General features: G+C 32.2%; 1 protein-coding gene and 1 long non-coding RNA gene across 7 annotated transcripts; both read left to right on the top strand.

Annotated features, from left to right (window-relative positions):
- Positions 1-23,724: 23,724 nt before the first annotated feature.
- Positions 23,725-48,381, top strand: LOC148607918 (uncharacterized). 4 transcript variants are annotated; one of them, XR_015915362.1, is made up of 4 exons: positions 23,725-23,748; positions 45,881-45,992; positions 46,292-46,408; positions 48,202-48,381. It is a non-coding gene; the product is annotated as an uncharacterized LOC148607918 (long non-coding RNA). The 4 variants fall into 4 exon arrangements; XR_015915361.1 differs by lacking the exon at positions 23,725-23,748 and adding an exon at positions 24,288-24,333; XR_015915360.1 differs by lacking the exon at positions 23,725-23,748 and adding an exon at positions 43,080-43,421.
- Positions 48,382-55,608: 7,227 nt separating this feature from the next.
- On the top strand, positions 55,609-79,905 carry LOC148607919 (uncharacterized). Of its 3 annotated transcripts, none has more exons than XR_015914938.1 (12): positions 55,609-55,732; positions 64,486-64,568; positions 64,824-64,960; positions 65,272-65,383; positions 65,715-65,848; positions 66,312-66,376; positions 67,652-67,936; positions 71,667-71,960; positions 73,991-74,281; positions 74,536-74,756; positions 76,297-76,369; positions 78,348-78,448. XR_015914938.1 is itself a non-coding variant. In XM_088543878.1 (12 exons), the coding sequence occupies exons 2-12, from the start codon at positions 64,539-64,541 to the stop codon at positions 78,886-78,888; spliced, it is 1,857 nt and encodes a 618-aa protein (XP_088400004.1). In that variant the 5' UTR covers positions 55,613-55,732; positions 64,486-64,538; the 3' UTR covers positions 78,889-79,905. The 3 variants fall into 3 exon arrangements, 2 of the variants coding, with proteins under 2 accessions (XP_088400004.1, XP_088400006.1); XM_088543878.1 differs by lacking the exon at positions 76,297-76,369 and adding an exon at positions 78,702-79,905 and having other exon boundaries at positions 55,613-55,732; XM_088543880.1 differs by lacking the exons at positions 67,652-67,936; positions 76,297-76,369 and adding an exon at positions 78,702-79,905 and having other exon boundaries at positions 55,613-55,732.
- The last annotated feature ends 23,341 nt before the right edge of the window (positions 79,906-103,246 follow it).

Here is a 103,246-nt window from a genome sequence, read left to right on the forward strand (position 1 = left end):
CCCGAGACTGAAGAAGAATCTAAATTTAAAAAAACCTGTCCTTTAAACAAGTGCGCTCACTAAAATTACTAAAGGAACAATTGCTTATAAATTATTGTAATAAAGCCAGCCCTGTGAACATAATTATGTTAACTTTTTTTTTGAAATGTGAAAAACTCGATTGAAGTTTCGGATAAATTACATGCATTTGATAAACCCGTAGAGAGTATATTCAATTATGATTTCTTCACACTTTACACCGCACTTCTACATCACCTCATTAAACAGAAATTGTCTTATCTTATCAAATGGCGTTTCGATAAAACAGTCAAACATATATTTTGCTGCGATAAAGAAAGGTCATTTTTCCTCAGACGAACGAAACAAATATAAAAATTATACTTGCTGGACATGTGAGGACGTGACTAACTCGGTCAATATTCTTCTTGACAACATTTATATCCGTTAAAATTTTCGGCAGATTGTAGGTATTCCGATGAGCACAAATTGCGCTCCATTGATAGCAGATTTGTTCCTATACTGTTATGAATCTCAATGTATGACCAAACTTAATAAAAATCCTTCCAAATCCGATTTGAAAGACAAATGTCATAATACTAATAGCTACCTAGATCTTATTTTTGCGGTGAATAATCCTGATTTTTTATTCAAATACACTACTGAAATTTACCATATGGAATTGACTTATAAGGACAATTTTTATTGCCCTTTTCTAGATTTGGATGTTTCATTTCCACAACGTAAATTCAGAACCAAAAATTACCACAGGATGAATGATTTTCCGTTTTCAATTATCAATGTTCCCTTCCTTAGCAAGGACATTTGTTTGGGTCCTTCATACGGGGTATATATTTCTCAACTTGATCGATATGCCCGTGTACTAATAAATGTGCTAGACTTTAATGGAAAATTTTAACTAAAGATTTTCGTTACCATAAATTAGATAATAACTTTACGAAATTCTTCCATAAATATAAAGATCTGAGGCTGAAGTTTGCTGTACTTGTAGTAACTTCATAAAAGGGGATTTCACAACCAAGTTTTTATGGTAATATAATGTAATAAATAAAACTCGAAAGTTTAAACAAAATCCTTTTAATGGTTATAGTAAGATCTTTGAATTATGCTTTTATTGATTCTACAACAGTAGCTCTTGTTAATAAATTTAATATTAATTAACTCTGTTACATTTCGCCCAACTTTGCGCCATTACTTTTATCTTGGCATTTGCACGAATGCATTGTTTTACTGAGACATTATATTAAATGTTAAAAATCATGCTGGTTAACACACACACACATACAACTGTATGACGAATTTAATTTGTGCTTTATTCCATGTTTTCCACTATGCAGAGGGCGTTAAATAGTTCTTTTACAAGTTTAACGAATCCCACTTAACATTGTATCTTGGCATTTGCACGAATACCTTGTTTTACTTAGACATTTTATGATATATTTTCAATGAATCATTATTGAAATTTTCGTTTTGGGTAAACAAGGTTGCTTTTTGCGTTTTGAACTAGCTGACATAATAAAGCAAATATTGAGGTAGATACAGCTTGTTGTCTTTTGTCCTATTTGTTAAAGTATTTGAATTATTTTGTTTGTGTTCTTATCGAAGTATTTTTTAATTTTTTTTTAATTTGAAAGATGTTACTGCAATTCATGAACATCGTAAACAGACTTTATCCTCTAATCCATCTAGTTATCATCAATTTATCTTTGATTTGAATTTACATATATCAATAAATCCTTGCCTGAATCATTGTAGTGAATCCATTATATGTTTATAAGGTATAGTGTGTAAGGCAAAGAGGCAACATCCCCACTGGATGAAAAATGTTGTTTATCTCCTTTCAGATTTTGAATTTTTTTTTCACAAATGAAGATTTGTTTAGACCTCAAGCAAGATAATGATACCAGTGTTTCCCATTCCGGTTAAAGAGTAATCAAGGGAACCAAGGTTATAGCGGTAATCAAAAGAATGTAATCCAGGGATAAAGACCAGACATGGAAAACAGACATACACAACAAAGAAGATAAAGTAACTAAAATCATACATACAAAATAACAAAAGTAAATGAGCAACTCGGACTCCACTAAAAACTGGGAGCATGGACCAGGTGCACCGGTAGGGTAAGCGTCCTCTGCTTTTTTTTCTAAAAAATGTGTGGAATCAAATTTGAAAGCACATACAGTGGGTGGCGGGGTTATACAACTATACAATCTGTTGTATTCGCATTTAACTTGAGATCGGTACAGAATACTAACACTTCAACAGACAAATAAAAATACAACAAGCTGTATCTAAAACAGCATTTTTCAGGACAAGTTTTGACAGAAACTGTTTTTCTATCAAATACAATCATTAACAGAAAAAAAAGACGTAACTGAAAAAAATTAAAGCCTCAAATACATGAGTGCTAACAATAGTGTATGTACTTAAAAAAATTATGACAATTAAATTATATCCCAATATCAAGATAAGGCAGATTTTTTTTTCAAATTTTATGCATCACTTTAGCTGTTCCTATAAACTACGAATATCATGACAATAGATACAAATATTAAACACTGGTAAAACTGTAGACGAGCACTTCATACATGCTGGAGAATCAAGTATATTATCTCTAGTGACTCTGTTTTATAGCTAAGCTACCAATGTCAAAGGTATTACCATCATTTCAGTTTTAGGCAAAATATTTAAATGTGCTCTGCTTGAGAAGACGCACAACTTAAAATCAGATTACATTTTGGTTAACAAATATGATAGCAACTGTCTTAAGAGCTTTAATTGTCTGAATAATTCCATCATGCTAAAAATTAGAATGCAGATTTCTACGGTAAAGTCCATCACCACAGTTTGTTGCTAGACAATAATCATTAGCAAATTCACTTGATCTGGCAAATTATTCAGAATCTGTATTCAAACATGACACTAATTCTTTTAAATGTAATAACCATTCTAGAATTACATTTACCATTTATCAAGGTGTGAGAGAAGGGGGTTTATTCTCAGCCCATCTATATAAGGCATACATCTGGAAATGAGGTCTAGGACTAATTATCGGTATGAAGTACTGTGAATATAACAATGTGTTAATGTCAACAAATGAATCTGAAATACAGTCTGTGATTGATATTGACCACAAATAGTCATGCTATCATATCTTTAATAACCACACACACAAGAGCACATGCGCATAAATAGGAAGAACACGAAAAAAATCGACCAAAGCATTGAGCAATACAGTTAGAAAATCGCTTACCCCCTAACCCAAATTTGCTAAAATAGCATGGAAGGCACCAAGCGAAGAATTACGTATAAGATCTATCAGGTATATTTACTATTTACTACGATTGAAAGACAACTTATTGTCAACATTACAATCCCGATAGTTTCTTCTCTAGAGTGCAAGACATACCATACTAGTGCAAAATATACCATACTAGTGGAAGACATGCCATACTAGTGGAAGACATACCATACTAGTGGAAGACATACCATACTTGTGGAAGACATACCATACTTGTGGAAGACATGCCATACTAGTGGAAGACATACCATACTAGTGGAAGACATACCATACTTGTGGAAGACATGCCATACTAGTGGAAGACATACCATACTAGTGGAAGACATACCATACTTGTGGAAGACATGCCATACTAGTGGAAGACATACCATACTAGTGGAAGACATACCATACTAGTGGAAGACATACCATACTAGTGGAAGACATACCATACTAGTGGAAGACATACCATACTAGTGGAAGACATACCATACTAGTGGAAGACATGCCATACTAGTGGAAGACATACCATACTAGTGGAAGACATACCATACTAGTGGAAGACATACCATACTTGTGGAAGACATACCATACTAGTGCAAGACATACCATACTAGTGTAAGACATACCATACTAGAAATCTTTAATGAACCAAAAGTAAACATAAACAGTATAATGAAAACACATAAATCAATACAAGTATAACAGAAAAATAGACTGATACCTTGCATGAACAACTGAGGAACAAACACATCATAAAACACTGGAACCAAGAGCTGCTGAAATTTAGTTTCATTCATATAATTTAGAATACCATATCAACTATAACAAAAGAAGTCAACAATTGCATATTAAAGCGAGCTAGCTACACTTATTCACACCCCAAGATTCATAAAGTTTCTCAGGAATTCTACAGTGCTAAACTGTGACTTTTGCTGATGAAAAATGGAGAGTCTAGAATACTTCCTTCTTAAAAGCCCAGCTGTCAATGGATAACTAAAAGTGTCGTTCCCTCCTCTGGTAGACGCAAAGCGCCTGATGTTCAAAACTGGAGAGGTAGATTCGTTCCAAATAAACAAAGCTAATGCATGTACATAATATAATTGACAATACGGTACTTACCATAGAAGTATAAACCCACGGCTGATGATGTAAAATTCTTCCAAGACGTCAGAAGAACATTGCAATTTGAGTTGCATATTCCCAGAACATTAAGATACAATAGATTTCTAAAACAATCAGCCAGCAGGGCTCAAGCTAAAATATATTTCAGTAAATGTTTTGTATAAAGATTTGAATTCAAAAGAATCACTTGAAGTTATCACTTTGGTATAGTAAAAACCAAGTTATGTAGGACCAAAATGGGCATTTGCTAATAATGTACGGTTTGCGTTGTTCTTTTAATGCCATATTGATTGTAAGGGGAAAATGAATTTATTGATTATAGATGTTTTATCCCGGGGAAAAATCACGACTGATGATGTTAAGTGGAAGCATATGCATAGCATAATTATAACAATATACTTATAGAATATGTATTTTACTTTTTACGACAATGTGCCATGACTTTAACCCATATTTTAATTCTAGGTATGTAAATTGTGTAAATATGTATAACACTACTTAAAGCGTTTTACCAAGTAAACGGTTTGCATCATTTTGTTTAATTTACAGATGAAGAAGAAAAACGTCGATAATATGAAGAATGATTCTAAATAAAATAGATAAAAAAAAAGCAAGTAGATAACTTTCATCGGGTGATTTTTAGCAGCAGAAACATATAAAGAAAAGAAAAATCATAGTATAGCGTTATGTGAAATGCAAATAGTTACGGTCAAGTGTGAATACTGAGATATGATTAAGATCCACATTTCTTGAAAACATAATTAAATCAGAATTTAACCGTTATTCACACTAAACAAATCGTGTTTCTAATGATATAATCTTTGAGTATTCATGCTTTGACCTATGTAATTTTATTACAATATCAAGCATCTGAGGTAGTGTATTTTTTTTATGAGAGAAATACAGCAGGTAGGGATTTCTGTTATTGTATACTCTTAGATCATGTTTTGATTTAAATCATACCCTACTAAATTTATTTGGTAACTGGGCATTACAACCATGTTGATTTTTACTTTTTTGAACACTAACCATTTCCAATACAAGATCTTGTAACAAGTTAATTAAAACAAAACCAACATTGTTTTCACCAATTAAGGACAACACAAAAAAAATGTTTTTTGAAATACACACCTTGAAATTTGCGATGTGATTTGTAGATGTACATGTATTTTCATTTCATCAATTGATATTTCACAAATTAAATTTCAGTATAGAATATACTATCGCAAAACCAACAAACCCGAATATAAAATAAAAATAAATAACATTTTGAGTTTTTGATTCAAGTTTACTTCTCATTGAGATAATAAATCCTAGCTAATGATTCACCTGTAAACTTTGCTTATTGTCATTTCATTTGATTAGATGGCCGTGAACCCTTTTCAACCTTTCGTTAAAGTTTTTTTTTATATGTGTCATACATTCTTCTCAATTAAAGCTTCTTTGTCTAAATACTGTATATCAAAAACGTTAGATTATGTTTGTTTTTTATGAAGTAAACACAGACTGATAGTAACAAATACCTTCAAATCACATGTCAATTGAAAACTGTCATTTGCAGATCTACATGTTTTCTTTCATTAGCCTATTACTACTGACATGCCAGAATATTTTTCCAAAGTTCATAAGAAGACACAGGTGACACAGGTAACAAATTGTTTTTATCAGTTCCCTTTTTGAATACTTTTATCTTTTTCACCTTCAAAGCATGCATGTTTCACAGGCCTTCACCAACCTACCCCTAACAAAGTAAACTCTCTAAAGTTATATAATGTTTGTAAGAATTTCGATAACATTTTCACTCATAAAAGGAAATTTAACCCTGGGTCTCCAAGCAGGAAAGTTAAAAGGAAAAAAATTAAAATCAAAATAGAAGTACTCGCACGCGACTAAATAGTCATGTCTTAAGTTAAAATTCGGTAATTTTGTAGGGATCTGAATAAAAACCATAGTAACACTGGAACTATTTTTATTTATAGACATGTATTTTTGCACTTTGTGTTTTTATGTAAAAGTTATTTAAAAAAATGTTGTATATCAAACCGTAAAACAAAAATAGTTTCGCGTTTTGAAATATATTTCAAGCATTGCCGATTGAATGGTTGCCTTTTGGGCTGTTTGCAAATAGAATGACCTCTTAATATGAGCAGTTAGTAAAACAATATGTTTTAAGAAGTAAGAAATCATCCAAACAATGAAATTCTTTTGGGAATCGTTTAGCAAAGTTTAATAATATTTCCCTGGATAAAACAACATGTATAAGTAAACAAAAAGATAGAGTGGCCATAAACATAAAGGCAAGATGCAAGTTTATTATTTATGCCATACGTTCTGTATTTTTTCATCTTCGTACTGTATTATTTCATCGTAGGTATTTATCATCGTGTTTTGCATAAAACGATAAAAATGATGTCAGGATAAAAATTTGCTCACATATAGCCATCCCCTCAATACTTTGCATGTCTGATTGTGCTCCTCATTCACCCTAATATATTACATGGAGAATAATGGCCCATTACCTTGTAGAAGCAAACACAGTCTATGAATCATGAAAACAACCATTTTGATCAATTATTCCTAGAAAATTAAAAACAATCTTACATGTTGGCATGGGAACATTAAATACAGTATTGCGGATCAGATGCATATTTTTTATTTGAATCTAGCATTATTGTTTATGACATGCATTTTCAATTGTAGACAAATAGACTATAAAATCGCAAAATCCGTTATAATTTTGGGCCGTATTATTAATTCAATTGTATTCTATTCTTTATTGTTGCTTTTATTGTTCTGCTGTGTGTATATATACATACGTGTTGTTGGCGTTTTTTTTTTTGTTTATTTTTTTTTTTTTTTTTTTGTTTTTGTTTTTGTTTTTGTTTTTTTGTATTTTTGTTTTTTTTTTTGTTTTGTGAGTCAAAGCACCTTTTTATCGCTTGTTAACATAGTACTACAGAATTAAGGAAGTGATGGTAATGTTTTCATAATAGTCATAATTTAAAGTTTTTTGTCTTTTTTGTTTAATCCATTTTACGTCCTTTCTCTTGTCGATATTTTGCGGAAATTATATCTAATGATATTTTGAATCTTTCCCTGTATTGGCATTTGACCCTTTAGCCTTGTTTTTTTTATTGTTTTGAGAGTTAGGGCAACCTAGCTAAAGGGGCAGGATGTTGGGCCCGTAATACATATTTACTTGTGAGATGCCTGTACCAAGTCAGGGATTTAATGGTTGGCCTTGTTTGTCGAGTGCTACACATTCTTGAATGTCTTTGTTCCGTAGCTAGACTGATGGCTGTGGTCCATTGTTCGGATTTTTTGTCATTATTTATGTTGATTATTCTTAAATCAACGTACTGAATATAGCATTTAGAGTGGTTTTGGAGAATATGTCTGAGAGACAACGCAGTAACAAAAATGAGTCATGACCAAATGCGACTCACCATGCGGTCTACAATGAACGGCAAGGACAGTCTGTACCACAGGGCAGGTTATCTCTACTTTTCTTTACAGAAACAAACAGAAATTACATACATTTTACAAAACAAGATTGCTACACGTAGCCAAATGGCCCCATCTGCAGTTAAAAAAAATCAAAGTCTCATAACTCCCACACATTAGAAGCATGGTTGGTATTATTTTTTTTCTAATTATCGATTAGAATGTCAGAATAGTCGACTTTTTTAACATTGAAAGTCTTTAATTAAATGCCAGCTTAATGTTAACATAATCGACCTTATTCAAACTTAATTAAAGCACTTTCTTTAAAAATAATGATAACAAAGTTTGAGAGCTTTAAAAATATCTTAAGCAGAATACAAAAAAAAACAGTGTTTGCGATTTTATATTTAAATAAAACAGAATAAAATATTCATATATTACAACATAAATTGTTTAAGAACAATTGCCATTATGTTGTAACTAGTTTTCACAAAATCGCTTATCCTCATACACCATTTTAGGCATTAGATGAAACTGTTATAGTGTCTTTGTTACATAATCCCTTTGCACACATTTTAATATTGATTTAGATAAAATTTAATTTGAATCATTTATAAATATAAGGACATACGAAGCTGACCATGCCTTTCTGATATATGCTTACCTAGTTTTTCAACAGAACATTTGATACCTAAGGACAAACTTGTATGTCCCTTTTGGTCGATCATTTCCTGTTCGTATGAAGCTAGTATTTACATTTACATTTACAAAAGATACTACAGAAAGAAAAAATAAAAAAAAATATAATAATAATAATAATAATAATAAAACATGCGACTAGCTCAGTCCATTATAATCAATTTAAAATACTAGTCCCTACAAGAAATGAAACAAATGGTACTTTACAATGGCTTTTACTTAAAAGCGTCTTTCTCACTTTGTTTCCTATAACACTACCAAAACTGAAAATACTACGAAATGGTATCGTTAAAGGAGTTAATGTGTTTTATGTCAATATGATGGCTATTGCATCTGGTAAACAATTCATAATCTAAAAAAGTGGACAATAAACCCAAAGTTGGGACATCTTTCTACAAAGGTAACAAAAAAATGTAGAATTGGAATAGCTGACATCATAATTTCCATATGCGAAGATAATAACAAAATTGGTGACTCTATTAACGCAAACAGGTTCACAAAATGATAGTTTATAGCCCAGATGTCGTAAGACATCGTATAATCAGGACGGTACATTACGTTTTAATCGGATGAGCGACTGCGCAATGAAGGAATAATTTACCACCCGAGGAATATCTGATCATCATTACAACAAAATTTCGGGGAAGCTGCAAAATGTGTCATTCTCGCATATGAAATCTGCAAATTGAATTTCCTGATAATTGTTTTGATCCGTCCGCGTGTGTCACAGAGACAGAATGTTTTATTCCTGTACACAAAGAAGAAAGATTAAAAATAATTATTTCATCTATATGGTGTCTTTTCCCACAAAATAATGAAATAATTTAATTTTGTGTAAAAAGATTATTGACTAGTTAATGCAATGAATAATGTGCTTAATCTTTATTTTAAGGATGACTTATATTTGATGTAACCACGTGGACTTGAATCTTAAGAGACATACCTAGACCAACTTAACCAACATACATAGATGATACAGGATGTTAAAATTGAAATATTGAATATGACATTAAAGGATTATTTGTACTCCTTAAGATTCTGGAACTTTAGATGAGACATTGGTATCTAGTCCTGTTGATATCATCAGTACTGACGTTTTCTGGTCAATTTGATCGATACGAAGTTTTTTAGAGGAGTCCGAGTTGCTCATTTGCTTTTGTTATTTTGTATGTATGATTTTTAGTTACTTTGTTTTCTCTGTTGTGTGTGTCGGTTTTCCATGTGTAGTCTTTGTCCCTGGATTACATTATTTTGATTACCGCTATAACCTTGGTTTCCTTGATTACTCTTTCTATCTGACAGAAGAGATAAGATATCTTCAGCAAGATGTCACGTCTTGCCAGATAGACGAACATTCGAACTCGATGCTACATGTAATCAGGTTTTACGCACTAGCAATGTGTGGTGAAGCAGAATATGGTTACGGTTACGAGGCACATTTTTTGTTTACGTTGTGTACTAGGATTGTCATTCTTTCCTGTTTTACATGTGGGTTTGATGTCTCCGAATTATCCTCCTGTTTGAATGCTGCTTCAATATTCCTTGCAGACAAGCGCCTAATTGCTATGTCATTTGGAACTACAATACATAAATTAAGACTTGAACAGGGTCTTTATCAACTATTTTTCATTTAAAGTATTTCGAATGCATTCATCGTATGTATGCAATATATTTCAAACTTTAGAATGTTGTGATAGTGCTTATTAATCGCGTTTTTAACTCCTACATATAGGTTCAACTTCTTTTACTCCAAGAAGCACAAATCTAACTAAGTAGCAGTCTAAAAATCAGACAAGGGGTGATTCATGCATGTCAAAAACCCACCGAATTCCTTTTAATTCCTTGTTTAGAAACAGTATATGATCACATAACCAGTTTTCGTTTTTCATTTGGTTGTTGCTCTATTGAGATAAACACTGTATAGATTGTACATGATATTGACACTTTGTAAGAGTTATTGTCCCTGATTTGGCTTGATTTGTTTGATTTTAGTGGGAGATGTATTCATGTTTTTCTCAATAGTGTGTAGATCTGAATAAAGAAATGATTACATATATAGCAAAAGTAGACTGCAAAAACATGTTTTTTTTATTATTTTGTTTTTTTTTTATGAGGGGGGTCTTCACCATTATTCACTGTCTGAACTTTTTATGGACAGGTACTTATATAATTTCTTTTCATGTGAAGTTTTTTTTATGTTTCTTTTTACCCTAACTGATAATACGCTTTCGAAGTGAGCGTAAATGGCTGTTTTATCAACTGGGTTCTGCATACTTATGGGCAGAAAATGCATCAATATCCGTATATATATATATAAATATATAATTGTTTACCAAAATTGCGTAATCAAAACCGGATAATTCGACCCAAAGACTTTCCGGTCCATGATAACCCACAATTCAAGACCAAAAGTGGACATTTCGGCCCATACATATTTTATACCATGACAATAGGAGAATGTACACGGACAATAAAAAACGAATATAATTACATATTTTACCAATTACAAAAATCATGACAGGACTTGGGTATTTTTATTGATATGTTTCTTCGGGAGCGTTTAAGGTTCTACCTTTCCCATATTATCACAAATCAATCTTGCTTGATTGATATTTACAATAATAAAGTAGTATAAACATAAGAAGAGGTTCCTAAACGTCGAATTTATTTAAGTTAAACATTAATGTCGGTTATTCTTGCACTACAATTATCAACCGAAAATAGAATCGAATTTCAAGAGCAAGTTTCAAAATTGAAATACTGATTTTACAATCGGCATTTTGCCTTTCAAGCTTATAATTGGGAAAATTCGACATTATTTAATGATAATTCATTGCGTTTAAGGCATTGCCTGGATAAGTGTTATCTCTCCATCGATCTCTAGGTATATGACTGCCGACTTCATAGTGTATGTGGTATCATTCCTTTATCTCATTTTTTTTTTTTTTTTTTTTTTGGGGGGGGGGGGTAGATGCAATGTATCAATATTATGAAACAAGGGTTATTTAAAAAGGCAATACACCATCTAGATGATGGCTAAACGGTATCTGTTTAATTGGATCAGCTATAAAAACACGATAACCACACTGGAAAAAATGTTGCCGATAAAACATTTCATAATTTGGATAATATCTTCTTGGGTATATTTAAACGATAATTTAATATCGGTTTTTGCCAAATAAAGAAAAAGGAACTCTACCAGTCCTTCGTACATGTCTTTGTATTAAGGTGTTCAATCTTTTAATAAAAAGGACGCTTTTTTAGTCGGCTTTTAATTGAATATAGAGTATAAAAGTTAAAGGATTGAAACATCATAGTTCTTGATGCGTTTATATTCCGATATTAATCTAGTTTTGAGAGAGTAATCACGGGAACCAAGGTTATAGCGGTAATTAAAAAAATGTAATCCAGGGACAAAGACCAGACATGGAAAACAGAAATTCACAACAAAGAACATAAAGTAACTAAAATCATACATACAAAGTAACAAAAGTAAATGAGCAACTCGGACTCCACTAAAAACTGGGAGCATGGACCAGGTGCACCTGTAGGGTAAGCGTCCTCTGCTTTTCTAGAAACATCCGCCGAGTTGCTCATAAAAAGTCAAATCCGGGGTAGACAAACGAGGAAAGGAAAACCATGACCCGTTGCATACATCAGTTTTCATGGTGCTGATGGATACACCGTAACGATCCACGAGTTCATGATGACGTCCATAAAACTTATGTAGTGCTGACTTCAATCTTGTATTAGCATAACCCTGTTCCAGAAGCCTATTTGTTAGACTTCTATCGCGAAACAAAAAGTCTGCCTAGTATCAATGTAAAGAGTATTTTATAATTATTCAAGGATTGGTCGTGACAGGTTTCCCTATGAATTGTATTGCCTTTATGCGAAATGACGCATGGTTCTAATCTAATTAATGTTAAAATAACAACCAAAAAGCATTTTATGAAGCTACAGAGGTAACAAACGCTTAAAACAGTCATAGCACTACATTCTTTTTTTTTTTCGAAAACCTCGTATTATTAGTGATTGCATTTTATGAGTTATTTTTAAAACTTTGTTTCAGATTACGTTTAGGAATAAAAACAATGGATGATATATGAAACACTGGTCTATGGACATGTTGGCTATTCGATTGTGTGCAATTTTGGTAAGACAATAAACAAGGAATGGAAGAACTAAATAAGCAAGGGAATACAAAAAAATAATAACAAAACAATATATAAAAAGAAAAGAAAATCATATCTATAAACCCCAAATAAACTAGCATTGGCAAACAATGAAGAAAAACATTTTAGCCAGCTGCTATGATTTATTTCATAAATTGTCTTGAGCAGAAATGCTAATGAAGAAGTTGATAAGATGTACAAAATACAAAGTAAAAATTTAAATTTGTAACTGAAATCCTTTTATTTGAATTTTGTACTCATTCTTTTTTTTTTTCAAAGGTTTGTGTTTGTGTCGCCTGGTCGGATGGTGATTCCATGGATTATTTTGAGATGAAAATTGTGAATGTTACTCCCCAGTTAACAGACTGTTCTCAATTTTACATAGCACTTCGTTATCCTAGACTGCTTAGAGAAGGGTAAATAAGTTTCTGTTCAAAATGTTGCATCAAATGAAATCTTTGGAACAAATATAATCTTATATGATAACAAAATTGTAGAGTAAAATAGTGAGAAGATTGGTGTGTAATTTAAAAATTCAACTTAACATGAAACATACAATCTGGTGACGGGAAATACATGCACAATGTTTTATGGAAATATCTTATTGATCACAGGTACACTATTCTCTCATCTCATATCTGAGGAACTAAGCAATTATTTTCTACAGCGAAATTTAAAATAAAAAGGCCTTTGTTGGGAATTTAAAGAACACACGTTGGGTTTCCATTTCAGTTGTAGAGCTTAACATTGTCTTGGTTCTTTTGATTTGAACATTAGGCTTCCAATAAATGTAACAGCCGCCATGAGTAAAATTATCCGTTTATACCCATACATTAGATCAACTGTAAGTACTAATAATAACTTAAAAAGGATAAAAGGTGTTCAAACAATTATTTTTGAAAAATCTTGACACAAAATAAACTTGCATGAGTCTACACATGTTTACCTCTTGTTCTTGATTAAATAGAATATGTTACCTGCGATCATTTAAGGATTTTGAACATTTTCATCGAAATTCTTTCACTTTAAAATATCAAATAATGAATCAGAATTTTAATTAACATAATATGGTTGTGCCTTTATTGATATATGTTTTTTTTTATTTTTACAATTACATTGTCAGTTACCAGCTATGCTAGAGTTTAACGTACTTAACATTACTACAAAGAAACAACAAAGTTATCCTACATGTGAAAATAAAGAAAATAGACATTTATAAGGAGAGACTGTAAGAACGTCGTTTTTAAATAGAAAAGAAAAAAAAACTATAGTAAGCAATGATGGTACAGTAATATCGTATCATATCCAACTTTCATGATTCGGCCCTTCCACATGTTTGAAACACTGCTGAAGTGCAATCAACAATTAGTTGTGGTCAGCAAAACACTTGATTGAAAACGAATAAAAATTATCCAAAACTCACAAATAAGCAGTCTCATTGATATCGGTACAACATGAATTATACAATCATACATTGGCGGAACTACCGAATAGTTCGATAATGATTCGTCGTACACTTTAGTATAGTAATTTCCTAAACTAAGAAGACATTTCCAATCTGTAAACTATCGCATAGTCTCTTCCATATGTTATCAAAATGTCCGTTCAATTTTGAATTTCAGCTTCGAAATAGAACTAACATCAGTATTTTTGTTTTCTTATTGCTCAAGCGTAAATTGTATATGTTGTAAATAATACATAATTGATTGGCCTCGTGTATAAGTGTTAATATAATAGTACAACAAAACAACACAAATATCAAAATGACAATGAAATGGTAAAAAAGGAGAGGAAATTTAATGTTGATTGCCGATCGCTTCTATGGTGTATATGATGGGGCAGGTGGAACCAGAAACCAGATACGACACTAGTAAAGATCCTCACTTATTATTTCAGACTGACTTCCTGTGTCTGAAATTGAGCTATCAGTGCTCCTAAGGTCAAACGCTCAATTCGTATTAATAACCGTTATGACGAATGCGTATCTTGTATGCTTTGGATCCTGGTAAAATTATTGCACAGTTTAGCCCTCGCTTATACGGTATACTATATCAAATCAAGTATAAAGACCCATCCAAACCCAATCTTGAAATGATTTATCGAATTGATTCGTTTAGATTCTTTCTTTTATCGATTATCTTCGTTTTGTTTTGGTTCGTTTTCGTTTTGCAATATTTATGACCCGAGAATTATTGGTAATATTGATTACATAATTTTCGTAAACATCTGTCTGGACGCCATACTGTAGACTATAAGGCCAAACCTATCTTGGAAAAAAGCTGATTCGATTTGTATTTAATTATCGAAACTTTAGCAAATCTATTCCGAGACTCGTTTGGCTCTCAATCGCACATATTCAAGTATATACAAATGAAGCTGCTATTTTGCTGTTTTTCAGCTCCTGAAAATGCAGGTACAAACTTGATATTGATGCTTTTTCTTGCCATACGTATACAGAACCAAGTTGATAATACAACCATAAACGCTCCCTTCCGATGCGTATGAAATAAAATATGTACTAATTGTGCAGGTTTTTTTTAAAAAACAAAACAGGTTACGTCTTTTTCCACATATCTTATAACAAAAAGGACATTTGCTCGTATAACCATATAAACACTATCATTATCACCTAACTACAAATATTAATACAACTTCAACGCATTAAAAGGATAATTAGAATATATCAGTATTCGAAGACATGGCTAAAACATAAAAAAGTGAAATACAAATGAACCATATGCCCAATATAGAACATAGGATAAACAAATTGCACGTAATAAATGAGTATATGAAGATCAGACGGCAAACAAGATTAAAACTAAACAAAACAAAACAAACAAACAAAAAAACAAAACAAAACAAACAAACAAACAAAATAAAAAACAAATAATTATTAATGAATATCCTTGCAATATGACTACCATAAAGAATCGGTAATGTATTCAATATTGCCTTGAAAACAGCTTTAACTCCTGGCATTATCCTGGTTTGGAGTTTCTAAACTGTTTCATGTACTTTTTTCACTTCCAGTAACTTGGTAACTTTTACAAACAAAACGCTTCAAATATAAAAGAAAAGGCAAAAACGAAACGAAATAAGCAGAAGTGCAGCAACAACTTACTCACTAAGCTATTACAAATTGAAAATAAAATCATATATCAAGAAATAACGAACAGCAAATACAGGGAAACCCGAATGTAGTGCAGGCATGTTACTTTATGTGAGGTAGGTTGCAGGTGATTGTCAAACAATAAAGTAAAATATACAAATTACAAGTGTGGATAAGTGTTACTTGCGCGTGGCTTTCTATTTAGGGAACGGTAGCATATACCATAATCTAAAAAAACGTTTCAGTGTAACATTACGTGGCTACTCCTTCTTCTTTATAAAGAAAAGTTAATGACAATAATACCGATCTAATAACTCTAGGCATTTATACAAAGAAATAAACAAACTTAAAGCCTGTGTAAAAGAGTATTAAAGGGGATTCGAGCGGATTCAAATGATTATAATCCAAGGATAAAGACAAGACAGGGTAAGCAGACGCACACAACATACATGTATTAGGGTAAAAAACGGAAAGTTTGAAACCACCGTAATGGTCCTGACTATAGTTCAATACAAACAGACCCAAGCAACTTGCCACTGGTCAATAGAGATAAAGGACCTAAGATTCTTGCAGAAATTAAACGAATGCATTCCAGGGACAAGACTAGAAACAGAAAAAGACACACACAATGAAGAACATGAAATAACCAAAATAAAACAAGAAACAAAATTAAAACTCGCATTCCATTAAATATTGGGAGCATAAGCCAGGTGCTCCGGTAGGGTATGTACTCTCTACAAACACCAACGGAAGTGCTCAGAAAAAGTCAATACAGGGGTAAACGAAAGAGAAAAGATAAAAAAAAATGGTTCTCATTGTTGCAGATGGATACACTGTAACGATCCATGATTTTATGATAACGACTATAAAACCTCTGTAGTGATGACAAAAATATGATAGCCCATAACCCTGTTACAGATGCCTAATTGTAAGAAGTCTAGTGCTCTCGACCTCTATGTGTAAGTCATGAAATGAGGCTTCCTTTGCAGTGTCTATAGTATCCATTATCTCAAGTTCCTTGGTTTAGATGTGATATATAGTTTCACCGAATCTAAGATTCTGTAACAATAATACATCTTATATACATTGATAACGGAAATCACATTATCTGACTTAACAGTGTCTTTTGGATCAGATTAGCTCTGAAAAGAGGGAATGAAAATGTGCTTTTAGCGAGTAGAGGAGCACAATTAGCTCCCATTAAAATGCCGATAATGTATTGAAAAACGCAATCACCACACTGGAAAAATATATTGTCGAAAAAAATCAGCAATTTGAAAATATCTACTTCGGTTTATTTGGAAGATGATTTAATTTCTTTTTAATAGTATGATGAATTTCTACAACGTTCTACGTATCTGTATTTAGGTGTACCGCCTTTTCTGGAGTAACAATGGTGTTTTAATTATTTCGAATGTTTTTTAACTGAGTATGGGGAGTTGAAGTATACGAGGTTTTGATGTTATTGTTTTCCGACAATTATTTTGAATTGAAGGTTTCTATAAGATGTTTGGAATTTTCAGGATCCATATTGAAATAACACCACTACGGGAGTGACAAGTGCTTGATAAGAAAGGAGACCCTCTTTTGCAGCTGGGAATATAGAAGTCAAAATGTGAAAAGAGGTTTGGTATTCATTTAGCAGATCCAGCGACGAAGCTTTGTTTATATAGATTCTGCTGGAGTTTGGGAATGAATCCAGTACATAGACGGTAAGTCTCAATCATCGTCTTTAGCATAGAGACCAAACGAGGATATCTCTTCTTCAAATTTCGGATTAATAGAATTTCTGAAATTAAGGGATCTAGCTTCTTTAACCATGCGGATTTTTAGAAGAATTTGAAGAAACTCCGATTCACAAAAAGAAAGAAACAATCGGTAAGGATATAGATACAACAAGTGATCACTATTCGCATCACGTGTGAATTTACATAAAAACTGCTAAAAGCGGTATCCTATCATTTGTTAGGCGCATTGTTCCGATCCCTAACGCGACGTATCGATGTTAGAAAAGAAGGTTGATGGTCAGAAGAAATGTGGACGAGGATCATTAATGAATTTATCATATCATATTATCTAATATTGTAAATAAACAATACACTAACAGATAAAGAAGTAGGATTTAACAAAAGAATTAAACTTTGGTAAGAATCAGGCAATTGGTGAAACACAATTTTCCACAATTTGGTCTTTTTTTTTACTCAAACATTTAGAAATACATTTAGAAAACAACAGAAAAGTGTATTTAATTTTTTTCTGAAGTATCTGCGACGTAGATATTATAACTGCATGTATAGTGGAAAGTGCTGAAAATTTTTCCTGCTATTTTTCCACACTGTATTTCAACTAGATTCGACCTATCAATATCTAAAAAAGCAATATTTTCAAATACTTTGATGGTTATTTCTGGGGGTAATGAGGTATGAATACTTGGTTTATGCAATAAAATCTCTGCGTTTTTTTTTCTTAACGTGCCAGACCTTATACACATTTTGCCTATTTTCCTAGTCAGAGAAGTACTTAAATGTTCAGTAACATTTCCTTTCACCCTTACACACCACAATTACGACGAATGTCATTTCAAACATATAGTTTCTGGACCAAACTGAAAGGAATTTCGTTTCTATACAATACAATCAATAACATTTTTAAGATATCAAAAACACATTATTGACAAAAAATAAATTATAAAGCCTAAATCACAGACATGTCTAAACAGTTACCAAGCAGATATTTTTGCAAACTGTTATAAATCAGTAGCTGTCCTAATGTAACATTATTAAGATAAATATTTAAGAAAAAAAAATGAGAATGCAGATTTTCTATAACTAACAACAAAGAACATACAATAGTTGAAGGTAATGATACTAGGTTAGTGGATTCAGGTATATACAAGCTATACAAAATTATAAAAAAAAACTGCAAATTAGCATTCCCTAACAACATAACACTTCATGCATGCCGGAGAATCCATAAAGTCATACCTGGTGACTCTGTGTTATGACTCTGGTTAAGATTACTATTTCTCTAACGAGGACATTAATCTTATTCAAGGTCAGAGATAAAAAAAAGACATATGACATACATAGTAAACTTGCAATCAGAATATAATACCTCAATCCACCACACAGAAACGACATAGGAAACGTACCCTAGAAGTCTGTTAAACAAAACAAAACAACGCCCACAATGGCGTCATCTGATAAGAAAAAAATTGTAAAGTTCAAACTTGTTCAAATTCCATCCAGCGGTTTCAGAATTGTACGAATTATAATTGGGAACGGAACGACTGACGGACCACATAATCACTTTGTACTATTATCAGTTTCTTATAAATTCTTGCTGAATTGTTGTGCGTTTTTATAACCGTACTTATATATAGTGGGATTAAAATATAATATGTTTCCATTCTAGATCAGTCAAATAAATTAGGAAGTTTGTTTCTACGTGTATATCCGATTTCAATTAACATGCAATAACTGCATGTCGTCATATTTACTTTAGCAGGTTTATCTTAGCTGCTAGTGGAATGCACTGTCATACAAACTACCACCCTCCATATCTAATCTTAAGGTGCAATAACGCACATCTACTTAAACAGCAGGTTGTTCTTCTCCATCGGAAACGCCGAAAGGTACAATAGGATTACAATTGATCTCTCTCTCTTTCTCTCTCATTTAAACACACACACACACACACACATACACGCGTGCGTGCACATAGTCGGCATCTTAAGTAAAATCACCTTCTTGATTTTTCAGGGATGCTAGTATATTTTGCGACTGTGCACTAATGGCCACGAAAATAGCTTTCATCAGAATTGGAAATGTGATAATATGTCTGTATCACATGACATTATCGAGTACGCAGATACGGGATAACAATCATACTAAAATAAAATCTGGGGTTTAACAAAAATACTGAACTGATATCATTTTGTCATTTGTTTCGGTAATTATAAAGCAAAGAAGTTTTTTTATAGTTGGGATGGTGCACACATGTCAAAAAAATTAATTAAGTCGAATAATTAATGAAAAGTTTAATATCATATGAAACAATTTAAAATGACCGCGAACAATTCGTGTTTCTATCGGAATATTTTTAAGCATTTATAATCTGATGAATAGTACTTAAACGCATGGCAATTTACCCCTGTATGATCAGCCATTGTCCTTGATCCGTTGCCTCTTGTTTACTGATAACGTATACTTCCTTTTCAGTGCAGTGAATACAATTGGCTCAGGAAATAAATACCCAAATAACTTGTCATACCAATTATTGATAAACTTGTAAAGAAATAGATGATTGATGATAAAGCATTTTCCCGAAAAAAAAACATTCGTTTCTTTTTATTTTGGCATTATTGAAATTTTCGTTTGGGTAAACAAGATGCGCTTATCAGTTGCTTTTTGTGTTTTGAACTAGCTTACATAATAAATCGAATATTCTTTTGAGGTAGATACAGCTTGTTGTCTTTTGTCCTATTTGTAAAAGTATTTGAATTATTTCTTTTGTGTTCTATCGAAGTATGTTTTTATTTTTGTTTAATTTGAAAGAAATAGTTCTCTAATTCATGAACATAGTAAAAAAGACTTTATCCCCTGATCCATCTTGATAATCTACATGTATTAATAGATTCGATTCATCAACACCTGAATCATTGTAGTGAATTCGTTATGTGTTTATAAGGAAAAAAAGCACGGTGAATAAGTCAAAGAGACCAGAACCCCACTGGATGAAAAATGATGTATGTCTCCTTCCAGATTTTTAAATTTTCTTTTTCACAAATGAAGATATCAGTGATTTCCGTCCAGTTTAACAAAATGTGAGGAATAAAATTTGCAAGCACATAAAGTATGTGGCGGGGTTATACAACTATCAATTCTGATGAGTTCGGATTTAACTCTTTGGATCTAACTGAAAAAAAATTAAAGCCTCGAGTACATGAGTGTTAACATTAGTGTATGTACTTAAAATGATGACAATTGAATTATATACCAATATCAAGATAAAGGAGATCTTTTAATCAAACTTTTATGAGTTACTAGCAATCCCTATAAACTACGAACATCATGGTGAAAAATACTTAAGAGAATGTAAATATAGATTATCTCTATTCAACAAAATCATACAACATACAACAAGTGAAAACAACTAAACTAGATTTGTGGACTAATATAGACACAATAGATACACAAATTAAACGCAGGTAAAACTGCAAACTAGCATTCCAGACCATTTCGTACATGATGGACAAATAATTATATTATAGTGACTCTGTGTTATACCTAAGCTACAAATTACAAAAGTATCACCACTAATTTTTAGGCAAAATACTTAGATGTGCTCTGCTTGAGAAGACGCACAACTTTAAATAAGAGCAATCAGATAACATTTTGGGCAAAAAAAGTGATAGCAACCCTCGTAACAGCTTTAATTGTCTCTGAAGGATTCCATCATGCTAAAAATTAGAATGCAGATTTCTACTGTAAAGTCCATCACCGCAGTTTGTTGCTAAACAATAATCATTAGGACATTCCACCAGATGTCTAGCAAATTATTCAGAATCTGTATTCAAACATGACATCAAATGTTTAAACTAATAACCATACCAGTATTACATTTACCATTTATGAAGGTGTGAGAGAAGGAGGTTTATTCTCAGCCCATCTATATAAGGCATACATTTAGAAGAAAGGTCTAGGAATAATTATCGGTTTGAAGTACTATTATATGATGCTGTATCAATGTCAACAAATGAGTCTGAAATACAGTTTGCGATTGATATTTGCCTCAAATACTCATGCTATCATATGTTTAATAACCACACATCAACGATCATATGCACATAAATAGGTAGAGCAAGACAAAATCCATCAATGCATTCAGAAATACAGCTAGAAAATCACTATACACCCTAATCCAAATTTTCTAAAATAGAGTGAAAGGCACACCGAAGAACAACCTGTGAGGTCTATCAGGTATATTTACTCTCAAACGTCTTTATAGGATATAGGTACTTCCACTGAACGACAGAACACCTGTCTAATGCATTGCCAATTTTCAGAAGTTTCCAAGTGCTACCGGGCCGTATGGAACCTTAATTGTTTATCCTCTTACCTACTGAGCTCGGATTAGTGTTCGGTAATTTTATTGTTACCCTTATTTCGGTACGCTGCTAATTGATGCTAAATTGCTAAAGAGAGAACTTAATATTGTATATCCAATTCTGGTCAGTGGCAACGTCGATATAAATACTTTGATTGAAAGACATCTGATTGCCAACATTACAATTCCGATAGTTTCTTGTCTAGAGTGCAGGACATGCAAGAATTCTTTAATCAACCAAAAGTAAAGATGTTGTTGGAAGACTAAACATTAGCAGCAAAACTGAAACAAAAAATTAATACAAGTAAGACAGAAAAATAGACTAATGCCCTGCATGAAGATCCGAGGAACAAACACACTATAAAACACTACAATCAAGAGCTGCTGACAATTACTTTCGTCCATCTAGTTTGAAATACTATACAGAAAGAAGTCAAAAGGGGATATTAAAGCTAGGATGGTACTCTTATTCACTCCACGACGATTCACAAAGATTCACAGCAAAGATTCACAGCTAGGAACTAAACTGTGACCTTTGCAGATTGAAATGGAGAGTCTAGAATACTTCCTTCTCAAAACCCAAGTTGTCAACGGAAAACTAAAAGTTTCGTTTCCTTTTCTGGTAGACGCAAAGCACCAGATGTTCAAAGCTGGAGAGGTAGATTCGTTGCAAATAAACAAAATCTGCATGGTACATACCATAATTGACAATACGATACTAATTTCGGGGATTTGATATATCGCATCTACCCAAAAGAACTTGAGATAAAGGAAACCACAGACACTGTATGGTCAGCCTCATATCTTGACCTACACTTAGAAATCGATAGTAAAGGAAAACTAGTGACCATATTTTACGACAAACGTGATGATTTTTCATGCAGAATTGTCAACTTTCCTTCGTCTGTGGCAACATCCTTTCAGCACCTGCGTATTGAGTGTTCATATCACAACTCATACGTTATGCCAGAGCTTGCCGAAACTACGCAGACCATTTGTATCGCGCTAGAACTCTAATAAATAGGCCTATGGAACAGGGTTATGTTGCTTCAAGATTGAAATCATCACTACAGAAGTTTTATGTTCGTCATCATGAACTCGTGGATCGTTATGGTGTTTCCATCTGCACCCTGAAAACTTATTTATTCAACGGTTCATAGTTTGCCTTTCCTCGTTTTTTCTACCCCGGACTTTACTTTTTATGAGCAACTCGGCAGGTGTTTCTAGAAAAGCAGAGGACGCTTATCCTACCGGTGCACCTGATCCATGATCCCAGTATTTAGTCGAGTCCGAGTTGCTCATTTGCTGTTGTTACTTGTATGCATGATTTTATTTACTTTATGTTCTTTGTTGTGTATGTCTGTGTTCCATGCCTGGTCTTTGTCCTTTAATTGCATTCCTTTGATTGGAACTAAACTGTGACCCTAATATAGACAACTCGGCGGGTGGTTATAGAAAAGCAGAGGAGGCTTACCCTACCGGTGCACCTGGTCCATGATCCCAGTATTTAGTGGAGTGCGAGTTGCTCATTTGCTGTTGTTACTTTGTATGTATGATTTTATTTACTTTATGTTCTTTGTTGTGTATGTCTGGTCTTTGTCCCTGGATTACATTATTTTGATTACCGCTATAACCTTTATTTCCTTGATTACTGTTTGATTACCGCTATAAACTTGGTTCCCTTGATTACTCTTGTCACAGAAGTATAAAACCAAGCTTGATGATGTAAAACTCTTCAAAGACGCCGGAAGAATCTTGCGAATTGAGCTGCATATTCTCCAAACATTAAGGTACGATAGATTTGTTAAACAATCAGTCAGCAGGGTTCAAGCTAAAATATATTTCAGTAAACATTTTGTATAAAGATTTGAATTTAAAAGGATCATTCGAAGATATCACTTTGGTATAGTAAAAACCAAGTTATGTAGGACCAAAATGATCATTTACTAATAATGTACTGTTTGAGTTGTTTTTTAAATGCCATATTGACTCTAAGGGGAAGATGAATTTCTTGATTATAGATGTTTTATCCCGGGGAAAAGGGGAAAATATACTGTATTTGGCATAGAGGTAAACATCACGACACGATGTTACATGTAAGTGGAAGCATATACATGGCATAATTGTAAAAAGATACATGTACAATATGTATTTTACTTTTTACGACAATGTGCCACGACTTTAACTCATTTTTTAATTCTAGGTATGTAAATTGTGTCAATATGTAGAACACTTCTTTAAGCGTTTTCCGTTTTACCTAGTAAACGGTTACATTTGATTTTCATAATATCTGAGTATTCATGCATTGACCTATGTAATTTTATCTCAATACAATGTACCTGAGATAGTGTATTTTTAGGAGAGAAGTACAGGAGGTAGGGATTTCTGTTTTTGTATACTCTTAGATTAAATCATTCCCTTTTAAATTTATTTCGAAAAAGAGTATTGCAAGCGTGTTTTAGATTTACTTTTTGAATACCAACCTTTTCCAATACAAGATCTTGCGACAAGTTAATTAAAACAAAACAAATAATGTTTTCACCAATTAAGGACAAAATAAAAAAAAATTAAATACACACCTTAAATTTTCTATGTGATTAGTAGATGTACATGTATTTTCATTTCATCATTTTTGGTATTTCACAAATTAAATTTCAGTATAGAATATAATATCACAAAACCAACAAAAAATCTGAATTAAAATAAAAAAAATATCCATTTTGAGTTTTGGATGCAAGTTTAATTCTTCATGAAATAAAACATGTTAGTCGATGATTCACCTGTAAAATGTGTTTATTGTCTGATATCGCGTTTGATTAGATGACCTTTAACCGTTTTCCACCTTTCGTGGTGCTTTGAAGTTCTTTTTTATACGTGTCATACTTCCTACTCAATGAAAGCTTGTTTGTTTGAATACTATACATCAAATACGTTAGATTATGTTCGTTCTTTATAAAGTAAAGATAAACTGGTATCAACAAATACCGTCGAATCACATGTCAATTGAAAACTGTCATCTGCAGATCTACATGTTTTTTCCATTAGCCTATTAATATTGACATGCCAGAATAATACTTTTCCAAAACCTTATGCAGTCGCAGGTGACATTTTCGAAAGCATAAATTTTATGAATTAATATGTTTGTATCAGTTTCTTTTTTGATAACTTGAATATTTATGATCTTCACAGAATAAATTTGATAACGTTTTCACTAATAAAAGGAAATTTTACCCTAGATTATCCGTAACAATTTTATCATTCTTCAAGCAGGAAAGTTAAAAATAAAAATAATATCAAAATTGAAAACGAACTCGCACGCAACGGGAATTTCACGTCAATAATTGAATTAGTCATGTCTTAAGTTGCAATTAGGTAACATTTTCAGGGACCTGAATAAAATCTACAGTAACAATTGAACTATTTTTTTTATTTTTAAACATTATCTTTGCATTATGTGTTTTTATGGAAAAATAATTTCCAAAAATAATCTACATTAAACCAATAGAAAAAGTACAGCTTAGCATTTTGAAATATTTTTTAAGCATTTCCGATTGTACGGTCGCTTTTTTAGCTGTTACAATTAGAAAGACCTTTTAATATGAACTTTTAGTATCGAAAACAAAATGTTTTAAGACGTAAGATATCATCCAAATGAAAAATAAAAAAGAAGGGGAAATCACTTAGCAAAGGTTAGTCATTGTTCCCCTGGATTAAACAACATTTGTTAGTTAAAAGTAATAAGAACCCCAAAACGAGTTTTATCATAATTTAATAGTATCTGTGTAAACCGTTCTAAAAATATGTTTCTCTAATTTATTAACGTCATTTATAAGTCCTAATTAACTGATACATATTCCCAGCATGCATTATCATTATGACGTATCTGTGCCACTAATCCTTTCCTGATTTGTTCAACGTGTCATAGATTTCCTGTCCTCTTTCGATTACCCCAGACTTGACTTTTTATGAGCAACTCGACGGGTGTTTCTAGGAAACCAGAGGATGCAAAACTCCTTGTAACCATATATTTAGAGCAAGTATCCCCTCTAATTAAACAATTAAGTACAATATAGAAAAATGAACTTCAATTTTTTCTTGTATTATGTCAAGACTATATAACAATATAACCAGAATGTTGAAAAGGGTCCCTTATTCCCTTAAGAAAAAGATGAAGTGGCCATAAACATGAAGACAAGAGGCAGGTTTATCATTTATTTCACACGATTTTGATAGCGTTATTGGTATTGTTTGTACTTCATACTGTGCTAATTTATCATTTATCATTGTGTCTTGCATAAAACGATAACAAGCTGGACGTTCAGGATAGAACTTGCTTACATATACTGTAGTGATTTTAACACATTAACCGTTTCATCCCTTATACTTCAATCGACATCGAAAGACATTAGTACATATTGAATATGATAATGATGTTAAATGCATTTCAAAAGGAATATAAAAAAAGTAGTATGATATTATTATTGTTACTTGTGTTAAAATTTCTGTTTGTGTGGTCTTTGTATTTTATAATTGTTCAGTGCTGGTTGTGTTTTATAAGCTTTACAAAACTACTATTGACAAACTATTTTCGTTTAAAACATGTCTGATGGTGCTTTTGATTCAATCTTAAATATTACTTATAGGACCCATAATCCTGTGTGAACCAACAAAACATATTAACCATGAAAACAACCAAAAAATTATTCCTAGAAAATTAAAATCAATCTTATATGTTGGCATGGAAACACAGTATTGGGGGTCAGATGTGTATAATTATTTGAATTAAACATTGTTTTATTCTGACATGCACTTTTACACGTTGACAAATAGACTTTAAAGTCACAAAATCTTAGTGTTTTTTTTTAAAGAATCCTTAGTACAGATAAATCCTAGCGTTGAGCATGCTTGAAGTAATAGACTCATCCGAAACATTTTAGTGTGGTCCTGCCACATCAATCAGACGAACACTAAATCTCAGTTTTCTATGTTCATTTTGAACTCGTTACGACCTTTCCAATCGGTGATCTATTTCTCATTCAACTGTCACACACGCTTTTATACTTTGCCTAATTTTGTTTGTTTGTTTGTTTGTTTGGTTTTTTTTTGGTTTTTTTTGTTTGTTTGTTTTTTGTTTTTTTGTTTTTGTTTTTTTTTTTTGCAAACCACGTTCTCGACAGTTCTAAATACGTTAGGTGCTCTTAAATAAGTTTAAAATACATACCACTACGTTTTTATCTATAGAAGATCAAAGTTTAGAGAGTCAATGCACCTTTGTATCTCTTGTAAAATTATACTACAGAATTAACAAAGTGATGCTAATGATATCGAACATTTCAATTAGAAATAACAGTCATATTTTTTTTTCTTTCACAATTTCAATTTAACCATCTTTCATCATGAACTCGTGGATCGTTATGGTGTATCCATCCGCACCATGAAAACTGATTTATTCAACGAGTCATAGTTTTCCTTTCCTCGTTTGTCTACCCCGGACTTGACTTTTATGAGCAACTCGGCGGGTGTTTCTAGAAAAGCAGAGGACGCTTACCCTACCGGTGCACCTGGTCCATGCTCCAAGTTTTTAGTGGAGTCTGAGTTGCTCATTTACTTTTGTTACTTTGTATTTATGATTTTAGTTACTTTATGTTCTTTGTTGTGTATGTCTGTTTTCCATGTCTGGTCTTTGTCCCTGGATTACATTCTATTGATTACCGCTATAACCTTGGTTCCCTTGATTACTCTTTGTCAATCTTGCGGATATTGTATCCCATGCTCCTTGTTTTTGTTATTATTATATAAACATAGTCTTAGCATGTCCACATTGAGAATCCACAGAGTAAGAAAGTAAATGAATTAAGAAAATATTCGATTTTAACAAATAGGGAAATTGCAATTATGGATGCATATAATACAATCTGTATTTTGTAAGAATCCAATTCTATTCTTTACCCATTTTACATGTACTTGTACTAACGAACGCTGGGGCGGACATTTTCATCAGTATTTTTAAGCCTAATTGTGTTACACTAATTGTAAAACTTGACTTGCATGGGAGATGTCTTTGTAACATCTGCCTTCACGAAAAATATACAAAAATATTTTTCTTTTTGAATTTTGCAACCTCAAGAATGTTTGATCAAGCAAATCGCGACGCTTTCGCCCCGCATATTTTTACAATTATAAAACTTAATCAGCACACTAGAAGGGAATTTGTATCATGTTCTTGGGTAAATGTCAAATTGCATATTTTCAACTATACAAAAGATTAAATTTTTAGGCTTGGCAGAAAGATTAAAATATTGAGACTGATTAGTCATATTATTATGTAATGTTTTAGTTATTGGTCAAATTTATTTTAGCTTAAACAAACAACATTTTACCGTGGATAGTTTCCATAATCTGCTTAAAGGTCCTGAATAAATCAATAGATACTTTAATAGAATAGTCGAAGGCACTGTGATATTTAAGTCATGTAGACCTACTGTCGAACTACGGTAACATATTAGGGACATACAATAATAAGTTATATAAGTCTGAATAGGGTACATTGTGTTCTTACTTGTGCTAACTCTGTCTTAACTTTTCTAAATATGTCTAAAACATACTTGGATTATCTTGACCGAGTCTCACCTTGTACAAACAAGTCTCAACTAGTCTCGATCATGTCTCGATGTCTTTACACAGTCTTAACCTGTCTCGACCAGTCTCAAACAGTCTTACCAGTCTCGAATAGTCTCGACGTAGCTTCAACCAGTCTCGACTAAGTCTTAAACTGTCTCAACTATTTAATTCAAAGCCCTCAACAACCTTATTAGTCTCGACATGAGTCTTTCGTCCATTATAGCATCAGAATGTCTGAATAAAGATACTTGTTTAAATATCTAAATATTAGATATACCTTTACTTTAACATTTCACGACATATTATCATTTTGTCAATTTTGCACCTTTAATTTATATTTTTGATGTAGTTCCTTTTTACCTTTTCAAAATGGCTATTGTTCACTTATTCGTTATTGTAATTAACGTTTTATTCGAGCCACTTCAAACATATAATGTTCTTAATTTTCCTACCCGGGATATATAGTTGTTGGCCTTGAAATATTGTGTTTTACTTGGGCCTGTAAGTTATGAATTAATGAAAATGAAAATGTACTTCGTTTTCAAAAGTTACTTAAAATTACACAAATATTCCCACTTTTTAACAAATTGCATGCATGTATGTAGATAACTATAAAATTTTACAACGGACTTAAAAACTACCATATGAGTGATAGTACCCCAAACATGAGGGGTTCCCTAACCTGAGGTCTTGTAACCTCTGACAGTCGATATAGGGGAGATTTCTCTGATTTCAACTCTTTTATGTGAGAGATTTTGCGTGACAAATTTTTTCCTCCCAAAACATTTTTTAAAAAAATCTTGTAAAATATTTATTGTTCTTGTTATGCAACATTTTCACTAAACCACTGTGGTAGATCAAAACTGATTGTTTTCCTGATTTAAAAACTCTGCAACTTGTTTCATAATTAAATAATCATGTTACACCATATGAAGTCATACGTGTATACCTATCTGTTAATTGCAAGCCCACACCTGTGATTTCGAACCGCGAACAGATAAAAGAAGCTACCCATGCAATCTTTAATTGAGGGAAAATCGTCCCTTGAATTAACTACAAATGAAGTCCGATACATAATGTATTTGTAATTAAGTCATAAGTATGTATATATCGTCGTGGATTTAAACCTTCATTTTTTAAAGAATTAATTTTTAATATAGAAATACTAGTTTCAAGCTTCTAGTCTAGTATTACATGTAAACATATTTTTAATTAATGATCTCAAATTTGGTTGCACCGTTGAGGTTAGTTTATCACTGAAATACATGAAGTTCTATTTTTATTTCAATGAGGCATCTCTAAAAATTGCATTGTTGTTTTCTCGCTAATTCTGCTTTATTTTTCACTTGATATAAACACAAATTCTTTATACACATGTATACATAGTCCATGTAACTTATCGGAAACAGATAGTATTTCGATTATAAATGGTATTACTCAGTGGGTGATCTCTCTGCTGCATATTTCAAACCCCAGCGCGCAAATTAATTGTGCGTGTGAATTATACATGTACGATACAAGTGATGTAAAGGAAATGAGCCTCCTTACCAAACATCACACAATGAAAATAATTAATCGTTAAGGTAATTTATATGTTTATAGTTGAGCTGTCTAATCTTTAAATAGAAATATTCACGTGAATTTTATACATGTAAAAGTGGAGTAAGGGAAGAGCCTTAAATCTCCATTCATCTCGCAATGTTATCATTTTTTAATTCTTAGTTACAAGTGTAACTACATATGTAAAAGGTTTAAATTCGATTTGTATTTCTCATCGTCGGTTCACTTGGTCAATACTAGATTTTATAACATTACTTCGATACAAAATGAACTATATATACATGTACAAGTATACCGCTAGTATATTACATATTAAATAATTCCACTCAGTATCTGTGTAATGTCACTAAAGACGCAATATACACGCGTGTCACTTATCAACTGTCAGCTAACTACCATGTGTCTAAATATATGTTTTTATGTTACATTCTGAAAACTTAATTAATTAGGGAATAATAAAGCCCCTGGTTATGGTTTTTTATAATATTGAGATTAATCCAAGAAAGGATCGCACTAAATTTAGCGATAAAACATGCATGTATATTATATAGATTACTATATAGAAAAACAGTAATACAAACGTACACATTGACAATTCATCATACAGGTACTTGTACATGTACATACACGAAGTTCCTTTTAATTTGATACAGGTCAATAACTATACAAATGTTAGAAAAGACATCTTTCAATTCTATACCCCCGCGTTTCTGGCTCATGTCTGACACCAATAGACAAATGTTCGTTTAAAATAAAATCGATCTAAGTACTACATCGAAACTACTGTCTCTACAAAGAATAGCTTATAAACCATAGAAACAACCTGCTTACATCTCAGATGATTATGATGATTGTGTGTTGTTGTTAACAAATTCAAGCATTCGATTTTATAATGCATAGCCAAACTAAAATGAGTCAATGATTGCATGTTTTTATAACATGTATATCGTTGAACATGAAGCTGATACAGATTTGCTGCATGCCATTTGTCTGCTTTTTACTAGATATTATGACAAACATGTACATGTAACCACAGAGGCTTATTAGCGTCAACTAAACTGTTTATTTTTAAATTTTTTTGCGTTATCGTGCGAAATTATGCATCTACAACCATAACGCGAAACATCCGCTACAGATTTGAATACATATCTCGTAATACTTGTACAAGTTACATCTTAACAAAAAAAAAGACAGCCAGACACATCGTTTTCGGTACAGCAAGACTGTGAACATCTTTTTTTGGCTATACGACTAGTTTAAAGCAGAGTCTGTTCGATTGGTAAAGTTGTTCTCGTTCTTTTTGCCAAAAGAAATTAAAGCATATCATTAAATGGTCAGGAATTTGGATACAGTTATACATAAATTTGCAAAGTGAGGATATGTAAAGATGTACGGTGTCAGTACTTCCGTCAGTCCATACTATCTTCCTCCCTTATGCTATATAGAGGATGCATCTCGCATCTCTCATATCTGCAATTATTTGTAAAATGCTTAAAATATATTTTGGTTTCTCTTCCGACTATACATAGATGTACTTAAGATATAGAAAACTAATTGCAAATTAATTTAAAAAGATAATACTATTATTGACAGGCACGATTTAACACATTTTCTTCTCTATATACATCCTTTTATAAACTATAATTTTTATTTCATAAAAAATCTGCACAAATAACATGAAAAAAAAAAAACAAATAAAAGAAGAGAAAAGAAATATTCTATTATTTTTTGTAATTTATATATCACACGAACATTATATATCAACATATATCTGTATAATAATGATACAACCTTATCACTTTATACGGTACAATGTTTATTGCTTATGTGATTCAAGTGGTTCATGTACATGTAGGTATTATGATTTCGAGGATCGTAATAAATGCCACCAGCCGGGTCGGTTGTACGGTATATTGTATAATGTCTGAACAGCGTAAATACTCGTATACAATTTTCTCTGGTATAATGATGAACGTCACATACAGGTATCTAGTGTTTTCATCTGGTCCTGTGTGTACCCAGGACTCCTGAGCAGTGTTAAGATGCACCGAAAAGCGATTCAGATTGTTTTTAAAATTAACTTCGGGCTGAACAGGAGTATTTAAAAAAGACAGGCTTCAGAGGTTACCACGAACGGGTTTCAAGCTGTAATCTGCACAATTTTGGGCCAAAATGTTGCATTTGTCAGTTGTTACCGATTCAATTTCTCAGCACAATATTGCTGTTTAAATCTAAGAGTATGTAGAATCAATTATCTACTGAAAATGTTTGTATGCATGCATTGATTTAAATTATCCGAAGTAAATTGTATTAATATATTTTGTTTATTTCACAGGCAGCGGTGAAACATCAAATTTTTCAATTAAACTATTTTTATTTGACTTTCTTTTCAAATTCTTCCATCCAAACTTTGATATTTTCCATATCATAGTATTACCATGAATGTTCTTTCCTATAACCTGAATAATTAAGTCACAGTGTCCATACAAATTATGCAAAAGACAATTCATACATAAGAGAGATACAGTGGTTTTATCTTTGAATTCTTAAATTAGGATTGTTTTCAGGCCTAAATTGTTAAATATATGTTTTCGAGACAGTTTGAGATTCATTTGAGACACGTCGAGACTTCTTTAAGACTATTCAAGACTGGTAAGACTGTTCAAGACTATTCAAGACAGGTTGAGACTAGTGAAAACTTGGTCGAGACTGGTCAAGACAAGATAAGACAAGTAGAGACTTGGTCAAGACAAGTTGAGACACAGTCAAGACTTCTTGATACTTGATTAGACATGGTGAGACGCTGTCGAGACAATCCAAGTATTTTTCAAACATATTTAGAGAAGTTAAGACAGAGTTAAAGCAAAATGTACCCTATTCAGAATTATATAACTTAGTAGTGATAGTTGACGTTATTATTTTCATACTTATCGTTTAGAATTTTGGATTTGTCGACATTTTTAACATTTGAATTCCTTATTTCGATGACTTCTTAATGTTATCATAATCGACCGTTAGGTTAGAAATTTGGATACTGATATTTAAAGATTCGAAGGTTGGAGTTATGAAATGTTTTATATTTTCAAATTTATTTATTGTGTTCTTGGCCATAACTTTGGCTTCATAATAGAGTAAGGGTTCGTGATGCCAAATATATCTTTGAAGCTAAGCAAGTTTTGATCTGATATACGTGGGATGCATTTATTCGACAAAATATATTCAAATAGAATTTAAAAAAAAACGAATGTATCACAACTCCATCAAATTCCGTCATACCTTGCAGAAACGAAACGTATATACCTGGTAAAGCTGAAAAAGCTTACTTTACGGCAGTTGTGATCCTTTACGTGTTTGTCGCGTTTTAATTCAACGTTAATTCAAGCACTTCTTTTAGAAAAAATATAAAATAATTTTTGAAGAGTTAGGTAATAGCTTAAGAATAATAACAAAATTACTTGTGCCTTTATGTTGTAACTGTACCTGTTGTTACCTGTTGTAACAAAATCGTGCATCCTCATACACCACTTAATGGCATTAGATGAAACTTTTATAGAATCTTTGTTACATACTACCACTCTACAGTTTTAAATTTTGATTTTGATCAAATTTTATTTTTAAATTTAGACTTTTGCCATTTATGAATATAAGGATAAGTAACAAACCATGTCCTCCTAAAATATGCTTACCCAGTGTTTCAACAGAACATTTTTGATTCCAAAAATAAAACTTGTATGCCACTTTTGGTCGATCTGTGAAGCTAGTATTTCGATTAACAAAGGATACTACAGAAAGGAAACACGCGACAAGCTCAGTCTGTCATAGTTTGTTCTCGTTTTTTAAAACTAGTCCATAAAAAAATGGTACAAAGTTTAATTTGACAATGGTTTTTATTTTAAAGCGTTTTTTTCATAACACGACAAAAAAGAATTTTTATTGTTTCTTCCAAAAATTATGGAACGGATACGACGACAATTCGAAATGTTTCTGTTTCATCCGGTCATCGACTTCGTCATGAAATGATAAAGGATTTAATGTGTTTTATGGCAATAGTTTGGCTACTTCATCAGGTAAACAATTTATAAACTTAAAAGGTGGACAACAACCTGGAATGGATACAACGGAAACCAACAAAATGGACAGTTGGAATGTTTTGAAGAAGGATGACGCGCGCTGACATCATGAATAAGTTTCATATGCCAAAATAAACAATATCAAAATTGGTGATTTTTTTCCTATAAAGAATGTAGGAAGCTAAAGATTTTTTTTGTGCTTAATCCGTATTTTAAGGATGACTTATATTTGATGTAACCATGTGGACTTGAATATTAAGAGACACACCTAGACCAACATTAACAAATTATTTTTAAAGTGTCTTACAAACGTATCGATTCTGACATCGAAGGTTTATATATCCCCAACGATACTTACAAATTAGGTGTAAGACATTGGAATAAAGTCTTGTTGTTATTATCAGTACAGTTTTCTGGCCGTTACGTTATTTTGATTGACCGATATCACGTTTCTAACTCACAGATGTGAACATATATCTTCAGTTAGTTTCACGTCTTGCCAGAGAGACAAACCTTCGAATATCCTTACTCTTCAAACAAACTCTCAGTGTAATGTGTAATTGAATTTCATTTTATTGTCTACATTGTGTACATGGATCGTCACTGTTTCCTTGTTTTTACGTTTTTGTCATGCACAAGGGGTTTGATATCTCTGAATTATCCTTCTGTTATGATATTCCCTGCCAATGATTGTCTGACTTCTATAAGGACTACAATACATAGAGTAAGACATGAACTTGTAGGACGTTTAAACTTGGGTTGAGGTTCTATACTGTGACTAAAATCAAAATCAACTATAATGTCGATTTTATTTTTAATGAACATAAAGTAGCAACCGTAAATAAATTCAGATTTCGGTAGCAAGTTGCAAAATACTTAATCGACATTTTATTATATAAGCTGACAATTGAATAAAAAATACAAAATACACTAGATGCCCCTCATTTTAACTAAGAGCAATCATGTAAACTAATTCAAGTGAAAATAATTGAGAATATATTCCAAGGATAAATACTAGATATGAAAAATAAACACACGCAGCAAAGAACATGAATCACCCAAAATAACACATACGAAAATACAGAAGTAAATTATCAATCCTAAATCTGCTAAAAACCTGTAACATTCACCAGGTGCACCGAATGCGAAAGCGTCCTCTGATTCTGTAAATACTTCCGCTGAGTTGCTCATAACATATCACGCCTGGAGTTAACGAAAGAAGAATGTAAAAATATGACACGATGAACATATCGGTTCTCATATGGCAGAATAGATACACCATTACGACTCATGAATTTCTAATGATGATTACATAACTTCTGGCAAATAAGCATGTTTCAGAAGCCTAATGTTAAGTAATGTGAAGGTCTGGTATAACATTTGAGTTGTAAAATGGGTCGTTGACACAGATGAAAGAAAAATTGACATTATGGAATGACAAGGCATTCGCAACTGTATATAAAAGAAAATGTCTACCACACTGGCCAAAAATGTTGTCGATGAAAGAGGTCAGCATTTTGACAACAACTTCTTTCGTACATTGAAAAGATAATTTGGAATCGGTTTTTACAAAATATGTGGATTCTTTACCAAGTTCTATTGAGGTTAGGTTGTCCATCTTTTTATGGTACATGTAACGACAATATATATTTCTTTGAGTTTGGGTTTGAACTGAGTATTGAATGTATTGGGAATAGTTATTCAAGAGTTGAACATCATATATCTTGATGCGTTTATATTCCGATATGAATCTACCATTAAGGGTTATCAGAAATTCTTCAGAAAATCAGATATGAAGAACTTTTTCCAGAAACCACAGGGTATTAAACCGTTGTGCATGATTATATGAATTCATCCTTAAGTGATAAAACCCTGTGTCTTTAACCTGCATATACTTACCTGCTTTGTTTTATGTCCTTAATTGTCAATGAACAAATGCGCTTGAAACAACACAAATCTTAATCACTGGTCATATTTTACATTTTAAATAATAATAATTTAACTACGTTAATAGTATTTTTGAATCAACATGAAATTAATACCCACAAATGGCATTTAAAAGAGGATGCCGAGTAATCAAGTAATCGCAATATGTTAATGGAAAGACATGCACAGTAAAAGCGAAATAAAGTTTGTATAATGATAACTGCTGTTTGGTGGTTATTTCTGAAATTGTGTCCGTGTTCAATCTGTGTTTTAGGTGCATTCGAAACTGCTTATCCAAATGATATTTATGGCATTTGTTGAACATGTAAACATTTATATGTCATTTAACATACTATATACTAACTGTGATTGAAACTTGGCGACCAAAAACAAACAATAATATGATTTTAAAAAGCCTTGAAAATTTCGTTAAAGTTGATAAAATGTTTATCACGGTTGTAGACCTGAATATGTTTTAATTTGTACATGTTATTAAACTTACCATTGTAAATTTCACTGTGCAAATTTTGAACATCGACGACTTAAAAGTAGATGTTTTAAGAATTCTGATTTATTGGCAAAATGGAACTATATCTGGTATTTAAGGATACGTTTTGAAAGACTATTTAGATAAACAACCGATATATTAAGTCAATTTCACTTAAAAAAAAATTAATACATCATTTAAATTATATTCATGTTGTAAAAACGTAACAGGGCTGTTAGTTTACCAAAACAACAACATTTTTTTTAGCTATTGGCCTATATCAAAAACCTCTCTTGTGCAAAAACCTATTATTCAATTTTTGTACAAAAATGGCACTATATGGACCATTCATGTACAAAACCATAAATATATATTAAGAAACGTTCACGGCGTTACAGCATTAGACAAATTTCTTTGTCAGTCAAATTAATGGTTAAAATAATGTAAGGTATTAAACATAAAGGTTGAATCTTCATGATATTATCAAATTATGATGTCTTATATCAAAGAAAGCACATTGTCGAGCACAGAATGATGCATACTGTCACACAAAATTTTTTGCATTACACATTTATATGAAGGACATAGTTATATGCTGGATAGAGTCATATGCTGAACGCATCTACATAATGAAAGCAGAAAGCTTGCAATCTCATAAGGAATTATAAAATAATATATTTTGCAAACTCCAAAAGGTTAATGAGTTATAACATGGCAGGTCATTGGTTAGCCTTATTGTCTCATTAATGACTTTATATAGTTCATATTTCAATTAAAAATTAAGTGAAAATAAAACTATATACAAAATGTACATACAATAAGCATAATGTAAATCATAACCACACATAGTAAACTCAAAATTAAAATTGACGTTCTGTACATTCACTATACTTTTATTGAAATGACTCAAAGTCCAAATATAAATTCCAAAATTGGAATTTGTTTCCTTAAACAATGAATATTACATTATAACTGCCGGTCAATTTATCGTCATATGAAACAAAAGGAAATTATATGGAGCACTTCGCTTTCAAATTAACAACGTGGCGTCATAATGAAAAAGTTGTGTATATTTCTTTTTCTTCCACACGAAGGATCCAAATCAAATTATACATACATATGGTCGAAATACCAATAAACTAATACACATAAAATTATGGCATAAGCAAAACTACAAATGTTTATTGGAAACATTAGTAAATTTTATTATGTTTTTGATATCAGCATTATAAATGAGTAAAGTACTTGTTGACAAATATTATACACACTATTTTCACTCAGAACATCAGTGAACTACATATCAATGTAACATTCCAGTCGTTTTCAAATGTTTGTCTTTATTGTAGTTTAAATACAAACATATATTTTACAAAGTAAAAACATTTGTACGGTCTTTTCGTTAATTGGAAGATGTATTAAAGTAATCAATCTTTCTTAAACATGATCTGGTGTTTTGATACAGGTAGGCTTGACTCTAGCATAATCTCGGGAACTTGACTTTTTATGAGCAACTCGGCATGTGTCTCTAGAAAAGCAGAGGACGCTCGCCCTATCGTTGCACTTCGTGTTCTTTGTTGTGTATGTCTGTTCTTCATATCATTATTTTGATTACCGCTATAACCTTGTTTCCCTTGATTATTCTTGTTTTAAATGTATTGTTTACAGCTTAAAAAATATTATACATGACTGAATACTTCTTTTCATTTTTATACATATATTTGACAACAATTTTTATTAGTTTCATGCAGTTGAAAATAAACTAATTGACGTATTTAAATCGAAATACTTGTTTATCCTAAATTTGTGCATTGAAGCAAGAGGATTGTACTTTTCATGATGTTGAAGCCATAACAGGGTTTATTTATCAACCTCTACGGTCCAATATTATATTATGACTTGGATCAATCTATTATTTGTAATGTTGTCAATTATATTTACCAACTTATGGTAATAAAGAGCTTTATGCTATAGTAAAAAGCAACGTGTGTTCCCTTAAATTTATCAAAATCGTGTAAACGTACTTATTTTCGCGGTGTACATATATTTGTTTTTGTTTTGTTTTGTTTTGTTTTTGTTTTTGTTTTTTTTTGTTTTTTTTTCGCGGTTCAGAAAACATCATTCGACCATACGCGGTGTAACATCATTCGACCATGGAATAAACTGATAACCATGGACAATGATCGCATCTGCAAATGTGTTTTCGATAAGGATTTTGACATGTGTGCGAGCAACTGGTCAGCGGATGTGAAATCAATAAAGACTTATATCACCTCGAAAATAAAACTGTTTGCCCGTTATCCGAAGTAAGAGAAACGCTTCAAGAAAAATACAAAGTTGAATAGAAAAATGATCTGTTAAAATTCGCGAAGCTACGAAGCCGCAAACTCTTTAAAGATGAATATTGCTGTGGAACCTACGTTGAACTTAACCTACACAGACATGAAAGATCTGTCTAGCTCATTGCAGATGCTTCCGCGTCGAATTTAAATTGGACGATTTGTTTGTAAAACTGAACGTGACCGACTGTAAACTTTGGTGGAGAATGAATGCCATTTTTTTTATTAGTTAGTTAGATATACATTAACTATTGCTTTTCTGTCTTTTAGAATATATGTCAGTGCCTACAGGGGTAGGAAAATGAACAAATGATATTCTTTTTACAAAATGTATCTATTAAGATGCATGTTGACATAAAGCTATTTTTCATAAAATTTACATATTTTATATTTTCAGTAAATGATTATATCCGCAAATGTGTGGACGTAAGGTTGTTTTAATTTCACATATGATAAACAATGTAATTATGAATGCATTCACTAAATATGAAATTGTTTCTTGGATGTTGACGGACACCCTTTCCTTGCCAAACATAAGACCAAAAAGTTTCAAAAAGTACAAAATATAACAAAATATATGAATATTGGTAATTTTAGGCCAATAAGACCCTTTATTGCCCCTTCTCCTTTTACACAAAGGAAGGACATGATAAGCAAATATGCATAAGAAAAATATTGCAATCCGATTTGATCGAATACATTTCATTTGACTCTAACTTTAAACATTGAATCAGGGTTTAACTTTGCATACTACAGCTAGTTTGTTCTCAATATACATCTCATGAAACCGCATCATTTACACAGAAAATTTGTGTCTTACACTCTTTCAGTTAAAAATTGATTGATTATACATTATACATTTACATTTGTACATGTAATAGAAAGACCGCTGCTCAAAATGAATAAAACAATCATGAAAAAGTTGCTGTACAATACTACAGCGCATTATGACCGAAGTCCTTTTTTTGTTATCAGGACGAATCAGAAAGTGACAACAGCAGTGGGGTTGCATGTACAGTGTCAGGATGTTAAAAAAGAGTTTCTTCGAGTGGTCTTGAAAGGCACATTTTGAAAGGATCACATAAGTATGTTAAATTGTCAGGAGCGGATGTTGTAAAACCAATGTGGGTTGACAAATGCAACATGATTGGGGTTGAATACAAGACGGTAATTGAGCAGTCTTGTATCTCATGTTCCACAGACGATGCTGTTGATGAAGGATGGGCTTTAAAAAAAATCGTTGAACAATTCACTTTTCTTCAAAGTTGAAAAAAAACAGGGAAATGCCCATATAATGATGATATTTGTGAGAGGTTAAGGAAGCAAAGAGGGAATGATGGGTCAATTTTTCCCCCACAGGAGTGGCTATCTGTTAACCAATTTGAACTTGTTTGCACGATTCACATTTAGGCAACATTCAAGACAGGACATCCCAGTGCTGCAGAATTTATAACAGAAGACATTCGCACTGTAAATGACCTCGAAATAAGGAATTTGTTGTCTGAAAGAGAGTTCAAAAATACAGGAGAACATGTCTAACTTAATTGAAAGATGTATTGAAAGAGAGATTTTGTCTACAGGGTTGACCAGTATCATGTAAATAATTGAAATGTCACAATCACAAAAGCCTAATTGACTTGACTGGTGTTATAAAACGTTTATATATTTTTTGCATTAGTTAGGGTCCAACAACAATGATGCTGTGTCCTGTAGTTTTCACTTTGTCTGCCTGTCTGTCTGGTCTGTTTGTCCTTTAATGTTTTGTGCAGACACACAGTAGAAATATGGATTGTACATATGTACATTGTACATATACATTTCTTATATAGAAAAGTTTTTTTGTATCATAATGCAATGGGCTTTTTTCTCCTCTTTCATTTGTGTATTTATTTGTGAGTTAATTTTCACTTAAATCCAACTACTTGTTACAACGAGGTTATCTGTAATGGAAATTGTCACTCATGATAACTGGATACATGAGAGACCAAAACCGTCAAGTTCCGTGTACACGGACAAACCCACTGTCTGTAATGTTTGTCTCGCCTGCGACGAAAGTCGCGGAAGGTGAGACTTAGGTTTTGCTTTTCAGGTGACGGCGTCCACAAACTTAATGTTAAGTATTCCGATAAGTTCATGTAATGCTAGGTCAATGATATGTGGTGATTTGTTTGATTTTTATTTTGTGTTACGAAGAAATGATATGTTTTTAGTGTTGTTTGAAAAGCGCAACATTTCATCAATTTCATATCTGATTTAGATATACAAGAACATGAGTGGCCACTTTTTTTTTAAATTAGTTTGTACTATATTTTACCTTTGCAGTACCATGTGGTTTTATCTGCTGTCAATAATGGATGATATTTGATCATCTTTTAAAATTTGTGGTATTTTCAGCATTTTCCCCCAGAAAAGGGTATATGATTCTTTCTCTTTGATAGACTACTCCAAAAACCTTATTCTTCATTTAATTATGTGTTATACCTATATATTGTACAATCAAACTTACTGATTATAAAAGATGTATGCACATGATTTGTATCTTGTTCTCCATTTTTGTTTTCAATTTCAATAGTGTCAAAACACCTGACAGATCTTATTTTCGGATCTAAAAAACTGGTACCCTGTAAAATAAACTTTATTGCTCCTTACAGAGAAAGGTTCCAGGTGAAATATTTTGGTGGGTTCTTATATAACAAAGTTTGTAGTAATCACAAAGTACTATACTGATTTAAAGATCCATCTAATACAAAAATGTAACAAATAATGCATGGTTCTATGCTGGATTGGGTGTTAAAAAGTATTAATGTATAAGAACATGAATATTTCAAATTTCATATATGTTGTAGAAGAGCAATTATGGTTTTATTCCTAGCTATTTACCTGTCTAAAAGTCTCTATTTTGATATTTTAGTACCCATGCATACACAAAACAAAGTTTTAGAAAAGTTCACGGTGTAGTTTTTTCTTACTTCATTACTTGATTTTGTAGTATGGCATTTGACAAAATTTTCAAAAATGCTAAACTGGATAACCTTATGTAAGTATTCAAAAAGGTTAATACATTTCAAATTATGATGAATTATATTTAATAAAGAGCACTGCCGAGCACAGCATGATACAACTAATGTAAAATAATGTCCAACAAATATTCATTTTCTGCATGAAGGGACAAATTTATTTGGTATACATAGTTAAATTCTGGATAGAGTCATATGCTTTAAAAGAAAGTTACATAATGAAAAGAAAAATCTTGAAACCTAATAACGAATAAATTACAAAGTATATTTTTCTCAACTCAAATGTTCCGGAGTTATAAAACTGACAGTGTTATTGGTAAGCTAAAATGTCCCATCATGCACATAAAATGGAATATTTTAGATTTCAATTTGAATATTTTATCTAAATATATTCCACAATATACCAATTTGAAACATTCAATCAATACTTTACCACCATAGTTTACCAAGAGTAAAGTTGCTGGAGCTGGTATCTTTGCTCTAGATAACCTAACTTGGACTGATTTCCATTTTATACCAGTATCACTTTGAAAATCCAATGGAGTCATTCAAACGTTCTAGTGACTTTTACTTTAGTTTAGCGTAGTCGTATAAACGTATATTTATCTTATCTGCTAGAGGAAAACATTGCCATAAAAACGTTTACCCTACATATCTTAAATACAAATAAAACATGTACTTATGATCAAGGTTGTTCGACAAAAAAAAAAACAAAAAAGAAAAAAGAAATTATGTCTTCTTCTTCTGTGCGTTTTCAAATTGAAAAATCACTCTTTGCTCTTTAAACCTCAAGCACACCATATTAAACACAAAAGTAAATACAATTTAAAGAATAATATCGTTGTTTTATGCGTTCACATTTAGGCCATTTTCGGATTTCGAAGTATTTGAATCATGCCACTGTTTAGGCGTCGATATTTTGGTCGATATATGGCAAAATTAGGGTAAAAGTTAGCAGCCACCAAAATAGTCCTGACTAGGTACAGGCATTTCGGAAACAAATGGTTATATATATGGGTTTTTCCGCGCGCTTAACCTCCATCTTTCAATGCGGTGAGTTATTTTTTGTATATTTACACAAACGATCACATTTGGTAAAATCAGTAGAAAAGGTATGTACAATAAAAAAAATAAGAGCATTGAAGGCACTAAATCAAATTGAAATTAAGTTAATCCAAATCGAAAGTAGATAGATGGATCCCTCCACTCTAAAATACTTTGTTAACTATTTTTAATTTTACAACGAAGTTAAGATTACCCTTCTAAATTTTGAACATGCTTTTGAATGGAAAAAAATATTTATCTTTTTTACTGTCACATGTATTTATACTACATTGTACAACATTTCGCTGTCTGTTTTTTTTTTACTACGTATGACATCCGGTTACGTGTGAGCTGTTATTCGGTGACGCCAAGGATGTAAATATGTTTGATTATTTAAAATCGGTGAGTATATGCGGGTATCCATATAATTCTTATTTACAATTGACTTTTATTTAAACTTTGCATAAGGTTGTCAACACAATCAGTTGCCAAAATTCAACAATTCTCGATCATTTAAATGTACAAATGGTTTCATTCCCCATCATCGGCCATATTTACCACTCTTTTTTGGGCAACTAATTTACTTTATTTAAACATTTTTTTTTTAAAAAACTGAACTGTTAAGGTTTCAGGCGTAAAAATGTATATAATTTTACTATTAAACGATTAAAAAGTATTTTTATTATTCTCATTTTCTAACATGTTGTCCTGTCGTTAGTACAAGACACTACAAATTAGGCTAAAACTCCTGTTTAGGGGATCCCTTTAATAGTGTGTTTTAAATCTATTATAGAATAATATGGGGTATGCATTTGCTAAATCGGTGAGCGACCGGAGCTTTACTATACATGTACCGTCTGTGCGAGTCTCATAAAAATAAAGACATTACAAAGAGGGGGTGTCAACCCGGATGAAAATTTTTGCTTCGCAAGTGCAATATTTTTGTTTATGTTTAAGCAGCAAGCAAAATCAATATTTCTATTTTAAAATCTATCTTGTTAATTAATGGGGGAGCATACCCCTTTGCCCTTGCTCTCAAAATGGTCAATAACTTTATAGTACTTCGCAATAATATACATGTTTTATCCCTTAAGGTCATTATAAGCAAGATCTATCTCAGTTTTGACCTGTCAGATCAATGTGCACAGATACCGGAAATATTACAATTCTCTACGAATGGTGAGAACATTTTACAGATATCATGTAATGTAAATAAAATTCAGATGACAGCTGTAAATTCCAAACAAGAAAATGATTGCCTTCCTATCTTAGAAAAGCTGTGCTTCGATTTTGATTATATAATCGGAGTTATATTTTTTTCCGAGGCGGGTTAGGTTCTTGACAACAGCAACAGTACAGGAAGTATATTTTTATTTTCCTTATTTTTAGAAGAAATATGGGAAATCTTGTCCCATGGAAAAACAGACTGTTGTTGAGACAACTCGTACTATAATAATGATAAAGAAGATATCTATTTAAAAGAATTATACTTTACATTTCAAGAATTTTCGAAAGACAAACTGGGCCCGTCCTTAAAAATAAATGTAATAGCGCCTCAAGCCCATTTATAATATAGTAAATGTTATGAATAAATAGATAATATATAAAACTAAATTATGATTGGCTGTTAATATTACTGATCTAAATACTACCTTGAAGTATAAATGACAAACTGAGGAAATGACCTTGATTTTGAACAGAAGAAGGGATATGGACAAAGACAAGAAAAATGTTAAAATCCATTTAACAGATGCAGATATGCAAAGTTGAATGCACGGATAATTGGACAGATTAGGTTTCAAACTCCACACCAATCTAAATGAATAATTATCCAATCTTTTGTTATATTAAATTTTGTCACATTAAGATAATATTCACATGTTTTCTTTAGAAAAGGGCATGTAAAACTGAAATTTTGGTAGTGAGTAAAACTGATAGTTGGTAACTTTGGAAAAAAGCGAAACAAAATGTAAACTCAATCTTAAATTCATCAAGGTAGACTCACTTACCAAAAATCAGCTCAATATATGCGAGCGTTTAGAAACAAAGTGTGGAAAACTTTAATTTCGGTAAATCCAAGGGCCATGACTCTGACAAAAATAAGTGAAGCAGAACGAAATCCATACTTGATCTGTAACTCGTCAGGGTAGACGCACATACCCAAAAATCAGCTCAATACCTGCAAGTATTTAATAGAACAACAGCGTAGAAATCTTAAATTTCAGTAAATTTTTCAATGTTCAAGGGCCATAACTCAGAATATAATCAGCCAAGCAGAACGAAATGTTTTATTAATTAGATCTGTAACTCATCAAGGTTGACTCAGATACTAAACGCAGCTCGATATCTGTAACTGTTTAGAAAAAAATAGATGGACAGACAGATGGAGTGCAGGTGTAAAGTTCCCTTCGGCTAAAGCCGTTAAGGGACTAATAAATATTCCCACTTTTTAAACAGTAAATCATAATTTCCCATTTTTTAATTTTTTTATAATGGATAAAAAAAAACACCATATGAGGGATAGTACCCCAAATTGGATGTTAACCCTTATTTCAGGTCTTGTTCCCAACCGTCAAAATGGCTAGCAAGAAGAAAATAGATGAATTAGAAGGGGGTCCAGGGTAGGGTTCTGGTGGTGGAAAATTTGTGCTTAATGTACTGTAAAATTAGTAAATAATAACCTAGAAACCACATTTTTCAACACCATTGTTACCCTCTCATTTCAAAATCTCTGGGTCTGTAACATTTGATAAATGTTATGTTTGTTCAGCTGTCCCTGGATTTAAAGACCCTTCTGACAAGTATATGTACATATACATAGTCAGTCTTGAAAAAAAAATACGTATACTTTTATTTTTCAGGTTGTCCTATGGAAAAAGTAACAGATCCATACAAACACAAAAAAGTTAGTACCAAGATCTGTAGATGGAGAGGAGAGAGATTAAGATGTAGACCTTATTTTAGATATTACATGTAAGCATCTTAAATGTACAGAGTGTAAGTTCAATTGACATGTGCTCATGTACATGTAAATGAAAGTTGCTTTTTGTGTAAATAAAATGGAAGTGTCAGGTATCACTCACTATATAATTAATTGATGATAATCAGGTTACATTTGATAGGACGAAGTAAGTCCCTTGCCTAATTGATTTTTACCAATTTTGTATGGATTTTTTTTTCAATGTGCATTGGTTATTTTGAATTATACCTTATTTTCTCAATTATATTTTTTCAGTTCTGTGGGGTGTTAATGTTAATTATTAATTTTGTAGGAACTCCATATTCATCTACAGTGCTGCATCATTATAGAAATCACCTTAGAAAATCTGGTTGTGTCTACGTAATAGCACCTCCATTTCTAACTCATTGTTATAGAACTTTAAAGATTTGTAAGTACCAATTAATCTTGGATAGGATGGAGTTTGCTAGAAAACAGTCGAAGGTGTTAACTTTTTTGGGAGAGGGACTTCAGTGTTAAGAAAATAACAATTTAGGCTTGTCGCCTGGATGGGGCCTCTATATTTTGGATCGATTTCTGTAGTGAATGATAAGTAGCAAAAAAAAAAGCTTGAATAATATCAATTTAAATTTTTTCAAAGAAATCAGTAAAAACAGGGAGTGGAGCTACTTTTTCTTTGCGGTCATATATTGGTATGGCGCTGTTGTCTTTGTCTGTAGACACTTGGTTGTTGTGCCATATTTAGAGTATTGGTTGATATTCATAAAATTTTATAACAAGGTTACAAACTCCAAAAGGAAGGTTGGTATTGATTTTGGGATTTATAGCCCAACCGTTTTCGAATAAGGGGCCTAAAAAGGGCATAAAAAGCATTTGATATAATTCAATTTCATAACTCCAGTACAAGAATAGGAATGTCTATTATATTGTTCCTTCATATTGTATAAAATCAGACTTGGATTGATTTTTGGGGTAAAGATTTGAACTTTTCAGAAATTAGGGGCCAAAAACATGCATTTTCTTGATGTCCAAAAATGTCCTGACTATTAGGGAATGAATCTCTTTGAAATTGTATTTCAAGGTGATATACATGTACAATGTTCCACCAAAGAAAGAGTGGGATTATTTTTTGGGGTTTAGACTTTAATCTTGTAGTCTGAAATAAGCATTTTCCTGATGTCTTAATAGTAACTTGAATAAAAGTGAATGGATCTCCTATAAATTTTACTACAAGGTGCCATACCACGAAAAAAAAAGACTGGGATTGATTTTTGTGGCTGTGACTTGAGCCAAGTAAGAATAAGGGGTCACTAATGGGCTATGATGAAAGGCATGTTTTTTATTTTTTCTGGACAATAACTTAAGCGAAAAGAAATGGATCACATTAAATTGTACCACAAGATGCCATTTACCACAGGAAGTTTGGGATTGATTTTTACAGGTTTTTACGAGAACCATTTTGGAAGAATGGCAAAAAAATTACCAAATTGGTTCTTGTAAAATTTTTATCCTGTGTCAAATATCTAATCGTAATCAAATTTCGTAATTGGAATTGAATTTTTCTAAAGAGTGAAAATGTGTGCTCATGGGGTAAATGTTACCATTCTTACCAAGGTTGTTTGATTCAACCATCCCTCAGGAGCCAATTGTGTAACAGTTAGCAGTTTGTTTCAAACTTAACACCTTTATTCTGCCTCCTAAGTAGCATAATGAATAAAAAATCTTATCATATTAACCTGAAATCCCAATTTGTTATTTACCCTGAAAAATCTTTGGTCTGTAAATCAAATCAACAACATTGTCCTTATTTTAAGGGTTGCAAAAAAGAATTTTGTTTCATGTAATGTGTTTATTTTTCACATATATATACATGCACATGTACATTATTATTTCAGCAAACTTTTTGTTAACTTGCAAAGCTCTATCATGTTTTTTTAAACATTGTAGTAGTTGCTTTGATTCGTTAATTTAATTTCTATTATATAATCCAAACACATTCGAATGTGATCCAAATGACCTGCCATATTTTTCTCACTAAAGAGAAAAAGAAAGTAGCTATAAATAGAATTGAAAGTAGTCCCAATGTAAATGGCTTCCATTTAAATTCATTTAGAGTAATTTACTTGCTACAATTAAGTATAGTTTTCAGATTTAGAATCGTCTAAAAAAAGGTAACTTGCACTAGATACATGTTTGTAAAATATTTTTGTTTACTTTTTATAGGAAAATATGGACTTACAAAAGATGTGTATTTAATGGTTGTCTGGCACCTTTTTTATGCAAGATTCAAGGATTACAGTAATGTTTTTAAATGACTCAGAAAGCTTGTGCTAAATGAGAGGAACATTTTGGTATATGATATGATGTTATTATTGCATACAATAATAAAATATTGAACTCTCAGTTTTTGGTTTGTTTTACTTAAGCAGAACCTTAAAGGTCTAAAATCGACGCGGATAAAGCACTGTCAGTAATCTCTTTAATTTCTAGTTCTGGAGGATAAATAAATGGAAGGCATTTTCCAATTTTTCTTTTATTATTAATGGTAAAAAAAATCTTCCATGAAACGACGTGTTTCATCAAAGGGACTAACCTCTATAACTTTATTGCCTTTATTGTCAATTAGCAGAGAAGCAAAAAAGCAAAATAATGACTTCCATGCTGCCAAATAGCACAGAAACAAAATCATGAGCTTTGCAGTATAATTTGTTAAAACAAATGTTGTGAAGATTTATATGAACATCGTATAAATAAAACTATATATTATTGTTGAATGCCTTATTCATCCACTTTTTTTTAATGATATACTAATTGAAATGAATATAGTTGCAAATTGTAATTTTTGTGTGATGATTTTCTTTTACATTTTAATGTGATAAGTTTCATTACAAAGGTAACAAATTATGAACTCGTGTATAGTTGTAGTATATTCATCTGCACACTAAGAATGGATTTGTTCACTGTGTCCCATTTTGCCTTTTTCATCTTTCGACGACATCGGACTTGACATTTTTCGAGCAACTCGTTTGGTGCTTCTAGAGGACGCTACCGGTACATCTAATCAATATGCCCAGTTTTATTATCGGGTTATTCATCTACTATTGTAAATTAATACGCGCTGTTATGATTATTTCGTGTTCTTTATTATGTGTGTAAGGTTATAATATCTTTATCCTAGGAGTATAATCTGTTGATTTCAGATGGAGTCTCGGTTCCTTTGATAACTCTTTAATTTTTTATATAATATAAATATGAACAAAAATAATGTGATCATAATTGTCATTGCAGGAATGATGTATTATGTTTGACCCTGATATTTCTGACATTTCGAATATTTTCTGATATACATACATAAGAAGTAGAGCAATATCAAATTCACAAAATATGGATAGTTCTTTGACATCTTTAACAATACAACAGTAATAAAAGGTGAACTTGAACAAGAGGCTCTCAGCAGCCTGAATCACTCCCCTGGTTGATTTTTGCGTTACAAAGTCTTTAAATTTAACAAGAAGTCGTTTAACAATTTGGCTCAAGACGACTTTGGTAGGACTTATCATAATGGTCATTTCAGAATTTGACAGTTTCTTTCTATCTATCATTGTTTTCAAGATAACGACCGGAAACTGTACATAAAACCCGTCATTGTTCCCCTTTCAAGGGCAATATCGCTTACAAGGAGTCGTCTGACAACTTTTATCCCTGAAAACTTTTGTAGTCCTAATAAAAAGGATCATTTCAACCATTGAAAGAATTTAGCTAGACTACTGCTTTTAGGAGATAAATACGAAAAACTACTATCTGATCCCTATGTTTTATTTTCAGTAACAGCGGCCATGTTTTAACGGATTAAAAATCCCCAAATCAGCTGTATGCAGGATACATTCATACCAAGGAACATTCATAACAAGTTTTGCTCAAAGTGGTCAAATAGTGTCAGAGAAGAAGATTTTTGAAAGGAAAAGTAATTAAGGGAACCATGCTTATAGCAGTAATCAAAAGAATGCAATCCAGGGACAAAGACCAGACATGGAAAACAGACATACACAACAAAGAACATGAAGTAACTAAAATCATACATACAAAGTAACAAAAACAAATGAGCAAATCGGACTCCACTGAAAACGGGGAGTATGGTTAAGATGCACCGGTAGGGTAAGTGTCCTCTGCTTTTCTAGAAACACCCGCCGAGTTGCTCATAAAAAAGTCAAGTCCGGGGTAGGCAAACGAGGAAACAAAAACTATGACATGTTGAATAAATCAGTTTTCATGGTGCAGATGACTACACCATAACGATTCACGACTTCATGATGACGACAATAAAACTTCTATAGTGATGACTCCAATCTTGTAGCAACATAATCCTGTTCCAGAAACATCTTTGTTAGAGTTCGAGCGCGATAGAAAAAGTCTGCGTAGTTTCGGCAAGCCCTGGCATAACGTATGAGTTGTGATATGAACACTCCAAATGCAGGTGCTAAAGGGATGTTACCACAGATGAAAGGAAAATTGACAATACTGAATGAAAAGTCATCACGTTTGTCGTAAAGTAAGTCAATACTTTTCCTTTACCATCGATTTCTAAGTGTAGGTCAAGATATGAGGCTGTCTTCACAGTGTCTGTTGTATCCTTTATCTAAAGTTCTTTGGTGTAGATGCGATGTATCGAATCCCCGAAATTAGGATTGTTTAAAGATAATACGTCATCTATATAACATTAAAGATAGTAAAATAAAAACGTCAAAAAAGGACAATAACGCCAATATTGCTTAAAGAATTAAAACGAAAATTTTGCCACAGGTAGATCTCATCATGCCTAACACTTTTAGCCTACGTCAGAATTTGGCTATACCTAACGGTTTAGCGATATATGCAAACACTACTGTTTGACCCCAGTTTCTTTTTTTTGTAAAGGCTGCCATGTTTTGGACAAATAAAACATTCCAACATCACTTCTATGCACAATACTCCAAGAAATTTTCATACCAAGTATGGTTCCAATTCGTCAAGTAATGTCAGAGGTGCTTAAACTAACGGTTTGGAGATATAAGCAATAAAAACTATTGTCTGACCCTTATGTCCTATTTTAAGTAACGTCGGTCATGCTTTCGACGGAAAAATCCCCACATAAGATCTATGCAGGATACCCTACAGAACATTCATACAAAGTCTGGTTCCAATTAGTAAGGTAGTGTCATGGGAGAAGAGTTTTAAAAAATTGTTAACGACGACGGACGACGACAACCACGAAGACGGACGCCAAGTGATGGCTTGCAGTCCTCTAAAATAAGTGCAACGTGGAATGAAGAGTTCTTGTTATGCAAAACACTTATTTTACATACAAATTACAATTATTGGGGCCCCGTGCAGGTCCGGGTATCAAAAGAATAGGCTTGCAGCAGCGCTAAGCTTGTCGTAAAAGGCGACTATATACTGCTGAGAAACCTAGCTTAGGGCTAGGGCGCACAGCCCTCAGAGCAACTGGGTTGTGTGCCCCAGGTGGTGGCGCGTTACATGCTGGGGTTGTCAGGCTATAATATTATTTATGTTGTTTTTTTGTGTTTAGTTTTTGTTTTTGTGTTTTTTTTTTTCTTGTTTTGTTTTTTGTTTTGTTTTTTGTTCTTTGTTTTGTTTTGTTTTGTTTTGTTTTTGTTTGTTTGTTTATTTGTTAGTTTATTTGTTTTTTTTTACAAATTTACTTATTATGAAGTTGTATCTTAAAGCTAATACTGTCTCTTAAATGAGTAAGATATTTATTCTTTCATAAATCGATAATTATCATTGCCACTAGCATTTACTAAGTCAAGTTCTACATGTAATTTTATGTTTTTGTAAGAAATAGCAGATCTAGAAATGTTATTTGTTTAAATATGTGTTACACTTAAACAGTCAGTTTAGACACTTCAAGTGTAAACTAGTCGTACTTGTCTGATACTGAAACATTATCGTCCATCACAACCGAAATATTTTGTTCATTTGTAGTGGTATTGACAGCTCGATCAAGTCATAAAATTAAAAACAAACCACACAGTTAAATACTTATTCTTATTGAAAGATGATTTTGTACAAGTTAACTACGGACGCATTACTGTATTGCATATTAAGGGACAGGACACATTGCCTAGTAACAAATAGCCAATAGTATAACTACAATCAAATCACCTGTCGTCTCAGCGACTTTTAAACACCATATTTTTTTAAAAATATTATTACCAATTATTTATTAGTATGTGGTGTGATTTTGACCAAAGCAATTGAGTTATACCAATAATAACCGGATATTTATAAACATTGAAAGAGTAGTCAGGGGAACCAAGGTTATAGCGGTAATCAAAAGAATGTAATCAAGGGACAAAGACCAGACATGGAAAACAGACATACACAACAAATAACGTAAAGTAACTAAAAGCATACATACAAAGTAACAAAAGCAAAGGAGCAAAGAGTTGCCATCTGCGAATTTTTACAAAATGACAAACAAGCCGGCCCAAACAATAATCTTTGAAAAGTCTATTTTACAGTTTTGGTCGAATTCGTATCACTTTATTAGTACCTGAACATGAAAAAATCAAGTATATTTGCTTTCAAATGCAATTGTACATTTGTACTTTAAACCACATACTGTGTAAGAATCAATTAATTGGGACGTAATATTTGTCTCAAATTGATCTTTTTTTTGCCTTAAGGTTCAATACATTTAGAAAACAACCGAAAAACTATTTAGATTAATCCTGAAGCATCTGTGACGTAGACAATTTTGACAGCATGTAGCACATATAGGGGAAAAGTGCATGAACATTTTCCTGCAAATTTCCATCGTGCATTTCAACTAAATTTGACCTATCAACAGCTTAAAGATGCAATCTTTTCAAACACATTGATGGCTATTTCTGGAAGTTATCAGGTATAAATACTTGGTTAATGCAATAAAGTCTCTGTTTTTTTTTTTTACTTGCCTTATACAAATTTTGCCTGTTTATTAGACAGAGTACTTAAATGTTCAATTACAATTCTTTACACCTAATATAATCAATAGCTTTTTTAACAGATTGAAAACACTTAACTTAAAGAAAAATACTTTATGTAGCCTCAAACACAGATATGTCTACAAAATACCTAAAGATGATGACAATCGAATTGTATCCCAATATTAAGACCAGACAGGTCTTCTTTCAAAATGTTATGAGTCACTAGCTTTCCCAACATTATGATGATAAATATCTTGGAAGAATGTGAATAAAGATTATCTCTAATCAATAATAGTATGCAGCATACTATAACTGAAAGTAATGGAACTAGCTTTAATGATTCAGATTAAGACAAGCTATACAAACATTACACACTGGTAAAACTACAGACGAGCATTCCCAAACAGCAGAACACTTCACACATGTCGGAGGATTCATTAAGTCATCCTTAGTGATTCTAGCAAGTGTTTAAGAAAGGAACTCTGATGCATGTACGTAAGAAAGGGAAATATCCTACCAAAACTAATTCCTCCATATTTCTGACAAATTATTCAGAATCTATATTTAGACATTACATCAAATGTTAAATGGATTTATCATTCCAGTAATACATATTATGTTGATCAATGTGTGAAAGAAGAGGGTGTACGAAGGAGCACATTCGTACAAAAAGGTGCAAGCCTGCAGGAAATTCAGCAATACAACTAGACAAACAAAGTCGTTACAAGAAAGTTTCTCAGACAACTGATCTTGGTAGTATCAGATCTGACAATGATAAATCTGATTTCAACATTCAATATCATATAAGCATATATACATATAAGCGCAGCTAGGAAAACGTAATGCTCATTTATCTAAAAAAAAAAAAAGGCGGAACCCCAAAACTGCCTACATGATCTGTCAGGCATATATCCTCTCAAGACTTCCTTTCTTGAAGTACTTCCACTAAATTCCACTCAAATAGCAGAACTTCGTCTATTTTATTGCAAATCATTCAGAAGTTTTTAGTTACTACCAGTCCATACTGCAACTTAAGCTGTTTATCTACTTTATGTTACAATGACAATTGAGGCCGAAATGCATAAGAGATAAATAAGTATTCTGTTTTCAATCCTAGCTAGTGACAATATCGTCATATAGAATTTGATTGAAAGAAAACTGATTGTCAACAAATCCCGACAGCTTATTTTCTAGAGTGCAGAATATACACTAGAATTCTTAAATTAACCAACAGTAAAGAAGTTCTTGGATAAATCACCACCAAAAGTACATCATGGAAACGTAAAATCATTACAAGTATAGCAGACAGATAGACCAATACCCTGCCGGAAGCTCTGAGGAACAAAAGCACGATGAAATATTTCAATAAAGAGCTGCTGAAAACTAGATTTCGTCGATGAAGTGTGAAATAACATACCACATATAGCAACATCGACAGAAAATACCGAAGCGTCATCAGCGGGATGATTCGAATACGTCACAATCCACAATCATGTGTTAAAACGGGAACACATGAAACGTAGATTATCCACATACACAGTTTATCAAACTGAAGAAAAAAATTAAACATAAGAACTTGAAGATAAGGGAAATAAGATGTCACACAAATACAACTGCAACACTAAACTAACGCAGCTTTTGCCAAATGTCAAATATGTAGCAAAAAAGTGCATATTACGGCTAGGCTGCTAACGGAAATCTATTTATTCCAAGCAGATCAACAAAGATTCACTGGAAACACTACAGAACTAAATGCGACCTTTCCAGATCTAGCATATTTCCTTGTTTAATTTCCTTGTATGGTAAATACAATCATTAAAGTGGCAGAAAAGCTGGAGAATTAAATTCATTGTAATTGATTCATTGGAGAAAAACAAAACATGTTATTCAACATGCATAAAACTACGGTATTTGCCATAGCAATAAAAATCACGACTGATGATGTTAGTTTCATCAAAACGCCAATAAGAATCTCTCTCTTTGCTTTTGTTACTTTGTATGTATGATTTTAGTTACTTTCTGTTCTTTGTTGTGTATGTCTGTTTTTCATGTCTGGTCTTTGTCCCTGGATTACATTCTTTTGATTACCGCTATAACCTTGGTTCTCTTAATAACTCTTTCTATGAGCTACAAATGCTAGATTATTAAGATAAGCTTTTAAAATAATCTTCCAGCAGGGCTCGAGGCAAAGTGAATATCAAGTTATCATTGTGTCAAAGCTTAACCAAGTTATATATATATAAATATGTGAAAACATACTTAAACAATTTGTATTTCACTTTTAATGACAATGCTTCATGACATGAGCTTGTCTGTTACTTCTGGATATAAACATTATGTTAATGTTGATAGCACTTCCTTAAAGTATTTTCTGTTTTAGTAAGCTATTACATTTTTTTTCACTATGATATAACAAAATGATTTTAAACAATAAAAATAAAACAATGAACAAGGAAACAACCTTTACCTTATGACACAGGTGGTTTATAGCGAAAGAAACATGCATAGAAAAGAGTAAAACTCAAAGTATAGCGTTATATGAATCTCAAACATTAACGACAAAGCCTTTCAACTGAAATGTAAAACCTCAGATATAAATTCGTTTTTATTTTTCTGTAAAACTATCATAATTAAGTCAGAATTATACAGGTAGTAACATCACGTAAATCCCGTCTTCTACAAATGTAATTACATAATCTTTGAGTATTCATGCATTGACCAATGTAATTTTATCGCAGTACAAGTTACCTGAGATAGTGTAATCTTTGAGACGAGAAGTACGGCAGGTAGGGATTTTTGTAATTTTATATTCTCAGACAGAGAATAAGCTTTCGATTTGAAATCACGCTCTTTTAAAAGTCTTTTGAGAAACAGAGCATTGAAAATAGTATTTGCAGTTTTAACTCTTTCAATTTAATGTCTTTTAACGAGTTAATTAAAAAAAACTAGTATTTTTTTCAGACATTTTGTATCACGCTAGAATTCTAACAAATAGGTTTCTAGAGCAGGGTTATGTTGCTACCCTACCCACTTCTCCCTATTACCAGTTGCAATCAAAATTTGTCGACCCCATTATCTTTGTGTTCCACCCCATTTTTCATTTCATCATCATTTCATGTTCATTTTATCATCCATTTCATGTTCATCGCCTGAATATAGCTGAAATATTCCTGCTCGGGCGTTAAACCCCAACAATCAATCAATCAACATACAAGATTGCAGTCATCACTACAAAAGTTTTTGAACTCGTGGATCGTTACGGTGTATCCATTTGCGCCATGAAAACTGATTTGTTCAACGTGTCATAGTTTTCCTTTCCTCTTTTGCCTACCCCGGACTTGACTTTTTATGAGCAATTCGGCGGGTGTTTCTAGAAAAGCAGAGGACGCTTATCCTACCCATGCACCTGGTCCATGCTCCCAGTTTTTAGTGGAGTTCGAGTTGCTCATTTGCTTTTGTTATTTTGTATGTATTTTAGTTACTCTATGTTCTTAGTTGTGTCTGTCTGTTTTCCATGTCTGGTCGTTGTCCCGGGAGTCCATTCTTTTGATTACCGCTATAACCTTGGTTCCCTTGATTACTCTTTCACCAATAACGGTATACGTCAACAGTTTTTTTTTTAAATATGCATGGTTTGCAATTGAAAGTGATTTATAGAATGGCATGTGTGTTCGTTTAAGGAATTGGCATATGGTAAAGAATCTTATTGTTGTTCGATGAGTTTTGGATGCCAAATTAATTCTTAATAAAACAGTACATCGTATATGGTCATATATCTGTAGCAATTGTTTATTTTCCGATTTTTCATCTGATTGGTTGAAAGCGAACACTTTTCAATCGTTTCATTGAGCTTTGAAAAAAAAAGTTTGTGTACGTGTCATACTTCCTGCTTGACATGAAGTTTGTTTATTTTATTTTTCTCAGCACTATATCAAAGTTGTAAAATTATTTTCGATTGCCCAGACTGGTATCAGATGTTGTGACACCAATGATTTGGGTAAATTGATACCTGTACAAAATACAATAGGAAATCTATGATGAAATACATGGAGTAAACATTCCCTGAGATAACAAAATTATAACAAGAAGAAAAAATGATGGCAGTAACTAAGAGTACCTAAAATAAAATTAAATAAAAATTTTCCATTTTATGGCTATTCTACATGAAGATTGACTGGTAACAACAAATACGTTCGAATCGTATGTCACCTGACATTGGTCATTTGCAGATCTACATATAATTTTCTATCCAAATTGCCAGAAATAATACTTTTCCAAAATGCAGATGACGTTTGTTTTAAACGCATCAGTTGTCCTAATATGTTTGTATCAGTTTCTGGTTTGATTACTGGGTCTTCAAAGCATATTTTCAAGCTTTATATGTAATTGTATTTCATTGATGGATCATTTTTATGAAACATGAATATTGATCGCAGGCTACACCCATCCATGTCATCTTTCAATAACCTTTCCTGCCAAAGTAAGCACTCGAAAGTTAAATAATTTATTGCAGAATCTCGATAATATTTTCACTCATAAAAGGTAAATTAACCTTTTGTAATCCCCAAATATTTAGTCATTATGCAAGCAGCAATGTTAAAAGGAAAGAATAACAGCAAAATAGCAAATGATTTTGTACACAACGGAATTTCACGTCATTAATTGAATTAATCATGTCTTAAATTGAAAGTCGCCTATTTTGTAGGGACCTGAATAAAAACCACAGTAACATTCGAACCATTTTTATTCATACACATTTATCTTTGCTCCTTGTGTTTTTTTTTTTTTTTTTTTTTGTGTAAAACGATATAAGAAATGTTACATATAAAAGCGTTAAACAAAATTTCAATTCACGTTTTGAGATATATTTTAAGCGTTGTCTATTGTACGATTGTTTTTTTAGCTCTTTGCAAATTGGTATGACCTCTTAAAGCTAAATAATATGATCAGAGGAATACTTCGTCATGAACCAATGTAGTTTCCGAATCGACTTATCTAATAAAAGATACGGGAGAAATCATCTAAATAAAGTATAGATTTTAAAATTGAAGGAGGAATCTTCATTAGTAATGTTTAATCATTGTTCCTCGTGATTAAAAAGCATGTGTAAATTAGGAAAAGGATAAAATGGCCACGTTTATCATTTATTGCATACGTTCTTGATAACGTTATCGGTATTTTTTTCTTTCATACTATTTACATGTTTTATCGAAGGTATTTATCATTGTGGTTTACATAAAAGAATAAAAAAAACCTTTACAATCAGGATTGAACTTGCTTACATCTACTTATTTTATCGAAGTGACAGCCTAATTACACATTTACACATACATCAATAAGGATTGACAATAATAATGTTGTTGGAAGCGTCAAAACAGAAAATAAAAAAAAAGCGTAAAATTATTGTTTCTTGATTTTAGATCCATTTTGTGTGGCCTGTGTTTCCTGAAATTGTCCAGTGTTGGCTGTTTTTTTTTTTTTTTTTTTTTTTTTTTTGTTTTGTTTTTTGTTTTTTTGTTTTTGTTTTTTTTTTGTTTGTTTTTTGTTTTTGTTTCTTTTGTTTTTTTTTTATGTTTTTTTTGATGAACTGAAGTTAGTCATAAGCTTTACAAAACTATTATTGACCAACAATTTCCGTTTGTTTTTTGATATGTGTTATATCGAAAACAATCTCCTTCAATCTTATATAATACATAAAGTCAGGAATGGCCCGTTATCTTGTAAAAACACACACAGTCTAGTAGCTATGACAACTTGTATGATGAATTACTCCCAGATAATGACAAATCAATGTTGCAATCTTGTTGACATTGGACGAATTAGCAACAACCAAACACATGTCTTAATCACTGGGCAAATTTTACAACATTGTGACAAAATGAGCCCTGAATATCAATGGTCTTAAAAAGTATTACAAAGATCATTGATATTCTTAAAAAAGTATTAGAAAAACCATTGATATTCTTAAAAAGTATTACAACAAAAGGACTGAAGTTAAAATATGATAACAATTGATTTAAGAAACGATTTGATTAATTGAAAAAAAAAACAGGATATACAATTTTTGGTCGTTTATGCCAAATCAAGTTTATAACAGTAAAACCTGTTTATACCACGCGCCTATTGAACTTACACATTTGTTCGACATATACAGGTGTTCCATGATTCAGAATACATTTAAATGGTATCACCGGATTATTCAGTTTTATCGGTTTTCTCTATACAAGTATAAGGTAATATGAAAAACGTTCTGTAAAAAAAATTCAGAAGAAAATTCCTTATAAATGCTTAATAATAAAAAAAAATAATATGATTATTTATTCAATAATGCTAAAAGTATATGTTTTTAATTACCATTAAATTAATACCAGGAAATGGTCATTTAGGTTTTAAAAGGGGGATAGCAAATAAAAAAGTAATCTCAATCTGTAATGAAAAAGCATATATAGTTAAAGCCAAAGTTAGCTTGATTGCCCCTGTCTTTTTTTTTGTGTGTGTGTTTTGTTTTGTTGGTTATTTTTCTGAAATTTTGTATTTGTTCAATTTGTTTAATTCTAAGGCGTTGGTAAAAATGATAAAACTGTCATTTGTTGCACTTGTAAACAATTATACATCTAGCGGGGATTTTTACCCCCCCCCCCAAAAAAAAAAACAAAAAAAACAAAAAAAACAAAAAAAACCCAAAAAAAACAATAATTGCAAACCAAACAACAACGCATTCAACACGTCTTGCAAATTTTCATAGAAGCAATTTTCTTTCATAATACTCAACCTTAACAAAAAGTACGAAAGTAAATGTGAAGGAAAATATTTTAAGTGGTGGTATAAGATCTTTTGTATTTACTTCTCCTGTCGTGAAACATGTTGTTAACATATTGGGTAAACCCGATATCATATTGTGTCAGAACACACCAGTAGTCAGCACGTTTATCCCTGGAATCATACCTTTGTCAAATGACTTATAGCGAGCACCGCGAAGCGGTGTGAGCTCTACGTTTATTACGTGTACTTTCTAATTTTCCCTTAAGATTCCCCAATCTACTACCGCAAAAAAGTCATGTCCCGGAAGTAACAACAAGTGATTGTCCTTACGGAGAAAATTCATCATTTCCTTCAATCAAATAAATAAAACATAATAGGTTAAGATTACGTTTCGGTAAAAATAAATTCATCTTTTCTGATACTTTTCAAATCTTTTTCCATTTTTTTTTACTTTTTTAAAGAAGAGAATGTGATTTGAAAACTTAGGGAAACGCCGTGGATGTACTTACGTGTATCTCCGCTGTTCCACTGTTGCTGTTGTCAAGAACCTAACCCGCCTTGGAAAAAATATAACTCCGTTTGTATCATCCAACTCGAAGCACAGCTTTTCTAAGATAGGAAAGGCAACCATTTTCTTTGCAGCTGTCGTCTGCTCCTGACTTTTGTTTACGTCACATGATATTTGTAAAATATTCCCAACATCCATGGAGAACTGTAAAATTTCCGATATCTGCACAGATTGATCTGACCGGCCAAAACTGAAATAGATGTTGCTAGAGATGCCCTTAAGGGATAAAAAATATAAATTATTGCGAAGTGCTATATAAAGTTAATTTTTAAGAGCGAGGGAAAAGGAGAGTACGGAATTGATTTTTTTTTTTAAATTCAAATTATTTATTGATTGAAAAAAAAACTCCCCATGAATTAACAAGATAGATTTCCAAATAACAATATTGATTTCGGTTGCTGATTGATTGCCAATGAAAACATTGCACTTGCGAAGCAAAAATGTTCATCCGTGTCGACCCCCACCCTCCCTCCTCTTTGTAATGTCCTTTATTATTTTTTACTAGATGGTAAATGTATGGTACATTGCCTACTCCATATTATAACAACATTGACTTTAAACGCCCATATCATTCATTCAAAGTATAGTAGAATGCAAACTTAAAGTATGTACAAAACAAATGTAACAATATCGAGTCGTCAGATTGAATGGAATTTCTTCTGTTTTCCTAATGCGAGTTATTACTGGCGCATGTAAATTATCTGCATAATTCATTACATCGAGAAATTAGGATTAAGCTGTAGGTATAAGATACTAGTTAAATACAAACACGCACTTTATTTATTCTCACACACCGAGGTGTACAAGATGTCACTCAGTTTTTTACATACATTTCATAAATACCAAGGTAAGGTAAGATGACATAATAGTATTTGGTAGTTACATCTACATGGATGCAAGTTTTTTTGTATTTTTTGGTGAAGTATGAAAGCCCATTCAGTTTGCTCACATTGTGGAATTTGTGGAATATTTTTTTTCGAGTCTCCACAATTTTGGGATGTTTACAAACATAGGTAGTAGTATTCATTTCCCAGAGCTTTACACAATTTGCTTATTCGCTGGTGTGTCGGTATGCTGGCCCATCTCCCAGTCTCAGCAGGAATTTTACAATAGAGCATATAAATGTTGCCATATAAATACGATCAGCCTTCTTCGTCTTAATCAGGTATGGCTCTAACTTAAATTCATCCTTAAACGATTCATAAATTCTCCTCGTGAAAAATTACCTTGCTGTGAGAACCAATTCTGAATAAATTGATCAGCCAATTTTTGTTTTACAATTGATTTTAACATATTTTTCTTAACACTCAACTAGTCATTCCATAGAGAACTCAGCCCAGTTAACTCAGATATGGATTTAACAAAACTAACTTATTCAAAATGATATATTATCATTCATTTGCAGCTTTAACGTACGATTGTGTAGATGTTTGACAGTCTATTAATTCCTTCTTAAAGAGAATTCTGATTCCAAAAACTAACCATTCTGAATTTAATAATAATGTCCATGGAAAAATGTTCAACTTCTCCGTACACCATGTAATATGATGTACTATTTCGAATCATTCATATTTCTTTGAAAAATTGTAAGTGAATCTTCTAAACAATGTCTATGTTTTCAAAACCTCAAACCTCGCTAGAATAAGTGAGAGTAGGAATAATGAAAGAATCGAAAAAAGTCAACTGGAAATCCACCGGAAGAGATAAATTTTGCAATCATCTATGCAAGGCATAAATCAGCTTGATCAGTTTACTTTTTTAATTGCTGCATAAAAAATTCTGCTATAATTTAAAAAAAAACACACATAGATAAGAATATGAACCTATAATATCTATGTCATAACCATACAATGTAAAAGTCATTCGCGAATTGTGCTTCCTCTTGCTATCAACAACACTTTTGTTTTTTTTAGTGTTGAGCTTAAACCTTTCAACATTACAATAGTTTTCATTTATGCTTCTTTTGTCATAGATCTACAATCCATACTCAAAAACACTCTTTAAGTCCACAAAAGTACAGTATAACTTTTTTCCAAGTGACAAATACTAGATACAAGAGAGTGTAAAATGACAATGTTATCAATGGTCGAAAACCCTTTGGTAAATCTTACCTGTGCATTGGTTGTAAGATAATGATTTTGAAAAAAGTGTTCAATCTTTTATTCAGTATTGCTGAAAATAGTTACTCAAACATGAATTCAACACCTCTATAACGTCAGATGTTCTTTAAAAATCGGGATAATAATACCTTCACCTCAAATCTCCAGTATCACTCCTGAATTTAAAAAAGAAATTAAATAAAGACACATAAATGGGCATCATTTCGTCAAAGGAATATATAACATACTCACTTAGAAATTCATCTGTTCTATATGACTTTCCATTCTTTAGAAATTATACCACTTTTTGAATTTAAACTTCAGTAATCGGAGAGTTAAGTATCTCATCCATTTCTGGAGTTATATCATTTACATTAATATCAACATCAATAAACTCATCATCATTTTCATTTTGATTTCCTAAAATGTTCAGTCAACACCTTTAAATCAATTTCGCTAGATTAATTTTACCAATATTATCATAAGCAGCTCTATCGCAATTTTACGTCATAATTTATAGTAATTTTAGGGTAAAAAAGGGAACCAAGATTTTGGCAGAAATCAAAAGAATGTAACTTAGGAACAAAACCAGGCATGAAAAACAAACACACAACAACGAACATAAAATAACCAAAATAATACATACAAAGTAAAGAAGTAAATGGGCAACTCGGACTCCACAAAAAACTGGGAGCATGAAGCAAGTGCATCGATAGGATTAGCGTTCTCCGCTTTTCTAGAAACACCCGCCGAGTTGCTCATAAAAAGTCAACTCCAGGGAAGACGAAAGAGGAAAGGAAAACTATGACATGTTGACAACAATCAGCTTTCATGGTACAGATAAATACACCGTAATGATTTACGAGTTCATGATGACCACCATAAAACTTCTGAAGTGATGACATCAGTCTTGAAGCAACATCACCTTGTTCCAGAAGCTTTAATGTAAGAAAATAAAGCATAGCATGATTGAAAAGGTCTGTAAAGTATTGGCAAGCTCTAATATAACGTATGCGTTGTAACATGGAAAATCCATACGCAGGTGCTGAATGGCTGTACTGCACCGTTAAAACAATTTGATAAGTTAATTGAATAATTCTTAAATGTGGCAGCGAAGTTGTCTTTTACTAGCAAGTACATCCTCAAAGGTTTATGCAATTAATAGTGGCTACTTTGATCTCTGATCTGATTCAAAAGAAGAAAAATCTTATAGATCTTTTAATCTGAGTTTCCGCTATATATATGACGTATTATCGTTAAACAACCCTAGTTTCTGAGATTTGACACATTGCATCTTCCCTAAAGAACTTGAGAACAAAGATGCTAAACACAATATACAGTCAACCTCATATCTTGAACTACACTTAGATATCGTTGGTAAAGGAAAACTCTTCATTCCGTATTGTCAACTTTGATCTCTTGCAACATCGCTTCAGCTCCTGCGTATGGAGTTTTTATATCACAACTCATACGAAATGTCAGAGCTTGCAGTAACTACGCAGACTTTTTGTATCGTGTTAGACTTCTTACTACATGTATTAGATTGTGTTATGTAATGTTGTGTTGCTACAAAGTGGAAGTCATCAATACATAAATTTTATGGTCGTCATCATGAACTCCTGGATCGTTACTGTGTATCTGCGCCATTAAAACTGATTTGTTCTACGTGTTTTAGTTTTCGTTTTATCTTTTGTCTACCCTGTACTTCACTTTTTATGAGCTACTCGGCGAGTGTTTATGAATAAGCAGAGGACGATTACCCTACCGGTTCACCTGGTCCATGCTTCCAGTTTTAGTGGAGTGCAAATGGCTCATTTACTTTTGTTACTTTGTGTGTATTTTTTTAAATTTTATATTCTTTGTTGTGTATTTCGGTTTTGTCATGTCTAATTGTTTCCCTGGAGAACATTCCTTTAATTTCCGCTATAATCTTGGTACCCTTGATTACCCCTTCTTGAATTAAATGATGCTCTTACAACAGAACAAAATATGTAACTTTTTACAGGAAGATATTTTAGGAAGTTAGAGGTAATCACTGATACTTTGAAACGTCTTAGTTCCATATTAAAAAAATACAAGTTTATGAGTAATGTTTAAAACTTTGCTTCAGATAAAGTTAAGTAATCAAGATATGGATGGTGTATAAAAAACTGGTCTGTGGACATGTTGGCATTTCGACTGGGTGCAATTTTGGTAAGACCATTAATAAATAAATGGAAGAACCCTCCTTTAATGGTAGAAGACAAACAAACATAAATTAAAGCATATGAATAAAACAAAATCAAGTAAACAAAATGAAAACAGACAAATGACATTGTGCATTGCCATCTGATATGATTTTTTTTTCATAAATTGTCTTGAACAGAGATACAAATGAAGATTTTCAAAATTAAAAAATCTAATATGCATTATACATGTTTTACTATAATTTTTAAATATTATTCAAAGGCTTATGTTTGTTTCGCCTGGTCGGATTCAGATCGCATGGTTTATGTTGAGATGACAATTTTGAATGCTACTTGCCAATCAACAGACTGTTTGCAATTCAACATAGCCCTTTGCTATTCTGCATTGTTTGGAGGGAGGTAAATAACTTTCCGTCCAATATTTAAACTGTTGCATCAAATGAATTCTTTAATCTATATAATCTGATATGATTATGAATTGTGCAGCAAAATCGTGAGTTGAGTGATGTGTAATATAAACATTTAACCTTAAATGTAACATAGAGTCTGGTAACTGAGAATTCATGCATTAATGTTTATTAAAATACAAAATTGGACTCTCATGTCCGTGAAAATAAGCAATCAATTTATACAGCGAAATGTTAAAATACAATACATCCAATACGTCTTTGTTAGAAATTTAAAGAACACATTTTGATTTTTCATTTCAGTTGTACAGCTAGATCATGTCTTGAATCTTTTGATTTAAACATGAAACCTCCCATTAATGTAACAGCTGCCATGAATAACAATGTCCGTTTTTTTCCATACCCGAAATTAACTGTAAGTTCAGATAATAATGTAGAATCAGCCAACCAAAAGTTAAGACTTAAGGCAAAATGTTTAATAAGGACGAACATGTGTTTATACTTTTTTTGGAAAATTTTGACACAAAATGAAATTGCATGATTCTCCTAATGCTTACCTAGAACATGCTATTTTTTTGGTCATGTCATTTTATGGTTATCTAACATATTTATTGAACTTCATTATCTTTAAAACGTGAGTGTCATGAATCAGAATTCCGATAATCATAAAATGCCGTTTTTTTTTCATCGATATATGTACTTTAAAGGCTACAAAGTTTATGTTAGTTTACCAATTACATTGTCAGTTACCAAATATGTTAGTACTAAAAATCACGAGTAAGACACAACAAAGTTATCTGGCATGTGAAGACCTTGGAAAGAGAAATATACAAGGAAATACTGTAAGGACTACATTTTTGAGTAAAGATAGTAAAACATAGTAAGTAATGTTAAGGAATTATTATCCACCAGGTCCAGTCTTCTAAATTCTACTACAAGTAAGAAACATTTGCTGACGTGCAATAATTGTCCAAAGTAGAACAACTGCAATGACATTTATAAAATAAACGCATGATTGAAATAGAAAATTATTTAAACACCGATCTATTAAAGGCTACAGAGAGTAATGTAGACACGTAATTATAAGGTAAACCTAGATATTTTATTAATTTTCAAGTACTATAAAATAGTTACATGTATATGTGAAATTTAAAGTCATTCGGCACATTGACGACTCTTTATTTTCACTCCTTCTCAAATTTCATTTGTCTATTTTAACCACTTTACATAAATATCATTTCATTGATTTAATGTATGAGAGTAACATGTTGCAAAAGTACAAACATCACTGATATATTTTTTATTTCACATTTTATCAAAATGATTCTCAATTTGAATTTCAGTTTTGAAATGGAAATGACCTCTGTATGTTTGTATTCATATTGTTCTGGCATAAACTGTCAATGCTGTAAGTAAAATTTTGGAATACAAACACAAAAATATTACAACTGTTATTATTTTTATAAATGAAAATACATTACTTAGATTGGCTAGATTTTTATTTATAACTTTTAGTGTATCTGCTATCGGCGTAGTCGTCGCCAATAATTTTTCAAAACTCTTCTCATCTTATACTACGTGACCAATTATAACCAAATATGGTTTGAATGTTTTTAAGGGTATTTTGCAGACTTATCATCCGTTGACAATCATGGCCGCTGTTTCTCAAACTAGAACATAGGAGTCAGAAAGCCGGTTTTCACATATATCTCCAATACCGCAAATTGAGCCAAATTCTGACGGGTTAACATATTATACATGATTAGATTTCTCTGTGTTAATATTTTCGTATAAATATGTGATTGTACCTTTTCGACGTTTTTCGTTGTTTGGAGTGTTATAACTTAAAAAATCTTCTTTCTTTCTGACACTGTTAGATCAATTAGAACCACTTGCTATTGCTGGTCCTTAGGGTATGGTCTTGGGATTTTTGATCCGTCGAAAAACATGACCGCTTTTAAAAAGAAATACATAAGAGTCGGGCTGAAGATTGTTTTACATATATCTCCAAAACCTAGGTTAAGCAAAATTCTGACTTGGGTAAAAGTCTTCAGTATGATGCGATCTATCTTTGTGCATGACTTTGTATAATTCTGTTAAAGCCATGTTGGAGTTATTATCCCTTTTTTGTTTCGCTAGTTTCAATGTTTATGTTACTAATGTAATAAAACCTTATCCTCTGACACTTCACGGCCAAATAGAACCAAACTTGGTATGAATGTTCCACAGTGTATTCTGCAAAAAACAGATGTGGGCATTTATTAGTTTTTGAAAAACATGACAATTGTTACTAAAATAGAACATAGAAGTCTGAGAGAAGTTTTGGCATATATCTCAAATACCTTTAGGTTTAACAAAATTCTGACATTGGTGAAAAGTGTGCAGTGTTTTCAAATATATCCGTGGTACAAATTTCTCGTAAATTTTACAAAATATTTGGTTTTGTAATATTTGTTTATTTTTATTCCAACCTTGAATAATCAGATTGTCAAGTCAAATACCAATTCATAATTTTTATAATATAGATTTGAGGATTTGTATGTTTCTGATATTTGGGTTGGCTTTTTTTTTATTAAGGGCGGAATAGCAATTGTATGTGACTCATTTAGTACGGAAATGAAGTAAAGATATTAATTCAGTTATAAACACGTTGATATAATTTATTTTTATAATTTGCATATAGATCCACCAGTTATAAACGTTTCTAATATCGACATAGTTAATGAAGGTAGCAGCGTTGAATTAACCTGTAAGGTTCCTGAATCATCAAGAGCAACTGATATCAAATGGATAAAAAATAACATAACTATGAACATGACAAATGAAACGTCTTACACTAACGGCAGTTTTGCAACATCCTCATTAAAGATCGTAAATGCAGGAGATGGTGATGAAGGACAATACATTTGTCAAGCGGAAAATGGTGCTGGGCGTAGTACCAGTAAACCGATAATGGTTAGAATATTGCGTAAGTACGCATAATAATATTCATTGCAAAAATAACATGTCCATGGTGCAATAAAGAAAATGGTGTCACAAACTTTTGTCCGTTGCTGAGATTGGTTCAGCAGTAGGAAATGGTATCAGCAAAGCCAGGGGATTTCCATGATGATAAATAAGCTTTCCAAGATGAAGATAAATTAAGCGATATCATGTCTTTATTTATTGTTGTGTTAGTATGTTAGCATCATGGGGCATATGATGGGGACATATTATTCTTAAGGGATAAGCTGGTCTGGAGATGGTATGTCAGTTAAATGCTAGTAGTCCTTAGTTTATACATTTGTGTAATTTAGATTCATTTTCTTTACTTCCGTTGTAACAATGGACTCAGACCTATTTGTACTAATTTTTTTGGTAAGTTAAATTGTGTTGCCAGATTTTAAAGGGAGACAACTGTTGATTTGCCTGCTGAAAAGGAAATTTCGTAATGTGGATTTTACACCATTACCGTAACGCGGATGTTAAACGTGCACATGACAATCAAAGAACATGCATATGTAGTTAATGGTCATCCAAGAAGTATGAATTTCATGTCATACAAATACTAGAAGCAAACTAAAACGGTATTGCGACGTGTATAAAATGCTGCAAGACAACAATACCCCCAAATGTGCCAAGATGTTCTTAATGAAACAGCTAATAGTGATATTTTTTTTTTGGAAAGTGGTTAAAAACTTTAAATCAAACGTTTCTAAATTTTACCCTGACATAGTAAACAAAGACACAGTGTGCAATACTCCTTAATCTGCAGCTTAGAGTTGAAAGTATACATGGTTGTTTAGTTATTGTTTATTTATGGTCTTTGAACATTTTCACCGACTAAATGTACGGAATGTCGCAGGCCATGATAGAATCAATATGAACATTTGCGATATGGTGGAAAATATATCTATCAACTGACTGCTCTACTTAACCTAATCGGTAGGCATGGACACGTACCAGTACAATAAATAATATCACTTGTTGTTCAAAGGACGCAATACAAATAAAACAAAACCAGATAGTTACAGACCGGTAGCGTGTAGTCAAGTGCATTTGAAGTATTTGAAATTATTGTTCGATCTCGGTGAATGTGATACGTATATATTGACAAACAGTTTCCCAGTCCCAAACATTAAGTTTTTCAAAAAGAATCTTGGATGTTTAAATGCCTCATTTTACTTACATTAAACTATTTATCATAACTACGAAATGAGTTTACCAAGTACATGTTGCATTGTAAAATTGTAAGAAAGCATTTGATGTATAAATTGTTAAGAATTGGTGTTAAATATATAATATGGTCAATTATAAATGGTTGACATGTAAACAGTGAAAGTGCCAAAATTGGTAATCAATGTAGATCCTCGTATGTTAAGGTAGGAGAGAATGTACGACAGGGAGGTGTTATTTCTGGTCTGTTCTATTTGGTGTTCATAAATGACGTGCTCACGAGCCAAGAAACACTTAAAAAGAATAATGATATTTTTCATCTAAACATCTCTTCTCCAGAACCTCTGGACGATAGTTTGTGCATCAATATCACTTCAGATCGACTTCAACTTATTCTAACATATGTTTTGAATATTCCATAACTGACGTTTCTGTTTTAATCCAAAACAAAACTAAAGTCGTTAAAATTTCTTCTATCCCTCGCTTTGGTTGACTAGAATATACACGTACATGAAGTTTTTTGTGACATTGTCATTCCCGTATAGAGAGACGTTGCACATGTTTGAAAATTAAAAGACTCCAAGCTAAAAACGCCGAATAGAGAATTGCATGTAGAAACAATTTCTTTTTGCGCTGAACGTCATGTCCAACAAATCTTACACCCCTTGGTGTTCTTTTTGTCCTGTGTAAATACGTAGTATTTCCGTCTGCCCTCTTCCGCTGTAAAATGTGGTGTACTTTAAAAAAAAACATGACTTACTTTTACTTAATTCTCGTTTCGAACGCTTCATAGTTTAGCGTTTCCTTTATTTATAGGATTTATACAAGACATTGCTAATATCTCATTGAAATATGAGCGGCATGACCAACTATTAGATTTTTGTCTTTAAAACATATTTCCGTGTAAAGACGTTTGGAAAGTCATTATTGTTACGAAATTCGTTTATAATATTCACTCAGCTGATTGGAAGATCATGATTGTAAATCACATCGATTTTACCAGATTTATTACCATTCATAAATATGTCATCGTTGCCAGGTTGATTGTATCACAACCATGCAGATATATTAAAAAATTGCATTTCATAACGAAGGTCGTCACGAAGATTCCTTAAAACAACGGAGATAACTTCAAAGTATGTAGTAGAAAATTCGATGATTTTATGAGCACACATGCCACATTTGTCTTAACGTTCTAATATAAATCGCTTTTTTATACACCGTTATCAAACATTTTTACAAAATGTGTGGATAAGATGAGAAACACTTATACCAAATTCGGTTGGTAAGGCCCGTCAAAGTCGAGGAACACTATTATCATAAATGTTTAGTCTTTGCCTGAACTCGTTATCCAGTGTGTTGTCATGTGTAGCAGGTCCATTAGGTCGATGTCCTGCTGCAAGAATCATCGTTATATACAAATGTATATACACTTATAATCTTTTTTTTCATGCCGGACTCTGAATACCGTGTACATGTATTGATCTCATATTTGTGTCATGTTAGTAGCATATTGTACATTTAATTTTGTATTAGTTGTTCACATTTACAGATCTCTATCGGTTAAAAAATAAAAACGCAAACAAATGAATGAATACCGATTTTTTTTTATTTATTTATTTATTCATTTATTTCTGTGAAGAAGATTATACTAAAATGTCTGAAAACCATTACAAAACACGACTTCGCTTGTATGAATGTATATACACTTGTAAGTTTAACTTCAGTTTTATTCGTCATTTTGTTGTTTCGATTGCATGATAAGTAATGACTCAATAAGTTGTATGACCATAAATAATTCAGAGATTTATTTGTAATAAATTCTTAAGATAACTTAACAGACAAAAACTAGATATAAAACAATTATATGCATATAAGGATGGAATAAGGGCCCGAACAAGAACCATTAAACTAATATACAATTCTGTTAATTCGAGGTACAAATGTAGCAAATATGATCTAAAATCAAACACAGGATTCACTATTAGAAAAAAAGGTATTTATCTTTCGTTTTTGGACCAAATGCAATGCTTATCTTTGTATGTTTTGAAAGGGGCAAGATTACTTACACATTAGGTTGTATAAATTGTATTTTCTGTTTGATTCTACAATTTCAACCTTTTTGTTTGTTTGTTTGTTTTTTTATTGAATTATCAGATGGTGATAAACAAAATGTCAATTTATAATTTTTATAATATGAATTTGAAGTTTTGCGGGTAAGCTTTATTATCAATTATTGACTAACGTTCAAATATTGGCCTAAATATGATCAAAACTGCCAATACAATAAAACACAATACACAAAAGTACGCTCATCCGGGATATAGCCCAATATGGATAAATCCCGTCCAAAACGTTATATTGGATTGGTTAAAATCCATATTGGCTCAACGTATTGGACCAGTTAGTGAATAAAGGTAGAATTGTTTAAGGTTTTCAATATTGTCTGCGTTATGCATGTGGTTTTAGTACGGGAATGTAAAAAAGAAATCAAGTAAGTTATATACACATTAATACATTTTATTTTAATATTTTGTATCTAGATCCACCATTTATAAACGTTTCTAATATCGACATAACAGTTAATGAAGGTAGCAGCGTTAATTTAACCTGTGAGGTTCCTGAATCATCAAAAGCAACTGATATCAGATGGATGAAAAATGACATGAATATGACTATGAATATGACAATCGAAATGTATTACAATAATGGCAATTCTGCAACATCCACAGTAATGATCGTCAATGCAGGAGATGGTGATGAAGGAGAATACATTTGTCACGCGGAAAATGGTGCTGGCCGTAGCACTAGTAAACCGGTAATGGTAAGAATGTTGAGTAAGTACGCATGATAATATTCATTAAAGAGTTGACATGTTCATGTTTGTCTGAAAGAGTAATCAAGGAAATCAATGTTACATTAGAAATCAAAAGAAAATAAACCAGGTACAAAGACCAAACAGGGAAGACAGACATACACAACTAAGAACATTAAATAACATAAATAATACATACAAAGTAACAAAGTAATTGAGCAACTCGGACTCCACTAAATTAGGAATTTCTGACAACTGCATGTCTTAATTCGTTTACCCCTTTAGGTTATTTTTTTATCTTACTAGAGTACATATGGTTATTCTCCCACTCTACAAGTTTATCATTATGCATTTTCGCAAGCTGCATCCTGCCCTGTCATCTGAGAATTTCCTCGTCATTTTCATCCCCGTGGAGTTGTCTCATCATAGCTGTTCTCGTTATTTTCACGCAATCTACATATCCAAAATTACTGTCATAAAGATATATGTTTTGTACGACATATTCCCGAGCGGAAGTATCTAAAAACCTGGTTGCTTAACCATATCATGCACCTTCTTTCTGCCTTTTCCTTTTTCCTATATTTTATTATTATCATTATTATTTTTTTTTTGCGAATGATTATAAAATTTTATCCAAACTATCGGGTAAGAAATAATGTTTCATGACTTTAAAATAAAAGTGGAAGTAGAAAAAGTAATTTTTAGTTCGACCTGTTCTGCTGTATCAAAATGTTTGTTTTTGTTTTGTTTTGTTTATTTTCTTTTCTAAAATGCACCTTAAAAGATTTTTGACATTTCCGTAATGAAAACACATAGTCAAAAGGTAGTTTGTAACTCCTTGTCTACTTTTTAATACCAAATCACGAAAATTTAAGGTTTACTGAATAATCATAAAGGGAAAATAATGTTGAGCATTAACCATATATAGTTTGTTCAATGAAATATTTTCTACGGGATTGTCTCTTTCTAACAAAAAATAACTATGTACGTTTATAACAACAATCATTTAATAATGCATACAGGAGATCCTGTTTGATGGATTAATTTCATAAGGAGACCAAGAAAACATGTTTACCCATGGATAAATATAAATATATTTAAGCACACTAAAACATCTGACGCACTTAAAAATTTAACTATCAAGCTTTTCGGTGCTTATCAAAAATTCAGAAAAAAAATGAATGTAAATCGAGATAAATTAATAGATAACGATTGTAATAAATCTTCAATATGTTCGATGGAAATTATGGTTTCTATTATAATTAACACATCTATTTGATATGCTCAGCTCAATTCGTAAAACAAATGTTTGCTGATTGACATTCCAATCCAATTACTGGACAAACCGTGGCCTAAATATTTGTAACCGAGGTCCTGTAACGCATGATTATTATATCCGTAGTACGGTAATGGGCTCCACTTTTCTAAAAAAATAATTTATCCTTGAGTAACACTGATACATGTACTCTACATATCTGCCAATTTAACTACTGTTCCTTAATATGGTGTAGGAGAAAATGCAAAATTAAAATGCACAAAATCAAACTCATCAACATTTTTACTGGCAAAAAGATGATGACATAAAACCTACTGTAGAAAATAGAACAAAAAACAGAGGAGGAATAATTGCATCGCCGACCTTAGTTATTTATGCAGTTGACATTTCTGACGAATGCAACTACTCATGCATAGCTGAAAATGGAGCAAGAAAGGGGAATAGTGATCTTTTCCGTCTTGTTATCAAACGTATGTTTTGAACACTCAAATGGAATGATGGTAATTTCTCTACAAATATAACAAAGGTGATCCACTAGTACACAGACTAGTTAATCAGCAAACAAATACACACAGTATAAACAGGCCAGTATTTATCTTACTTTTTTTCATTAAAACATAATATATTGTTTAGATTGAAAAGAAAGAAAATATTTAATTCTTCTAAAACTGTAAAGAGAAATTCCGAAAACCATGATGTATTTTTTTCATTCGTATTATTTCGATTCTTCATTTTTATCGTTTCTGATTATCACACCTTCACATTTTGCTTTAAAGGGCCACCAGTAATTGTAATCTCTTCCGAAGTGATTGTGTCAGAGATGGAGACGATAACTATAAATTGTGAAATCAATACAACAACACCGCTTGTGTATGTTAGATGGACTAATGGCAATGGCACTGTAATAAATACAAATTCATCGAAGAAATACGGTGGTAGTACAATAGAATATCCCTCGTTGATTATTTCAAATGTAAAAAGAGAAGACAGGGGTATTTATTTTTGCGAGGCTGGGAATGACGATGGTAACAGCACAAGTAAACCTATAATGCTACAAGTTCATGATAGTAAGTTGATTGTTCTCAGGACAGTAAAAATATCAGAAAGAGCATTATTTTTATATTAAATGGCTTCTTCCCGTCGTCGTATTTTAGGCAGAAATCTGACAATTCCGCATCACCATATTATTATATTTGATTAATCTCCAAATATATCAACTAAACATTAATTAAACTTAATCGCAATTATAATTCTTATATATTACCAAGAATGTTTTATGTACATATATATCTACATACAAAACACTGAATGCACTTTGCAGCCACGACAACAATTGCAGAAACAAGGGAAACATCAATTTCAGCAGCAATTACATCATCATATATCAGTACAAGTGATCAAAGTATTCTTACTACAATACGGACAACACAAATAACAACAACAGCAACACCACAGAAGCCAACAACAAAACCAGTAGCTGCTGGAATCTTATCAACAACACGAAAATTAATTTCTACAGCAGCAGATCCAGACCCAAACAATGTAAGTAATATTAGCTTTTGGGTTTCAATGCTGCCTCTGAGAAGTCGAATGATAAGAAAAACAAACTCTCTTTAATGTTATATAAAATTAGCAACGGTTAATATAATCCTTATCTTATATCCAAGACGCACATTGAAACCCAGTTGCTTTTAACATGTAAAATAAAAAACAAATACAGTTTGCGAAATGTCATAATGAAATATTTCTTGAAGGATTGTTTACAGAATAAATAAAGGCAACTCACTAAAACAAGCAGTGGCTGTATGGTTTTAACTTCTAAATGCTCTGTAGCTTTAGATAACCGGGAGCAGGAAATTCGAAACTGGGCATTTTGGTAATAGGGCATTGATAGAATTTTGAAAGAGTAATCAAGGGAACCTAGGTTATAGCGGTTATCAAAAGAATGCAATCCAGGGACAAACACCAGACATGGAAAACAGACATACACAAAAAAGAACATAAATTAACTAAAATTAAACATACAAAGTAACAAAAGCAAACGAGCAACTCTGACTCCACTAAAAACTGGGAGCATGGACGAGGTGCACCGGTAGGGTAAGAGTCCTCTGTTTTTCTAGAAACACCCGCCGAGTTGCTCATAAAAAGTCAATTCTGGGGTAGACAAACTAGGAAAGGAAAACTATGACCCTTTCAATAAATCGGTTTTCATGGTGCAGATGGTGACGATCATAAAACTTCTGTAGTGATGACGTCAATCCTGTAGCAACATAACCCTGTTCCAGAAGCCTATTTGTTAGAGTTGATACAAAAGTCTGCGTAGTTTAGGCAAGATCTGGCAAAACGTATGAGCTGTGCTATGAACACTCCATACGCAGGTGCTGAAGGAATGTTGCCACAGATGAAAGGAAAGTTGACAATTTTGAATGAAAAGTCACCACGTTTGTCGTAAAGTTTGGTCAATAGTTTTCCTACCATCGATTTCTAAGTGTAGGTCAAGATATGAGGCTGACTTCACACTGTCTGTAGTATCCTTTATCTCAAGTTCCTTGGGTAGATCCAATGTATCAATCCCCGAAATTAGGATTGTTTAAAGATAATACGTCATCTATATAGCGGAAACTGAGATTAAAGGATCTATGTAAACGATATTCTTTCTTTCGGATCAGATCAGCTAAAAAGTCAGCCTCATAAGACTGAAGGGAAAGGTCAGCAAGAAAGGGAGTACAATTTGTTTCCATTGGAATACCGACCGTTTGTTGAAAAACACACCCACCGCACTGGACAAATATGTTGTCGATTAAAAATTCCAGCATTTTGTAAACATCTTCCTCTGTATATTTGGAAAGATGAATTGGAATTGCTTCTTACAAAGTATAATCTCTACCAAGAACTATATATGTGTATCTAGGTGTACTATTTTTTTTGGAAAAACAACAATGTATAATGTATTTCAGTCGGGATTTTAACTGAGTATGGGGAAAGGTAGTATACGGTGTTAAAAATCATAGGTTTTAATGCTATTATATTCAGATCATAGTCTTAAACTGATTGTCTCCAAAAGCTCTTTCGAATTTTTCAGGATCCACATTGAAATAATACCACTACGGGAATAACAAGTATTGTGGTAGGACTGCAGACCCTCTTTGACAGTTGTGAGTATACAGGTTAAAAGTTTCGAAAGAGGTTTGGTGGTACATTTTGCAGGTCCAGCTATGAAACGTTTTTGTATGGATTCTTGTGGAGTTTAGGAATCCAGTACATAGACGGTAAATCACAATCATCGTCCTTGGTAGAGAGAACAAAAGAGGATAGCACAGATTTATCGTTTTCCATAATCTCTTTATTGGAGGGTGTGGTAGCAGTATAGGTCTTATCACTGCTATTATTTTCTACGTCAACCTCTGAAAATAAACATTGGATGTAAAATGTTTTGCAGAAAAAAAACAATATTGTTTTGGGCTTTGTCTGCTGGTACGACAACATATTTGTCATGTATAGTAGACAATGTTTTTGCTACATCGGGGTCTTTGAAAATCATTGAACTACTTAAAACTTTCATTCGTTTCAAAATTAAAGACCTCACGGCCTTTAAGCACTCTGACAGAGAATCAACGTCTTCTTGTTCTCGATTTATCCATTTTTTTGCATAGTCCTCAACGGCATCCATAAGAACTTTAAAGTTATAATTCCAATTTATGGAGCGCGGTTCACGGTACTTGGAACCTTTAGAAAGGATATTACGCAGAGATTCGTTTTCGATGATGGTTAAATCTCCTGTACCGACGTGACAAGAAGGACCATATTTGAATGGAGAGTTTTTGCAAGAACAGTCAAGTGGTTCAGCCTTGAAGTCCTTAATCTCGAGGTTCTGCAATGGCCTTTTATAATTGAAAAATTTGGATGCAATGGGTGAAGTATAGGAATATGAAATGATTGGTATGGATTTGTCTTTGAAATATGGGAGAACTTTGTTGGTAACGTTTTTGTGATGGAGAATGTTAGCCAAATTAGTTGCATCTATACCTTTGTTGACAAACGGTAGTGGAAGAAATGATCGTTTGTCTTCATCCTGACTTTTCACACAAAGTGGTTTAAAGAGTCTGTGGAAACCAATATCCAAAATGATGGCAACAAGTCTGTATAATAATGAAGTGGGGTCAAAAACAAGAGTATCAAGACTTGTTTTGTAAAGGGAGTGTAGTAAAGTGAGAGAACGGGTTATGTGTCTATATAAAAATGAAATCGACTCGTTCAAATTTAAATACGCACTGGGTGAAAGTAAATATGAATAATCAAGAGAACCAAGGTTTTAGCGGTTGTCAAAATAATGCATCCCAGGGACAAATCCAGACATGGAAAACAGACATACAGAACAAAGAACATGAAGTAACTAAAACCATGAATTAGAAATTATGAAAGAGGTTTCAGTGGTCTAACACTTACAGGTGCATGAAGTGTGCAATTAAAAAATATAAGGAATGACAATCTTTGAATCGATATTGTAAATATTGGTATGATATCAATTTTTTTTTTCGCAGTTAAAAAGACACTGCAAGTAAGAATTAAATGCATCAAGACAATTTTAAGAACTTCTTTGTTTAAGTATTAGGCAAAATATTTATAAGGTGTGGCAACTTAAAGAAAAAAACGCTGGGATATTTAGAATAAACCAAGAATCAATAGCTCATAACGCCCAGAATTAATCATTTTAGAGTTTGTAAACATGGCCTTTTAAAGAAAATGATAAAAAAAACATTAGTTAAATACACTAAGAATAAATTGCGGGAAACTTTTAACGATATTATTAGTTTGACTAGGAGTTCAGATGATTTCCAGATTAGTTCAGTAGTTAGTATAAAATGTAGCAAAAAGACTAAATTGATAAAATTATACATGTGTGCCGCCCATTGCCAGAATTGTACACAGAATGAAACTTTATGAATCGTTCGCTAAATCATGAACATGCTCTCTATACAGATGTTTAAAATGTTTGATTCCTTCCACACAATAAGTATAAACACTTATGTAAGTATGTTATTGAAACATTCTGCATTGTCTTATATTTTCAACCTTATTAATGATGTTTTTATCTTCAGCAAGTCATTCGAATTATACTTGTTTTCTTTGAAGGCCCAGTCTAAAGGGGTCGAGGAAAAATGGTTGTACACTGCCGGTGGTGTTGGCGGATTATTAGTCATAATAATTGTGATTCTTGTAGCAAAAGTGATGATGTACGTAGTTAAATATCTTAAAATGAAGTCTTTAACTCGTTGATAATTATGGTTTAGCCATTTCAAAAAGAATATAGATTTGTTTCCAATATTTTAGCTTCCCTCATTAGATTATTTGGATTTGACACCTTGAAAAACCAGGTCTGCACTCACAGTGTTTTTATTTAATTTCACTTCGATATTTTGCCGCAGTCTCTGGTGTAATTGTTTTGATATTTGTAATATTTTTGGTGTTTTAAATGTTTTTTTTCAGAACCAGAAAACATAGAAGTGCAACAGAGGATAAATACGGAGAAGTGAAAAGAAATCAAAGCATTAAAACATATGCGAGCATGCAAAGAATGAAAACCAATCCAACTTATTTGGGTGACTACTCTGAGGAAAAGGAAAGTGACATTTGTGGAGAAGATGTAGAACAAAATAATTTGACACATTTTTAGTTTGACAGTCCTAAATTACTACATGATACGGATTTCAGAAGACTTTAAAACTATATGCTTATACAAAAAAAACATCTTTTTTAAAGTGTTTTTTCCAAATATTTGTGATTCAATTTGTAGAGAAGTCATATTCACTGCATCGTTGGCTAAAACTAAACCATTGCATTCCATGAAAGGTCTATTTAAGATTTAATGCACGTGAACTTAATTCGAACTATACTGTCTCTAGATTAATGAAAAAAAACGTGTTTGTTATGTTTTATGTTAGTATCCTGACTAGGGAAATACATATTTTTTTTCTCTGATTTATTATGAAAAATCATATTATGAAATGCAATTCATTTTGACGCTCTACATTGTATCAAAGATAACAGTGTCACAAAAAGATTTTTTGAAGAGTAAAAACAAAATGTTAATTATACAAACTGGTTAAGTAGTTTTTGTGTATCAATATCTTTTTTCAAATACATATCAAATACGTTTTTTTTTTTTGGAGATATTTCAACATACAATTTTAAGTTGAGTGTTTCCGAAAAAAAAATACAATCCTCAGTTCTTGATATGTTAGTTGTAAATGCCTGGTAATATCTAATGCTGCATTTGTGAACTGATTATATCTACTATTTTATTGTACAATTTTGTTTTCAAACTCAGGGTCGACAGTGGTTTTTTTCTCTGTCCTCAATTTTTATACTTTTTGCCCCTGACGAAGGACGTTAGGCCGACAATGTGGCTCATGTCTTTTTTTTTTTTTTGACAGTTTTATGCGTTATTCAATTTTATTTAGCTCCATTTTACCCTGTACGGGTGGCTTTTGTCCACTGACTTATCATTCCTATCTTAATTTTATGTTAGTAAATAACTGCATTTATCTATAGCTTGAATTGTCCCCCTTTCCTTGGTGTAAAATAAAAATGTACGGTAAATAATGTGTGTATAAAATATTATCAGGATGACGAGATTAAAATCATACGAAATGAGTTTCCATTCTATGCAAATACATAAAACCCAAATCTTCTTTGTTTATTTAATACAATTTATTATTTCACTGGATCAAACATATTGCATTTTGAACTTAATTGATGCATTGATATCAGTTCTGTCGCCCCAATATAAGCCGAATATATTGATGAATCAATAACATAACGCGTTCTATCTTACTGATCTAAGTTAGGAGCATGTGTTTCCACCCGAAAACAGCTTATTTACAGTTTTTATCAAGAAGCTGGGGAAAATTAAGAAACAAATAGTGTTATGTAGTGTATGGGGGAAAATGGCGGAATTTTTTTGTTTACATAGCTGTTTTGGCTACTGCAAATTACTTTACCAACCTGAATAAGTTATGTGCCACAGGGCCGATCATCGGCCCAAAAGTAGTACCAATTTCAGGGCCAGAGGGCCGATACATCGGCACCCTAAAAAAATTGTTGTTCTGGTGTCACAGTAGCAAAGCCTTTATGACAACGAAACTTGACATTGAGACAAAAAAAAGGGAAGGTTCCATATAGAAAATCTTGGTAGTTCACCAATCAATCAATTATTTATTTTTCTAATTTACTTGGCTGGATGACTGGTGGGTCTAACGTCAAAAAGTTTCTCACCGAGACAATTTCATGTACTGGTAATAATAACAATTTTATATAAAATGTTATCTTAATGAAATGTTTATATACCCTTTCGAGCTGGACAAGAAGTTGCATGATTCAATAAACCGTATACATGCATACATTTAAATATATGAGCCTTGGGTAACATATACCTCATTTCCAAAATAATTGTTTGTCTGTTTAAATTACAATTGAGCCGTTATTCGATTGTAATCAGTTGCTAGATATAAATGTTTGCTTTTTGATTTCTGTCCTTGTTTTCGATTAACAGTTTTTCAACCGAACCGATGATTTAACGCGCCTGGTCAATCGTTGTTTTGCTCTAGACATGCCAAATTCGTACAGGAAGCTGATATCAGAGATCAACTAAAATCAATTACAACGTATATCCCATCTTTATACAATGCAACACCAAATTCGGAAACAAGCCAATTCATTGGGAGCCGAGATAAATGAAATAAAAAATAAAACCAATGAATATAAATAGATACAGATGCCTATATCGGTCTCTCTTTTTTTATCTTGAATTTTCAACTCATTATATTGAATTTTTTTTGTTTTATTACAAAAAGAGTGGACGATATAAGCTTGCATGCACAAACCATAAGTTGATAGGACTACCACGTACATTCTATATTCTACAAACATGATATAAATAAAGTGATAGAAATTGAAATGGTAAGTTTTTTTAACCATTGTACATTCAATTTTGTCAAATTCAACCGCCTCTTTTCCAGTAATTACTTTTGACGAAAACAAAGTGAAGTATTCGCCCGAAATAAGGCGCAATCGGTGTTTTGTCTTTATCTGTATATTAAATGAATTGGAAATTCAATTTAATCGATTCTAAGATCATGTAAATCTGACAAAAGCTTTCTCAATTGTTAAGCTATACCCCCATCGAAAATGGTGCGATCGGTAGGACTCGCCTTGCATATATCAGGTCTGTCTTCCAATGTTGTGTTAGTCCTCTAATACTCCATTATATGTGAATGCATGTACGATGCATTAAAATTATGACCATATACATGCCTGCAAAAATGATAAGAGATAAAAATTTTGATATATTTTGAAGCTAAAAGGTGAAACTCCTCCTAATCTTTTCATTAAATGGAAAGACAATTTGGATGATGAAAACTAAATAAAATAGTATTTTTACATTTATCGGGTGCAGAGTATTGTCGATGAAATCATTCTCGTTTGATAATACTCACTGCCCTTTTTATTTTAATGTTTTATGTATAATAAAAGTCTTCTACAAATGTAGGTAAAATGAGGTAGCATCATTTTAGTTATTTTATTATTTCAATATTTTTTATTATTATTATTTTTTTTGCATTTATTCTATTTCTTTCAAAAGGTCCTTTCCTTTCGACAGTGTCGTTTGCTTTTTGTTCATTTACGTTCACATTTTGATTTTTAATGTTTAAGTAGCTTAGCTGCCCGGTCAATATTTTTAGACTTCCTATCAAGGGAAAAGCAATTAAAAAAATAATAATGGGAAACAAGTGTGTGGAAGTCATTCCACTCTCTTATCGGAAGCAAAATATATTGTAACGTCATACAATCGTTGCACGACAAAACGTTATAGAACAACAGTTCGGAAAATATTTTTGAAAACACGCCTTGCACTCTATTAGAAAAAAATCTGTATGCCTTTTTTAATGTTTGTTTTTAAAGATTTAAGCTTGCTTAAAACTTATCGCCTTGTTTTTTTTTATATGCATGTGATCATGTACCTTATATGTAATTTAGAACTTTAACACTTTTATTGCCACCTTTCACTGTCAGGCCTAGTAGTTTTTATGACGTTTCCACTTCAGGTATTTCATGAAGTAAACAAAGACAATAACGTCATGAAAACGTTGCCGAAGTCTTAGTATGTGGACATTGCTACCTTGTTTTTGCTAGTTGTATACACCGTCCGTGTCACAATTAATCCATTAAATTGGTTAGTCCTTCAAACGTCTAATTCAAATTCGGATATAGATAGTTGGCCGAAAGCATTCGTACGAGCAAAAGGTATGATTTATCATGAACTCAATAGAATTTCTATGAAATTGACTATGAAGGGATATAACGAAATTTGTTACAAATTACCTTATTAAATTTGATTATCGAAGATTCATATATGCTGACAAATATATGACGGAGATGCAGGTCCAGCCACATTATGAGACAGGGATGCAGGTCCAGCCACGGTATGAGACGGGGATGCAGGTCCAGCCACGGTATGAGACATGGATGCAGGTCCAGCCACGGTATCAGACGGGGGTGCAGGTCCAGCCACAGTATAAGACATGGATGCAGGTCAAGCAACGGTATGAGACGTGGATGCAGGTCCAGCCACGGTATCAGACGTGGGTGCGGGTCAAGGCACGGTATCAGACGGGGATGCAGGTCCAGCCGCGGTATGAGACGGGGATGTAAGTCCAGCCACTGTATTAGACGAGGATACAGGTCCAGTCATGTTATGAGACGAGAGGCAAGTCCAGCCACGGTATGAGATATGGATGCAACCCAGCAACGGTATGAGGCGTGGATGCGGGTCCAGCAACGGTATGAGACGTGGGTGCAGGTCCAGCCACGGTATGAGATGGGGATGCAGGTCCAGCCTCGTTAAGAGACGTGGGTGCGGGTCAAGCCACGTTATGAGACGTATTTGCAGATCCAGCCACGGTATGAGATGGGGATGCAGGTCAAGCCTCGGTATGAGACGTGGATTGAGATCCAGTTATGGTATTAGACATGGATGCGACTCCAGCCACAGTATGAGACGTATATGCGGGTTCAGCCATGGTATGAGCATTGCTTTGAGTATATAAGAGCGGCACTAAAATTTAATTTCAAAAAAGGACTGGTTCATATATTTTCCCTTCACATTGTCGGCAGTGAATTCAAGTATATTTTACACATTGAGAGAATACAAAAAAAGAACATGTAACAACAGATAAGAACGAAACACACACAACATTATACTGACAATAACTTCTTTCAACGTAATATGAATATTTCATCAAAGTATGTACTCGTGTACAGCATATATTGATATTGACTATTCGAATTTATATACCTGAAAAAAAAAACGGTCATATTACACCTATAGAGATAAGATAAAAGCAGAAAACATGGCTCGACTTCAAACGCATCTTAAAATAATGTTTGGTCTCCTAATTCCAGATACACGTACATCAAAATAAATGCCTTTAAAGTCTAAAATAATAATTTAAACAATAAAATCCGTTAAAGAAAACATGAATCAATTGCCCTTTCCTGAAGTTCCGACAGCTCTATCATAACATTTAATCGGTGATGCTAAAACTTAATGAAATAACATGTATTATAGATTTGATCACATAGCCGTTATAGAATATTTATTATAAAAACAGCACTAACAGCAGACCACAGACTGATACCATTCATGAACAAATTGTATTGTCAAAGCTACTCTACCTCCATCAATGCAAAATGTTATTTTTATTTGTCATCTTTTTCCGATTTGAACCTTTCTATTCATTCAAATGGATAAGTGTCCATTCCTTATCGGCATGTAAGATCTTATAAAAATTCCTGTGGTTCTAAAATACACGGAACAGTGAGGTATACAGCAGAATCTTCCGTAAGACCCCTCTCTTAAAATATATGTGTCAATGCAGGTGTTAACAGGTGTATCCATCTGCACCATGAAAACTGATTTATTCAACGGGTCATAGTTTTCCTTCCCTCGTTTATCTACCCTGGAATTGACTTTGTATGAGCAACTCGTCTGGAGTTTCTAGAAAAGCAGAGAACGCGCTTACCCTACCGGCGCACCTGGTCCATGCTCCCAGTTATTAGTGGAGTCCGAGGTGCTCATTTGATTTTGTTACTATGTGTATGTGATTTTAGTTACTTTATGTTTTTTGTTGTTTATGTCTGTTTTCCATGTCTGGTCTTTGTCCCTGGATTACATTCTTTTGATTACCACTATAACCTTGGCTCCCCTGATTACTCTTACAAATGTAGACTCTGGCGACTGCTATATCTTCGATCTAAATTAATGAAAATCGTATTAACAGGAGGATGTCTTAAATACTTCTCATTTGGTGTAAGGTATATGATATTTAAGAACCATATTCATTTCCAAAAAAAGTCTTCAATCTCTTAACGTAACCGTCTGAAAACCACACTCTGCAAATAAGAATAATTTCTTAATATGTTTATAAACTGTATGAAGTAGTAAAATAGAAAGGAAAGTTATCTGAAATTATCTAAAAAATGATTTCGACAAACTTATTTTACGAGGGTTTTTTTGTGTACTGTCTTAGGATAAGCTCCACCATTAATGAGCGTAAATGTTTTATTTAATGGTTTCCCCTTGTCTTGGGTTATAAAGATTGAAAGGTTAAATAGACTTCATTTTCTTTAGTGTGATTTATGATTGATTATTCAAGAAACTTTCTTTAATAAAAGAAATATACTTTCGAATTGTAGCATTATTTTGAAATGAATACTCTCGTATACTTTATGCATGTGGATATGCATAAAGTTGTTTTACATGTTAGATAATAACATTGTAATTGTCTGAACCACTACTTTACCTTCAATGAAACACAAATAAATATTTATATTTGTTGCATAAGAAATTCTATTTGGAATTCTTGCCTCGCGTTATTTACAATACTAAATTAAATCAAATATACATAGGAGGCAATATACCTTCTCAGTCTATAGTATTTTATAAGCGTCAAACAAAGAATAATTCCATTAATAGTTTTTAATAACCTGTTTTATGTTATGTAATTGAAATTCAGATAACCTCGTGTAGAAAGGAGAATTAAAAAAAAACTCTTTTCGATCTGAATTTAAGTTTTCGACTTTCCTTCTTTTTCATCTCTGTTAATATACTATCCTCGTCGCAACTGATATGAAACCATTATTTCAATGTTGTGCAACACTAAATTAGTAGTTAATGAATTTGATGAATTCGCTTTGTTTGTAATGCAAAATATAAATCACATAAATGATACAAATTTCGTTGTGTTGTAAACTTGATATCTGCAAACCATAGAAGCATCGACAGGGGGATAATTTTCTACATCAAAATAAACGTGAACAAAGGAAACAAAGACAATCTATATACACATAAAAACTGAGGAAATGAAAAACATGACGTCACACACACACACACACACACACACACTAAACCACTATAAAACCGGCAGTAACATTAGGTGGTCCGATAAGGTTGGCATGTCCTGTTCCACCGGTGGCGTCCGCAATGGTACTACACGGAAGAGTTATCCGGTAATTACGAGTCATAATGGCGTGTCGTCAAGGTGTACCCAGATATAAGCATATCGAAATAGGAAGCCAAATTCAGCACATTTATTTTCTACCAGTGTATGTCAAGAACCTACATCATGATAAGCCCATACTTCATATAATGGGCGAAACATCAGTGTTTAGGAATTTAGAATTCTGAGCTAGTGAAAATTTGGTAAATATTCGAATTATAGTTTGTTCGTTGTCAGAAAGTCCGATAATTGGGTAAATGTTGCAAATGTCGGTATGATGTGCACGTGTTTCAAGGAATAGCTTGTCATCAACAGGAATGAAAGCCATGAATTGTATACACATAATACTCAAAACTAAACATATCGAAAAAGGATGCCAAATTAAGCACCGACTGCTTTGGTTATTTTAGATTTTATTCTTTGCTACATCAGAATTATTTTACATTTGAATATATATATATAATATATAAGCAGTGTCGATAACCTAATTATGATTAGGATATATTGAGTTATTGTCTTGATTTCCTAGTCAGACCTATCCTATATGTTTTGACCTGACCATAACCAAATTAATGCAAGATCAGATCAGGCAGGCCAGGCAATTCAAAATCGATTACAGAAATATATTTTTGTTTTGGTATATTCTTAACATGATGTACCTATAACAATTTATTTCGGAAATATTTTGTTCGCCTAAATGTTTACTCAGAATCAAAAGTTGGAGGTTTCATTATTTTGTCTTTCGACTTTTCTCGTTAATTAACCAGGGTGTGTAAATGGTTGTCATTTTAAATTCTTTATTAAAAATCATATTCACGAGTTTAATTCAATCTAGACACAACGTGGTTGAATGTTTGGTACTTTTTTTAATTCGGGTAAAATGAGTTTTTGACCAAAGAAGCGTTAATTTATCAGATTTAGTTCGATTATCAGTGATGTTGTTTTTCATAATGTCTTGATAATGCCTGGTCTTTGTCCCTGGAATACATCCTTTTGATTACCGCTATAACCTTGGTTCCCTTGATTACTCTTGATGAACTGAAGTTGCCATGAACGATCAGTTCTGTTGCATATATCTATATTTATAGTTTAATGCGCAGTGGTTGTAATAAATTTAAAAGAGTGCTTAGATATAAAAATGTGATGCCATGATACATTGTATTTTCTAGTATATTTTAGATTTTGTATTAAGCCTCGTCTGATCCTTTTTACAGATGTTCTAGTTTACTAAAATTCCTCATGTGCAATGTTACGTTTTAACGCATTATTTTTATAAACAAACAAAGCAAACATTAACTTTTTAGACTGGACAAAACAAAAATTGACATGTGCTTGCATATATGAAATGCAAATTTTAAATAATCACAAGAAATGCGAGTTTTAATGCCCTGCATTTCTGTTTTTTGTTTTTTGTTTTTTTTTTTTCTTTTTGTTTTAATGTTTTAGTTTTTTGCTTTTTTTGCTGTAAATTCCTAGAATTAGCTGTCTACTAATGTTCTGCTTGTACCTAGCATATCAATATCATTGTATTATTCCTTTTCCTTATCTGTGACGAGCTTCTGAATGGGCTGTTCAGAATTTTTGCAATTAACTTTGTTCAATATTTTAAATGACGGATTTTTAGCAAAATGACTTTAATTAGGATAAGAGTGATATATCGCGTGCTAGTATATCAAAGAACAACGATGATTTATGTGCATGTGAGAGTTTACTGCTATCAAAGAGATGTATAGCTAACATAGATTAGATTGAGGAGGTTATAATCTATATGATATATAAAACCCTGAAGTCAATTATTGATGTGATCCTGATAATTATCGTAATAAATCAGTATTCGAAATTTGGAGTTAAGAAGAGGAAAGGACGAGAAATCGAATCTTGATGTAAGGTTTTTAAACGAAGCATCTCTGAAATGGTATATATTCCACTTAATCGATATATGCCATCGCCAAATTATTATTCTATATTGACCCTATCCCCATTACCCATAGTATGTTTCCTTTTACGCTCAGACAAATGCCCAACCCTTTCCCAATCTCTACTGCAATTATTCCCTATCATGTTATTACTTCATTAACTTCCATTTAAATCGTTCCAAACGTCAGTATAGAGGTTATTGGTTTTAATTAGTGTAAATGTTAATTTATACAAATATTCTAAACCGGTTATCCATTCGAAATCTCAATCACAAATCATAAAATCTACCTTGACACCTTCATTTCACAGACCCTCCATATATCAAAGAATATAATGAATGTCTATTTTGTTTTAATATATTGATAGTACAATGTATGACGGGTGTAAAGGTTCTACTCTAAGTTCATGGACAAATAAGTGTTCAAATGGAGATATAACTCACCCAAAACTTTAGCAATATATTGTATCAAAACATATTCAGCATCTATAATAATTAATATGATATATGTACATGTATATGGTTCTCCAGATTAGAACAGAAAATAAACTGATTCTTTTTGAATGATATAAACGTATACATTTTGTTTTGTACAAGTATATTCTACTTAGATTTTAATTCTTTTATAAATAATATTGAAAACATGCTGCATCATATTATGACATGGGGCACATTGAAAACCTTCGAGAATTGCCCATTGGTCAACCTAAAAAAATATAACTACAGAAATACATATATTGAACAGCATTAACAAAACATTGATAACGTATTTAAACAAAGCAAACTGTTAAAGTTCTATGGTCAAAGTGACATGAAACTGAATATGGAGTCCGAAGAATATAATGCTTATCTATTTTGTTTTAATATATTAATAGTACAATGTATGACGGGTGTAAAGGGTCTACACTACGTTCATGGACAAATAAGTGTTCAAATGTAAACACGAAATAATCTGTGATACGCTGATATGATGAATCAACTTTCATTAATTAACAAATATAACAGTGACGTCTTTCGAATACCTAAATCGTTTACGGATGTAAATGTTATCGAAATAATTTATTAAATGCATTCTGCTCTGTCGTGTTAGGGTTTCCTCGTCGTTCATTATGGGTGGCCTTGAGCTGACATTTTTATCCAGGTGGGGTTGCTGTCTCTTTGACATATGTATCATATTTAGTTATACAGTGTACAAAACACTTCAACATTTGTGTTAGTTTAGACGCAGTCTATGTTGAACTGTGTGTTTACCTATATAAACTTCTCTGTCGCTTGATATTTGAGTTAACATGAATAGTTCATGTTAATCCAACCATCATAAATTTAATGTATACATTAAAATATGTATAAACGAACATCGTGCAGCCAATGTTTACGTTTTTGTTCAGGTAATGTGTCAATCTGGAGTTCATATTATTTAGTTTACTTCAATCTAGTTATAATAAGGCTTCTAACGGGAATAGTCCACTTGTAGAATATGAATTCTTCATGCTCCTTTACATGTTTGATTTCATTGTAAATATGGTAAATTTTCAATGAAATTCCTTCAATTAGCTTTACAATTAGATGTCTTTGACAAGAATAGATTAAGTAATAACAAATGGCTGCTATAATGTGTAGCTTTTTATCTTTCGTTATGTACAAATATCATATCTTTATCAAAATGTTTGATGATCCTGGTTTAGAACGAAGATTTATAGGCATCTAAGTCGTAAATGATTACATATCAAATTAAATGTGCATAATGTGCATCAGGGCAGGGGAGATGACATAAATGTAACTATAGAAGTAAAGATAAGTAAGAAAGCTGATTTAAACGTAGCCAAACGGTTAACATCCGACGGACAGTGCAATGAAATATAATGACAAACGGAGCATAAACCTTATGTTAAACCAAGGAAAACAAAAACAAAACGTATTGAAATCATTTATACTTTTTACCACTCTTGATGTAAGAGTAATCAAGGGAACCAAAGTTATAGCGGTAATCAAAAGAATGTAATCCAGGGACAAAGACCAGACATGGAAAACAGACATACACAACTAAGAACTTAAAGTAACTAAAATCATACATACAGAGTAACAAAAGTAAATGAGCAACTCTGACTCCACTGAAAACTGGGAGCATGGACCAGGTGCACCGGTAGGGTAAGCGTCCTCTGCTTTTCTAGAAACAGCTGCCGAGTTGCTCATAAAAAGTCAAGTCCGGGGTAGACAAACGAGGGAAGGAAAACTATGACCCGTTGAATAAATCAGTTTTCATGGTGCTGGTGTGGTGCTGATGTAAAGTGCCTTATAAAATATCAGGCAATTGTAACATTTGTTTTACTGTTAAATCATTTACCATTGTTAAGATTCAGAAAACGACACAGAACGTGACCTTTTCGTTTCTATTTAAACTAGAATTCGTACGAATATAAATATACTGTTGAAACAATGGTTTATATAACACTAAAAACATTGCTAGCCAACATATGGTACCACACATTAAATGCAAATAAAAAATCTGGTATAATATACACTGCTGATTCAGAATAAATAAACTAGACCTATAATTGTTCAAATACATGTCTTCAGCATACCAGATGGTTCAGGAATCTTCGAGAGAACTTGTTACATGGAAATAAAAAAAAATATCCCATTATATAATGTGAAGCTTGCATTGTTTGATACAATGCATATTAGTTATCGTCTGTTTAATTGTCCACATTGGTTTTCTATTGTTATACATTTATACTTAAATACTAGGCAGAGCTATTGATATCTAATAGCAATGAATGTTTTGCCGGTAATAGCTGCGTAAGTTTAAATTATTTAACTTAAAAGGGCAAACATGAATGCATTAATGATAGTTGTACATGTGTAAACAGCATACAACCGAGCATCGCACTTATACATTTGGTTTTACATTTTTTATGCCATTGACAAAGGGACGCTAAATAGCTAAAAAAACGCGAGATAGGATAGGCAAACAGTCGTCCAGTAAAAAAAAATAAACATACCGGATCATGATACTGCAAAATAGTTTTCTTTTTTTTTTCTTTGTTTATGAATTGCATCTTTTGATTTTAAATCAATTAAAATTTTTAATTCCCGTCCCTGACCCATTTGAAATGTAAAGATCTGTTACGTTTTACTGTTAGCTGGACGTATATCTTTAGCTTCTCATGCGATGCTCGGTAATATGAGTTAGGCACATCCATCCTGCAACCGAGCATCGCACTTATACATGTATTTTTCGTTTGTAAAATCGTTGAAAAGGGGACGATAACTGAAAGGGGCGAGATATGATAGGTTAAACGGTTGTTCATTGAAAAAAAAACCCGATCCAGAAGAAAATATTGTAATTAGTTTTAAAAAAATGTGTTTATGAACTGCATATTTTAATTTGCAATCATTTTAAATGCTACTTTCACTTTGAATAGACTTCTCTGAACCATGTATTGCGGACATGTGTATATCCATAACTAATTATTTATACGAATAGGTAAAATTGGTTCATTATTTCAAGGTTTTTTAAATCGTATAAAACTATGTGTTCCAAGAAAGACACTTATAACCACAAAATTAATTAATAACTGAATGACGTGTAAACAAACAAATCAAATTAGCACTAAAATCATGTTCTTAACACAAACAAAATTGATAGAATTAGGTACCAAACTGAGAAGTACGATTGGCGAAATCAATGTTAAAAAGAATGTACATCCGAAAATTGCATAAGTGAAGATAACAAAAATATGTAAGGATAACTGTATGCCAATATTTTCATGTAAGACTAGATAAAGAAGCTTTGGAACGGACACGTTTTTAATCCCGTACGTCAGCAAATAATATCGAAGGGATTTGTATTTAGCCATGAGATTTTTGTTATACATTCCCTTAAACCTTTCATTATCTATGTATGTCACGAGGAACTATCATGACTCTAATTTCACTTGAAACAATTAGACTTTCATTTTCTTATTGCAAATGTGTTTGTTTAAACAAATCTTTAAAGTGTTTTAACCATGTTTTTTGTTTTCATATATTTGTAGAAGACATTGCTACCTTCTTGCATTACATAGAATATGTATATTTTCACAATATTGAACATTATAATTTTGTTATATAATAGAATGTATAAAACGTACAAGTTATTGACGTATCAAACGAATAAAGCAAATCACTCACATAGATATTCTCGAACTTTGTCTCAGCATTCTATTCTATTCAAAGGGTAGGATTGCAGGTATATGATTCTACGTCTGGTTAGAATAATGTCTGTAAAAGTTAAAAAGACATGTGTACATATGTGCATATTATCAAAGTCAATTTTTGAACTTTTGATCGTTATACCAAAGTGGGTATTTGAATTTACTCAGTAGGTTGTGTTATTAGTTAATACAAGAATTTTCTTGCACTCATTTTCTTGCAAAATAAATGCCAACATGTTCTTTTTTATAATTTAGGACAACTACGGTTGTATCGTTATTTTTCCCCGAATATATTTTTGAATACTCTCATAAAGCATATATTTTTATTCCGTGTTTACTGAACTTTAATTTTATACGCCTATAATAAGTTGCATTTGAATTGCTTCTCCGACATTTAAAAATGCTTTTAATTAAGTAAATATATATGTACAAACAAGCTAAGAATATTTGAATTTCCGTATGGGTGATCAGATGTTTTTCGTCGGAAACAAGAATCATGATTTTGGTTTTAAATATCATATATCTATTATGCAATTGCAGATCAAAGTAAACCCGTTGTTTTCATTTCTTTTGCATTGCAGTGTCTCTATAAAATAGTTAAATGATGACAATTATTTACTATTGATTTGATATCTATTTTCCTCTGGAGGCTGTTTAAGCTATATTTATGGAGCTTGTATCCATTGCAGTAGAATCTTTTCAATAAACATCCTTATTTCCGCATTTGTTGTTTTAGTAGCTTGATTGAATGAACCGTTACTATTGAATTATGCTGCCTACTGCGTTATTTATTCGAATCAAATACTGTTACTGCATCGATAACAATGCTGTTTCTAAATTGCTTTTGGAAAAAGACTATTAAAGTGAGAAATTGCATAAATCAGCCTTAAAGTCCTTGTAATTCGATAATTTGAAGGGAAGATCAAAGACATGTAAAGGCAAAATATTGTTAACAATGCGTTTTTCATTCTGTAACACAGACTGCAATTCAATGAAATGATTTTCTACGGAAACAGAAATTCTCTCCATGAACTAGAACTGCTGTATATCTAACTTTTGATTAAAGACCAGAATAAGCTGAATAACTAAATTAAACATTTAGAGTATAAATTACAAATAAGACATTTACGTTAGAAATGATATCTCAAAAGAAGTCATGCTACATGTTGCAAATGAAAATCAGACATTTTTATAATGGTTTTCTTCATACAAAAATACAACTTATTTGGGTATTGCAAATGTCTCATCAGCAGTATTATACCTAAATTCATAAAATATCCAGGATTCAAAAGTACACTGTATACAAGAAGAGCTAAAAATGAAAGTAAATAGGAAGCCAAATCCAGCACCAATAAGTTTTGTAAAGGAGCTACATTATTATCATTATTAAGGAATTAAAGCTTCATTGTTTACGTTTGTGCTAATTTGGGAAATATTAATTACTACACAGTTCGTGGTCTGCAGACAAGTGTGACAACTGGGTTGTTGAATACCTTCGGGGACCTATAGCCCATCAGCTTTGAATTATCCCAGTTGTTTCTTGAATAGAAACAATGCCAGTGATATAAATATTTCAAATCGCCGTATGCTAAACACATGTTTCAAGAAAAACCTCTCACCAGCGATGTGAGATTTAAATATGTAGGAATTTCAAGATTCAACATAAACAATGTACAGTATGTACTTAAAACAAAACATATCGATATAGAAAGCTGAATCCAGCACCGATATTTTCTTCAAGAGTATGTCATATGTGCTTCATTATTGGAGCTCCGTTGCTATTTCAAGTTCATATTTTCAGTGTTTTCGGTTTTCAGCCAGTGCTTGTGCTTATGTCGGCAAATAATATATGGTATATATATGTTAGACTCGGATTCTTGTCCGGTTCCACAAAGATGTCCGATTCATAAGCAGGTCCGATCATATTAGAATGTCATTTTTTTGTCTTGGAATTTGCAAAACATCTTACATCCTACTACGAAGCGGCCATTCTCATAAACATGTCAGAAAATTGATCACACAAACATTTCCGATTTACAAATATCACACAAAACCGTTTATGTTCGTTTCATAAAGTCGTCGGAGACTTCCTTTACAGTGTGTGACCATGCAATGCATGGTTCATATTTCAAATTTTTTTACGACCATATTTTGTTTTTGGTTTTACCCTGTCGTGTCCGTGAACCTTTATTTATTCTCGATAAATTGCGAAAAAATTATCAGATATTTCAGAAATGTCAACATACAGTTTCTACGACATTACGGTAAACCGTTTAGTTTTAAGTAACAGTTCTTTTTTCTAAAAATCAAACAGAGTGTGATTCATGCATGTCGAAATCCCATCGAATTCAGTTTTATTTCTTGTTCAAAAACCGTAACTGATCACATAACCAGTCTTAGCTTTACATTGGGGTTTGCGCTTTTGAGATAAAGATTATTTAGATTGTTCGTGAAACTTGCACTTTGCAAGAGTTATCTTTCATGATTTTGCTTCATTTGTGTGATTTTAGTGGGATATAAAAGAAGGATTTTCTAAAAGGTGCAGATCTAAATGCAGAAAAAAATGTAGTTATGTTAAAGTATAGTATATATAGACTAAAAATGCATCGTTTGTTTTGCGGAATTTCCTTTACCATGAATCACTTTATCATTGGCAGAATTTTATTTGGACTGGTATTTAAGAGGTTGACAGCCATACCACTTTTGAGAATAAGGGTAAAAACTGATATTTGTCCACACTTTCCCAAGGTGAATTGGGTTCAACGTGCTGCGGTCGTATCATGCTACCCTGCAGGAAGCTGTATTTTTTCATTCCAATAAAATGTTCTAAGCACCATCAATGACTTGGGATGATTTCTTACGACAAAAACCAATTAAAAATAACAAACAGAAAGGAAACGAACAAAATAAAGCATTAATGATTAAAATGGAATGATATAGAAATTTTCTCCGAGGCTACAATTTGACACTAAACCTAAGTTATTTTGTGGTGGCGCTTGTCTTATGTCCCGGATACTTTCACATTTGCCGATACTAGTGAACAATTAGATATCGAGCGTTGTATTTTTATACGTTTTATACGTTTAATTGTTAATTGGCAGGTTCATGTCCTTAGAACGCATCTCAGAACTATAGCTAGCATAAAAAAAGAACAACTAATGAACGTAACGACACCCAAGAAGATAATACACACTGTATTCTGTCGCATGTCTGAACATCTGACATTGTTTATCACGGCAATGGAATATAAGTTTAAGTTAGTAGTGTTGTGACGTATTACCGGCGACGTTTGTGATATTGAATATTTTACGGGAACCGGGCACGTTTTTTGAGTTCTACATATATAAAAATACATCACAAGAATCTAATACGTTTGAAGTTCAAGGTTCAAAAGTAAATTTTATACAAGAATTACTTAAAAATAAGTAAGTTTTGGTTATAAGTTAACGACACATACTACGCAAATGTTTAGCGGCAAAATGTATTATTGATTATTTAAATTACAGGAATATCCACACATTTCTTGAAACCTTTTGTTACTTCTTACAATGTACAATTGCTTAAGATATTGAGTTAGACGATATGTGATAATTGTTCAAATGCTTCAGGGGAAGATCCTATTTTAATGTTTCGCATTGTTAAAAAAAATATTTTATTTTATTTTGTATTGAACAAACGTACTCCACGAATATCGTTATTTTCAATGCATATTCATCTTGAATGAATTTAACCTTCTCCGTAACTTGTTGAACCCGAGAAAGATAAATAATTATATTAGAAGAGGGGTTTATTGTAATTTGTGATGATTTAAGACGTAGTGATGAAGATGAATGAGACAGAAATCTAACATCAAGAGCGGTTAATAAATAATGTTTCTATTGAAATGATTCTAATATTGAAAGGAACACTTTAGAACATATCATTAATCAATAATGATTTCTGAATATATGCAGGCATCTTGACCACACATGAAGTACAAACATATTGTTTTTATTTTTAAACTTGCTCATACAATTAATGCATATTATTTCAATTTAATAGTAACATACCAATCGTAGTTTTTTTTTACTAGGTTTAGATGATACTGGTTACTTACATATCTGATATTTGACTGAAATAATACACGAGGTAATAAACAGATATGGTGAAACGCAACAAATGTACCAGCTATGTATAGCCGTAAACCAACATAGTACAACAATATCACCTGAATTTCTGCAACAAAAATAAGCACACCTTTAAGCAAACTCAATGTCACCGACAAACAACAAAGGTAAAACTCAACAGTAACATAACCATGGCAATTCCTAAAAAAACAAACTTATTAAGTTAAAAAGTAATATTACGACACAGACCCACATCAATGGCCATCATTTCCTGACTTCTGACTGGCTCTTGATATCTGTGGCGGGGTTTAACTAGCTTTATGAGGCCTTATCTGAAGTTATTTGGTGGCTATAATTGGTAGTTAAATGTGGAATAAAAATGGGTGTAAAATTACAAACAAATTTAATGAAAATACCTCTAACTTTGGCCGGGTCGTTGTGAAAACTGGTAACATATACAGGAAGTAACCTCTGTGATATTTTAATACGTTTTGTTCGTTGTATACCATATTATGATAGAGTCACTATGACGACAAGCATTTGAACGGAAAATAGGTATATTGAAGTTGAAAATAATAATTTGAAAAATTTGTAGTTTCAGATTTTGATGCGAGTAAATTGTATATTTCTCTGCTGTAGTGCTCTGCATTTACCAAAATGTTAACGACCTGACACAAATCAAATCTATCTGATCCATTCTGTAAGGAAATATACATATGTACTGATACATAAACTACAGGATTTTATATATATAACATTTCATTCCAGACAAGTTGTGGCGTCATGATGTTGTATGTTGTAAGCCAGATACGATGGTTGTATGACAAGTCGTTTGAAATCGGTGAGATATTTTCCGATAAAAAATGTCAAACGGTAATTTTAACGTCGGAGGCTTTACAGTTTGTGATGAAAATGAGATAGCCATCCTTTTCCATGTTAGCATAAGTGCAGCATTCAATTGTTAGATTACCCTAGTGGATGTTAACGTTTACGTTTAAGACGTATTTTAGACTATTGATTATACATCTTTTGTCTAGACCTGAAAATATATTTGAAGTCATTCATTTCCAAATTATCTAAATGACAATGTTACTTACCATTTTCATTTTTTTCGTAGACAATACGAATATGACTTTACTGACCTATGTCATTTTATTATTTCAATAATGATTTCTGACTTGGCATGTAATAATCAGGTGATAGATACATGTTAAAAATGGAAGTGCTAAGAAGGGTCCATATTTCATTCAAAATTCTTGTTACTTATTTCAGGTAATTTTTAAAGTGTTTTAAACAAAGATTAAGGCAATTCTATGAATATGAATGGTGATTGAATACGAATCGACAGCTTATCAGTAAAAATGATGATTTTTTACCGAAAGGTAGGTATCTAAAATATTTTTAATCATTTTAAGCTACGAGCAAAGTTAAACAGACATCTTGAAAAAATTAATGTTTGAACCCAATCAACCATAAGTTTGGTAAAACAATGAAAAAGACTGTAGAAAAAAAAAGATAAGAAATATACAACCATACAAACAAATCAACAAACACACACACACAAAACACAGTCGAAAAAATATGCTTAAATTGAATAATAAAACCAACTGTCAGTATGGTATTTCATAAATTCAGATATTTTTAGACATAGAATCCCCAATCTATCACTTGCACAATTAATGACATCCACGCATTATTGCTAAGTAAGTCTCGACTTTCCATACTTTCCATTATTGTCCAATTTGCAATCATGATCAACGATCTCCAATTGTAAAAAAATGTTTGTTTTCCCCCGGATTTTAATTAAAAACCAATATCCCTGCTTTGCGTTGCATAAAAAAGAGGAACTGATAACTGCTATTCATCACCTAAGATTCATATACATAAATGGTTTTCTTTCTCTCGTACAAAAACCCCATGGACTTCAACACATTCGAATTTAACTCTATTCTATACCTCTCACTCTACTACACTTCCTATACAAAACAAGTCTTGACACTACTGTTTCACAAACAAAATTCCCCCGTATTTCAGAAACAAATCACTACTGATTAGTTTATATTCCTATATATCACCTATTGCATCAAAACTTTCGATTATAAAAGGCCTTTGCAAAACTTCGAGATTGAGGACTTTAAGGCTAAACCACCAGTTTGGTTTTGCTAAAACGCGCTCCATTCAAATATCCTTCTGGTCACATCATTACGGGAGATATAGACATCATCGAAAACGACTTCCCGTATGGCCTTTTCTACCAGTCATAATTACCGTGAACTACGCTCTAAATATTAGGATTACAACTTTAAAGTTCTTATGGATTCCTTGGAGAACTACGCAAGAAAATAGATAAAACGAGAACAAGAGGACATTGATTCACTGTCGGGATGGGTAAAAGCTGTAAGGTCTTTATTTTTGAAACATATCAAAATTCTAAGAAGGACAATGAGCGTCAATGCTTCATTAGTTTTCAAGCACTTTGATGTAGCAAAAACATTGTCTACTATACATGACAAATATGTTATCGTACCAGCAGACAAAGCTCAAAACAACATTATTAATGTGTACTAAACGTATTATATCCACTTTTATTATCACATGTAGACATATAAATTAAGAGCAGTAATAAGACCTACACTGCTAACACACTCTCCAATGTAGAGATATTGAAAACCCACAAGTCTGTGCTATCCTCTCTAACAAAGACGATGATTTTGAACTACTGTCTATGTACTGAGTTCCTATACTTCACAAGAATCCATAGATACAACGCTACATAGCTGGATCTGCAAAACGTACCACCAGACTTCTTTCAAACTTTTAACTTCTATACATTTGTTGTGTACTCACAGCTGTCAAAGAGGGTCTCCAGTCCTACCACGATACTTGTAAATCCCTTAATGGTTTTATTTCAGTGGGGAAACAGAACAATTCTAAAGATTCTAAAGAATTATTATCATAATACTATAGCAGTAAAACCTATGATTTTTCAACTCTTTACATTTCTACTGCCAATACTCAGATAAAATCCCGACTCAAAAACATTATACATCGTTGTTGCTAAAAAGAAAAAAAAAAAACGGCACACCTACATACAAATATGTATATATATGTCGTTCTTTGATTAACAACATATTTATCCAGTGTGGTTGGAGTGTTTTGTTTTTTTTTTAACAAACGGTCGGCATTTTAATAGAGACATATTGTGCTCCTCTATTTGACGACCCATTCTTTCGCAGGAGGCTGACTTTGTAGATAATTTGGTCCAAAAAGAGAGAACATCAACTGGCTAGACCTTTTAATCTCAATTTCCGCTTTGTAGATGACACAATCCTAGTTTCGGGGATTTGATACATCGCATCTACCCCAACGAACTTAAGATTAAAGATGCAGGACACTTTAAATTCAGCCCCATGGCTTGACCTACATTTTGAGATCGATGGCAAAGAAAAATTATTGACCAAACTATACGACACATGCGATCAACTTTCCTTTCATCTGTGCCAACATCCCTTCAGCACTTGTGTATGGAGTTTTCATATCATAACTCATAAGTGATGCCAGAGCATGCCGTAACTACGCATATTTTTGTATCGAACTAGACTTCTTGCAATTAGGTTATTGAAACAGGGTTATGTTGCTAAAAGATTGAAGTCATGCACTCGTTGATCGTTAAGGTGTTTCTATCTGCACAATGAAAACTAATTTGTTCAACGTGTCATAGTTTTCTTCTCCTCTTTCATCTACCCTAGACGTGACTTTTATTAACCAATTCGACTGGTGGTTCTAGAAAAGTAGAGGAAGCTTACCCTACAACTGGTGCACCTGGTTCATGCTTCCAGTTTTTAGTGGAGTCCGAGTTGCTCATTTACTTTTGTTACTTTGTATGTATCGTTTTGGTTATTTTATCTTCTTTGTAGTTTTCCATGTCTGGTCTTTGTCCCAGGTGAAACATTCTTTGATTACCGCTAGAATCTTGGTTCCCTTGATTACTTTTTCCAAAGCAAATGATGTCATGTTCTTTTTAAGATTAGTCCGTGTTTTTCTTTTTAATGTTAATTTTTTTTGTTTTTTTTTTATTTTGTAAGTGCAATTGGTTATTTTGTGTTGTTCGTTTTCTGTATTCATCGTTGTTTGCTCCTTTTGTATAAATACGCTTTCATAATGAATAGTCATTTCAGTTTTAGTATTTTATGCTTAATATCATGCAATATCAGTAAAATTACATTATCGTTATACAATCATTTTGAACAGAAAACCTGAACCGATTTCATTGATTGCTAGTTTGACTTGATTAAATAAGGAATTTCATCACACGTATTTAATATCTTACACTTGCCAGAAATAACAAAGCTGGGTAATGTTCAATTATAATACTCCCCCGCATCTTGAAGCGGATCGTATGTTAATAATATACATGCTATTTAACAAGGTATTAAGCTATGTAACCCTTGTCGCAAATTTGTGCCAAGTGCAAATAACTTCTTTGTATCTGATATCAAATACATTTTTTTGTTTCAGCACAGACAAATATATTCCCCAACGATATACAGAGTGATATTAAAACGTACATTGCATTATTTTCATCTTATTTTAAGATAGATCAATTGTGTTTGCTCTCGGTACCTTATTTTGAAAACTAGATTCAGCGAAGAGAATAAATAAGTGTTTCAGATGAGTAGACAATTGTTCCTGGTAAGTTTCGATTATGTAAATATGATCTGTTTAAAAATTATTCTTTGCTCAGCAATACTTGTGTTGAATGCTTATTTCGAATATGTTAGCACATTCAATATATAATCTCTGATGCAATTTCTCCTTCTTGATACGAATCAAATGATTAACTTTCAAAGATCTCCCAATCTGTACTATTCATTTAAAAGTCCCAAATTCAAGACTACAATTACGTTTGACAAGTCATGAAATCCCCCTTACCACAACAATAATTTCCATCGCCGAGATTCGATTTGAATATTCCTTGTCATTTAGTATTATTTATCGTACAATTAAACAGATAGTTAAGATGAGCTAGTCATATCATATTAGCATACTTTCTTGATACAAATAACACAGCACATCAACACAGCCACTTTCATCTATCAATCATTTATCATTTATCATATATATTACAATTACATATTATTTAGATGTGAAACAACGTTATGCGACTGCAATATTTCTATAGATATCAATATCTCGATATTAGTATTGACAGGGTGCAAAAATATATATATTTACATGTATATATTTACTGATATAGATATTATTATATTTTTGTAAGGTTAGATATTGCCGTGTAAATATGATATTATGAGTTCAGTATATTACGCATTATGTTGTTAAAAACTCTTAGGACAAGGTTTAATTAAATACAATAATTATAACATAATTAATATGTATAGTTATGATAAAACAATATAGTATTCAGTTCAAATTGTTCATATAATAATCAAATTAATGTGATGAAAGACTAAAAATATTTATTAAAACAGCTTAATCATATTAGTGTTTTTTTTAACATAAGTTAATGCGTAATTGCGACTGATTTGAAATGAATTCATAATCGCATGTTTCAGGGTTTGGACATGCAATCAATTTCATCTGACATGTGCATTATTACACGTTAACCTACAACACAATTTATAAGCAATGTCGACGAGCATTTGTTTTTACAGCTGCCAGAATCATCATGTATATTTAAAGACATGGTATTGATGGATACGTAGCTATACCGGTGTGCCACATGAGCAAAATACGTATACAAAATCACTTTTTTAGACCGCCAAACAGATGCAGAAAAAAAATAAAAAGAATGAATAAATATACATAGAGTATTATCTCTTTTTAAGCTATGCTTAAGAACTTTTGTTCTTTCAAAATTATATAAAGTACTCCACTACTTTTTTGTATCGGTGATTATATTATTTTGCTTAAATTAATAATGGTTAGAAACTAAACCAATATAAAAGAACCTTAGAAAATATCCGAACAAAATGTGTTTCCAGTTGATTCCGTGTTTTGTTTTGACATGTTACATTCTATTCAGTAGTACACAACTTAAAAAACAAAATTGAAATAAAAATTGTAGCTGGTCCAGTGCATTTCCAGTTATATTAGATTCATTTGCATGTATTCATCAACAGCCAATATAATCAATGCACGTAAACCTAACGCTAATGTTTCCTGTGAACATCAGATGATTACGCAATATAAAATAAGTAAAAACATATAGAGAAAAGTTTCTTTTAAATGTACCTATGACTACCTCTTAATGTTAACAACGTTTAGTTTTAAAGGGCCACGCAAAGGGAAAAACCTACGTCATTTAAATAAAATGCCTTTTAATGTCAAATCCATACCATTGTGTAATTGCTTGTGTACATCTGTTGTGACATGTTTTCTTTGTCGGAAGGCGTATTTATTTACTTAACCGACTTTAAGGCATCATGAACTCCTGCTTTCATTTTATATAAACTAGCATATTAATAAGATTGCAGTTGGGTAATTGTGAATTGAAAAAAAGAAATATTTGAGTTGGTTAAAATGGCATCGGTAGGTTTACATTATATAATCTTGTAAACCTAATGCCTACTGGAAAGAAACAGAAATTTAAATATTTCCAAGAACTAATTGACCTACAAAAAATACTCATTGTTTTATTTTATATTTAGATCTTACCAAAACCATTTTCAGACTAAGAAACCTGAAATAAGGTATGATGCATTCATTAAATTAGATGTATTAGTAGCATCTTGCTCCTTATGAAATGTTTGAAAGTTTAAATGCCGTCTACCAAATCATCTCAACCTGACAACAAAATAAAACATAGAAAATCTTTAATACAACTTGACATATCTAGAAAAAAAATTAAAATTCCCAAAAGCCTGACATATTTTAAAGTGTCGGAAAAACTCATAGTCACCTGCAAAAAACGATGCTGAATGGCTATGGCCCAGTCGAGCTATTGTGACATTCTTTTCTGATGGTGACGATGCTGTAAATTATCGAAATTTCCCTTTCCTCTATCGTCTACCATGGACTTGACGTTATATTAGCAACTCGTCTGACGTATCTAGAAAACCAGAGAAAGCTTACCGTACTGGTGCGCCTGGTCCATGCTTCCAGTTGTTAGTGAAGTCCGAGTTGCTAAGTTGCTTTTGTAACTTTTGTATGATTTTGGTTATTTCATCTTCTTTGTTGTTTTCCATGTCTGGACTTTCTCCCTGGATTACATTCGTTTGAGTTCCGCTAGAATCTTGTT

Source organism: Perna viridis, chromosome 9 (assembly GCF_037379345.1).
Source record: "Perna viridis isolate PV_CMFRI_1.1 ecotype Kerala chromosome 9, ASM3737934v1, whole genome shotgun sequence".
Lineage (NCBI taxonomy): Eukaryota > Metazoa > Mollusca > Bivalvia > Mytilida > Mytilidae > Perna > Perna viridis.

Excerpts from the sequence above, each read along its gene's own strand:
- LOC148607919 (XM_088543878.1), top strand. The coding sequence starts at position 64,539 with ATGTTGGCATTTCGACTGGGTGCAATTTTG. Across the intron at positions 65,849-66,311 it reads AGTAAAGATAGTAAAACATA|TTTTGAAATGGAAATGACCT; the intron begins GTAAGTAATGTT and ends TTTGAATTTCAG. Across the intron at positions 67,937-71,666 it reads GATAATGGTTAGAATATTGC|ATCCACCATTTATAAACGTT; the intron begins GTAAGTACGCAT and ends TTTTGTATCTAG.